General features: G+C 40.4%; 2 protein-coding genes and 1 long non-coding RNA gene across 8 annotated transcripts; 2 read left to right on the forward strand and 1 right to left on the reverse strand.

Moving 5' to 3' along the window:
* Nucleotides 1–11,813: 11,813 nt before the first annotated feature.
* On the reverse strand, nt 11,814–15,049 carry LOC141584281 (uncharacterized). Of its 2 annotated transcripts, XR_012517228.1 has the most exons (3): nt 14,730–15,049; nt 14,518–14,641; nt 11,814–13,024 (listed from the first exon to the last, which is right to left on the reverse strand). It is a non-coding gene; the product is annotated as an uncharacterized LOC141584281 (long non-coding RNA). The 2 variants fall into 2 exon arrangements; XR_012517227.1 differs by lacking the exon at nt 11,814–13,024 and having other exon boundaries at nt 14,478–14,641.
* A 101-nt stretch (nt 15,050–15,150) lies between these two features.
* Nucleotides 15,151–43,176, forward strand: POPDC3 (popeye domain cAMP effector 3). 3 transcript variants are annotated; one of them, XM_039467547.2, is made up of 5 exons: nt 15,151–15,236; nt 16,281–16,393; nt 33,537–34,277; nt 35,923–36,031; nt 37,270–43,176. In XM_039467547.2, exons 3-5 carry the CDS (start codon nt 33,793–33,795, stop codon nt 37,549–37,551), a joined length of 876 nt encoding a protein of 291 aa, XP_039323481.1. In that variant the 5' UTR covers nt 15,151–15,236; nt 16,281–16,393; nt 33,537–33,792; the 3' UTR covers nt 37,552–43,176. The 3 variants fall into 3 exon arrangements, with proteins under 3 accessions (XP_039323481.1, XP_039323482.1, XP_074253763.1); XM_074397662.1 differs by lacking the exon at nt 15,151–15,236 and adding an exon at nt 15,631–15,721; XM_039467548.2 differs by lacking the exon at nt 16,281–16,393.
* A 22,544-nt stretch (nt 43,177–65,720) lies between these two features.
* On the forward strand, nt 65,721–105,240 carry POPDC1 (popeye domain cAMP effector 1). 3 transcript variants are annotated; one of them, XM_074397660.1, is made up of 9 exons: nt 65,721–65,928; nt 67,960–67,997; nt 69,286–69,522; nt 73,471–73,595; nt 77,715–77,902; nt 78,631–78,739; nt 85,262–85,429; nt 86,310–86,451; nt 101,835–105,240. In XM_074397660.1, the coding sequence occupies exons 1-9, from the start codon at nt 65,729–65,731 to the stop codon at nt 101,948–101,950; spliced, it is 1,323 nt and encodes a 440-aa protein (XP_074253761.1). In that variant the 5' UTR covers nt 65,721–65,728; the 3' UTR covers nt 101,951–105,240. The 3 variants fall into 3 exon arrangements, with proteins under 3 accessions (XP_074253761.1, XP_003935971.3, XP_010344736.3); XM_003935922.4 differs by lacking the exon at nt 67,960–67,997 and having other exon boundaries at nt 65,847–65,928; XM_010346434.3 differs by lacking the exons at nt 65,721–65,928; nt 67,960–67,997 and adding an exon at nt 66,311–66,624.
* Nucleotides 105,241–125,013: the final 19,773 nt, after the last annotated feature.

Below are 125,013 nucleotides of genomic sequence, written 5' to 3' on the forward strand. Positions count from 1 at the left end.
CTCCGCCCACCTCAACCTCCCAGAGTGCTGGGATTACAGACATGAGCCACTGGTGCCCAGCCAGGCTACTGAATTACAAAATGTGTTTTCTTTTTTTTCTTTTTTTTTTTTTTAATATAAGAAAAAGGATAAAGAAGAGGAAGAAAGAGAAAGAGGAAGAGGGAGAGAGGATGGGGGTATTGCTTTATTGCCTGGGCTAGAATGCAGTCTAAATATGGGAATGCCTATAATTGTCTTTAATAATGGAGATATAAAAGAAAATGAGGGAAGAGAATAACAAACAAGGACCCAACCAACTTTTCGTTTAAACTTCTAAGCTGATATGATGTGGTACTGATAAGAGTGTATATTTTGTATATTTAAAGTTGAGAGTTTTATAAATCTTATAATTAAGATTTACTTGTTCCAGATCTGAGTTCAAGTCCTGGATATCGTTGTTAATTTTCTGTCTCATTGATCTGTCTAATATTAATGTTGAAGTCTCCTACTATTATTATGTGAGAGTCTAAGTCTCTTTTTAAGTCTTGTATGTCTGCGTATTCCTGTATTGGGTGCGTATATATTTAGGATCTTTAGCTCTTCTTATTGTTGCATTGATCCTTTTATCATTATATAATGTCCTTCTTTGCTTCTTTTCATCTTTGTTGCTTAATTCTAACTTCTGTTTTTCATTTATTTATTTTAGCTCTCTGGTTGGTTGGTAAATCCTTCTCCATCCCTTGTTTTGAGTCTTTGTGTATCCTTGAATGTGAGATGGGTCTAGATGCAGCATACTGATGGGTTTTAGTTTTTTATTTAAATTGCCTGTCTGTCTTTGGATTGGGGGATTTAGTCAAAAATTTAGAATTATTAATAATATATGTGAGTTTAATACTGCTATTTAATATTAGCTGGCTATTTTGTCCATTAGTTGATGTAAATTCATTATATTGATGCTCTTTTTGGTATTTTTTTAGAAAGGCTGATACTGTTTGTTCCTTTCTATGTTTAGTGGTTCTTTCAGAAGCTCTTGTAAAGCAAGCCTGGTGGTGATGAATTCTCTGAGTGCTTGCTTGTTCACAAAAAAACTTTATTTTTCCTTCACTTGTGAAGCTTAGTTTGGCTGGATGTGAAATTCTTGGTTGAAAGTTCTTTTCTTTAAGGATATTGAATATTGGTCCCCACTCTCTTCTGGCTTGTAGGGTTTCTGCTGAGAGATCTGCTGTAAGTCCTATAGGCTTCCCTTTGTGGGTAATCTGACCTTTCTCTCTGGCTGCCCTTAGTATTTTCTCCTTCATTTCAACCCTGGTGAATCTGACGATTATGTGCCTTCGAGTTGCTCTTCTTGAGGAATATCTCTGTGGTGTTCTCTGTATTACCTGGAGTTGAATATTATCCTGCCTTACTAGGTTGGGAAAATTTTCCTGAATAATGTCCTGAAGTGTATTTTCCAGCTTGGATTCATTCTCTTCGTCACATTCAGGTGCACCTATCAAGCGTAGATTAGGTCTTTTCACATAGTCCCATATTTCTTGGAGACTTTGCTCATTCCTTTTTATCCTTTTTTCTCTAATCTTGTCTTCTTGTTTTATTTCATTGAGTTGGTCTTCGACCTCTGATATCCTTTCTTCTGCTTGATCAATTCGGCTGTTAAAACTTGTGCATAGTTCACGAAGTTCTTGTATTGTGTTTTTCAGCTCCATCAATTCACTTATATTCCTCTCTAAATTCTGTATTCTTGTTAACATTTCGTCAAATCTTTTTTCAAAGTTCTTAGTTTCTTTGGATTGGGTTAAAACAATGTGGAAAATGAGAAACTTCTGTGAATTAAAAGAACTTGTTTTAACTCATAATGTGTTTTCTTAATTAAAACCTTAGCAACAAGCCCTAATAGAGGGCTTACTATTATGAGACACTTTTTGCATACTATTTTTTTCTCTTTGCACTGTGTTTCAATTCCAACTATTACTTATAAGGTAGAAAATTAGACATATTTCATTCAGTATTCCCACATATTAAAGCAACTGCTATATCAGAGTGCCTTCATATAGTAGCGTGCTTTGCTGAACTGCATCTCAAAAGGTTTCCTAGTCCCCTGACCAAATCTCCTGCTAAGGTCCTGCTGCCCTAAGGCCTGCTGGGCTCCTATCTACCTAAAAAATAAAAATAAAAATAAATGGTCACTCTCAGTTCTGGAAGCTGCTCTGACAGCTTTGCCACTGACCTGTGTGAAGAGGACAGAAGCACAAGGACTTTCTATGAGCAAGATTGCAGGAAGAGTAAGAAGCTGGATAGAGTCTTTACAATAAGAAATGAAATGGACTTGGTATATTTTAATGAGAGAAAGAGTCAGCTTCTGAGACCAAAAAAGGAGTGGGGCAGATAGATGGACAGTGAAAACAAAAGCAAAAAGGTTAGAAATAAAGTTAGTCGGGAAGACACAAGAATGGCACACTGAATATGCAAAACATTGCAGAAAGAAATTAGAGAAGAGCTAGATAAATGTTCATGTATTGGAAGACTTAACAGAGCAATACTAGCCAAAGTGTTTTATAGATTCTTTATAATTCCTATTAAAATCCTAATGACCCTTTTTAAGACATGGAACAAATCATGATATTCATATGGATTGCAGGGGACCACGAATAATCTTGAAAAAGGAAAAAAAAAAGTTGGAAGACTCATAATTCCTGATTTCAAAACTTAGTAGAGAAACAAATTACTAAGTAATCAAAACAGTGCGGTTCTGGCATTAAGGATAGACATATAGGCTGGGCTGCGTGATGGCTTATGCCTGTAATCCCAGCACTTTGGGAGGCCGAGGCAGGTGGATGACCTGAGGTCAGGAGTTCAAAACCAGCCTGGCCAACATGGTGAAACCCCTCCTTCTTCTAAAAATACAAAAATTAGCTGGGCATGGTGGTGCACACGTGTAATCCCAGCTACTCGGGAGGTAGAGGCAGAAGAACTGCTTGAACTCGGGAGGCTGAGGTTGCAGTGAGCTGAGATCACACTATTGCACTCCAGTCTGGGTGAGTGAGACTGTGTCTATTAAAAAAAAGAACAATAACAAAAAAGGAATAGACATATAGATCAATAGATAGAATAAAATTGAGAGTGCAGAAATAACCCCTATATCTATAGTCAGTTGATTTCAATAAGGGTGCCAATATCACTCCGTGGGAAAAGAACAGACTTCAACAAATAGTACTGAGACAACTAAATATCTATATGCAAAACAATGAAGTTGGCTATATAAAAATACACAAAAACATATCTACAACATACACATAAATTAACTCAAAATGGATCAATGAACTAAATATGAGATTTTAAACCATGAACTTCTAAAACTCTTACAAGAAAACATAGGGATAAATCTTCATGACCTTGGATTGGGTGATGAATTATTAGATATGACTCCAAAAGAAAGTCAAGCAAAAAAGAAAAAATAGATAAATTAGACATCAGCAAGATTAAAAATATTTTGGGCATCATGGCCAGGCGTGGTGGCTTACTCCTGTAATCATAGCACTTTGAGAGGCCAACACGGGTGAATTGCCTGAGCTCAGGAGTTCGACCAGCCTGGGCAATATGGTGAAACCCTGTCTTTACTAAAATACAAAAAATCAGCTGGGTGTGGTGGCGTATGCCTGTAGTCCCAGCTACTCAGGAGGCTGAGGCACAAGATTGCTTGAACCTGGGAGGCAGAGGTTGCAGTGAGCTGAGATTGTGCCACTGCACTCCAGCTTGGGTGAAAAGTGAAACTGTCTCCAAAAACAAAACAAACAAAACAAAAAATTTGGGGGCATCAAATGACACTATCAAGATAATGAAAAGACAACCCGCAGAAAGAGAGAAAAATACTTGAAAGTTATATATCTTTTTTTTTTTTTTTTTGAAACAGAGTCTTACTCTATTGCCCAGGCTGGAGTGCAGTGTCATGATCTTGGCTCACTGCAACCTCCACCTCCTGGGTTCGAGTGATTCTCTTGCCTCAGCCTCCTGAGTAGCTGGGATTACAGATGCCCACCACCACACCTGGCTAATTTTTGTATTTTTAGTAGAGACAGAGTTTCACCATGTTAGCCAGGCTGGTCTCAAACTCCTGACCTTGGGTGATCCACCCACCTTGACCTCCCAAAGTGCTGGCACGAGCCACCTCACCTGGCCAAAAGTCATATATCTATAGACACTGTCTGGTATCCAAAAATATAAAGAACTCTTTTTTTAAAAATTGTACTTTAGGTTCTGGGGTACATGTGCAGATCATGCAGGATTGTTGCATAAGTACATACATGGCAAGGTGGTTTGCTGCCTCCATCCCCCCATCACCTATATCTGGCATTTCTCCCTATGTTATCCCTCCCCAACCTCCCCACCCCCACTGTCCCTCCTCTTGCCATCCCCAACAGACCCCAGTGTGTGATGCTTCCCTCCCTGTGTCCATGTATTCTCATTGTTCAACACCCATCTATGAGTGAAAACACGTGAAGTTTCATTTTCTGTTCTTTTGTCAGTTTGCTGAGAATGATAGTTTTCAGATTCATCCACATCCCTACAGAGAACATGAACTCGTTGTCTATGGCTGTGTAGTATTCTATGTTGTATATGTGCCACATTTTCTTTTTCCAGTCTATCATTGATGGGCATTTGGGTTGGTTCCAGGTCTTTGCTATTGTAAACAGTGCCACTATGAACATATGTGTGCATGTGTCTTTATAATAGAATGATTTATAATCCTTTGGGTATTACCCAGTAATGGGATTGCTGGGTCAAATGGAATTTCTATTTCTAGATCCTTGAGGAAGTGCTACACTGTCTTCCACAATGGTTGAACTAATTTGCACTCCCACCAGCACTGTAAAAGTATTCCTATTTCTCTACATCCTCTCCAGCATCTGTTGTCTTCAAATTTTTTAATGATCACCATTCTAACAGGTGTGAGATGGTATCTCAATGTGGTTTTGATTTGCATTTCTCTAATGACCAGTGATGATAAGCTTTTTTCATATGTTTGTTAGTTTCATATATGTCTTCTTTTGAAAAGTGTGTTCATATCCTTTGCTCACTTTTGAATGGGTTTGTTTGTTTTTTTCTTATAAATCTCTCTTAGTTCTTTGTTGATTCTGGATATTAGCCCTTTGTCAGATGGGTAAATTGCAAAAAAAATTTTTCCCATTCTGTTGGTTTCCAGTTCACTCTAATGATTGTTTCTTTTGCTGTACAGAATCTCTGAAATTTAATTTAAGCTCTTCCCATTTGTCTATTTTGGCTTTTGTTGCCGTTGCCATTTCCTTTGGTGTTTTAGTCATGAAGTTCTTACCTATGCCTATGTACCGAATGGTTTTGCCTAGGTTTTCTTCTAGGGTTTCCATGGTGTTAGATCTTATGTTTAAATCTTTAATCCATCTGGAGTTAATTTTATTGTAAGGTTTCAGGAGGGGGTCCAGTTTCTGCTTTCTGCACATGGCTAGCCAATTTTCCCAACATCATTTATTAAACAGGGAATCCTTTCCCCATTGCTTGTTTTTGTGAGGTTTATCAAAGATCAGATGGCTGTAGATGTGTGGTGTTGCTTCCGAGGCCTCTGTTCTGTTCCATTGGTCTATGTCTGTTTTTGTACCACTACCATGCTGTTTTTATTACTGTAGCCTTGAAGTATAGTTTGAAGTCAGGCAGCATGATGCCTCCAGCTTTTTTCTTTTTGCTTAGGACTGTCTTGGCTATACAGGCTCCCTTTTGGTTCCATATGAAGTTTAAAATGTTTTTTTCTAGTTCTATGAAGAAGGCCATTGGTAGCTTGATGGGGATAGCATTGAATCTACAAATTACTTTGGGCAGTATGGCCATTTTCACGATACTGATTCTTCCTAACATTGAGCATGGAATGTTTCTCCATCTGTTTGTGTCCTCTCTTATTTCCTTGAGCAATAGTTTGTAGTTCTCCTTGAAGAGATCCTTTACATCCTTTGTCAGTTGTATTCCTAGGTATTTTATTCTGTTTGTAGCAATTGTGAATGGGAGTTCGCTCTTGATTTGGCTCTCTGTTTGTCTGTTCTTGGTGTATAGGAATGCTTGTGACTTCTGCATATTTATTTTATATCCTGAGACTTTGCTGAAGTTGCTTATCAGTTTCAGGAGATTTTTTGCTGAGATGATGGGGTCTTCTAGATATACAATCATGTCATCTGCAAATAGAGACAATTTGACTTCATCTTTTCCTAATTGAATACTCTTTATTTCTTGTTCTTGCCCAATTGCTGTGGCTAGAACTTTCAATACTATATTGAATAGCAGTGGTGAGAGAGGGCATCCTTGCCTGGTGCCAGATTTCAAAGGGAATGCTTCCAATTTTTGCCCACTCAGTATGATATTGGCTCTGGGTTTGTTGTATATTGCTTTTATTATTTTGTGATACATTACACTGATACCTAGTTTATTGAGGGTTTTTAGCATAAAGGGCTGTTGAATTTTATCAAAAGCCTTCTCTGCATCTATTGAGATAATCATGTGGTTTTTGTCTTTGGTTCTGTTTTTGTGATGGATTACGTTTGTAGACTTGTGTATGTTGAACCTTGCATCCCCAGGATGAAGCCTACTTGATCATGATGAAAAAGCTTTTTGATGTGCTGTTGCATTCAGTTTGCCAGTATTTTATTGAAGATTTTTGCATCTATGTTCATCATGGATATTGGCCTGCAGTTTTCTTTTTTAGTTGAGTCTCTGCCAGGTTTTGGTATCAGGATGATGTTTGTCTCATAAAAAGATTTGGGGAGGATTCCCTCTTTTTGTATTGTTTGGAATAGTTTCAGGAGGAATGATACAAGCTCCTCTTTGTGCATCTGGTAGAATTAGGCTGTGAACCCATCTGGACCTGGACTTTTTTTGGTTGGTAGGCTATTAATTGCTGCCTCAACTTCAGCCCTTGTTATTGAACTATTTAGGGTCTCAACTTCTTCCTAGTTTAGGCTTGGGAGAGTGCAAGTGTCCAGGAAATTTATCCATTTCTTCCAGATTTGCTGGTTTATGTGCATAGAGTTGTTTGTAGTAATCTCTTATGGTAGTTTGTATTTCTGTGGAATCAGTGGTGATATACCCTTTATTGCTTTTTATTGCATCTATTTGATTCTTATCTCTTTCCTTTTTATCAGTCTGGCTACGTTCTATTTTGTTGATCTTTTCAAAAAGAAAGCTCCTGGATTTATTTTTTTTTAAAGGATTTTTTTGCGTCTCTATCTCCTTCAGTTCTGCTCTGCTCTTAGTTATTTCTTGTCTTCTGCTAGCTTTTGAGTTTTTTTGGTCTTGCTCCTCTGGCTCTTTCAATTTTGATGATAGAGTGTCAATTTTAGATCTTTCCTTACTTCTCATGTGGGCATTTATTGCTGTAAATTTCCTTCTAGACACTGCTTTAAATGTGCCCCAGAGTTCTGGTACATTATGTCTTCATTCTCATTGCTTTTGAAGAACATCTTTATTTCTGCCTTCACACCATTGTTTATCCAGTCAACATTCAGGAGCCAGTTGTTCAGTTTCCATGAAGTTGTGCAGTTTTGAGTTAGTTTCTTAATCACGAGTTCTAATTTGATTGCACTGTGGTCTGAGAGACTGTTTGTTATGATTTCTGTTCTTTTGCATTTCCTGAGGAGTGATTTACTTCCAATTATGTGGTTGAATTTAGAGTAAATGCAATGTGGTGCTGAGAAGAATGTATATTCTGTTGATTTGGGGTGAAGAGTTCTGTAGATATCTAGTAGGTTCGCTTGGTCCAGATGTGTGTTCAAGTCCTGGATATCCTTGCTGGTTTTCTGTCTCGTTGATCTGTCTAATATTGACAGTGGAGTGTTAAAGTCTCCCACTATTATTGTGTGGGAGTCTAAGTCTCTTTGTAGGTCATAAGAACTCGTTTTATGTATCTGGGTGCTCCTGTATTGGGTGCATATGTATTTAGGATAGTTAGCTCTGCTTGTTGTATTGATCCTTTTATCATTATGTAATGCCCTTCTGTGTCTCTTTTGATCTTTCTTGGTTTAAAGTCTGTTTTATCAGAGATTAGGATTGCAACCCCTGCTTTTTTTTTTTTTTTTTTTTTTTTAATCTCCATTTGCTTGGTAAATCTTCCTCCATCCCTTTATTTTGAGTTTATGTGTCTTTGCACATGAGATGTGTCGCCTGAATAAAGCACCCTGATGGTTCTTGACTTTTTATCCAGTTTGCCAGTCTGTGTCTTTTGATTGGGACATTTAGTCCATTTACATTTAACATTAATATTGTTATGTGTGAATCTGATCCTGCCATTTTGTTACTGGTTGGTGGTTTTGCCCGTTGGTTGGCACAGTTTTTTCATTGTGTTGTTAGTCTTCACCATTTGGTTCTTTTTTGCAGTGGTGGGTACTGGTTTTTCCTTTCCATGTTTAGTGCTTCCTTCAGGAGCTCTTGTAAGGCAGGTCTAGTGGTGATGAAGTCTCTCAACAATTGCTTGTCCGTAAAGGATCTTATTTCTCCTTCATTTATGAAGCTGTTTGACTGGATATGAAATTCTAGATTGAAAGTTCTTTTCTATAAGGATGTTGAATATTGGCCCCCACTCTCTTCTGGCTTGTAGGGTTTCTGCTGAGAGATCCACTGTGAGTCTGCTGGGCTTCCTTTTGTGGGCAACCCAACCTTTCTCTCTGGCTGCACTTAGCATTTTTTCCTTCATTTCAACCCTGGTGAATCTGATGATTATGTGCCTTGGGGTTGCTCTTCTTGAGGAGTATCTTTGTGGTGTTCTCTTTATTTCCTGTATTTGAATGGTGGCCTGCCTTGCTAGGTTGGGGAAGTTCTCCTAGATAATATCCTGAATAGTGTTTTCCAGCTTGGATTCATTCTCCCTGTCACCTACTGGTACACCGATCAAGTGTAGAGTAGGTCTTTTCACATAACCCCATATTTCTTGGAGGCTTTGCTCATTTCTTTTCATGCTTTTTTCTCTTTTCTTGCCTTCTTGTTTTATTTCCTTGAGTTGATCTTCAGTCTCTGATATCCTTTCCTCTGCGTGATTGATTCGGCTGTTGAAAATTGTGTGTGCTTCTTCAAGTTCTTTTGCTGTGTTTTTCAGCTCCATCAAGTCGTTTATGTTATTCTCTAAGCTGGTTATTCTAGTTAGCATTTCATCTAACCTTTTTTCAAGGTTTTTAATTTCTTTGCATTGGGTTAGAACACGTCCTTTAGCTCAGAGAAGTTTGTTATTACACACCTTCTGAAGCCTGCTTCTGTCAATTTGTCAAACTCGTTCTCCATCCTGTTTTGTTCCCTTGCTGGTGAGGAGTTGTGATCCCTTGGTGGGGGAGAGGCATTCTGGTCTTTGATGGTTTCATCCTTTTGCACTGGTTTCTTCCCATCTCTAGGTTTGATCTCAGGGCACTGGTTGGGGAGGCAGCCTGTCCTTTGTCTGCCTGCAGAGGTGCTGCTTGGCTGCTGCGGATTCAGCAGAGCTGCTGCCCGTATTTACTGTATCTTTTGTTTACTTAGGAAAATTAGGCCTGCCTCTGCAATGGCAGCTGCCCTTCCTCCTGCCGAGCTTGATCAGTCCAGGTCGAGCTTGAACTACTATGCTGGCTTCAAAACTTTCAAGCACGGGGGCTTCAGTTTGCTGGGCTTTGTGAGGGAGGGACCTGCCTAGCCGGATCGCCCGATTTCCTGCTTTCAGTTCCCCTTCTTTCTGGAGGGCGGGTAACTCTGTCCCACAGGCTTTCTCGGCTTTAGCCAATACTATCGCTTAGATCTGTGATGAAACCCCTGGCACCAGCCAGAGTTGCTGCTCAGGTCTGTTTATGTACGTTGCAGGTGCTTTTCAGCCCAGCAAAGATCTCTTGTTCTTGTTCGGAACTACAGAGATCACTTGGTTTCTGCATCTCTCTCCCTGGGAACGGCATTCCAGAGCTATTTCTATTTGACAATCTTGGAACCCCTCCTTACCAAAATATATAAAGAACTCTTACAACTCAACAACAAAAAGACAAAAAACCCAACTGAAAAATTGACAAGGGACTTAAACAGGCATTCCTCTAAAGATATGCAAATGCCCAACAAGCACAGGAAATGACACTCAACATCATGAGTCCTAGAGAGATGCAAATCAAAACAATGAGCTACCACTTCACACCCACTAAAATAGCTGTACTTAAAAAAAAAAAAAAGAGAGAATAATAAGTGTTGCCAAGAATGTGGAGAAATAAGAACACTCATGCATTATTAGTGGACTGTAAAATGATACAGTTGCTATAGAAAGCAGTTTGGTAGTTCCTTAAAAAAAATAAACATAGAATTACCATATGACCCAGCAATTCTTCCCCTGGGTATATAGCCAAAAGTATTCAAACAAAAACTTACACACAAATGTTAATAGCAGCACTATTCACAAGAGTCAAATGGTGAAAATATCCAAATGTTCATCAACAGATAAATGGACTAATAAACTATGGCATAGTAAATAATGGAATGTTATTCAGCCATAAAAAGGAAGAAGTCCCTAGATGCTACAATGTGGATTGACCTCAAAAACATTACGCTAAGTGAAAGAAACCAGACACATGATGTCATATACTGTATGATTCCATTTATATGAAATATCTAGAACAGGAAAATCCATAGAGACAAAAAGCAGGTCAGTGGTTGCAAGGGGAGAAGGGGGAATTGGGAAGTGAAGGCTTTATGTGTATGGAGTTTCCCTTTGCGGGGATTAAAGGTTTCAGAGCTAGGCTGAGGTGGTGGTTGCACAACACTGAATGTACTAAATGTCACTGATTTGTACATTTTGAGATGGTTACTTTTATGTTATGTTTAATTTACATCAATTTTTTTTAAATGGTGGGCCACTAACACAGAACCCACTGCAGTCATTGGCAGTTATTTTGTAAAGGTACGTTTGCTGACAGGTATTTTCATAATCTTCATTGTGAATCAGGTTACAAATTAAATTGTTAAGTTAAATTTTAAAGATTATAAATTTTAAATTAAAACAAATTATAAATTTTTACAAAGTAAAAGAGCAAACCAAAGAACAGAAGAAACTGAGAAAGAGAGGGAACAGAGGCAGGGAACATGAGAGAAGAAAGGGAGAAAGAGGAGGAATAAAAAGAGCAAAAAAAAAAAAATAGAGAGAGAGGAGAACAAGAACACGAAAGAGAGCTAGAACAAAAATTTTATACTTGGGTAATATCAGGTGTCAGCGGGGGTTGTGAAGAAGGGAGAGTGCAGGAAGTAGCACACTTCTGCATACCTGGTAGGGATATAAATGGCCACGGACTCTCTGGAGAACGATTTGTCAGTAGCAAATAAAATGAAAATGAACATACTCAGAGCCCTACTTCTGGGCATATATTCTGGAGAAATCATCACGTATGCATCCAAGAAGCATGCACACAGCATTTGTTTGCTATATCAAAATACTAGAAACAGGCCAAGTGTGGTGGCTCATGCCTGTAATCCCAGCACTTTGGGAGGCCAAGGCAGGTGGATCACTTGAGGTCAGGAGTTCAAGAGCAGCCTGACCAACGTGCTGAAACTCCATCTCTACTGAAAAAAACAAAAATTAGCCAGGCGTAGTGGCAGGTGCCTATATTCCCAGCTACTTGGGAGGCTGAGGCAGGAGAATCGCTAAAACCCAGGAGGCAGAGGTTGCGGTGAGCCAAGATTGCACCACTGCACTATTCCAGCCTGGGCAACAGAACAAGATTCTATCTCAAAAAAAAAAAACAAAAACAAAAACAAAAAACTACAAACAACTTAAATAGTTAAGGAGATGGATACACTGTGATATATTTGTGAAAATAAGTAAAAATCTAAGCTGTTGGAACTTTAAAACACTTTGAGCTTTAAGGGAATCTGATTATGGAATCTAAGTCACATGTAAACATGCAACTATAAAGCAGGCAGCTGCGACCTTTGTTTCTCTGATTATAGATTAGCCTTTTTCCTTACCTATGTTGTTTTGTAAAGTGTTATAAATGACTAAAGGGCACCACGGAAGACCCCTTCTCTCCTAACTGTTGCTGTTCATTATAAATTAACTTTCCTCTTTCCTCTCTCACACAGACTTCATGATTATCACATTATCTAAGATGGAATGTTAAATATACTCTTTTAAATAGGAAAAGAAAAGCTGTATGCATAAGAAAACAAATCGTAACTAAATTGCTGTAACTCATAAACCAGCTTTGTATAGAAAATGTTATAATCACACTAAGTTTCTTTCTTTTCTGCCTACATATGCAAGATCTTAACTTTGGAGCATTGACTCCATTCCTTTGGAGTCTGTGTTGTCTGAATAGCCATTCTCAGCTAAATTTTAAATTGAACAAATGCTTTAATACTGGATTCTGATCATTTCCATTATTTCAGGTAGACACACAGATAATATAACAGTATATAGTCATTTAAAAGAAGAATTTTATATATATTATATATGTGAAAGATAAATGAACTCCAAGGTACTTTGTTGTCTGGAAAAGATAGTTGACAGATACAGTATGATGTCAAACAATATACCTTAGTATATCACATTATATTCATGTATTACTCGTATAATAAAATGTATAATAACAAAAATGAGAGATACAGAGAAAGAGAACATAGCCATGATCAAGGCAGGAAAATGTACATGAAGGAGTAAGAAAGACAAATTAGAATGCAGCAGGACAGAAGTATTTAACACAAAATTTTCCCCTCTATATATTCTCTCACAATTTGGAGGGGGAGGGGTGCATTTACAACTCCGGGCATGTATTAACTGGATCCTCTACTTAGGGTTTCACAAAGCTGCAATTAAGGTGTCATTGGTCTGTGTTCTCTTGTGGATGACTGACGGGAAGAATTTACTTCTAAGTTCACTTAGACTGTTGACGGAATTCATTTCCTGGAGTTTGTAGGGCTTCTTGCTGGCTGGCTATTGGCAGGAAGCTGCCTTTCAGCTCCTAGAGGCTGCCCATGGTTCCTCATCATGTGGACTTCCCAAACATGGCCACTGACTTCATCAGGACAGACAGGACAGTATCTAGAGAGTCTGTTCATAAGAGAGTCTTTTATAATGTAATGTAGTCATGGGAGTGATATCCGTCACCTTTGTTATATTTACTTTCAGAAGCAAGTCACAGGTCCCAAGCCCTCTTAGGAGGAGGGGATCTAATACAGGTATGAACATGAAAAGTAACTGGGAATCAGAAACCACTGGGGCCGCTGAAGAATCTGTCACACAGGCATATCTTAGTTGCACTGAGACAGGCAAGCTATTTTAAGATGGTGTGGTGAAAAAGGATAAAAGCTCCTTACTCAAGCTCCAGCTTATCTAACTCTCAGTCAATCGGTAACAGACCCAAGAAACTTAACTGCAAGCACCTATTTAAGAGGGCTAGGGACTTCCCCAGATCCTCGCCTGCACAGTTAGACTTAAACTCCAACCTACAGTTACCCCTTCCTCACTTTAATGCTATAAATAACTCCTGGGGTAGAGATTTTAAATGCTAATACTACATATGACATATGAAAAAGCATATTGGGCCACTGTGCAAGGACAAGAAAACTTCTAAACGTGCCCTGATGTAACCTTTCCCTATAGAAAGACCCTATGAAACTCACCCACACACTCTCGTCAGAAAGCAGTCCGCTCCTTTTCCTTTCTTAGTGCTGACTCCCTTGTGCACAAGCAGAATAAACTTTCCTTTGCTGCTCTGTTTGGTGATCTCTTTCAATCTCTATCGTGGGAGATCATGAGAACCCAGGGCAACAGTAACAGCTTCTGGTTTTTAAATTAGAAATAACTGTAATATAATCCTTGAATTTTTAAAATGTAGGACACTAAACAAGTAAAATCTAAACCGGAGAACATCTGACCTCAAAGCTCATGGCCTTCTCACTTCCCTGGCCATAGTTTAAAGGTACACACACACACACACACACACACACACACACCATGGACTACATCCAGTTTAAACTGGATTTCCAACATTTGAGCAAATCCCTCGAGTGAAGAGTAAGAGTGAAGGCCTAGGATCAAGTGGTTTCTAGCCATTTCAAAGGTGTAACAATATGTGCATTTCTTGATTCTCGGTTCCAGCACCAATTAAAGGGAGTTAATTTTACCATCTATAATCATTGTTTTTGTGGTTACTCTGGGGCTCCAAAGAGACACTGATTGCTCAGTAAATGCTTGTTCCTGGAGTCACTGTTACCAATATGGTTATACAAAAGGAAAGTGAGCTAGAAGAAAGGAGATAAAATTCTTAAATTGGTGGCACGTTTTACTGGTCATCACCAACTCCCACATTTGTTTCACACAAAAACAAAACAAAACTTTCCTAATTGCAAAGGAAGAAAAAATGCACCCAATTATTGCTTTAAAATTGTATGTATCTGGTTATTACTGATTTGAGCTTTTTTTTTTTGTCATTTGTGTTTTTAAGTTTTTTCCTTTTATGATTGTCTATGTCCTTTACTCACTTGGTTTTTGAGATGTTCACTGATTTGAATATAGATATTTTATTGGTTGGTGCCTCATACCTGCAATCCCAAGCTTTAGGAGGTCGAGTCAGGAGGATGCTTGAGCCCAGGAGGCCAAGACTGCAGTGAGCCGTGATCGCACTCCACTGCCCTCCAGCCTGGGTGACAGGATGAGAACCCATCTCTAAAAATAAAACATTTAAAAAGATACTGTATTGTCCTTTCTCTGTCCAATACACCCACATATTCCCGTCCCCACTCTGGTGATTTACCTCTTCATTTTGTTTACGGTGTGTGTGGAGCGGGGGTGAGAGGGCCGGTGTGCGGTTACGCGGTTCAGCACCCAGCGCATCGCTCCTGCCCAGAGTGACGACGAACACTTGGTGTCGGTTACAGCCGCGGCGGTACACTCCGAGAAGCGCATCTTTGGAAACTTTGGTCCGTAGCGGCCGCTAGGATTCTCGGTGGCCCCGCACCCGGGTGGCCGCACCGCCCGCCCCGGCCCAGCCGCAGCCGCAGCCGCCGCGCCCGCCCACCCGGCTGCGCCCCGGGGCGCGCGCCCGTGCCCGGCCCGTGCCCGGCCCCCGCCCGCGCCGCCGCGCCGCTCCGGAGCCGACTGCGGTCACGCTGCCGCTGCGCCCCGCGCGGCGGGGTGGGCGGCAAGCCACTCGCGAGGCGGGCGCTGAGGCTTCCACGCGGGCCAGCCGGGTCCAGCGCGCTCCGCCGGGAAACTTCTGCGGACGCCCGGCGGGAGCTCCGCGCAGGGCAGGGAAGGACAGGTAAGAAGGTGAGCCCGGGGGCGCTGCGGCCGCCGCCTTCCGGAGCTGTCCGCACCCTCGCACCTCGCCGCCGCCTCGGGCAACTTAGCGGGCGCGGCTTCCGCGGGGCCGCCGACCCCCACGAGCGCTGGCGTCTGGCTGCCCGGCGTTCCTGCGCCGCCCGCGCGGCTCCCGCCAACTCCGCGCCCCCCGGAGTCCGGGGTCCCGGCGGCGCCGCTCGCGGCTCGGAGGGCTGGGGTTCCTCTGCTGCGGTTCCCGCCCGCGCCGACCCCGGGAGAACGCGCGTCGTCTGCCCTGGAGACTTCCGGGCGAATCTTCCTCCCAGATCTTCTCCCGCAGGTCCCACACTGGCCCCAGGCACCGTGGAGCCCACATAAACAGGCCAGGTTTGCAAGGGAGAAAAGCGGTTCCTAGGGGCCCCGACAGTCTTGGGTTTCACCTTGGGGAGGTCCTGTCACCGCCGGAAGTTTCCTTTCCCCGCTTGGGTAAGCAATGGGCCTGACTGGGGTCAGTGTTCTCACGCTATTCTCACAGAGTTGGGGGTACGAAGGTCGCGCTGACCTGTTTTCTCTATTTGGGGGTCGCCCTGCCAAAAAAGAAATTTGCCTGCCACGAAATTGTCTTATCACTAAGGTTGGTTACAGTGGTATCTTATTTTAGGCAAAGATGAAAGACAAAAATCAAAATACAGTAAGAAGGGCAGTGCCAGAAATTTAGCCAGAAGACATTTGCAGAAAGTGAAAAACTCTGTTTGTAAATAATAAATGGAAAAGTAGAATTCGAATCCCACTTTTGAAGGCAATTTGATTTACTAAACTTCCGTGCTTCTTGACTTTTCACTCTAATTCCAGTACTTAGATGTTTTGAATTTGCAAGCCTACAAACTGCAATTGAGTTTTATAGCAGCCTTAAAAAATTACTGTTGCCTGATCGTACTAAGTTCAGTGGCTGGTTTTTTCCCTTGTTTTTAATTCTATGGACTGTTGCATGAAAATATCCCCTTGTCAGCGTACAATAACTTGGCATTGTTCTTTGTGACAATAGACAACCAACAAGAACTTCATGGGACAGAAAATATAAACAAAAAATTGGATCTCAGTTTCCAAATGTGCAAAATGAAGAGCTCTGGCCGATCCCAGATTCCAGATATCTCTGAGGTGCTTGTTCTTTTCTGTCCTGAAAATCAGTATATGCGTGTGTGTGTGTGTGTGTGTGTGTGTGTGTATGTATGTGTGTATGTGTGTCTGTGTGAGTGTCTTCAGGAGTTTGGGATACAAATATTAATTGAAACCTAAGATACTCTGTCCTTAAAATTTTATACATTTAAATGGGAAACATTTGGTAGTTGAGTTTCTTTAATCGTATCAGTCTCTCAAAATAGCTGAATCATTGTGCATCCTCTGCTTGTAAATGATTACATTCTAAGTTATTAAATAAAAATGTATCGTGGGAAACCTAAATCCCATACTTTTCACCACAAGACTGACTAATAGGGTTGACAGACTAGAGTACTGATGCCTGCTTATTTTGAAACAGTCTCCAGGAAAAATTAAGAATGTTATGAAGCATTTGCTACGGTATGTGAGCGTAACACATAAGCAGCATGACAGGCAAGAAATTTCAAAACTGCTTTGGAAATACCCATGATAGATCTCAAAGTCTGTAAACTGCAGTTGAGATCACTTTTTGTAATTATGGTCATTGGTCAGCTGGGATTAGGAGCTCTCTCAAGAGAATGAATTTCCCTCCAATTAATAGAAGAGTATCTTGAATCACTGATGAGATTGTTTTAAAGGAAGAGGGAACATGCTTCTCTCTTTTTTCTAAGTAGTTATAAGAAAAAGTCTTACAGGGAAAATTACATTAGGTGTTTTCTAAATTAAATAAATAAATAACCAAAAGTTCCTGACTTAAATTACGTATAAAAATGCTGGGTCCTCCTCCAACCCAAAGAATCCAGGAATTAATTCACGTAGACTTACAGTGAGACCTTCCTATTTTCTGTTCCTCAACAGAATTAACAACCTCCTGTGACTCCTGCACACTGAAATTGGCTAGGATGGGATCATCAAGGAAGGGATGTGGTAGTATTGGAAGGACAAGCAAATGGCTAAGCTTGTAGAAAAATCTCCATTCTTCTGAGCTTCATTTTCCACTCTGAGCAATACCGATAATAATATGTAGGTTTCAGAGTTGCTTTGACTCCTAAATGTGTCTGTGTTTGTAGGAACTAGTACTTGCACAGAGAAAGGGCACAGGTAATCTTGGTTCTTCATGTCTTCCTTGGAAGGTGTTTGTTTTCTAGCTGAACAAATTGCGGCTGAATTGTAGATAACAGCTTTTGCTTTTAATTTCAAAAATTCTCTGTGGCAAAATCTTAATAATTGTTGAATCTGGGCAACAGGTATATTGGAATTTATTGTATACTATTTTCTCTATTTTTGTCTATGTTCAAAATTATTCATCAGAAAAAAAAATTTAAGTGTGAATCTGAAAAATAAACCTACACTTTGAGTTACTTTCAGTCCAAATTTCATTTTACGTTGTACTTTTTTAAATTGGTGAATATTTACATATGGAGAAATATAAATTATGTACTATGTAGGGGGTGGATGGGCAGAGACTGGTCCTAGAGAACAATCCATGGCAGCCTTCTATTTTTTTGTGTGAAATTTTTCTTTATTGTAAAACAATCTAATGAAAATATGACAGTGTTTATATTTGTTAATTCTGGTTGTTGGGTTCATGGTTTTTTTGAAATTTTTATATTTGAATTTTTTTACATTGATTTTAAGTCACTGTATTGTTTCCCAGAATCATGATAAAGAATACAAATCATGCAGATATTTTTAAAAAGGTAAAAATAGTTTCTACCCCACCATCAAGAAATATTCATCTTTAACATGAAGTGAAAATCATTGCATACGTCTTTCTATGCATTTATACAAATAGGATATGTTGGCCGGGCTCAATGGCTCACGCCTGTAATCCCAGAACTTTGGGACGCTGAGGTGGGCAGATCACCGGAGCTCAGGAGTTCAAGACCAGCCTGGCCAATATGGTGAAACCCCATCCCAAAAATTAGCCAGACATGGTTGCATGCACCTGTTGTTCCAGCTACTCCAGAGGCTAAGGCAGGAGAATTGCTCAAACCTGGGAGGTGGAGGTTGCAGTGAGCCGAGATCGCACCACTCAACTCCAGCCAGGGCAACAGAGCTCTGTCTCAAACAAACAAACAAACAAACAAAAGATATGTCAATAGATTAAAAAGAAATGCTTTTATAAAAAATAGAATTGTTAAATAAGCAGGAGGCCCTTAGCCTGAAGCTTTCTCCTTACTTTGAAGTCCTATGTGAAAAACTAACTTTGTACATACACAAACAGAAATTTAACTCAGGAATATATTTTTTGTAATAGCCAGATTTCAGCCAATCGCAGATGGCCAACTCATCACACCATGCCCAAATAAAGCAGATGCAGAGCTGTAGCCAGTTGAGTGATTTTGCTTTTTTACTTCTATGCTTAGTTCATAAAAACTATCCAGCAGCATCTCATGCTGCTGGATAGAGAGCTCTGTGACCCTCTTCTGGTTCAGAGTTCTGCCTGACTCGTGAATTGTTCATTGCTCAGATAAATTGTTAAATTTAATTTATCTAAAGTTTTTATTTTAACAGGATTTTTGTGTTTTTAATAGAGATGGGGTTTCACTATGTTGTCCAGGCTGGTCTCAAACTCATGACCTAAGGTGATCCTCCAGCCTTGGCCTCCCAAAGTGCTGGGATTACAGGCATGAGCCACTGCACCTGGCCTATTTTATACTTCTTTAATTTTGGAGACAGGGTCACACTCTGTTACCCACGCTGGAGTGTAGTGGCATGATCACAGCTCACTGCAACTTCAACCTCCCAGGCTCAAGGAGTCCTCCTACCTCAGCCTCCCATGTAGCTGGAACTATAGGCACTCACCACCACATCCAGCTAACTTTTTTTTGGTAGAGTTAGGTTCTCACTATGTTACCCAGGCTGATCTGAAACTCCTAGGCTCAAGGCCTCCTCCCACCTCAGTCTCTCAAAGTGCTGGGATTACAGGCATAAACCACTACACCCAGCCCCAATTAAAAAAATACGTTTATATTGTGAGAATCTATAACATTTGCAATGTGTTTTGTAAACTTCATTTCAGATATAATTTAGTCTTAGTAACTAACTAAATGGAATCATGATGAATTACTGGCCCTTTTACCATGGCATCTCAAGTATCAACTTTTAAATTTTGATTCATTCTTTGATTGGCTAGATTTTGTCAATATGTTTGTTTATTTCCAAGAAGGGCACATTTCCTGTGTCTTTTATGTTTGAAATGTCCATGTTTCTTTTGAGTCATCCCTGACTCACAATGCTTTGACCAAACCATTTTTCAACTTTACAGTGGCACAGAGGCAATACAACATTCAGTATGCACAACTTTTGGTATGGCACCCAATTAAACACATCATCATCATAAATTGAATATACTGTAAGTCAAACTTGTTTTCAGCTTACGATATTTTGAACTTACCATGAGTTGATTGTACCTTGGGGAGCATCTGTACTTGAATGACCATTTGGCCGGCTATAGTATTTTTGAGCCAGTTTCCTTACCTCCAGATTATGTAGCCCTTGCTCCATTTACTGCTGGCATCTAATTTGTCTTTAGAGAAGTCTAAGGTTGGTTTCAGACTTTCTGGCCAGGTGCAGTGGCTCACGCCTGTAATTCCAGCACTTTGGCAGGCCAAGGCTGGTGGATCACTTGAGGTCAGGAGTTTGAGACCAACCTGGCCAACACAGTAAAACCCTGTCTCTTCTAAAAATACAAAAAATTAGCTGGGCCTGGTAGCACGTGCCTGTAATCCCAGCTACTTGGGAGGCTGAGGCAGGAGAATCTCTTAAACCCAAGAGGTGGAGGTTGTGATGAGCGGAGATTGTGCCATTGGACTCCAGCCTGGTCAAGAAGAATGAAACTCCATCTTAAAAAAAAAAGCAAATTTTCCCCATGCAATTTACTTTCTTTTTCTGCCTGGAGTCCTAAAATATCCTTTCTATTCCTGAAATATAGTAATTCAGGCTATATCATTGTTAAGTTCTGTATCAATTTTTCATGGAACCTGGTACATTATTTCTGTTTCTATATTTCCTATTGACATAATCTGTTGTTTTTAATGTCAGGATTTTTTTTTTCATTATGAATGCTTTTTCTTTCCCATTTTGTAATTCTCCACTTCAAAGACACCAATTATTCTTACATTGTCTCATCTTTGTTCTCCATAATGATTATATTCTCTTGTTTTAATTTCTCCTCTGTTTTCTTCATTCACTGTACTTGTCTAAATGATTAAACTGTAACTGATTTATAAATTAAAGTGTAGCATGGTATAAACAGACTCAGGTTAGGAATGAGGATATTTGAATTCTAACGTGGCCAAGTCTTTCTTAAAGAAGTTTTCATGCTTGAAAAATAGGTAAATAACTATCCCTCCCTCCTGCCCCCAGTATTTTTGGAGCTGTGAAATAACATACATGGAGTAATTCATGCTGGTTCTGATACAGGGTTGCTACTCAAGAGATGCTGGTTGTTATTACTTATTCCTCTATTCAAGATGGAGGAGGTGTGGTGTTAGAATTCAAGTTCCAAACACGTGTTACATTATAGTTGTTCTGGAAGTCACAATGCATAAGGATAGATAGTGCCTTTCCCTCTGTAATAAAAGGAAATTTAACCTCCATAGAAAAAGAGATAAACAGAAATACTTTAAAACATTCTGTTGGGAATTTATTTCATGGAATCTCAACTTATTTTCTGTTGTTTGTGTTCATTTTCAAGTTTATATTAAATCTTGGTAATGCATAGAAACTGACCAACTAGTGGACCATCCTTGATCAATACTTGATCAGATATGAAAAGAAATTTAAGATAATGATTCTAATCTCATTAAGACTTCAGACTGTTCTAAAATGTAGCATTTATTTAAAATTTAGTATGCAATAACTGACTTTAAATGAGTTTTAATGGCTGGGCACATTGGCTTATGCCTGTGTAATCCCAGCACTTTGGGAGGCCAAGGTGGGAGGATTACTTGAGTCCAGGAGTTCAAGATCAGGCTGAGCAACACAGGGAGACTCCATCTCTAACATATAAAATAAATAAAATAGTTTAAGTAGTTTATTTGCAGATAACATGTATTTTTAGTTATTAATATTTAAAATATATCTCAGTTTTGAAAACTGGACTTAAATAGTGTTAACATTTGAATTTCACTAAAATGCAAGCTCCATGAGGACAGGGTTTTAATGAATAATAATAATAATTATTATTATTATTATTACTACTACTATGTGAGACAGGGTCTTTCTCTGTGGCCCAGGCTGCAGTGCAGTGGCGTGATCACAGTTCTCCGTAACCTTGACCTCCTGGGCTCAAGTGGTTCTCTTGCCTGAGCCTCCTGAATGACTGGGATTACAAGTGCATGCCCACCTAATTTTTTTTTACTTTTTGTAGAGATAGGGGTCTCACTTTGTTGCTCAGGCTGGTCTCAAACTCCTGTCCTCAAGTGATCCTCCCACTTCGGCTTCCCAAGGTGCTGGGATTACAGGCATGAGCCACTGTACACAGCCCAGAAGTACTGCATATGTTAATTGACAGTATTTTCATGGCCATTTGAGAGCTAATGATACAGTTCATTATGTTATAATGCATGTTTTAAAAGTAAGCATTATTCCAGCAATTGACATATTAGGGAACAATTTGGGCATAATAAAACTTTCATGTTTGCTTATGCATGTTTTACCCAGAAGAAACACTGGATGAATGCATTAAATTGCAACTAGCTGACCTAAGCCATGTAGGGATACACAAAATGCAAACACATACACCTCTCAAACATCTACCAGCTATCTTGGTTCACCATGTATTATCCTGAAAATTTACACTTTGGTATTCTTTCACACTTGTCAACTTTCCTGTATAAAAACATGCTCATTCTAGGATTGAAGGGCTGAGAAAGAGGGCAACTTTTTATTCCTTCTTCCACCACTTCACCATAACTCACAAATTGCAACCATTCCCATACCACTTCCCTAGCAAGTTTTTGGCCTTTTTTTCAGATCAAGTGCCACATTTGTGTATTTTTAACCATTTCACACACACACACACACACACACACACAAACTGTGCTACTGTTTTTATTAAATTCCTATCTTTTAAAGAATGTGCCACTGATGAAGATTTTAAGTGTTATGTCCCTAACCCCATTTTTCTCGTGAGTCCTGTGGTTGTTATTGCACAGTTCAGCATAGTGCCGTGACTGTTTAGGATCACATATGTTGTTGTGTTATAGCAGAACTGACTCTAGTTGGTTAAAGTAGCATAAAAGTGCTATTAAGTATCATGCTGTTGAGAAAATAAGGCTGATATCTACATCTGGCAGTCTCTCTACTAAAAGAGTCCAAATGTGACTCCCCTGACCCAGATGTGTGGTCAATCTGGTTATTTAGCCAGAAAAAAAGAAAAAGCAGAGATTATGGCTAATTAGCTATCATACATGATCTTGTTAGGGCTGTTTGCCAGGAAGGAACTTGAGAACCTAATCCAAACATAGAAAAAGTGAGTTCATTTTCTGCATATAGGTCACTTGGAGTAAAGGAAAGCACAGGTGTCTACTGTTGATTCATATAAAGAAATGACTGCTTAATGTATCTAGTTTCTCTTGCATCTTTCATCGGGAATCTCTTTAGTAAACGTACTGCATGATGTCACAGCAGCTCATCAAAAGGGAATGGCTTCCTGCTTATGCCTTTAACCATTTCCAAGATATGGAGAAGTCAGAAGAATGTGAGCAGAGCCTGTCAATTATTTAAAACAGTCTAATGGCAAGCATGAGAAGTGGAGATTAACTGCTGCTTCTTCAAATTAAGGATTTTTGCAGCTATAGGGCTGAGTGACTCAGCGGGTAGGACCTACCTTCTTATCCCACTGTGGCTGAAAAAACTGTAGTTTCTTAAGAAATTTATTTAAACTGAAGAAAGAAAGTAAGAATGTTTTTGATTTGTTTTGTTCCAGTAAGTCCAGATATTTATTGAAAGTATACATGTAGCAGTATCTTGTGGTGGTTAAGAGAGCAGACTGGCATCTGCCTGCCTGGGAGTGAGTCTGGGCTCTATCATTTGTGTTTCCTTAAGCAAACCAACATAACTTTCCTAATACCTCAATTTTCTCATCTTTAAAATCTGGACAATAAAACTATCTGCTCAGTGAATGCCAGATGCTAGTAGTAGCATGTGAGGATCAAGGCGATACCTGGATACTGCCTTCCCAATGCTGAAGTCACTTGGCATTGATGGCATCACACAATTTGAAGAAATACAGTTAATTCTTTTGAGTTTCTCTGGACTGTATTTTGAGTGTCAATCTCTGACTATATCTAAAATATTAAATATTTGCCCTGTCTTTATGGCTCAGTGTTACAAAGAACTGACTGATCTGAAAGACAACCATGAAACATGGTATTCCAGGAATTTTGGAGATTGGAATATGAATGTCGTAACTATTTTGGAAGTTACCCGTGTGTTCAAATGCTTAGAGTATGGTAACTACCTGACTGTATAAAAGGAAAACCTCTTAAGTGATACTGGGAACCACGGTGAATTTAATAGAATTCCCAGGGTCTCTCATAGGGTCTTGTTTTCCAGGTCCTATCAAGTAACTATTCTCACCTGATTTTCCTGATTTAAATCTAGCAAGGATTGTCTTCAGCTTTACAGATCTAAATTCTAATTCCATCATAAAATTATAGATTATTTTTATGATGGAATATTTTTCATTGCTCTGTGAAATGAAAAGCCTCATGTACAGTGAGTACTCATACCATTTATGTGTGTGTTTAGTTTTCTGTTGCTGTATTAAAAAATGACTACAATCAAGGTGTTAGACACACTGAACTTCTTATTTGGAGTTTGGGATTCTCTTCCAAGCTTTTCAGATGGTTTACAGAATACAGTTCCTTGTGGATATAGAACTAAAGTCTCAGTTATCTTGCTAAGTGTTGGCTGGGACTTCTTCAAGCTCATAGAGACCACCTGCTATTCCTTTCATTGGAAACCCCACAGGCAGTTCACATATGGAGGTTTGCTTTCTTCCAGTAGGAGCACATCAATCACTCTGGCATCCAATCTATCTCCAGTCCTGTGGTGGAGTCCTGTATAACTTAACATAATCATGAGAGTGACTATTCCACCACCATTTGTCATATAATGTTACCTAATCAAGGGAGCATCTATCTCATAGGTTCTGCCCACACTCAAGAAGAGGGAATTACACATGGCATGTATACCAGAAGGGCAGGAATGTTGAGAGAACCTTAGAATTCTGCCTACCACAGTGTGTGATAAAATGAGAGATCAATCATGGATAGAGGTAACTGTGATGTTAGCTGAGACACGAGAACAGAAAAAAGTCCACCAGAGCCTGTCCGTATGTTCTCTAATTTCCTCAAGTCTCAAGAAGACTCCAAGATCTCATTGGTAAGGAGGATCAAAGGCATGCTCCAGCCTAGGAGACTAATAGTACATGAAGAGTCTCCATGTATTGTGTGAAAACAAAGGCCAGTGGGGATACTCTAGAATCCATGTCAGAAGATGAAATGAGAAAATTAAGCCATGTAATATAATTGCTTGGGAAAGAGGAACTCTCCTCAGCCAAAAGGAAAAAGTGATACTTCCCTTGGCAGGATAAAGGAGCCAAGTGTTGCAGTAGGGCTGGCCACCCCTGTAGGCAGAAACCAGATGGTGACATCTATGCTTTGACTGCATATGAATACTGTAACCAATACCATTTACATTTTCATCAACACTCTGTTCTGAATCTTGGATAATTCTTCCATATTTATACACTTATGCATTATACATATACAATGTTTGCATAGCATCATGCCAAGTCTTTTCATTTCTTCTTACTTGTGACTCTAGACCAGCACTGTCCAATAGAAATATAATGCAAGCCAAATATGTAATTTTAAATTTTCTAGTAGCAACATTTTTTAAAGTAAGAACAAGTGGCTGAGCATGGTGGCTCACGCCTGTAATCCCAGCACTTTGGGAGGCTGAGGCAGGCTGATCATGAGGTCAGGAGCTCGAGACCAGCCTGGCCAATATGTTAAAACCCCATCTCTACTAAAAGTACAAAAAATTAGCTGGGCATGGTGGCATGTGCCTGTAGTCCCAGCTGCTCAGGAGGCTGAGGCAGGAGAATTGCTTGAACCCGGTAGGCGGAGGTTGCTGTGAGCCAAGAGCACACCACTGTACTCCAGCCTGGGTGACAGAGCAAGACTCCATCTCAAGAAAGAAAAAAAAAAAGAACAAGTAAAGACAATTTTAATAATAGGTTTTATATAACCCACTACTTCTAAAACACTATCATTTCAATATGTAAGCAGTATAAACATTAATGACATGTTCTTTACCCTTTTTTTTTCTGAGGCCGAGTCTTGCTCTCTTGCCCAGGCTGGAGTGCAGGGGCATGATCTCTGCTTATTGCAACCTCCACCTCCCAGGTTCAAGTGATTTTCCTGCCTCAGCCTCCTGAGTAGCTGGGATTATAGGTGCCCACCATCATGCCTAATTTTTGTATTTTTAGTAGAGACAGGGATCTCACCATGTTGGCCAGGGTGGTCTTGAACTCCTGGCCTCAAGTGGTCCACCTGCCTCAGCCTCCCAAAGTGGTGGGATTACAGGTCTGAGCCCCTAATAGGACATTCCTATTCTATTCTTTACTTTTGTAGTCTTCACAGTCTATTGTGAACACTTTCATTTCTCCCTGTGAACACTTTCATATCTTTCTTAATAATCTTCACAGTCCCAGTTTTTATTTACTGTTGTTCTGTGTGATAGTAACTGCTAAATCTCTCTCCCTTCATCCTACTCCTTATCTTCTTCTGTAAATTCTGCTAGACTCAGAGCATCGGATTAAATATGGCTAAAACTGAGTTCCTTTTTCCTGTGATTTTTTCCCGACTTCAAGATCTTGTATAACTCTAAAATGTCTTCAACCCTTCTTCGTTCCTCTGTCTCAGCAGACCCTTTCACTTCTTCCTCATAGTCTAGTACATGTTTCCTGTTTTTTCTTTTTTAATCCACACCAAAACTGTTAATTCAGGTATTGGTCATATCCTACTTGAGCTTTCTGACTTTTCCCAAGCTGTATTTCAAACACTGTTTTTCTACTTGTGCAATCTTTATCAGTCAGTGAACGTTTACCAAAGACCCACTCTATGCTAGACAGAGGAACATTTCAAATATATATATATACATATATATATATATGTATATATATATACAGTCTATCAATAAAACTGTTATTCTATACACACACACACATACCCCATCTTTTAAATGCTTGAATATGTAATCCAACTAAAAAAATTTAAAAATTGTGATGCTTTAAAAAGGAAAAATATACGTAATGGTCAATATGACACAATCTATGATGGAGGCCATGTAGGCAGATAATAAAGGCCATTGAAAACTCAGCTTACAGTTGGACGCGGTGGCTCACGACTGTAATCCCAGCACTTTGGGAGGCCGAGGCGGGTGGATCACGAGGTCAGGAGTTTGAGACTAGCCTGGCCAAGATGGTGAAACCCCATCTCTACTAAAAATACAAAAATTAGCCAGCTGTGTGGCAGGTGCCTGTAATCCCAGCTACTCGGGAGGCTGAGGCAGAGAATTGCTTGAACCCGGGAGGCAGAGGTTGTAGTGCGCTGAGATCACGCCCTTGCACTCCAGCCTGGGCAACAGAGCAATACTCTGTCAAGGAACAGAAACAAAAACAAAAACAAAAACTCAGCATACAAGGTGCACTTCTGGCCACCATGGTCAGGAAAGGCTGCTGCAAAATGTTCAGAAGCCTTGATCCTTTTTGGACTGATGAGTGTACGGAAGGAAAATGTTGTCTTACCAGGGCAAAGGATGGAAGTGAAAACACATGAAGAGGAAATGTACCTTTCCAGCTCCTTAAAAATAAGGACTAAAATTCAGATCCTTTATTCTGTGGAATGTTGTGGTGTGTCTTTTCCCTCCCCTGCCCCCACCTGTCACCTCCTTCCTATCTCTTAGATTTATTCAACAGTTCTTAACCCTGGTTGAACATCAAAATCCCTGGGAAGTTTGTGAAAAAAATTCCATGCCCCGGCAACAAAACAGGCCAGTTAAGTAATAGTCTCTGGAGCTGGGCCCCAGTCAAACACCTGGTGTTAAGACCTGCAGTCTCAATTCAGTGCTGCCGCTTGGCTCTATACCTTGACTCATATTTGGAATTGTCTTCTACTGCGTATCATATGGAGTCATGTCATTTTAGAGCTCTTATGATGTCCAATTCTTTCATTTTACCAATCAGGAAACCAGTCTAGGGGGATTAAAATCGCATAGCTATCCAGGGGTATGGCTAAGACTAGAACCCTTCTCTTGGGCAGTAATCAAGCTGGATAGACTAGATAAGAGAATGGTGAGCTAACACCAGCACTACATCCCACCAATAGGCAAGAGGACCAAAGCATGTGATGTTGAGTAATCAGCATGGAAGGACAGCCAGTTGTCAGGCAAAAACGGACAAAGCTGAAGTGCTGCAAACATGTTTGGCAAGGGTTAATTCAGACATCATTCTGGAATAACATAAAATAATGCCTGTCAAATTTTAGTGTGCATAAGAATCAACTGGGAGCTTATTAGAAATTAATCTTCCTGGGTCCTACCGCAGTGAATCTGGCTCAGTTATCTTGGGTAGCGCTAGAGAAAGGGCATGGGGGCATGTTTAGCAAGTTACCCAGGTGATTCTGATGTGTCCTCTGATCTGAGGACACACTTGCAGGGAAGCACTAAACATTAATCTAAGGTAGAAGATTGATGCTGGCTTCCCAGAAACAGGCTCTTTTACCACTGAAAAATGGAGACTCAGGAGTAGCATGGTTACGATCTGTATTTACCACCAGCAGGAAGTCAGAACACACAAGGTGGGGGAGAATAACACAGAGATCACCCCTGCAGAAATGAATTACTTTAGGATTTATAATTTAAAGACTGATAGCAGCCAAAAGTGACTCATCTGTATTTCTGTCTTCAGTTGTAATCATCTGGAGGAAAGAAAGCTTTTTAAAAAACTATACTCTTGGCTGGGCACAGTGGCTCATGCCTATAGTCCCAACACTTTGGGAGGCTAAGGCGATCATTTGAGGTCAGGAGTTCATGACCAGCCTGGCCAACATGGTTAAATGCTGTCTCTACTGAAAATACAAAAACTAGCCAGGATGGTGGCAGGTACCTGTAATCCCAGCTATTCGGAGGCTGAGGCAAGAGAATCACTTGAACCCAAGAGGCAGAGGTTGCAGTGAGCCAAGATTGTGCCACTATACGTCAGCCTAGGTGACAGAGTGAGGCTCTGTCTCAAAAAACAAAATGAAACAACAACAACAAAAAACTCTATTCTTCTAATGGCCCAGCTCTGTAACACAAAAGCAACAAATATAGTGGTGCTATTTCTATATTATTTTTAAATTTGCAAATAATTTTAATTTTCATTTGAACCTCCAGTATTCTTTAGGTAGATAGAATAAAATGATATTTCCTATGTGTAACCAATGAATAACCATGGCAGGGTTCACCTATGTCACAGAGAGGAGACTAAAGCTACATTTTCTAAATCCTTTTGTAGTGGAAGCAAAATCATGTAAGACCCATTATGAGCTTTGGAATCAGGCAAACCTGGGTGGAATCTTAGTTCCATTGTAGGCATTGTGACCTTGAACAACTTACTTCTTTTCTGAATTTAAATTTTCTTGTCTGTAAAATGGATATAATAGTACTTTCCTCCTGGGGTTGTTAAATGAGGTGATTTTTAAAATATGCCTGGCACGTAGTTGTTTAGTAAATGTACCACTTCAAGGACAAGCAGAAAAAACCAGCTTAAGAAAATGAGAATTTAGCATAGGAAACACATACCAAAGTTGAGAGCTGATTCTAATTAATGAGTAGAATATTAGTGGAATTTTGAGTTTGTGGGTTGCTTAGCAACCAAAATTAACTCAATACCACTGACTACCCAAATTGTTGTTTTTAATCAAAGCAGTAAACTGCTCTTAAGGAGCTCAAGGTTCTGAACAGACAAAAGGATTCCCCTGTGCATTTGGGGTTGTGTCAGACATCTTGAAAAAATGATGCTCCAGCTCCTCTGTGGTTTTGTACTTAAACATCTTGGACATTTGGATTCCCCCAGTTCTCTGCCTGTAAGTGACAGATGTTACAACATCTGTTACATTGGATAGAGAGTGAGAAAGGAGAAGTGGGTGTATGAAGCCAAACTCATGGAGTGCTAGGGCTCAGAAATACAAAAGCATTTGTCTTTGCCCCTGCTGCTTTTTAGAATTTCAGTCTAGGAGAGGAAACAAGTCAATATTGAATAATACAGCAAATTATTCATGAGCGGCTCGCTGTGTCCCCCGCAGTATTCTAAGAGTTACAGACTGAGCAGTACAAGAACATAGAGGGCAAGTCTGAAATATCCACGGTTAGGAGTTTTGTTTTCTTGGCAAAGCAGCCCTGAAAGAATATCCCACTTTGGTTCTCCACAACATTAATATTTGATTCACAGCCTTTAGAGCTGGCATTGAATGTTGGAGAGGCTCTAAAGAGGGGTGGAGGGAACTGGAGCTCCATGCCACTGTAGGTCACTTACACCTCTTTTACCTGAAGCCAGAGATTCAACCAATCTGTGCCCTTCTTTTCTCATTTGTAAGCTGGGCGTGATGATTTAGATTCTGCCTCCCTTATGGCAATGAGTATGAAGCAATGAGATAATAAACACAAAAGTTCTGTTGCAATAAATGCAATTTCTAGCTAATCTTCATCAATTTGCCAGCAGGTTTACATCGAATTTCATTGAGCATCCTTGTATCTTCAGGTACATTTTCTTTTTCCTTTATAACTTGTAGTCTTAACAATTTAAAGAGAAAAAAAAACCTGATGAACTTGGAACAACTGTGTTTATTTGCACTTAAATTTGTCTTCATCATTTGTAGCTTGGTGTGCTAACTTCTTTTGCAGTGAAGATCAACTTTATTACTTAGGAAAAAAATCCATTGTGCCACTTTGGCATGTCAGCATTTATTTACGAAAAACATGACCTCAGGCCTACAGGCCTTTAAGGCAGACAGCTGGTTGATGAATCATGTTCAACATTCATATAGTGCTGCTGGCATATGTCAGAAGGACACTCCCGCTAATCACCTGCCCCTGTCAGTCCTTCCACTTCTAATAAAGCATATCTGTTTTGGTGACCGAATAAAAACACACCAAGTGGAGAAGGGCCGGGTGTGGAGTAATTTAATCAGGACAAGTCAGCACACTGCATTGAGCAGTACAGTATCAAGGATAAAAAGATGGTTTGGTAGCAGCTGAATGACATGAAGTAGATTAGAAAAGGCGGAAGCACAGTTCCCCTTATTATCATAATGGGTCATGACCCTGGAATGTAGGAGCCCCAATATACCCTCCAATCAAGATTTTTAAGGAGACAGGATTCCCATAAGTTCCCTTCTGAAGTGCCACGAACGTCTTACATGGCCTTTCTCTATTAGCATCATATTAACATTTGCTGAGGATTATAAATTTTTAAGGAAGGTCAAACCAAAGTTCAGAGCTCCACTAGCGAATCTTTTTAATACTGGCTTTCGTGGGTGTGTTTGGTATCTTGAAGAATTGATTGATTTAAAATACCCTAGTTTTGAAACAGCAGGGCGACTGACATTTGCAGTTTGGTATTTTGCAGTTCTCACTACTCATTGTATTTTTAAAATAAATTTTCTTTGTTGTGATATCCGGTAGAACAGAATTTTGTGTTTTGTTTAAGAGTAGAAATTGAACATGTTCAGGATGCTGGTCTGTCTTGAATTTCATCACCATCATCTTACAGATTGGTGGGGAGGAGAAATAATTAGGGATATGCAGGATGTTTGAATTGTATTTGAAAACAAGTAAAAACAACAATATGACTATAAGTTTTAAGTCTAAGGTTTTTTTTAGTGATTTACCTGGCAGTATTCTTAAAGTCATTACTTACTGAGAAAAGAGTCACTATCTATGATGAAAAACCAGGAACTTCAACAATGGCTCCTTTATTTCCATTTCTGCTTCTATTGGTGATTATACTGTTCCATTTTTTTACTCCAGCTAAGTCATTTCCACCTCTGTGTGTGTGTGTTTTTTTTTCTCCTATGGGGCAAGGTCTGTGATATCTGATATTTTATTAACAGGTGTGCTGCAAATAATCTATTTCAAAAATAAAACACTAAATATAGCGCACAAGTTCAAGGCTTTTGAAGGTTACTGTGGTTTTTAAAAATCAATGTAATGAATGCCTTACAGTGAAATCATTTATTGTTAGGAAACCGGGTGGCAAATGATACATATATCCTATAGCTCTGTCATGGCTGAAGCTCTCCTGACCCAGATTACATATTAGCATTTCTACCATATGGCTGAAAGGGTAGAGAATGTATGTGCAGAGTAACAGAGTTAGTAACATTTTTGACCATCTGGTAAATAAATACATAAATAGCAGGAATATTAATATTTATTTAGTTATATGATACAACCTTTAACCTTAAATAACCACTAGTACAACAAAGTAGTACTAAATTTATATTTCTTGGCCAGGCACCATGGCTCACACCTATAATCCCAGCACTTTGGGAGGCTGAGATGGGTGGATCAAAAGGTCAGGAGTTCAAGACCAGCCTGGCCAAGATGGTGAAACCCTGTCTCTACTAAAAATACAAAAAATTAGCCAGGTGTGGTAGTGGGCGCCTGTAATCCCAGCTACTCAGGAGGCTGAGGCAAAGAAGTGCTTGAACCAGGGAGGTGGAGACTGCAGTGAGCCAAGATCATGCCACTGCACTCCAGCCTGGACGACAGAGCAAGACTCTGTCTAAAAAAAAAAAAAAAGAAAAAGAAAAGAAAAAAAAATCCTTTGCTAAATTTATATTTCTCAAATAATTTCCATCGAATTTATTAAATGTTTTCACAGTCAATTAATGCTCTTAGAATGTGACTTCTAATTATGTTTCTTATGTTTATTGATATAGTAGGGTTCCTTATCATGCCAAATTAAAAAATCTTTCATGAGAGGCCACATGATTAGACCCAGCACATGGGCAAAGTGCCAAAGTTCTGCTCTGCCAGTGATGACTGGGATAAATTATTTGTCCTCTTTATGCCTCAAATTCAGGTGTAAAGAGTGAATAACATTATCAGACAGTATGCCTCAAAGGGTGGGCCATGGATGACCACGGATAATCACATCAGAATTACATGGGGAGCTTGTTCAAAATACAAACACCTGGGCCCCACCTGCAGTGACTCTGATTCATGTATCTGGCAGCAGTCCATGAATCTGCAATTTTTGATTTATATCTTTTTTTTTTTTTTTTGAGGCAGAGTCTCACTCTATCACCAGGCGCCAGGCTGGAGTGCAGTGGCGCGACCTCAGCTCACTGCAACCTCTGCCTCCAGGGTTCAAGCAATTTTCCTGCCTCAGCCTCCCGAGTAGCTGGGACTACAGGCGCATGCTACCACGCCCAGCTAATTTTTTTGCATTTTTAGTAGAGACGGGGTTTCACTATGTTGGCCAGGATGGTCTCGATCTCTTGACCTCGTGATCTGCCTGCCTCGGCCTCTCTAGGCTGAAGTGCAGTAGTGTGATCTCGGCTTACTGCAGCCTCTGCCTCCTGAGTTCAAGCAATTCTTGTGCCTCTTCGTCCTGGGTACCTGGGATTCCAGGTGCATGCCACCACACCCAGCTAATTTTTGATTTTTAGTAGAGACAGGGTTTCGCCATGTTGGCCAAGCTGGTCTCAAACTTCTAGCCTCAAGTGATCCACCTGCCTCAGCCTCCCAAAATGCTGGGATTCCAGGCACACGCCACCATGCCTGGCCCACATTTTTAGTCACTGTCCCAAGTGATTCTGAGATACACTGAATCACTCCCATAGAGACAAGATTAATATAGAGCACTTAGCTACCTTGAAAAATATGAAGCTAATTTTAATAAATATACTTTTTATGCCATAGAAACTTAACACCCAATAGCACTTGTGCTTAAAATACTTTAACTTCATAGACAATAGGAGGTCAGCTTGCTAAGTAATGTTGCTGGTCATTAAATATGCCTCACAATTCTCCTTTGTGTTTAATTAGAGCCTTCATCTTTTTTTCTCTTGCATAGGAAATAGCAGAATATTTGTGGACTGGATCCAAATAAGGAGCCCAGATGAACTTAAAGAAGCAAGCATGGGATTCTTAGTTTTTCAAGATCCATACACACAAAACCTTTAATCAGCACCAACTCCAGTGTCCCGAGTTTTCTCTGATTTTGTAAAGACTGAGCAAAACTCTCATGATGGAAAAGCAAAGGACTTAGTTACCTGTTTCAGTGTCATCTAAAGTCAACTGAAAAGTGAACCAGGCAGAGTAATACAGCCATGGAAAGAAATTCAAGTTTATGGAAGAACCTCATAGATGAACACCCAGTCTGCACAACCTGGAAGCAAGAGGCTGAAGGAGCCATTTATCATCTTGCCAGTATTTTATTTGTAGTAGGTTTCATGGGCGGCAGTGGATTCTTCGGGCTCCTTTATGTCTTCAGTTTGCTAGGGTTGGGTTTTCTCTGTTCTGCTGTCTGGGCTTGGGTAGATGTCTGTGCAGCCGACATATTTTCCTGGAATTTTGTACTCTTTGTCATCTGCTTCATGCAATTTGTTCATATTGCATATCAAGTTCGCAGCATAACCTTTGCCCGAGAATTCCAAGTGTTGTACAGCTCCCTTTTCCAGCCCCTGGGGATCTCTTTGCCTGTCTTCAGAACGATTGCTTTGAGCTCTGAAGTGGTTACTTTGGAAAAGGAACACTGTTATGCCATGCAGGGGAAAACTTCCATTGATAAACTCTCCTTGCTTGTTTCAGGAAGGTTTGTACCTTTGGTGCTTGCATGTCTTTCCTCAAGTATTAGTTATCTGTTTGTGTTTCTTTCCACTATATTTTTCTGTCTCAGTGTAGCATAGTCCTGGGTGGCATTTAGCACCCTGAGGCTTTAGTAAGTCTGTGATACATGAGTCACAGACATAGAAATAGGCATTTAGAGTATACGGCATTATTTTCTTGAAGCAAAAAATAAGAGCTTTAATATTTCATCTTAGAAATCAAATTACATGAATCCTTTAAAGTATGAGTTTGTTTTTCTGGATGCGATATTTGTTTCCTAGATAATTACTGAAAGTCAAGAAAAGGATAATGTCAGCTTCAGTGCCTCAATTAATAAAATACTTATATTGGCATACAAAGTATTTTAAAAACTCTTTGATAGGGCATTCTTTTAAGTAACAGAGAACATTTAAATTTTATTGTCTTTTTTTTTTTTTTTTTTCGGTAAATTCTAACAATCGCCCATGAGCAGCAGACTGTGGGGGCAGAGGGTGGGGCACTTCAAGAACATATATAGAAATCTAAACTTTGAAAACAGGCCAGGTGCAGTGGCTGATGCCTGTAATCCTAGCACTTTGGGAAGCCAAAGTGGGAGGATCACCTGAGGTCAGGGATTCGAGACCAGCCTGGCCAACACTGTAAAACTCCCATCTCTACCAAAAATACAAAAAACAAAATTATCCAGGCATGGTGGCACATGCCTGTAGTCCTAACTACTTGGGAGGCTGAGGCAGGAGAATCACTTGAGCCTGGGAGGCAGAGGTTGCAGTGAGCCAAGATCACGCCACTAAACTCTAGCCTAGGCAACAGAGCGAGACTCTATCTCAAAAATAAAATAAACTTTGAAAACAACGTTTGGGAAAGGAAACAATAATGGGATTACTCATGGCTTTCAAAAAGTTAAAAATTTGGTTTATAGGCCAGGCATGGTGGCTTATGCCTGTAATCCCAGCACTTTGGGAGGCCAAGGCTAGTGGATCACTTGAGGTCAGGAGTTTGAGACCAGCCTGGCCAACATGGTGAAACCCTGTCTCTACTAAAAATACAAAAAACTTAGCTGGGTGTCATGGTGCACACCTGTAAGCCGAGTTACTTGGAAGCCTGAGGCACCAGAATCACTTGAACCTGGGAGGAGGAGGTTGCAGGGAGCCGAGATCATGTCACTGCGCTCTAGGCTGGGCAACAGAGTGAGACTCTGTCTCAAAAAAATAGATAAATAAAAATAAGTTAAAAAATAAAAATTTGGTTTACAGAGGTATTTGCAGAACTCCTCTGTGTTCTTGTTTCCCTACTTAATTTAAAATCTGACAGAGTCCATTAAAACATTTTATTGAAGTATAATATACATACATAAATGGACATGTATCATAAATGTACAACTTCATGCATTTTCTGATGAATTTCACTCAATATTCCGGAATCCTGGCTGTGTAAGGAACATAAGAACATGAATCTTAAAGGGTATTATGTCACTTAATATAATGTATGAATTTAATATTTTGCCTTTCAAAATCGTAAAGGGCAAAACAGTCATCAGGGATCTGAAATACACTTCTTCTACCCCCTACCCCTGCCCAATTATGTGCTTTCTTTCTCCTTCCCTTGTAAATGATGTTCTTGTGTTTTGATAGGATCAGAGTGACAGTTGATGGCGAATTTCTGCATTACATTTTCCCCTTTCAGTTCCTGGATTCTCCTGAGTGGGATTCACTGAGACCCACAGAGGAAGGCATTTTTCAGGTAAGGGATAACTGGATCACAAGGTTAGCACTCCCTCTTCCAAACAGATAATCTTTGTTTAAAAATAAGCAAACACAACAGTGGATAAGACAAGAATAATTTAAGACTTTGGGCCGGGTGTGGTGGCTCATGCCTGTAATCCAGCACTTTGGGAGGCTGAGGCGGGCAGATCACAAGGTCAGGAGTTCAAGACCAACCTGATCAACATGGTGAACCCTCGTATCTACTAAAAAAAAAATGCTAAAAGTAGCCAGGTGTGGTGGCACGTGCCTGTAATCCCAGCTACTCAGAAGTTGAGGCAAGGAGACTCGCTTCAACCTGGGAGGCAGAGGTTGCAGTGGGCTGCACTCCAGCCTGGGCAACAGAGCAAGACTCTATATCTCAAAAAAGACTTTGGAATGTACTTTGCAGCATACATGACTTCCCAATTCTGTTGGACTCCTGAGGATTAATGCCACTTTATAGGTTCAGCAGTGAGAAGAACAGGTACTACATATGACAGGAAGGAGTCTGTGATCAATACTTTATGCTTTACTTTGCATAACTGCATATTTATATTTAAAATATAACTAATTGAGATCTGAGTAAACATTGCTAATGCAACAGTCTAGAAACATCAAGAACAACAAAAAAGTTGCACTTACTAAAAAATAAATGATTTTTTAAATTTAAAATACTAGTGGATTTCAGTTGTTTTCTAGCAACAGAATGCTAAACTTACTGTCATTACCTGCTGCCACATCTGAAAGTTTTGAAAGATAATCATTTCAGCAGGTTTCATTTATTTGTTACATTGTTTTCTTATAAATACACATATGTGTATATGCAGCAAACGCATATATGCAAGTTAGTTATATAAATTATATTTTGTACTGCAGAAACTGCTTTAGGGTTAAATGTCCACAGTTTTCAGAATTGACTTGGAAATATTTCTGTAACATTAGCCAATTTTATTTTTTTAGTATCAAGTCATTCTCCCTTCAATAAAATGCAAAATATAGATACTTGAACTCATAAAAACAGAGAGATTGGAGATAGCTAGAACATTGCGATTATTCATATTATAAATTATATATGTAGTGACAAATTTTGTAGTTCCTATTTTTGCAATATATTGTAGGTCAGTGGGTTTTTTCAACCTAAAGAAAGGCAGCAAGTGAAATTAACATTTGCGGTAGAAAAAATGTGGCAGAAGTTTTCTTGCCTCATCTGTTTATGCGTGGTCTTGTGTTTTTTAGGTAACCCTCACTGCAGAAACTGATTGTCGATATGTGTCTTGGAGGAGAAAGAAATTGTATCTGCTCTTTGCTCAGCATCGTTATATCTCCCGCCTGTTTTCAGTGTTAATTGGCAGTGACATTGCAGATAAACTCTATGCCTTGAATGACAGGGTTTATATAGGAAAAAGCTATCACTATGATATTCGGCTACCCAACTTCTATCAAATGTCAAGTCCAGAAATACGCAGATCACCCCTGACACAACATTTTCGGAATTCCAGACCATACTGTGAAATTTAAATATAAAAAAAGACTCTCTCTTCACCATTCCCCAAATGAAATAGCAAAATACAAAAAAATTAGCTAATATTTTTATAAATCGAATTCAAAGCGAGACGCTGTTACCAACTGTTTTATTCCTTTCAACAAGTGCATTGTGAATAAATTTTACAAATTTTTCTTGTATTTCTTACTGTTATAATTGGGGAGGGGGTGGATAACTATGGGCAGTTTGCCCTTTTCTGCCCCAGAACTGGGAGAATGAAATTCCACATTCTCAATTCTTTTCTCACATTTACTCAAATGCATTGTTTTGCCCTATAGACTCAGGTGTTGCTTCTCAAGAAGCAGCCAGCAGGTATTCCCAGCCTGAGGGTGGGTTGCTACTGTCCACATAGGCATTTCCAGAATTCACCTTTTTTTTTTTTTTTTTTTTGCTACATCCTCCAATGAAAAGAAGATTTATTACTGTGGTGGGCAGCAATTATTTATTTTAAATGTGCAGTTATTTGATGTGACTAAAAAGGAGAATAAATGCAAGAGATAATATGTGAATCTTGAAGCCTATTTTATTGCTACAAATAAAATAACATTGAAAAAGAAGCATTTTGTGGAAAACAAAGCTGCCTAATCATTACTAAGTACTCCTGAAAAAGAGTACTCCTGAACCAAAGGTAAAAATGTTGCATGGTGTTTCAATTTCACGTGTTCAGTGGAAAGAGCTTTCAGTGGTGTGACTGGACAGTGAGGGTTCACAGGGAATGCCCAGCCCACCACACAAACACAAGGGTCTGCCTCATAGCCAGTGCTTCAGCTTTGTGAAGAAGAGCTTAAGAAAGAACCCTAGTTGCAGATCTGATCCCTACCTTCGGAAAACTGGTTTTCTGAAGATCACATTCAGGCTATGTTCTTTGATACAGAGATATATCCTCCAACACATAACAAGTGTGTACTGAGTATCTTCTGTGGCTCTAGGTGCTGACCTAGGCATGGGGATGGAGATCCCACCCCTGATAAAGCTTACATTCTGGGGGTATGGGAGACATAATAAAGTAAGTCAGAAAAAACCTATATTTAGAAGGCAATAGTGCTAAGGGGAGTGATAGAGAAGGTAGATAAGAAGGGGCATTGCCATTTTAAGAGTGGTCAAGGAAAGCCTCCAGAAGAAGGAATGTTTGAAGACCTGAAAGAGGCAATGGAAGAATCCACACAGCTATCTGGGGGAAGAGCAATCTGGGCAAAGAAGACAGCGACTGAGCAGGCCCTTAGGCATGAGCATGACTGGCCTGCTCCAGGAGCAGCTGGAAAGCTAACATGGCTGGCACAGAATGAACAGAAACTAACTGTGGGCAGATGGGGTAAGGCCTAAATAAGTCATGATAAGGACTTTGACTTTTAATTCTAAGAGTGGCCAGAAGCCATTGTAGGGTTTGAAGTAGAAGAGTGATATGATCTGCCCCATGTTTTAATAGGATCAGTCTGGCTAGCCTGCTGAGCATAGACTAGAGGGAGGAGAGAAAAGAGTGGACTTGGAAAGCAGAATGAGGATTAAGAGTGAGATGCCCGCTGGACACTAAAGTGGAGGAGATAGTTGGATATATGAGCCTGGAGTTCAAAAGAAAAGTCTGGGCTGAAGGGACAGCTTTGAGAGTATTTAGCATATAAGTGGTAGCCATGAGTGTCCCTGAGATGGCCAAAAGAGTGAGTATAGATTCTGAAGAAAAATGGTTGAGGGCTTGCCTTGGGGCACTCCATTGTTAAGAGGAGGAGGAGATAGGGAAGAGTCAGCAAAGCATCTGACGAGGAGCAGCCAGTGAGGTAGGAAGAAAATCAGGAGAGCCTGGGATCCTGTAAGCCAAGCAAAGAGACTTTCTGGGAGAAGGGCATGATGAACTATCTCAGATGTGGCTGAGAGGCCTGAGAATAAACTGTCGAGTTAAGCAACATGGAAGTCATTAGGGAACTTAACAAGAGCAGTTTTGGTGGAATGAGGAGGAACAAAAACTTGACTGAAGCAGTGAAGGAGAATGAGAGGCCAGAAGTTGGAACAGTAAGGGTAGGTAAGTTTTTCAAGGAGTTTTGATGTGAACAGAAATAGAAACGGACAGTTGCCTGGGCAGAAAGTGGGGCCAAGAGAGGGGGTTGTTATTAAGATAAGATGGTGCAGTTGCATGTAGATGGAAATGATCCAGAAGTGACGCATGAACTGCAGGAGTGATGACCTTGAGCAGGTGATGGTATTCAGTGGCCTTAAAGAGAAATGTGAACAATTCTTCATTAATAAAAAAAGAAGAGTATCTGGAAGAGTAGTTGTTGGCCAGTGGGAGATGTGGTGAGAGGTTGTAAAAGTTCTCTAGTGAATTATTTTCTTAGTGACCAAGGAAGAAAAGTCGGCAAGGAGAAGGGGAGAGGAAGTACTGGGGTTATATAAAGGGCATTGTTTTTTCCTGTATGTTAGCATACCATAAGTGGGACAATGTGACATGGTCTAAATCATTAGTCTGGATGAACTACTGAGCTAGCTATTCAAGTTCAGCATGAACTCAAGGAATCACTGGAATGGTTTCTTCTATTTCTTGGCCACACACGGCCATCATGAGCAGCTCTCTCAAGCAGACACAAAGGCAACTCTCTGCCAGGTGCAATCAGAGGCCTTCAGGAAGCATCCACTGGCTTGTCAGTGGGCTTCACAATGGCTCTGGGAGAAATTCATTTCTTTGAATCTTTAAGACTTTGAGGTATTTATAAAGTATTAAAATGCAGATCATCCCAGGTAGAAGTCACACCTTAGGTTAGTACTACCAGGTAATAATTTTACAGGGATTATCAGATAGCTTTCTAACATTACGGTCACAAGAAAACAAAGTCACATAGAAATGGTATGTAGACTTTTGGCTCAAATCATGTGGCAGAGGATACAAGATTTTATATGTAAGTTTTCCAGAAATCTAACTATTTTTACTAAGAGGAGAAAGGGGTACAAACATAAGGGGATAAAGGGATACTGAAAGAGGAGGTAAAGGGATGCTTTGAAACCTCACAGTCTTCACTTCTGTAGAGGGTTGGCACCGTTCCTTGGTGTATCTAACACCAAGGTTTGCACCCAGGTTTTTTCACTTTATTAAAAAAAAATTAAAAACCTACAGTGACCTCTATGTAGCTATACTGTATGTCTGGTTTGAAATATCTAACAAACCACATACTATCTCAGAATAAACCAGATGGAAAGCAGAAATGACATATATCCTAGAAAAATATCCCTGTATCGTAGTGCCCCTAAAATTTAATTTTTATTGAAAATTGGGCTCATTTTAGTCTTGGCCTAATAATTTCTACTAATAAATTCCTTTGGTTCTCTTAACATTGTTAAGAGGGCACTAAAATGAGGAACAGCTTGTGTTCTTGTGCCAAAATGCTTTATGGCTTTGTATACAAGATCTGGGTATTCAAAAATAAATGGAGCTCTTCATTGAAAGACTCAAGAATTTCAAGATGGAGATAGCAGGGCACTAAGCCAAGTGTGGGGCTCTTGTAAGCCTGGAGCCCTTTGTGACTGCACAGGTTGCATACCCAGGAAGCTGGCCCTGGCTGAGTTGTTCCTATGACTTTAAGAAATTGGGATGACTGCCTTGTGATTTTCTGTCCTAATTTTTGGGGTCAGGAGGGACTCTGAGAAGTAGTGAATCTCGGGAAAGGGAGTGGCTTTGGCACAAAATGAGGCCATAAAAACCCCACACCCCAGTCACCAAGGCAAGTTCCTGGGGCTACATGCTTCTCTTGCACGGCCTTTCCTTCACCTGCGTATCTGGAGGCTTCCCATCCCCATGGGACTATTCCTCTGAACTCGCTTTGACCCCTGTGCAAATATAAGAAAGGACCAGTGTGATTTGCCTTGGACTCTGCAGTCCCTAGGAACTCATAAGCTTGTGATTAGTCTACTGTAAAGAATAGTAGGATGCTCTCTGAGCACTTACGGGTTGAAGAATTTTTCTCTCCTCTTCAACAGAGGAGCAGAAGGAAATTCATTTGCTCTCTACTAATCTGGATAAGCTCGGAATGCCACATTGTTACACTGCTCAGACCTGGAAGGGCAGAATTGATTTAACAGGTCAGTTACAAAGTGAAATTTCCTAAGCTGACAAGTGCCATAAGAAAAACAAACTAGGCAGACAGTACATGTTATTGTAAAAGCAATACATTTACAGTTTTATGTACGTGAGATGCTTGGTTGGACAAAAGGCATAAATATACCTGCAGCATTGGATAGCACTTTCTAATCAGGTTCCATGTTCCTCCCTATATTATACATTGTTAGATAACTTAAACTTCAGAAACGATGTGTCAAATTAATATTTACTTTTAGTAAAAGGCAGTTTTTATACAAGTTAAAGAGATCAACGGGCCCAATTAATTCCACTGTTTTTCTTCATTCTACTAAAATGTAACACATACATATCAATCAAAAATACAAATAAGCATTAGCATCATATAGACCTATTATAATAAAATACAGGTTTAATTTGATAGAACTGTGTATTATTTCAAGACTGGAAATCTTACAGTTGTGAAAAGATGCAGCAAGACTGAAACATTGGTTACTTTAACTTTTAGTCATCTCATCATAAGTATTACCATGACTATAATGCTGAATTGTACATATGCATGTAATATCAGCATGATTTGAATGTAACTTCAAGTTTTATTACTATGCTAAATTTGACTAGTTTTAAAACCTGCTATTAAAGATTGGCGGGAACTTTACAACATATTTTTCTCCCTAAGAACTGATAATTTGAGTAAGATTCTAAAATATTTGTTTTTATATAATTTCATAGAATTTTTAGCTCCACTTGATATTCTATCAAGTGTCCCAGGCCATCAGAATCGAGATTACTACTTTTATTAAATGTAAATTTATCTCACAAAATTATACAATTAGAAAACAATGTTTTACATTTATTTAACACTTTATAGTTTACAAAGCACATGTCTACATGTGATTTCATTTGCTTGTTCCTTGGAAGAATCCTATTTTATGGATAAAAATCAGAGAGACTGAATCACAGTTAGTAAACAATGGTGACACTCAGCTTAAGCCTAATTCTTCCAAATTAGTGTCCTTGCAGTTTTCATGCTGCATTGACCATATTCTTGATTGTGTTCCTGACTTGGAGAGTACTAAAATGTTCCCAATCTGAAGTGAAGGAAAATTCAATGTCAAAATGCTAGTTACACATCTTCGAATCTGTTAGTGACAGCAAGAGGAAAAATTATTCAAACATGAACCTTTATTCTGTTGAATCATCAGCAGTAGCTTGAGCTCAAATGTGGTTTACAAGCAAAATGTGTAATTAAGTGTAACTTTATTTTAAATGGCTGTAAGTTTACATAATGAAAGAACAAGGCCAAGTTTCTTTGATGCAATTTAAATCACTTCTTTAAGTTTTGGATCTGTCCAATTTCATTCAGATATTTTCACAGCTCAACTGAGATCTCTCTATAAACATTTTAAGAGAAGCCTTCCTCATCTCAGCCCATCGTGTTTTATGTGCCCATCCTTCTTATAAGAAAATTAATTGTGCCCCTTGTAGTGCCGCTTCTCTCTGTCTTCTCTCAGGCAGAATAAAACTTTATGTACAATGAAACTTTGTAAGCTCATTTTTTTTTTTCAAACAGTAGCAGGTAAGAGTTCTAATATATGGAAGATATTTTTGGTGTAATATATATGGGGTTTCTGAAGAACAGGATATTACTGCAGAATATAAGTTGGTTCCTTTGAGATAAAAGTTTAGCCGATGCACAAGCACAATATCCATTTTATGAGAAAAGGAATTCTCCTTTGCAACTCTTCCACTATCTTGTTCACTGGGAACAATGCCTGGTACATGGTAGCTACTTTGTAAATATTCATTGCATAGAAGGAAATTAATTACATCTTTATTTTTGAGACAGTTTCCTAATTGCAACTTTATTTTTGAGACAGAGTCTCACTCTGTTCCCCAGGCTAGAATACAGTGGCGCCATCTTGGCTCATTACAACCTCCGCCTCCTAGGCTCAAGCAATCTTCCCATCTCAGCCTCCCCAAGTTCTGGGATTATAGGCGGGAGGTGCCATGCCCAGCCAATTGCATCTATTTTTGTATTTGAATTTTAACATTGAATCCCCTTCTCAATTTGATTTCAATTATGCAGTGCTGCTAGTCATTTATCATTAAATAAAATGTAAGACCTATAATAATAGCATTTTTTCTGTATGATATAGAATTATTATTTCTTTAAATGACTTTCAAAGCTACATTTTTCTTGCTGATACTGTTGAAGTGATTCTGAACAGCACTTATTCAGAATGCATAGTTATTAGTCTTTAGGTTCCAAGATCATTTGTTGGATTGAAAATCTGCAAAGTGATTTTTGCTTAGTGATTCTTTGTGTTGAGAATGTTAAAAGGTAAACTTAGGCACAACAAAATATTGACAAGTTTATTTGGGCAGACAGCAGTTCATGAATCAGGCAGCACTACACCACAAGAGGTTCAGAGCTTCACTGTAGTGGGAGAGGCAAGTGAGGAACTTATAAGGTGTATAAGCATGATGAAGAAAATATATTTGAGTGGTTAGTGTGGAAAGTCCCTAGTGAGAGGTTGGTTGGTAATTTCTGATTGGTTAAGCTTAAGTTTTGTTTTACTGATTGCACTGGGCTTTGGTTTGCTTATATAGGTTCCCAAGGCACTGCAGCCATCTCAGCCTAACTGCCTCCCAATTAAATTTTCTTTCTTAACAGAAACGTATAATGGACTATCAGGTCCCTAGTAAGTGCAGTCAGCCCACTGTATGTGAGGGCTCCACAGACACAAATTCAACCAAGCATAAATCCAAAATATAATGTAAGACCTATAATAATAGCACTTTTTTCTGCATGATGTAGAATTACTATTTCCTGGAAATAATAATTTGGAAAAAAATTAAAAATAACAATACAATCATAACAATAATACAAATAAAAACAATATAGTATAACCATTTATACAGAATTTCTATTGTATTAGGTATTATAAGTAATTTAGAGATGGTTTAAAGTATAAGGGAGGATGATTGCATGCTATATGCAAACACTAGGCCATTTTATATCAAGGACTTGAGCATCTGCAGATTTTGGTATATGAGAGCGGTCCTAGAACCAATCCCCCACAATACCCAAGGATAACTATAATTCCATATTAAATGATAAATTTAATAATATGGCTCTCACACCCTCTTCCCAGGGATGGCAGAAAAAACATTTGATCCTGCCACTTAAGAGAAGTTTCTACAACCCACAGAATGGAAGAAAATAATTGCAAACTATTCATCTGATGAGGGATTAATAACCAGAATAAGGAACTCAAGTAACTCAGTAGGAAAAAAACAATCCAATTAAAAAATATCTGAATAGACATTTCTCAGAAGAAGACATACAAATGGCAGGGATATGAAAAAATAATCAACATCACTAATCATCAGAAAAATGCAGATCAAAACCACAATGAGATACCATCTCACCCCAGTTATAAAGGCTTTTACAAAAAAGGCAGGGAATAACAGATGCTGGTGAGGATGTGGAGAAAGGGGAATGTTCGTTCACACACTGTTGGTGGGAATGTAAATTAGTACAGCCACTATGGAGAACAGTATGGTAGTTCCGCAAAAAATTAAAAATAGAAGCACAATATGATCCAGCAATCCCACTGCTGGGTATACATCCAGAAGAAAGGAAATCAGTATATTGAAGAGAACCTGCTTTTCCATGTTTATTGCAGGACTATTCACAATAGTGAAGACATGGAGTCAGTATAAGTGTCCATCAATAGATGAATGGATAAACAAAATGTGGTATATATACACAATTTTCAGCCACAGAAAATCATGAAATATTGTCATTTGCAATGACATGGAGGGAACTGGAGAATAATATTTTAGGTGAAATAAGCCAGGTAAAGAGAGACAAATGCTGTATGCTCTCATTCATTTGTGGGAGCTGGAAAAAAAAACCCTGAAATAATGGAAAAAGAGAGTTGAATGATGGTTACTACAAACTGGGAAGGGTGGGGAGGATCCAAGATAGCTGAATAGGAACAGCTCCGGAGTGCAGTTGCCAGCAAGAACTACACAGAGGGTGAGTGTGTACTGCATTTCCAAACAAATTTTCACTGCCCACAGACCAGGAGATTCCAGGGCAGAAAAGTGCCACAAGTTTTTAGCATGGTGGTTTCAGCTGGTGCCAGGCTGCCACACAGAAACTCACACAAATCTGGGTGGCCATTTCAACTGGCGCCTGGAATGCCTGGGAGACAGAGCCACCCATTCAACTGAAAAGGAGGGGGCGGAAATGGGGAGCCAGGCAATCTGGCTCCGTGGTTACCAGCCCCACAAAACAAGCAATCTGAAATGCTCTGGATTGAGAGTTTCACAGCAAGTGCAGCCAGAACTAGGAAGGTCCAGCTCAGTTAGGGGAAGGGCGACTACCATTACCAAGGCAGTCCGCCACTACCGAGGCAATTCACACAGCTGATGGGCAGAGCTTGCAGCAATTCAGCAACACCTCTGCTGGCAGACTGTGACTTGACTATTCCGTGCAGGGCAGGGCATCTATAAAAAAAGGCAGCAGCACAACCGGAACTTATAAACAAAGTCGACCTTTCTCGGACAGAGAACCTGGGAAAAGAGGCAGTTACGAGTTCCGCTACAGCAGACTTAAAAGTACCTGCCCAGCAGCTCTGCATGGAAGAACGGAGCTCCCAGCACAGCACTTGAGCTCCTGTAAGGGACAGACTGTCTCCTCAAGCAGCTCCCTGACCCCCGTGTACCCAAAGAGATACTTCATAAAGGAGACCTCAGGCTGACATCTAGCAGATACCCTTCTGTGACAAAGATAACACAAGAAGAAAATGGCAGCAACTCTTACTGTTCTGCAGCCCCCCCAGGCAAGCAGGGTCTGAAGTGGACCTCCAGCAGTCCTGCAGCAGAGGGGCCTGACTGTTAAAAGGAAAACTAAGAAACAGAAAGAAATAACTTCATCATCAACAAAAATGACGTCCACTCAGAGACCCCATCCGAAAGTCACCAACCACAAAGACTACAAGTAGATAAATACACAAAGATGGGAAGAAACCAGCACAAAAAGGATGCAAACACAAAACACCAGAACACTTCTCCTCCTTCAAAGGATCACAATTCCTCACCAGCTAGGGATCAAAAATGGATGGAGAATGAATCTGATGAATTGACAAAAATAGGCTTCAGAAGGTGGGTAATAACAAACTTCTCAGACATAAAAGAACATGTGCTGACCCAATGCAAAGAAACTAAGAACCTAGAAAAAAGGTTAGATGAGATGCTAACTAGAATAAACAGCTTAAAGAAGAATATAAATGATTTGATGGAGCTGAAAAACACAGCACAAGAACTTCGTGAAGCATACACAAGTTTCAATAGCCAAATCGACCAAGCAGAAGAAAGGATATTAGAGATTGAAGATCAACTCAATGAAATAAAACAAGAAGGCAAGAATAGAGAAAAAAGAGTGAAAAGAAATGAACAAAGCCTCCAAGAAATATGGGATTATGTGAAAAGACCTAATCTACGTTTGATAGGTGTATGTGAATGTGATGGAGAAAATGAATCCAAGCTGGAAAACACTCTTCAGGATATTATCCAGGAAAACTTCCCCAACCTAGTAAGCCAGGCCACCATTCAAGTACAGGAAATACAGAGAACACCACAAAGATATTCCTCAAGAAGAACAACCCCAAGGCACATAATTGTCAGATTCACCACGGTTGAAAAGAAGGAAAAAATGCTAAGGGCAGCCAGAGAGAAAGGTCAGGTACCAACAAAAGGAAGTCCATCAGATTCACAGTGGATCTCTCAGCAGAAACCCTACAAGCCAGAAGAGAGTGGGGGCCAATATTCAACATCTTTAAAGAAAAGAACTTTCAACCTAGAATTTCATATCAGCCAAACTAAGCTTCATAAACGAAGGAGAAATAAAATCCCTTAAGGATAAGCAATTGTTGAGAGATTTCATCACCACCAGGCCTGCCTTAAAAGAGCTCCTGAAAGAAGCACTAAACAAGAAAAGGAACAACCAGTACAAGTTGGTTTTTACCATATGGTAAAGACCATCAACACAATGAAAAAAATGCATCAACTAATGGGCAAAACATCCAGCTACCATCCAAATGGCAGGATCAAATTCACACATAACAATATTAACCTTAAATGGAAATGGGCTAACTGCCCCAGTCAAAAGACACAGACTGGCAAATTGGATAAAAAGTCAAGACTCATTCATGTGCTGTATTCAGGAACCCATCTCATGTGTAAGGACACATACAAGCTCAAAATGAAGAGATGGAGGGAGATTTATCAAGCAAATAGAGAGAGAGAAAAAAAAAAAAAGCAGGAGTTTCAATCCTAGTCTCTGAAAAATGGACTTTAAATCAACAAAGATCAAAAGAGACAAAGAAGGGCATTACATAATGGTAAAAGGATCAAGGTCTCAAGAAGAGCTAACAAACCTAAGTATATACACACCCAATACAGAAGCACCCAGGTACATAAAGCAAGTTCTTAATGACCTACAAAGAGACTTAGACTCCCATATAATAATGTGGGAGACTTTAATACTCCACTGTCAATATTAGACAGATCAATGAGACAGAAAATTAAGAAGTATATCCAGGACTTGAACTCAGATCTGGACCAAGCAGACCTAATAGACATCTACAGAAATCTCCCCAAATCCACAGAATATACATTTTTCTCAGCACCACATTGCACCTATTCTAAAATTGACCACATAATTGGAATTAAATCACTCCTCAGCAAATGCATAAGAACGGAAATCATAACAAATAGTCTCTCAGACCACAGGGCAATCAAATTAGAACTCAGAATTAAGAAACTAACTCAGAATCACACAACTTCATGGAAACTGAACAAGTGGCTCCTGAATGTTGACTGGATAAACAATGAAATGAAGACAGAAATAAAGATGTTCTTTGAAACCAACAAGAATAAAGACACAACATACCAGAATCTCTGAAACACATTTAAAGCAGTGTCGAGAGGAAAATTTATAGAAATAAATGCCCATATGAGAAGAAAGGAAAGATCTAAAATCGACACTCTATTGTCAAAATTGAAAGAGCTAGAGGAGCAAGATAAAAAAAAAAAAACTCAAAAGCTAGCAGAAGACAAGAAATAACTAAGATCAGAGCAGAACTGAAGGAGATAGAGACACAAAAAAAACCTTAAAAAAAATCAATAAATCCAGGAGCTAGTTTTTTTGAAAAGAACAACAAAATAGACAGACTGCTAGCCAGATTAATGAAAAGGAAAAGGGAGAAGAATCAAATAAATGCAATAAAAAACCATAAAGGGGATATCACCACTGATTCCACGGAAATACAAACTACTATCAGAGATTACTACAAACAACTCTATGCACATAAAACAGTAAATATGGAAGAAATGGATAAACTCCTGGACACTTACACCCTCCCAAGCCTAAACCAGGAAGAAGTTGAAACCTTGAATAGACCAATAACAAGGGCTGAAGTTGAGGCAGCAATTAACAGCCTACCAACCAAAAAAAGTCCAGGTCCAGATGGGTACACAGCCAAATTCTAACAGACATACAAAGAGGAGCTGGTACCATTCCTTCTGAAACCATTCCAAACAATACAAAAAGAGGGAATTCTTTCCAAATCATTTTATGAGACCAACATCATCCTGATACCAAAACCCAACAGAGACTCAACAAAAAAAGAAAACTTCAGGCCAATATCCATGATGAACATAGATGCAAAAATCTTCACTAAAATACTGGCAAACAGATTGCAACAGCACATCAAAAAGCTTATCCATCATGATCAAATAGGCTTCATTACAGGGATGCAAGGCTGGTTCAACATACACAAGACTATAAATGTAATCCACCCACCACATAAACAGAACCAAAGACAAAAACCACATGATTCTCTCAACAGATGCAGAGAAGGCCTTTGACAAAATTCAGCCCTTTATGCTAAAAACTCTCAATAAACTAGGTAACAAAGGAACATATCTCAAAACAATAAAAGCTATTTATGACAAACCTACAGCCAATATCATACTGAATGGGCAAAACAAGGATGCTCTCTCTCACCACTCCTATTTAGTATAGTATTGGAAGTCCTAACCAAAGCAATTAGGCAAGAAAAAGAAATAAAGGGTATTCAATTAGGAAAAGAGGAAGTCAAATTGTCTCTATTTGCAGACAACATCATTGTATATTTACAAGACTACATCATCTCAGCACAAAATCTCCTGAAACTGATAAGCAACTTCAGCAAAGTCTCAGGATACAAAATCAATGTGCAAAAATCATAAGAATTTCTATATACCAATAACAGACTAACAGAGAGCCAAATCATAAGTGAACTCCCATTCACAATTGCTACAAAGAGAATAAAATACCTAGGCATACAACTAACAAAGGATGTAAAGGACCTCTTCAAGGAGAACTACAAACCACTGCTCAAGGAAATAAGAGAGGACACAAACAAATGGAGAAACATTCCATGCTCATGGTTAGTAAGAATCAATATTGTGAAAATGGCTATACTGCCCAAAGTAATTTATAGATTCAACACTATCCCATTCAAGCTACCAATGACCTTCCTCACAGAACTGGAAAAAACCACCTTAAACTTCATATGGAACCAAAAGAGAGCCCACATAGCCAAGACAATCCTAAGCAAAAAGAACAAAGCCATAGGCATCACGCTACCTGATTTCAAACTATACTACAAGGCTACAGTAATAAAAACAGCATGGTACTGGTACCAAAACAGAGATATAGACCAATGCAACAGAACAGAGGCCCTGGAGGCAATGCCAAACATCTACAACCATCTGATCTTTGATAAACCTCACAAAAACAAGCAACGGGGAAAGAATTCCCTGTTTAATAAATGGTGTTGGAAAAACTAGTTAGCAGTGTGCAGAAAGCAGAAACTGGACCCCTTCCTGACACCTTACCCTAAAATTAACTCCAGATGGATTAAAGACTTAAACATAAGACCTAACACTGTAAAAACCCCAGAAGAAAATCTAGGCAAAACCATTCAGAACATAGGCATAGCCAAGGACTTCATGACTAAAACACCAAAAGCACTGGCAACAAAAGCCAAAATAGACAAATGGGACCTAATTAAACTCCAGAGCTTCTGTACAGCAAAAGAAACAATCTTTAGAGTGAGCTGGTAACCAACAGAATGGGAAAAAATTTTTGCAATCTACCCATCCGACAAAGGGCTAATATCCAAAATCTACAAAGAACTAAAACAGATTTACAAGAAAAAAAACGTGCAAACCTATCCAAAAGTGCGCAAAGGATATGAAAAGACACTTTTCAAAAGAAGACATATACGAGGCCAACAAACATATGAAAAAGTGCTCATCATTACTGATTATTAGAGAAATGCAAATCAAAAGCAGACTGAGATACCACCTCATGCCAGTTAGAATGGCAGTCATTAAAAAAATCTGGAGACAGCAGATGCCAGAGAGGATGTGGAGAAATAGGAACACTTTTACATTGTTGGTGGGAGTGTAAACTAGTTCAACCATTGTGGAAGACAGTGTGGCACTTCCTCAAGGACCTAGAAATAGAAATGCCATTTGACCCAGCAATCCTATTACTGGGTATATATCCAAAGTATTATAAATCATTTTATTATAAAGACACATGCACACATTTGTTCATAGAGGCACTGTTTACAATAGCAAAGACCTGGAACCAACCCAAATGCCCACTGACAATAGACTGGACAAGGAAAATGTGGCACATATACACCATGGAATACTATGCAGCCATAAAAAATGATGAGTTCATGTCCTTTGTAGGGACACGGATGAATCTGGAAACCATCATTCTCAGCAAACGGACACAAGAACAGAAAATGAAACACCACGTTCTTACTCATAGGTGGGTATTGAACAATGAGAACACATGGACACAGGGAGGGGAGCATCACACACTGCGGTCTGTTGTAGGGAGCCAAGGGAGGGACAGCAGGGGATGGGGAGGTTGGGGAGGGATAACATGGGGAGAAATGCCAGATATTTGTGATGGGGGGATGGGGGCAGCAAACCACATTGCCATGTGTGTACCTATGCGACAATCTTGTATGATCTGCACATGTACCCAGAACCTAAAGTATAATTTAAAAAAGAAAGAAAGAAAGAAAGAAACTGGGAAGGATAGTGGGGAAGGGGGTATAAGGTGGAATCATTAATGGGTACAAAAATACAATTAGAATGAATAGGATCTAGTATTCAGTAGCACAATAAATAGGGTGACTATAATTAATAAATTATTACATATTTTTAATAACTAAAAGAGTGGAATTATAATGTTCCTAATACAAAAAAATGATAAATACTTGAGGTGATGGGTACTCCAATTACCCTGACTTGATCATTACACACTGAATGCCTATATCAAAACATCACATGTACCCCATAAATACATACAACTGTTATGTACCCATAACAATTTTTAAATGTTTTAAAAAGATGTTCCTTTCCATTTTAGGCAGTTATTACATTTTATTTTTAAATTTTATTTATTTATTTACTTTTGCAACGAGGTCTCACTCCATCACCCAGGCTGGAGTGCAGGGGCGTGACCACGGCTTATTGCAGCCCAGAACTTCCAACTCAAGTGACTCTCCCATCTCAGCCTCCCAAGTAGCTGGGACTACCATGGTATGTGCCACTACACCCAGCTAATATTTGTTTTAAGAGATGGGGTCTCACTACGTTGCGCAGGGTGATCTTGAACTCCTAATTCCTCCCTGGTTCTGACACAATGTTGTCTGGGTAGTTGATCTCTGGGTATCTGGGCTGATGGTCCCTACAGTGTGGTTGGCTCTGCTGTTGCCTCTGACTTGGAGGCCTCTGAATTCTTCCCCTACTGCTAGGGCCTGACCCAAGCATTTCCCATGCATCAGACCACTCAGTGTTTCTCAATGAATGAATGAATGAATGAATGAATGAATGAATCTCAGGGTTAAACCTTCCCTCTGCTCCACCATCTCTTTTCACTCCTTTCAAACCCATCTTTTCCAAGTTGTTCCTATTCCATCATTAATTAGCTAAACAGGACAGAAGAGGAGAGGAGGTTAGTGATGGGGAGTATGAGCGTGAGCATGTCACTGTCATGGTGAGAGGTCACCATAATTCTAATGAAGTAATATAACCTGGTAGAATATTAAGTGTCACTTTGTTATTTATTCCCTTTATTAGAGAAAGAATGTATCATAAACAAGTTAGAATAGAAAAAATAAAAGACAATAATTCCACTATCTTAACCCAATTTCTATTAACATATTGGTATACCTTTCTTCTGTTTTCCACATTCATAATAATTTAAGTTGTAAAACACAATTTTTAAAAAGGTTTACTGTTTCTTCTATTGGAGAATAATACTTGAAAGCAAATGCACTCAATTACTCATTCAACTAATATTTTCTGAGTTCCAAATATATGTAAATCACATGCTAGGCACCATGGAAATATGAAAGATAAACCAGATACATTTCTTACCCTCCAGAAACTTTCGACCTAGAGAAGAAAAAGACTTTTACATAAATATGTAAAAGTAGCAAGTGATAAAGGCCATAACAGAGATAGAGAAAAACGGCTCTATGAAATCACACATTTGTAGTATCACCTTAAAACAACTGGGAATCACATGCCAGCATTTAAAGTCATTAATAATGTAAGTACTAAATGCCAAGTCATTAATAGCAATATTTTCTGTTTTATTTTTCCCATTCAACATCAATTTTCTAAGTATTACAAGTTTTATTTCTTTATTAAACCAAGTCATTTGAAACCTTCAAAATGTGAAAAATTTCCTGATTCACACTATAATGCTCTACTGCTTTTAGATGCCATTTTCTAAGCTTATAATATATTCATACACTTCTACTCAGATGACTTAAAGTAGTATGGTTGATGTAAAAAATATTAAGAAATCCTGTGTTGTGGCATTTAGTAAAACTACAAGAATAGTTCTGTATATCTCATATAAACCCAAATCATCTTCTGTCAGAAACTACTCTGTCAGAATAAAGTATTTCTATTCTTCCTATACTTTAAAAAGAGATTCAGTAGCTCTAAAATCTCTTTTTCAAAGCATTACCTTTTGTTCTTTCATGGAAGTGTGTGAGGGTACCTATAGTTTTCAAACTAAATAGCATTTGTAATCACTTTGTGTGGTTCTAAATTATACCAAATATGTTTGATCTTGGGACTAAAGAAATGTTTCATCACATTTACCAATTTTTTATGCAAAATGATAAAACTGTTGGATGTGGCTTATAAATATTTTATTAGGTTTTATATATGCATTAAATTAGAGAGGTGTCTTATTTTCATGAATTTATTACAACAATTTAAGTAGTAGTAATAATAAAAATTTGCATTTAAATAATTCTTTTCTCCTGGGAACTGAGTGCTTTTGCACATCAATTAACACCGGATGGCAGCGTCATTATTCCCAACTTTATTATTCCATCTTTATAATGTGCTGCTTTGGGTTTTTGTTTCTAGCCTTCTGTCAAATTACTTAGCTGGCTATTGTCAGGCCTCATATTTGCCTCCAAAACCAGCCTTTTTGGAGGATTAATTGTATAACAGAATAATATACAACTCTATGTCACACAGTAGAAACTCTATGATAATTGAAAGTTCTGCTTTCACCAGATATAGATTAAAAGTCCTTACATGGCTTCACTCTCTTTTTTTTTTGAAAGGAAGTCTTGCTTTGTCACCTGGGCTGGAGTGCAGTAGTATGATCTCAGATCACTGCAACCTCCACCTCCTGGGTTGAAGCAATTCTTCTGCCTCAGCCTCCTGAGTAACTGGGGTTACAGGCAGCTGCCACTGCAACCAGCTAATTTTTGTATTCTTAGTAGAGACTAGGTTTCATCATTTTGGCCAGGCTGCTATTGAACTTCTGACCTCAGATAACCCGCCCACCTTGGCCTCCCAAAAGTGTTGGGATTGCAGGCGTGAACTACTATGCCCAGCCTATAGCTTCACTTTCAATCAAAATCTTATCTATACCACTAAATTACATACTATTAAAAATTACCGGCCGGGCGCGGTGGCTCAAGCCTGTAATCCCAGCACTTTGGGAGGCCGAGGCGGGTGGATCACGAGGTCGAGAGATCGAGACCATCCTGGTCCACATGGTGGAACCCCGTCTCTACTAAAAATACAAAAAATGAGCTGGGCATGGTGGCACGTGCCTGTAATCCCAGCTACTCAGGAGGCTGAGGCAGGAGAATTGCCTGAACCCAGGAGGCGGAGGTTGCGGTGAGCCGAGATCGCGCCATTGCACTCCAGCCTGGGCAACAAGAGCGAAACTTCGTCTCAAAAAAAAAAAAAAAAAAAAAATTACCAAAAGTTATTTTTCTACTATTAACAGGTTTTCCTTTCTAACCACTAGATACCTCATATAAAGAAGTTGCTTACACACTAAATAAAATAGTATCTTCACAAGTGTTGTCCTCAGAGACTAAATGGTTGTTGGCATTTCTCTTCTCTGAAAGTGGACATGTTTAACTTGAGATTTATAGATGGGCTTCAGTCTGCAAATTCCTAGAAGTTCCCAACAGGGAAAGAACAAAAGACAAGAGAGTTTGTCACTACAGCTGGTGCCAGACATTTGAATCTGCTGTTCCTGGGGTATCTGCCTCGGAACCTGATCCAGTTTTGTTTTGAGGATTCAACCTGGCCCAGAGAGTGAATCTCTCTGGTTACAGACTGAAGCTTCTTTGGGAACTGAGTGGAATTCGGAGTCACTTCTCTGATCTTCTTTTCATATTTTTTTTTAAATTTAAAACACAATTCTTTTACGCCTGGTTATTTACAATAATTTCCTTCTCTTTGAAACAATTTCCAAAAGTATTAGGAAATCCTATGAAATGTTTCATCTGTTGGCTTTGTTTCTTATTATTAATATTTAAAACAAATATTCACAAATGTAATTCTTCTGTTTTAGAAGAAAAGCTATGTGAGAAAGAATAGACAGAGGGAAGAACAGGCCTCTGGTTTTTGACAATATAGTTACTGTATGCACATTTCTGCCAAACCCAAGATGGTGAATTACTGTAACTTAGCTCTGCCAACTGCCCAGTTTCTAGAATCTAGACTGTTGCATATTTCATGAGTTTGCCTTTGAAGTCAACATCTTATCTCTGGCTCTTCCAGGGAAATCCCAAACTACTCGAAATTTTAGCATGCATCAAAGGCATACAATTTATAAGCAAGTTTCATTTAAAATACCTTGTGTATTCTGTATTCCATCTATTTAAAACAGGCAAATACATAGAAAATGAAACTACATTTTAGCTATTTCATGTGTTTATAGGATAGTTCAACTATTTCCTCAGACTAGGGAATTTTGATGATTCAAATTCATTTCTATTAAACAATGAAACTAGAATTCAAATAATTTTTATTAATTGTGTACCATGTACAGGGCACTGTGAGGGAGATTAAAGAGATTGGCAATTATGCTGCCGAGAACTGGATGCCAGGCATTTTAAAAAACATAGTCTCTAAAAGTCAAAATCATCCTGGTAATTTTTGTGTTATTTTCCCAGTTTTACAGACAAGTAAATTGAGGCTCAGAAAAGTTTGATAATTATTTGAATTCACACACAGCTTATTAAATGTAAAACCATTTTTCAAATCCAGCTGCTGATTCCAAAGCTACCACTCTCTGAACTGCCTTCATAATTCACTATCTTCTTAAAGTTTGGGGTCGCTTTTTAAAATTTTAGTTGTGTGTGTGTGGTTTTTTAAATTTTGTTTTGCTTGCTTGTTCTTTGAGACAGGGTCTTGCTCTGTCGCCCTTGCTGGAGTGCAGTGATGTGATCATGACTCACAACAGCCTCAACCTCCCAGGCTCAAGGGATCCTCCCACCTCAGCTTCCAGAGCAGCTGAGACTACAGGCACAAGTCACCATTCTGGCCTATTTGTAGAGATAGGGTTTTGCTCTGTTACTCAAGCTGGTCTCAAACTCTTGGGCTCAAGCAATCGGCCTGCCTCAGCCTCCTAAAGTGCTGGGATTACAGGCATGAGCTGCCATGCCCAGAGTGTGTCATTCCTCTTAGGAACTGTGAAGTCTTTCAGTGAGAATTTATTGTCCAATGATTAAATTGTAACCTGACTTCTTTAGGGAGCTCCTCCCTGAAAGTAACATTAACAATATTTGGACACTGCTTTAACCATTTTTTAGATGGTGGGACTTGTGAAACAATAATACAAAAGTTTAAGCCCCTTTGCTTTGAGATGTTGTTTCCAGTTTTCTATCTAACCAAAATATAGAACCCCTGTTGAATGCATAACCTGTTTGCTTATTTTGAACAAATTAATTGAATCAATTTAAAAAGCAAAAAACACACCTATTAGAATGGCTAGAACTCCCCACCCCACCCCACAAAAAAATGAAAGTATTAAATGTTAGTATAGATGTGAAGCAACAGGAACTGTCATTCATTGCTAGTGAGATTGCAAAATGTGCAGACACTTTGGAAGACAATTTGGAAGTTTTCTTACAAACTCAAACCTAGTCTTACCACATGATCCTCAGTATTTACTCAAATGAGTCAAAAATATGTGTACGCAAAAAACTCCAATGTTTATATATGTTTAGACATAATTTGCCAAAACTGGAAGAAATCAAGATGTCCTTAAAATGGCAAATGGATAAATATACTGTGGTACATCCAGTGATAATGGGCTATTAAGACTCAAAAAGATGGGCCGGGCGCGGTGGCTCAAGCCTGTAATCCCAGCACTTTGGGAGGCTGAGGCAGGTGGATCACGAGGTCGAGAGATCGAGACCATCCTGGTCAATATGGTGAAACCCCGTCTCTACTAAAAATAAAAAAAATTAGATGGGCATGGTGGCACATGCCTGTAATCCCAGTTACTCAGGAGGCTGAGGCAGGAGAATTGCCTGAACCCAGGAGGCGGAGGTTGCAGTGAGCCGAGATGGCGCCATTGCACTCCAGCTTGGGTAATAAGAGCAAAACCCCGTCTCAAAAAAAAAAAAAGACTCAAAAAGACATGAAGTTTACAACTGATACCACAGAAATAGAAAGATCATAAGACTCTACTATGAACAATTGTACACCCACAAATTGGGTAACTTAGAAAAAATAAATAAGCAACTAGAAACAGACAACCTACCAAAACAAAATCATGAAGAAACAAAATCTGAAGAGACCAACAATGGTGAGAAGAATGGATAGTAATAAAAAGACTCAATGAGAGTAGTACTGGACCAGATGGCCTCACTGGTGGGTTCTACCAAATATTTAAAGAAGAACTTCAATATTTCACTTCTAATTTAATGTCAGTCTTTTTCAAACTTTTCCAGAAAGTTTAAGAGGAAAGAACACTTCCAAACACATTTTATGAGCCCAGTATTATCCTCATACCAAAGCCAGATAAGGATACCACAAGAAAAGAAAATTACAGGCCAATATCCCCAATGAATATAGATGCAAAAATCCTCAACAAAATACTAGCAAACTGAATTCAACAGCACATTAAAGATATCATACACCATTATCAAGGGGGATTTAGCCCTTGAATGCAAGGATAGTTCAACATATACAACTAAATAAATATGATACACCACATTGACAGAATGAAAGACAAACACCATATGGGCACTTCAGTAACTGCAGAAAAACATTTAACAAAATTCAACATCCTTTCATGGTAAAAACTCTCAATAAATTAGATACAGAAGGAATGTTCCTCAACACAATAAAGGCCATGTATCACAAGCCCACAGCTAACATCATACTCAATGATGAAGGCTGAAAGCTGGCTGAACATGGTGGCTCACACCTGTAATTCCAACACTTCGAGAGGCCGATGTGGGAAGATCACTTGAGGCCAGGAGTTTGAGACCAGCCTGCCAACATTAGCTAGGTGCAGTGGCACACAGCTGTAGTCCCAGTTACTCAGGAGGCTGAGAGAAGAGGATCACTTGAGCCCAGAGTTCAAGGCTATGGTAAGTTATGATCATGCACTGTACACTAGACTGGGCAAGAGAGGAAGACTTTGTCTAAAAAAAAAAAAAAAAAAAAAAAGAGGAAAAGCTGAAGTCAGGAACAAGACAAGAGTGCCCACTTCTATTTAAGACAGTACTGAAAGTCCTAGCTGGGGCAGAAAAAGAAATAAAAAGCATTCAAATCAGATAGGAAGAAGTAAAATTGTATGTTTGCAGATGACATGATCTTATATATAAAAACCCTGTACATGCCACCAAAAAATATAGAATAAGCACATTCAGTAAAATTAAAGACTATAATATCAACATGCAAAAAATCAGCTGCATTTTCATATATGAATAACAAGCTATCTGAAATAAAGTCAACCCCATGGACAGCAGCATCAAAGCAATAAAACACTTAGCAATTAACTTAGCCAAGAACATGAAAGAGCTACACACTAAAACTATAAAACATTGATGAAAGAAATTGAAGAAGAAAAAAATAAAAATACATCCTATGTTCATGGTTTGGAAGAATTAATATTGCTAAAATGTCTGTACTACCCATAGTAATCCATAAACTCAATATATTTTCTATCAAATTCCAAAGGCGTTTTTCACAGAAATAGAAAAAAATCCTAAAATTCTCATGGAAATACAAAAGACCCCAAATAGGCCAGGCACCATGGCTCATGCCTATAATCTCGGCACTTGGGGAGGCTGAGGTGGATGGATCACCTGAGGTCAGGAGTTCGAAACTAGCCAGGTCAACATGGTGAAACCCCATCTCTACTAAAAATACAAAACTTAACTAGGCATGGTGGTGGGCATTTGCAATCCCAGCTACTTGGGAGGCTAGGGCAGGATAATTGTTTGAACCTAGGAGGCAGAGGATACAGTAAGCCAAGATAGCACCATTGCACTCCAGCCTGGCAGACAGAGTGAGACTCCATCTCAAAAAAAAAAAAAAAAAAAAAAGGTCAGGTGAGGTAGCTCATGCCTGTAATCCCAGCACTTTGGGAGGCCAAGGCTGGCGAATCACCTGAGGTCAGGAGTTTGAGACCAGCCTGACTGACATGGAGAAACCCCATCTCTACTAAAAATACAAAATTAGCTGGGCATGGCAGTGCATGCCTGTAGTTCAAGCTACTTGGGAGGCTGAGTCAGGAGAATCACTTGAACCCAGAAGGCAGAGGTTATGGTAAGCCGAGATCATGCCATTGCACTCCAGCCTGGGCCACAAGAGTGAAACTCCATCTCAAAAAAAAAAAACCAAAAAGCAAAAGACCCAAAGCGCCTAAGCAATCCTTCTTTTTTTTTGGAAATGGGAGTCTCTCTCTCACACCAGGCTAGAGTGCAGGGGCACAATCTTAGCTCCCAGGTCCAAGCAATTCTCCTGCCTCAGCCTCCCAAGTAGCTGGGACTACAGATATGCACCACCATGTCCAGCTAATTTTTGTATTTTTAGTGGAGACAAGGTTTCACCATGTTGGCCAGGAATGTCTCAATCTCTTGACCTTGTGATCTGCCAGCCTTGGCCTTCCAAAGTGCTGGGGTTACAGGTATAAGCCACTGCACTCGGCCTAAAGCAATTTTGAGAAAAAAGAACAAAGCTGGGAGCATCACATTTTCTGATTTCAAGCTACATTACAAAGCTGCAGTAATCAGAATGGTATGGTACCAGCATAAAATCATACATATAGATCAATGTAACAGAATAGCCCAGAAATGAGTCCATGTGTATATGATCAAGTAATTTTTGATGAGAGTACCAAAAATATTCAATGGGGGAAAGACAGTATCTTTAATAAATTGTTTTGGGAAGACTGATTATTGGACCCTTATCTTACACCGCTCACAAAAATTAACTCCAAATGGATTAAAGACTTAAATGTAATACCTGATACTATAAAACTACTAGAAAAAAATATAAAAAAAGTATTCTTGACATTGTTCTTCCTGAAGTCAGGAACAAGACAACAGTGATACTTCTATTTAAGACAGTACTGAAAGTCCTAGCTGGGGCAGAAAAAGAAATATTTTTGGAAATGGCATCAAAAGCAAAAACAAACAAGTGGGATTCCATCAAACGTAAAAGCTTCTGCAAAGCAAAGGAAACAATCAACAAAATGAAAAGGCAATTTATGGAATGGGAGAAAATATTTGCAAACCATGTCTCTGATAAGGGGTTAATATCCAAAATATGTAAGAAATTCATATAACTCAACAGCAATAAATAAATAAATAATAGGTAAAGGATCTCAATAAAGAAATAAATAAATAACAGCAATAAATAAATAAATAATAGGTAAAGGACCTCAATAGATATTCTTCCAAAGAAGACGTACAAATGGCTAACAGGTACATGAAAAGGTGTTCACTGCTATCAGCAAAATGCAAATCAAAACCACAATGAGATAATCACCTCACACCTGTTAGAATGGCTATTACCAAAAAGACAAGTGATAACAAGTATTGGCCAGAATATGAAGAAAAGGAAAGCCCTGTGCACCGTTAGTGAGAATGTAAATTGGTATAGCCATATGGAAAACAGTAGGGAGGTTCCTCCAAAAATTAAAAATATAATTACTATATGATCCAGCAATCCCACTTCTAGGCATCTATTGAAGGAAATAAAATCAGAATCTCAAAGAGATGTCTGCTATCCCATGTTCATTGCAGCAGTATTAACAACAGCTAAGACATAGAAACAATGTAAGTGTCCACTGACAAAGGAAGGATAAAGAAAACGTGGCATATGTACACAATGAAATATTATCCATCCATAAAAGAAGGAAATTCTGCCATTTGTAACAACATGGATAAAAATGGAAGGCTTACACTAAGTGAAATAAGTTAGAAAGAGACAGACAAATGTTGTCTCATCTCACTTACGCATGGAATCTAAAGAAGTTGAACGCATATAAACAGAGAATACAGTTACCGGAGGCTGAAGGGTGAGGAAATTGGGGAGAAGGTGGTCAAAGGGTATAAACTTTCAGTTATAAGATGACTAAGCTCTGGGGATCTAATGTACAGAGTGGTGACTCTAGTCAACAATACTGTATTTTATAACTGAATTTGCTAAGACAGTAGATCTTACATGTTCTCATTACACACAAAAATGGTAAATATCTGAGGTGACAGATGTGTCAACTCATTTGATTGTGATAATCATTCCACAATATATAGCTATATCACATTTGAAAAAGAAAAGGCATGCATACTGCTTAGTGAAAGAAGCCAATTTGAAAAGTCGATATATCATAAATGCCAACAACAGGATACTTTGTAAAGGCAAAACTATGAAGACAGCAAAAAGTAGTGGTTGCCAGGGGTGTGGGAGGAGGATAGACAGGGGGATGAAGCACAGGAGATTGAAACTGTTCTGTATAATACTGTAATGGTGGATATATGACATTATACCTTTGGCAAAACCTGCAGAATCTACAACATGAAGTGAACCCTAAACTATAGACCTTTGTTAATAATGATGTATTAATTTGAGTTCTCCATTTGTGACACACATACCACACTAATGCAAGGTGTTAATAATGGGGGAAACTATCTGCTCAGTCATCTGTAAACTTAAACTGCTCTTTTAAAAAGCCCATTAATTTTTTAAAGATCAAAAGAAATGTAAAAACAGTCAGTGAGGTTGGCTGTCAAACTGGTCAGTGAAAAAGTGAATGCAACATTTAATGAGAGGAATGTGGGTTCTCAGAAACAATCTAATCCCGTCGTAACTAGAACTGTCTGCTATGAGACCATATCAGAAGCAGTATAGTCTCCATGCACTTAGTAATAACAGTTGAAATAAAGTCTACACTGATGTATACCGTGGGCAGATTTATAGATAAGGAAGATAATGCTACTTACTGTTACGTGAGTACTTGTTTTTTGTTTTTTTGTTTGAGACAGTCTGTTTGAGACAGTCTTACTCTGTTGCCCAGGCTGGAGTGCAGTGGTATCATCTCAGCTCATCACAACCTCTGCCTCCTGGGTTCAAGTGACTCCTGTGTCTCAGCCTCTAGAGTAGCTGGGATTACTGGCATGCGCCACCACACCAGGCTAATTTTTGTATTTTTAGTAGAAATGGGGTTTCACCATGTTGGCCAGGCTGGTCTCAAACTCCTGACCTTAGGTGATCCATCCCCTTAGGCATCCCAATATATGAATACTTTAAAACCAACGATCTTGTTTTATTTTCACAAAACTTATTCTTTCTGAACTTTAAGTCTCATTAAGATTTTACCCAACTGGTAAAAGTAGACTAGAATACCTATTAAAAAAATGAACATAAAAATAATGATGTCACTCCAACACTAGCCAGAGTTTTTACAGAGGAGACAGACTGCCCTGCATTTTGCTATTTATGCTTCTTACCCTTTTCATTCTACACATCTGTGTAGGTCAGCTCCTTGCTTCATATTAACTTTCAAATAGTGCTCAGAAGCTTTTGCTCTGACCTTTCCGAGGCCAGCAGGAGGAGACCAGGGAGCTTAAGGAATTCCCAAATCCTAGGTTCTGTGTCTAGAATTCTTGCTTTGAATTTTATAAAGCTACTATTCGTACATCTGTGATAAGAAATTAAAATACAGCAAGATACTCATTATAAATAATGGTTTTAATCCTAGATAGGTTACAGTGAGGGGATCAGGTTTTTTCAATCTTCACTTTCTATAGAACACAGACTCAAAGAAAACATAGACGCTGTCAAAGGCTAGAACTTAAGTTTTATGATATCTAATTCAGTGTTCTTTTCATAAAAACGTGCAATCTTTATATGATCTAAATGCCTTACAGGTATCCTATCCTGAAGGTAAGGAGTGGGTGTGTCCTGTTATGGGTGACAATATATCCAAATCACTTACAACAGTACTCTAAGTGAGGGGTCAGTAAACATCTGTAGAGCCAGAGAGTAAACAACATCTTAGGCTTTGTGGACCATAAGGTTTCTATTGTAACTAATCAAAGCTGCCTTGGCAGCATGAAAAGTCATAAAAATGGGCGTGACTGGGTTCCAATAAAATTTTACTGACACTGAATCTGAATTTTATATAATGTTCACATATCATGAAAAGTCTTGTTTTTTTTTTAACCATAAAAAAATGCAAAAATGGGTGTACAAAAACAGGCCGTGGGCTGGGCCTTTGGGGCATAGTTTTGCTTTATGTAACTAGTAGATATTATTATGATGTCTATAATATCTTTCTAGAAATTATTTTTAATGGCTGCTTCGAACAAGATTGTTTGGATGTTCTATAATTTACTTTGTCCCCCATGGTTAGAATTTAGGCTATTCTCCATATTCAATATTATGAGTCACCCTCCAGTGAACATCCGTGTACTTAAGTCTTTATGTGCACTTAGTATTACAGTCACACCTTAAAATGCATTTAGCGGTAGCTATCAAAACGGCTGGCAGGGGCGTGGTGGCGCGTGCCTGTAATCTGAGCTACTCAGGAGGCTGAGGCAGGAGAATTGCTTGAACACAGGAGGAGGAGGTTGCAGTGAGCTGAGATCGCGCCATTGCACTCCAGCCTGTGCAACAACAGCGAAACTCCCTGTCAAAAAAACAAAACAAAACAACAACAAAAAAGGCTGACAGAGCATCTAGAAAGAAACAGACTCTAAAGAAGTAACCCTGAAAAGTAATCATTTATGGTTACAGGAAAGTTCGGAGATATTAGAGAAGGAGCTTTATAAATACTATACGTGTATATATATATATATATATAGAGAGAGAGAGAGAGAGAGAGCGAGAAAGAGAGAGAGAGAGGGGGGGGGCACACATACACACAAATATAAAACTTAGTCCCAAACACCATTTTAATACCTTTATATATAATTAACACCATTTAGTCCTCAAAACAATACTATGAGGTGCAGGTACCACCATCATCATCATCCCCATGTTCCAAAGAGGAAACTGAGGCACAGAAAGCCTAAGTAACTTCTCCAAGGTCGCACAGTAAACTGGTAGGAGAGGGAGGATTCAAACCCAGCTTGTGTGACATCAAGACATCTTTCACAGCAGGCGGCACCCCTCCTTCACCAGAGACTTGCCCAGTGTGCACCTCCAGGTACTCTTTATAACGTACCTTCACACAATTGTTGGTGGTCTTTTTCATACTGAGATCACATTTCGCATCCATGAATGACCTCATACTCTAATAATTGGTCCAATTTTATCCCATAATGAGACATTTTTTGTTGGAAACTGGATACCCATCTAATCTTTCTGTTTTGTCCTACAAGACACCCCCCCCCCCCGCAACCAACGCCAATTCTTCATTAACTTTCCCTGTTTTCTTACTCAAAATAGTTGTCCAGTAATCAGTAAAGGTTGATTGGAACATACTCTCAAATCTTATATTCAAACGTATGGTTCCCACATCTACATTCAGGTGATGCTTTGCCCACAGTGGAGGGCCCTGCACCGCCTGGGATTGCTAGTTTCGGGTTTAAGTACCCTTCTCTGGAAACGAAAACAGTGACACGTGTCAGAAGTCCCTCCCCCGCGGCCTCTCCTCTCTCCTCCTCCGCAGCAGCAGGAGGCCTGGCCCCAGGCGTCCCGCGCCCGGGCGGACCCAACGTTCCACCTCGCCAGCCAGACTCGGACGTGAACTCGCGCGCTCTCCGGACCATTCCCCGCCTGCGCCGAGTTCTGGGCGAACCTCCCAAAAAGGAGATAGGCGAGTGGGTCGTCCAACTCTGAGGAGAAACGAGGATTCCCGTTCTCATTTCCTCTGATTCCTCTCCCTCCCGGGACCCCACTTCTCGAATACTCCCCGTGGGGAGGAACGACGAATGCCGCCGGTCCCACGAAGCCGCCCGCTTCCCACTCATGCCCAAACAAGGAGACTCTTGTAGAGAAGAAACAAGAAAATAAATGAGCGGGCGTTTCAAACCGAGTCCTCGGGCGTGCAGACCGGCCGTGGAGCCGCGGGAGCGGGGCGGGCAGTCCGGGAGCAGCGCGGGGCTCCGCCCGCCGGGGGGCGCGGGGCGGCGGGCGCGTGCGCGTGCGCGGTGCCGCCCCAGCCCGGGCCGCCGCCGCCCGCCGCCGCCGCCGTCGTCGCGATGCCTATTTTAGTCAAAGCGGCTGCGGGCGTGGGGACCCGGCCGGGGCTGCGGAGCTTCCAGACCCGCGGACCCGCCGAGGAGCGCGCGTCCGACGCCCGTCGAGCCGCTGAGCCCGTGTCCCCCGCGTCCCGCGCCCCGAAGCTGCCGCTCCGAACTTTGGTCGGTGCAGCCCAGGTTCCTCGCCGAGGACCAGCCAGGTAAGGAGGGGACGCGCCGCTGCCGCCTGCTGTCCCCCCGCGCCGGGCCGTGTGCGGCCTCGCGCTCCCGTGGCTAAATCGGGAAGCGAAAGTTGGATCTCGGCCCCTCGGGGAGCAACTTTGCCGGCCCCGGCGGCGACTGCCTGTTCTCCGCGCCCGGGGCCGCCGCCCTCTGCCCCTCCTCGCTGGCCGCGCCCTCGCGGGACTCTCGACCTTTGGAGGCCGCCCTTCTCCGCGGGTCTGGGCGCCGCGGCCATCGAGACCCTCAAGGATCGGCGGCTGCCGCTAGGTCAGGCAGCCCCAGCGTCCCCGGGCCCTCGGCCCCACCGAGTGCCGGCTCCCGCGCTCTGCGGCGGGCAAGCCCCTTGGTGAGCTCGGCCTCTGCTCCCTCCGCCCGGCCCCGGGGTTCCTCCTCGCCCCCTGTAGGGCCGCTGCGTCCCGCGCGGAGGCTGCGTGCAGCCGGGAGCACAGTGTCGCCCACCCCGTCCCCTGTCCGACTGTGGGGTGGGTCACGGGGCTCACTCCTCACCTCCGCGGCCCGAGAGCTCCTGGCGTAGGAGGACTGTTGCCGCGGACCCTCCTCCTAAGGAGCGAGGTCAGAGGGCCTCCGGAGAGCGCAGATGGCTGGGGACCCGAGGTGCGCGCCGCCCACTCGCAGCCTCCTTCCCCGAGCCTTTGGGAACGGTTGTTGGCCAGGTAAGTCCCAGAAACTGCCTGCTTTGAAGCGTGAATAAGTGCGAAGAGACTCTAAGCAATGTAATGCCATTTGCCATTCGGAAGATGTGCGAAAATTCAGTTAGAATTAGAGAATGAATTAAGCCGATTAGCAAGACTTTTGCTCGTTGCAGTTACCTTTTTCCTTTTTTTAGTTTGGTAAAGGTTTAATATAAGTTTCAACGTTTAGCTGTTTAGCCCTGCAATCACCTTTTTGAAAACCAATAAACAGAACTTTTTAGTATAGGTAATTTAAGGACTTCAGCTTTGATGAACTGATGAGGGATACATAATTTCTCTTGATTTAGTCAAAATTAATCTGAAAGTTGACCAATTTACCAGTCTAACCTTTCTCTTTCCACCTATTCTCTGTAAGCTGCTAAACGATTAAGTGGAAATCAAAATAAACTGATCTGATCAATATTTTCGACAATAGGTAACTGGCATTTCACAATAGACGATTGTATAGATATATAGATACATCTGTATGCCTTTACGTATATCTATACAGATATATATCTCTAATAAGGTGTGGTGTGCTTCAAAACATGCTTAGGATGATCCTACCTTCTAAAAATTGCTAATAATATTTCTGGTTCTTGGATCAGTAATTGTAGTTTTCCTGTCATTTTTCTTGCACCAGAAATTGGTAGTGTTCATGTCATTTTAAGAACTTCTGAAAACCTGATATTGAATTATAGTGGATTAGTAGGCAATACAGGTGAAATTGGGTGGATTCGAGGGGGAATATGGATTGATTGATCATGTAAATATGTATTAGATGGTCTAATCCAGCTGCCCCATTCCAAGGAAGAAACAGACCCGAGGAGCAGAAGCGACTTTCCCTGGCTGATGTGACTCCCTGGTGGCTTGTGATATAGAACCTGACTCAACCTCAGGAAGGCTAGGCACTCTCCTATCTTTATTACTGAGATCTAGGGGGACTGCACAGTCTAAAAGTGTTTGTCATGTTGAGATTCCTTCAGAGTGGCTTTCCTGTCTGCTTCAGTGCCCTTCTCTACAGAGGCTAAGCCTTGGAAGTACATGAATAAACACTGTTCGTGCCTCATAGAGGACAAAGGGTAGTTAGGACAAACAGGACAATGGGAGTGTAGGTACATTCTACAGTGCTGTCAAAATGGTAGTTATTATTAACCTATGCAATGCTAGGGTAGATGATGTTAGGTTATGAGTGATAGAGGACGCTTCATATCGTTCTGCTGCAGAAGTTATGAGATTCATTCTCATTTGGTCCTGAAAAGCAAATTTTGTGTAAATGGAGTTATTAAAATAATAATCTTCTCTCCGTCCTGACAGGCTTATATATTTAATGATTTCAGACATTTGGAAAACAGGTGAATTTTTGTTTCTTTCATTTTTGTAGCAAATCGACATCTAAGTCAACTATTACTTTTATATTTATGAGCTATTTCAGAACTGCGTAAAAAGATCTTCAGTTGAGTTGATCATTTCATTCAGAATTTGTAAATTGGTGTGTTTGGTTTTTTTTTTTTTTTAAATCATCTTTAAGGTATGGAATTCTTTCAGATTTGTCTGTTAACGTCCTTTCAAAGTACCCATTTTGTACCAATTAATTATTCTACTACCTAAAACCTTTACTTTAGTAATTGAGAATAAGCAGTAGAAAAGTAAGATTAATTGCATGACCTTATTTTGAAAGAAATACATATTTCTAAATTTAAATGTATTTAGGGTTCCCATTTGGAATTTTCCTAAAACAGAATAATTCATATATCTGGCAAACCTTCACAGTGTTTGCAAGGACCAAATTTGTGTAAATAATAATAGAGTTCTTTGTAAGGTCCAGAGACTGAAGACAGGTAACATGGGAAATGGTTTTATATAAGCATGTGTAAAATGGGTATTCTTTAAATAAATGTACTTGCTATGGATTTTAATATGTATAAGTAAACTAGAAGTTAATTTGTGATATCCTACCATCTAGAATTATTATGGGAAATAAAGTAGAGATTTAAATTAGACAATAAAAATTTTATGTTGTATCTCTTGTGTATATATAAATGTTTAATATATATGGCTATATATTATTTGCATATATGATAATGTATTATGTATGTATGATACAGTGATTTAATAAAAATAGAGACTTCTAAATATCCTAAGCTTTCAAATAGATGTGAGAGTATTAATATTTTTTAAGTATTCAAATAATTAGTTTTCTAGTTATTTTTTCTGTATTTGGATTCAGTCACCAGTGGGAATATGATGGAAGACTAGACTAAATAACTTTGTAATTACTCTGGTTTATGAATATTGGTGATTGTCTTAAAGACTAATTAATTCCCTCACTCCTCCCTTCCCTACAAATCTGTATGTGAATATTTGTGCCTATGAGGGAATAGTTGTACACTGTGCTAAGTATTTTAATATTTTATTTCATTTAATCATAAGGCAAATTAGATATTATTATCCTTTAACAGATAAGGAACTGAATACATTTAATATGTGACAGAGTTGGGATTTGAATCTGGATCTGTCTAATTAATAAGTACTAGAGAAATCTATTTAATTCACAGAAATAATTTTGGTATAATACCTATGGGGATAATAAGATACAGTTGCCATTTTTATGATTTTACTTTTGTTTACTTGTTTTTACAGGAATTTTCAAAATGAATTATACAGAGTCCAGTTCATTGACGGAATCAACTGCCATAGGTTTTACACCTGAGTTAGAAAGTATCATACCCGTGCCTTCCAATGAGACCACTTGTGAAAACTGGAGAGAGATACATCATCTGGTTTTTCATGTAGCAAATATTTGTTTTGCAGTTGGGTTGGTTATTCCAACTACTCTTCATCTTCATATGATATTTCTGAGGGGAATGTTAACTCTAGGTAAGATACCTAACTGATATTTTATGTAACTTTTCTGTAACTGACATCAGATGGGCTTTGCACTGAGGGCTTCAGGGTATTCTTTGTCAGGTCCATAGCAAGCCAAAAAACCTAAGTCTTTGTTACTGAATTAGCAGTGTATCAGTTAGCTTAGAGCATAGATCTTCATATGCCATATCTCTCCCTTACTTACTTCGTTTATGTGTGCTTTCACATGCTGTTTAGGTTTTCCAGATATCAGAAAATTCATTCATGTGTAAGCGTATGAACTTTAGAGCTAAATTATGTGATTCGAAAACTGGTTCTACTACTTGCTAACTATGTAACTTGGGCAAGTGATTTAATCTTTCTGCTACCTCAGTTTCCTTATTTATCAGATAAGGGTAAAAATAATACCACCTCCCAAAGTTGTTGTGAGTTAAATGTCTGTCATATATATTTTTAACTTGGAATGTTGCCTGCCCATAGTAAGTACTGTGTAATTTTAACTGTTATTACTTGAAAAGATATTTGATATGGGCAGTAAAGAAACATTGGGAACAAAATCAATTACCTAGATACAGTAGTTCAAACAAAACTTTTTTTTTTTTTGGTCCCTGTAACCCTGATGAAGCAAGTTAAATTGATTCACATCAGAATATTAAAACAATTGAATCTGTTACTTTAGCCAGTGATTCTTGACACATTACGCTCTGTGTGATTATTTCCTTGATGACTCATTTGTTCAGATCATTTTTGAGTACCTGTGGTATCAATCTTTCTACTACCTCAGTTTCCTTATTTATCAGATAAGGGTAAAAATAATACCACCTCCATGTCAGACAAAGACTGAGGAAGGCTGACTTCATCCTTGAGAAAGACACTCTAGTGAGGGCTGGCAGAGAAACAGATGGGCAATCCCAGTATGGCGTATTGGATGCTGGGATGCAGTTGTGCACCCATTATCCTGGGGGACATGGAAAAGGTGATAGGCTCAGTAGGAAGGCAGAGCAAGGTCCCCCTGAGGAGGTGACATGGGACCTGCACTTTGGAAGGTGAGCAAGATTTCTCTGAACATGTGCAATATCCAAGCAAAGAGTACAGAAGAGGAGGAAATTGAGCTTATTGGGGTGAACGTAGAATATCGCATTGTGCCTAAAAATATATGATAAATGGTCTGGGCACAGTGGCTTATGCCTGTAATCCCAGGACTGTGGGAGGTTGAGGCAGGCAGATCATCTTAGGTCAGGAGTTCGAGACCAGTCTGGCCAACATGGTGAAACCCTGTCTCTACTAAAAATACAGAAATTAGCCAGGCGTGGTGGCAGGCCTCTGTAATCCCAGCTACTCAGGAGGCTGAGCTCGCTTGAACCCAGGAGGCAGAGGTTGCAGTGAGCCGAGATCATGCCACTGCACTCCAGCCTGGCAACACAGTGAGACTCCGCCTCAAAAAAAAAAGTGATAAATGACAAGGAAGAAGAGTCTGGAAGGTTAGGAGAAGCTTGGGACCTCTGTGGTGTGTGACCTATGGGTCAGGTGAGGATTGCAATAGGAGGAGCAGGGAGTTGAATGGAAAAAAACAAAACAAAACACTGTATCCTGTAAAAAACCAAAAATCAATTATGAATTTTAAGACAGAGTTGTGGAGGTAGAGTGAACCAAAGTTTTTATCAAATCTAACACTTTATTCTGTAAGTGTAGAAAGAGAAATCTAGGCCAGGCGTGGAGGCTAACAACTATAGTCCCAGCGCTTTGGGAGGCTGAAGTTGGAGGATCTCTTGAAGCCAATAGTTCAAAACCAGCCTGGGCATGTGAGACCCTATGTCTACAAAAATTTTATAGATTAGCTGGGCACGGTGGCATGTACCTGTGGTCCCAACTATTCGGGAGGCTAAGGTGGGAGGACAGCTTGAGCCTGGCATGTGAGGCTGCACTACATCATGATTCTACTACTGCACTCCAGCCTGTGTGATAGAGCAAGACCCTGTCTCAAAAAAGTGAAACCTAGACAAGTAAAATGACCCATCTAAAATTAAGATGGAGAAAAAATGGCCAAACCAGGACTGTAATTCAGGTCCTGCAGTTTTTCTCCATCCTCCCGTTATGTACCCTGTCTCCTTTAAATTAAAATATTTTAAATTGCTTCACTATTTGCTATGAAATATTACTTAAAGAATCTTTAAATTTTTACATTTTGGGCTTTATTGAGGTACTGCAAATCATTCTTATGAAATAAAAAATTGCAAGTGAGTAAGTTTTAAAGTGGGAGGTTAACTTTTGTGTGCATGCGTCAGTGATCTATATCTTAATGATGTTTTGTTTTAAATTAAATATATACACTGTATTAACTCTCCTACCATGAAATTGATCAAACAAAACTGGGGATATTTTATATAAGGTAAGAGAATTGATAAGAAAACACAGGAAGATTCTCAGAGATGATTGGATAATCACCAAGGGAAAATTCAAATGGCTAAAACATTTTGGTAAAATATGCAGCCTCTGCTGGTAGTGACTTAACTGTATTAGTTAAAAAAATAAATAAAATAAAATATGCAGGCTCACCAGTAATCATGGAAATGCAAAATAAAATATAATACATAATTCCTCACTATCAAATTAGGAGTTTACACATCTTATAATACAGCCATGCGTTATATAGTGAAAGCATTCCCATAAGATTATAGTACCATGTTTACCTTTTCCATATTTAGATATACAAATACTTACTATTGTGTTATAGTTGCCTGCAGTATTCAATATTCAATACAGTAACAAACTGTACTGCATTGGTTTATACCCTATAGCGTAGTAGACTGTGCCATCTGAGTTTATGTAAGTATACTCGATATGATGTTCGTCTAGCAACAAAATTGTCTAACAAAACATTTCTCAGAACATATCCCTGTCATTAAGCAACATGTGACTATGCTGACAATTTGATACTGCATTTCTAACTAGTAGGATTGAAAATTTATACAAAGCTTTTGGGAAACAATTCTTCAATATTGTAAAATTATTATAAAGTTCATTCTCTAGATTCACCTTCAGGTAATCCAGACTAAGTAAACAATCATAAATACAGAAAAATTTGTATGTATAAAATTTTCCACTTGTCAGAAATTATACCCTCAAAATCTTGTCTTTCCAGCAATTGGGGGATGGTTAAATAAATTATAGTTTAATTAGTTGCAGTCATTTAAAATTGTGCTTTCAAAGAGTTCAATGAAATGGGAAAATCACTGCAATTAGTTAAAAAGGAGATTTTAAAATATTATATGTGCCAGGTTTGCCATCAGGTAAAACTGCGTGAAAACTATAAGGCAGAATTAAATTATTTGATATTTAATGGCTTTCTTTAAGTAGTAGAATTATGGATTTTTCCCCTTTAAAAATATTTTTTGTACTTTGTATTTCTAGTATATTTTTTATATAGATTTTATGCAACAAAGCATATATTTGGATTTTTTTGTTACTGGACAAAAACCAAAATGAAACAAAGTGATAATTGGCTTAGGTAGTTCTAAAATGTCTTTGATTTTCAGTAATCCCCACATCCATGGATTCATTTTCTGTGGTCAACTATAGTCTAATAATATTAAATGGAAAATACCAAGAATAAACAATTTATAAGTTTTAAATTGCAAGACATTCTGAATAGTGCGATTAAATCTTGTACTGTCCTGGTGTATCCTGACTGGAATGTGAATCATCCCTTTGTCCAACTTACCCCCACTATCTGTGTTACCTACCCAGTAATCGCTGAGTAGCTGTCTTGGGTATCAGATCAATGAAACAGTGTTTATAGAGTTGTGTACTATCCATGGTTTCAGGCTTCCACTGGGGGTCTTGTAAAGTCTCACCTTCAAAAAAGGGATGACTACTATATAGAGAGAGGATATCAAATTTATTAAGCTCCCTGCTTAAGCTCTTCTGGACATCTAACATGTTAACCGTGCTCTTCAACAGGATGTACGCTTTATATCGTCTGGGCCACTCTCTACCGATGTGCCTTGGATATAATGATCTGGAACTCTGTGTTCTTGGGTGTCAACATTTTGCATCTGTCATATCTTTTATACAAGAAGAGACCGGTAATTACTAAAATTAATTAATAAGGAAGTGATTTTAAAGCTAAAACTTTGAAAGATACTTTGTTCAGACTTAAGAGTAAGAACCTACCATATTTAGCCCCTTTAATATCATTTCTCTGAAGACTAGATTTTCTGTTTACATGTGCTTAAAAGTGAAACATTTTAGTACCATGGAATTTGTTCTACAAATGAGTTTTTAAAACTTTCTAAATTATTAGCATATGAGAGAATGTGAATATTGTTCTCCTTTTTAAGTCATATTACTTGATTTTTAAAATATTGATATTCAGATGTCACTTGGAAATATCGTTTCCCATTTATAAAATTACTAGCAGGCAACTTGTGTAAACATTCTGATGATTTACAAATAGTTCATGTTGTTTTTTAATGTAATAACTATTATTTTTTCTAAGACCCAAAAATATTCATTTAAGGAAGTCACCGTGTTTGGTAGGTGCTACCAAAACACCTGTCTTTAACTTTTTCTTTTCAACTCTGATTTATTTTGTTGTATTCCTTGATCATATCAAGAACAAAAATAGAGTAGGAAAACAACAGGGCTCCTAGAAATCACTCTGTATATATTTACTGACTTTCCTAAGCACAAGTAAGCATTCAGTAAAGTAGAAGATCTAATGCTTGCCTTAATCTTATGTTTGGGGTCAGATTTGCACATAGAAAACTATTAGAAAACAAAACTATTGGAAAACAATTCATAGAAAATTATAATCTGAAAAATAGATGATATATAATAGGCATTCAACTATACCGTAACCTTGTCAAACATAGTGACTCAGTCTGTGTTGTTTTACTGTATTAGTCAGTTTTCTCTAGGTTATGCTATATAATAAATCTCAGTGATGCGTAACAGCAAATGGGCTTTTTTTCTCACTCACCTTGTATCTTGACTCTGGCAGCTGTGTGTCAGCTGTGATTCTGTTCTATGCATCTCATTCATTTCAGGGTTTATGCTGAAGCAGCAGTTTCTGTTTGGACTATGCATTCTCATAGCAGAGGGAAAAGTACTAGAGAGAAAAAGAGAAACACCCAATGTCTCTTAAAACTTTTGCTCAAAAGGGACACATTGTTTCTGCTTACATTTCATTGGCTAAAACAAATGACATGGCCAAGTTTGATACTGTAGGGCATGGGCTGGAATAAGGGGATGTGCAGTCCTCTTACAGAAGTTGGGAACAGCGAATAATTTGGAACAATAATCTAACACAGTTACTGCTGTATCTTCTTTTCCTATCAACCATGATTGGCACACAGTAGGTGCTCAAAAAAACCTTTGATGAGTAGATGCTTTCAAAGAGGATAAGAATTAGGCCAGGTGTGGTGGCTCATGCCTGTAACCCCAAAACTTTGGGAAGCCAAGGTGGATGGCTCACCTGAGGTCAAGAGTTTGACACCAGCCTGACCACATGGTGAAATCCCGTGTCTACTAAAAAATACAAAAATAAGCTGGCATGGTGGTGCACAGCTGTAGACCCAGCTACACAGGAGGCTGAGGCACAAGAATCGCTTGAACCCAGGAGGCAGAGGTTGTGGTGAGCTGAGATCATGCCACTGCACTCCAGCCTGGGTAACAGAGTGACACTCTTGCCTCAAAAAAAAAAAAAAAAAAAAAAAGAGAGAGAAAGAATTAAGAGGGCTTCATGAGGCTAGACGCTGTGGCTCATGCCTGTAATCCCAGCACTTTGGGAGGCCTAGGCTGGAAGATCACTTGAGATTAGGAGTTCCAAGACCAGCCTATGCAACATAACAAGACTCCATCTCTACAAAAAATTTAAAAATCAGGCCGGGCGCGGTGGCTCAAGCCTGTAATCCCAGCACTTTGGGAGGCCGAGGCGGGTGGATCACGAGGTCAAGAGATCGAGACCATCCTGGTCAACATGGTGAAACCCCGTCTCTACTAAAAATACAAAAAATTAGCTGGGCATAGTGGTGCGTGCCTGTAATCCCAGCTACTCAGGAGGCTGAGGCAGGAGAATTGCCTGAACCCAGGAGGCGGAGGTTGCGGTGAGCCGAGATCACGCCATTGCACTCCAACCTGGGTAACAAGAGCGAAACTCCATCTCCAAAAAAAAAAAAAAAAAATCAGCTGGGTACTGTAGCACACACCTGTAGTCCAAGCTTCTTGGGAGGATCACTGGAACCCAGGAGTTTGAGACTGCAGTGAGCTATGCTCACACCACTTTGCTCCAGCACAGGCAACAGATGAGACTCTGTCTCCAAAAAAAATGAATACGTAAAGAGGGCTTGATCTGAGAGTTATAGGATGAACAGATTATGAATAAGTCATACTAAATGGTCATTACTAGAGCTTTGGAGTGGAAGAGGTAGATGATAATAATGATTACATTTTTTGAATGTCAGAACTTGCTGGAACCCCAAAATAAAAGGTTCAGAAGTTGCTGATGTGATCATAGCACCAAATAGGTAAATCACTTAGTATCTGTGCTTTTGTTTCTTCCCATACTATAAATTTACTTTTCTGAAAAATATAAATGCTGTATTTTCCTCAAAGTGAAACAGCAGGACAAGCTAGAGTATTGCAGATGCTGGAGTGACATCAGGTTGGAGCAGCTCTCATGATCTGGGCCTATAGGCTTCATGTCATGCCTGCCAGAGATACAGTGCAGTATGGTTTTCCATCTACCCAATTAGTGTGACTTCCAGAGACTAATACTGGGCCCAAAGATGGGGCATGACCTGTGCTTTGGAGAATCTGACAACAAAAATGATTAAGCCATTTCGCTTTTCTATTCCTCCAGTAGCCAGCCTTATTTGCCAGTGGATTCTCCATTTTACAGAGTTCATTTTAGCTTAGGATGAAACTTCTACACTAAAACTCTTTTATACCCTTTTATTTTCCTTCACTTTGCTTGAGAGTATGTAAATATAAAGCAGTGATTGTAGCTGTGCATGCGTGTTTTTCTGTATTGGTGCATTAAGTAATTACATGGAGATAAAATGCTTAAAGTATATGTCACTTTTATAAATTTATTTCCTCATTACTTCCTATTTTGTGTGTTTATTTTCTTGCTGCCATATTTAAAAGTTAGTCTAATTTTTTTCTGTGTGAAGTAGGTTTCACAGAAAAGGTTTTCTGTATTTATAGAAGAAACTAAGATTTGGAAAGTGAATGTGGTGACAACATTCAAAAGCTAAACAGTTGCATTATAGCTCATAGGAAGAGGTTATGATCCATAGTGCAGATCTTTCCCTTACACAGTGAGTTCAGTTTAACTGCAAAAGTTTATTTTATTTTATTTTTTTACTTTTTGAGACAGAGTCTTATTCTATTGCCCAGGCTGGAGTGCAATGGTGCAATCCTAGTTGATTGCAGTCTCAAACTCCTGGGCTCAAGTAATCCTCCCACCTCAGCATCTTGAGTAGTCAGGACTATAGGTACACTGCACCATGGCTGGCTAATTTCTTTCTTTCTTTCTTTCTTTCTATTTTCTTTTTTTCTTTTTTTGAGACAGAGTTCACTCTTGTTGCCCAGGCTGGAATGCAATGGTGTGATCTCAGCTCACTGTAACCTGTGCCTCTCAGGTTCAAGCAGTTCTCCTGCCTCAGCCTCCCAAGTAGCTGGGATTACAGATGCATGCCACTACATGTGGCTAATTTTTTGTATTTTTAGTAGAGGCGGAGTTTCACCATGTTGGTCAGGCTGGTCTCAAACCTCTTACCTCAAAAGATCCACCTGCCTCGACCTCCCGAAGTGGTGGGATAACAGATATGACCACTGAAAGTGCGGGAATTACAGGCATGACCACCACACCTGGTTTTTTTTTCTTTTTAAGTAGAGATAGAGCCTCACTATGTGCCAGGCTGGTCCCAAACTCTTGATCCTACCACCTCAGCCTCCCAAAGTGCCGAAATTACAGGCATGAACCACCTCGCACAACCTAAATGTACACTTTTAGCATCTAAAGTAAAAACTTTTATCACCATTTACTTGCTGTGTAAGGTTCTATTGGCCTAAATACAGAAGGTTGATGGTATATATCAAAGATTTGTTTATTCTCAAAACCATATTTAGACCACAGAAGTCAGTATGTTGGGGTTGCTGCTGCATTGGTACAGCATCTAGTCCTTGGTGCATTTCAGGTAAAGATTGAAAAGGAACTCAGTGGCATCTACCGGCGATTGTTTGAACCACTCCGTGTGCCTCCAGATTTGTTCAGAAGATTAACTGGACAGTTTTGCATGATCCAAACCTTGAAAAAGGGCCAGACTTATGCTGCTGAAGATAAAACCTCAGTTGATGACCGTCTGAGTATTCTCTTGAAGGGGAAGTAAGTGTTATATGGAAATCAAAATTCCTAGTTTACCTTTCATCTTTTCATGACCTCTGGGAAGGAAATGAATGGAAGGAAATGTTGCTTGTGAATTGAGGAAGCAGTCACAGAGTTTGTTGTTGGTGAAATTTATGCTACAACTACGCTTTCCAATGCTGTAGAGCAACATATTAAAGCCAGGTTGAATGTACTGCTCTGAATCTTGATGTCAGGATTTTCAGTTGCAAGATTTTAACCGTTTTTGACCTTTTATTAAAAATTAATGAGTCAAAATCAAAGTGGATTTAAATTAGACACTGAAATTCAAAAAGCTTATGCATGTATCAGAGTTCATTTGTCTTGAATATCACAGAAATACAACTTCTAGGAATATCAGCCTTCTGGGGAGAGAGCCAGTTTCTGTTGTGCTGGCATTGTTATTAATGACACTTCTTTCCCTCTCAGAAGTATCCCAGCTTGAGTAACAAATTATATAGTCAATTCCTTTATAAGAGCAATAATAACCACTAGACGACATATATCTGGCTCAGTAATGGACACTGCTTTTTTCTAATGTTAGTTTTTGAAATACTTGTGCTTAAAGAAGTGCTTTTAGGTATGTCAATCATCTGTGGAATTTTAAAAACTTTACTACAAAACAAAATCGCATAAGATGATAGCAGTTTTAAGGATTATCATGTTATTTGTGAAATAGTGCCTTTATTAACACTAATTTCTGTTATCAGAATGAAGGTCTCCTATCGAGGACATTTTCTGCATAACATTTACCCCTGTGCCTTTATAGATTCTCCTGAATTTAGATCAACTCAGATGCACAAAGGTGAAAAATTCCAGGTATGTTTTCACATGATTTTTTAGGAGATTGAAACTAGTTTGTATCTCACTCAAAGTCCAAAGGATATTAATAGAAACACCATCTATGAGTCACTGGGGAAAAAAACAAGTTGCCATAGGGCATAAAAAAACTTAAAAAAATATTGTGTATATGTACAGAAAATGTTCAAGAAAGATATATTCGAATTTTGTTATAATGTTATTTCTAGACTGTATTTTTTTTTTGAGACAGAGTTTCGCTCTTGTTACCCAGGCTGGAGTGCAATGGCGCGATCTTGGCTCACTACAACCTCTGCCTCCTGGGTTCAGACAATTCTCCTGCCTCAGCCTCCTGAGTAGCTGGGATTACAGGCACGCGCCACCATGCCCAGCTAATTTTTTGTATTTTTAGTAGAGACACGGGGTTTCACCATGTTGACCAGGATGGTCTTGATCTCTTGACCTTGTGATCCACCCGCCTCGGCCTCCCAAAGTGCTGGGATTACAGGCTTGAGCCACCGCGCCCGGCCTCTAGACTGTATTTGATTGCTTTTTTAACCTTTTTTTTGCTAATTTGAATTTTTATATTTTTTTTCATACAAAATATCTAATATTTTTGTTAGCAAAAAGGAAAATGTGAGTTGTAGATAATTAGTGTTCCTAAGTCATGTAATTGATATTTATTGGGGAAAAACAGAAAACTGGCTTTACCTTAAGGAATTTAGTTAATTCTTACGAAAAAAAATCGAATCACTAAACTCTTTGAGACTTAATGAATATGTTTAAGGACAAAGAAGGAAATTCTTCGTAATGGCAGTAATTTGAACGTGGACTACTTAGTGTGATTCCTTTTGTGTTAAAACAGATTACTCCATTACATGGCACTTTGTTCTGATTCTTTCTGTAAGTGTCCAGCCCTCCTATTTTATTCATTCACCTTGTTATTGAAAGGAAATTAACCAAGAAAATAAATAGATGAGAGGTTTTTTAAGTCATAGCCTCTGGATTAACAGCAGTAAGGAAATATCCTGAGCACAGGATTGCTTGTGGGCAAGAAGGTAAATCTATTTAGGGACGAAATTGAAATGAAGAGGCTGTTACTACCTGATGGAGAAAAAAATGTTAGTGTTTCTTGATGACAGAATCTTAGAGTCTCATTTTGAGATGCTATACCATTTGGGATGCCACAAAAGTGGAGATAAAAGAACATTTACAGACATACAGTTTAGTTTATATCATTTACTATGGTTTCAGCCCTGCCCTGCTCCCACCCTTCCTGAATGACTGGCCTGAGTAAATGCACCTTGTTAGTTACGTGCATTTACTAAAAGATTGCATATAGATTCACTCTTTTGCGACATTCTTCCCAAGCTGGCTGGGTTTACGATACAGAAGGAGACAGCAAATGCTGTGTCCTGGCTCCTCTGTTTACACTCTTACTTTGTTGTTGCGAGGGTTAGCTTTGCTGTGAGATTTATGTTCTTATTTTATCTTTAATCACCACCATCTACAAACTGGTGCAGGGCCATATCTTTTTTCTCTCCTTCTTTCCTGTGATCTTTTTACAGTTTCTTGTTCCAAAGCCCGACGTTTATCTTTTGCCTGTATTTCTCTGTGTATGGTAGCAGGTGGTTTTGTGTGATAACTATCTTATATAATCCTGAAGAGACTGAGATTTGAGGATGGGGTGGGAATTGAACCTCTGTTTCCAGAATCAAGTGGTTGCCAAGAGGCCAGAAATAGTAACATACTATCTTTTCCACTGATTATATTTATAATTAAGTTAAAAAAAAAAAAAAGGAATTCCTCTCACTAGCTACAGTTCTCTTTCTTCTTGGGGTCTAGGGATTGGATTTTGGTAGTTGAGAATTATTCCCAATAATTACTGTAAAGATTCCAAAATCGTGATCCAAAATTTTTAGTACTGTAGCTGGATGAAGAAAATGTATTCAGCTTTTCTTAATACCAATCAGCTTTTTTCTGCATAGAGTCTTATGTGGGATTTCCTGATTGGTCAGTAGATTAAAACTAGCATCATCAAGCCTGTGTCCTATACAACTGGAGCCATCAAAGTAAGCCCTTGGGAGAGATTGTACTTTGATTGTTTACAAAATGTTCCTGTTGGCAGATCCTCGGGAGTAATAAATAGCTGTTACACATCTGTGTAGGAGTATGTATATTGCTACTTACCTATGCAAGTTCCCAAATGAAAAATGTCACATGCTCCCAGAGCCAACTTCTCGCTACTTGTGCCAATGGCAGAGGATGCTTGAAATCAGCTGTCAGGCTTCTCCACCCTCACACTTTTTACCTATTAAGCTTGTCTTTTCCTAACTCTGGCCAGAAGTGTTTGATGAGGAGCTACTTCCCTTGATTTTTTCTTTCTTTAAATTCGTTCTGTGGTCAGGTTGCTCATGAATTGTACAATAGGATGAAAAGGAGGAAAGAGAAGGCAAGTGGAGTCAATGACTGTCCCTTGAGATTGCACAGCAGGTGTTGCTCAGGTAAATATGTAGTAATTCATATAGTGATAGAGCTGAGAAAACAGACCCTAAACTTACAGTTTGTTATCCCTAGGTACTTATAGTCATTCTGGTGCTTACAGGCCAGAGTTCCTATTTATAAGTATTGATAGAATCTTGAGTATTACTATTACAAAAGATAAAAGTAGGCTGGGCATGGTAGCTTATGCCCGTAATCGCAGCAGTTTGGAAGGCTGAGGCAGGTGGATAACCTGAGGTCACGCAGGTGAGATCAGCCTGGTCAACATGATGAAACTTAGTCTCTACTAAAAATACAAAAATTAGCTGGGTGTGGTGGCAGGTATCTGTAATCCCAGCTACTCAGGAGGCTGGGGCAGGAGAAACGTTTGAACCCATGAGGCGGAGGTTGCGGTGAGCTGAGATCACACCACTGTACTCTAGCCTGAGTGACAGAGTGAGACTCTCTCTCAGAAAAAATAAATAAATAAAAGTGGTGTTTTGTTTGGTTTCTTCTTCTTTATGCAGATGTTTTATGTTAAGTAAACTTTACTATTTACAAGCTTTGCTTTTGTATTCTATCTCATGCTGTTGCCTTCCCATAGCCAATAGCATGTCCTGGTGTTGCAGAGCCCAAAAATCAAAGCTGTATTGACTTTAAGGGGAGAGGGATGTCTTGCTGGCATATATTCATGCTGTTGTAAAAGAAATGAGCACTGAGTTTTAATGGTATTTAAAGAAAACGTCATCTCAATATTAAGTAAATATTTTGGTGGAGCTGTGAAGCACTTGCCTCTGCCACTTTTGATTCTATGTTGTTTTAGTGCTTAGGAGAACTCTAGCATCAGTTGAATGACCACTTCACGGACATTTTAGTGTTCTTGTGTATGAAATGCAATATGATGCTTGTAAAAAGTATTAAATTATTTCCTCATGACAGTCAGCCAGCCCTCTTGCCAGACTGTGGTTTCTGATTCTAGCACACGAGGCAGATCCCTCAGACACCTTTGTTTCCAGCAGTGGAGCCAATGTCTTCTCTTGGTGACAGGCTGTAGAATTGGTTTGGAATCTAAAGGGAGGAACTGATCCAGTGCCTTGTGGCCATCATGGCAAACCTGTTTGCAAATGCTTAGTCTAATTCTCAACCCGAAAGATGTCCTTTTATGTCTTCTGTTGCCATATTTACTTTTATTTCTTCAGTAAAATTCTTGACAAGGACTCGCATAGCACCACTGAAGTACCTAATAAGAAGTAAATTTATTTTATGGAAACTTCCAAAATTCTTATATTGCTTTATCTCATAAAAAATACACTTTGCTTCACTGTTGTGACAGGAAATCGTTAAATAAAACTGTTTGGTAGAAATGAGGCATTAGGTATCAAGTAAAATGACCTCAGTCAGCACTCTAACTGGTGGCTTCTGACTGAATCTGTGTTTTTATGGGCCCGTAAATTACTCATATGTAGTAAGTACAGCTTATTATTTGAATACTGTTACTAAATTTATATTCAATAATAATCAGGTTGAAAGTAATTTTTTTCTTTTTCTCCTTTTTCTTTTTATTCACCTGGGTGCAGGTGGGCTAAGGCTGAAAAGGGCGTTAGCCAAAGTAATTTTTTAACCATCAATAAAAAGTGAATTTGCTAAGGAAATTACAGTGCCATCATAAAAGTTTCATTGCCTCAGTGGAAACTTGAGGTAATTCAGATGGTTGAAGAAAAGTCAACGGCCTTATGTGTCACCTAAATATAATTTCTTCATCTCCTAGATGATTTCCATCTCCTCTTTTAATTCCTTCTCCCACTATTTTCCATAGTCCCGAGTGACATCTTTGCACAACGAAGGGGCATCAGTACTCTCTTGCACTTGGGTCTGTGGCTGGGCGGTCATCCTCATGAGTACCCCATGCTCACTGTTCTGTTACTACTGCTGTGGACTATTTACACACCTGCCTCCTACTGTTTGTGGGAATTCCCCAGGGGCGGTTTGCTTATACTCCTCTTTTTGTAAATCTCCCCCCTGCCCTTTTTTTTTGGCATCCTGTTTCTTTATTAGCAGCCTCCTCCACTAGAGTGCAGGCCTCATGACATGTATTCAGCCGTTCTCCGTATGAGGTGCTCTTGATGGACTGCACAGCCAGCCTTGTGGTCACTAGGCAGAAATACTTTCTATGTAATAGTCTTGATGCGTGTTGGACGTATTGGGTAGATTTTGACCTGGTGGAAAAATACATTTGGGCTGAAAGTTAAAAGTGCTCACTCTACCACTCTATCACTAATTTTTTTTTTTTTTTTTTTTTTTTTTTGAGATGAAGTCTCACTCTGTCACCCAGGCTGGAGTGCAGTGGCGCAGTCTTGGCTCACTGCAGCCCCTAACCTCCCAGGTTCTAGCAATTGTCCTGCCTCAGCCTCCTCAATAGCTGGGATTACAGGTGCCCACCACTACACCCGTCTAATTTTTTGTATTTTTAGTAGAGATGGGGTTTTAACCATGTTGGCCCAGGCTGCTCTTGAGCTCCTAGGGTCAAGTGATCTACCCACCCCAGCCTCCCAAGTAGCTGGGACTATAGGCATGTGCCACCATGCCTGGCTGATTTTCGTATGTTTTGTAAAGCCACTCTACTACTAATTAATGTGTGTTTGGGAGTAAGTTTTTTGGTTGTTCTCATCTGGCATCTGAAAAATGGGGAAGAATATTACTTGTCTTATTTTGAAGGGACTTTCGAGGATCCACTTACGTGATAGATATGGAAGCACCTTAAAGTTTAAAAGTACGTATACAAAGTGAGTGGCATTATGTGCAACTGTCACCCACTAGTCATTCTCGGCCACTTCCCCCTGCTCTATAGATGTCAAAACACTTACTGCCACCTAAAATTGTCATATTTCTTTATTAATTATCAGCCTTCTCCACTAGAATGTAAGCTTCAAGGGACAAACATCTTGTCCTTCTTGTTCACCATTGTAACCTCATACCTTGAAGAGTTTCTAGCTATGTGTATCGAAAGAATGAATGAGATTTAGTGTTTTATCAAGTCTTAGATGCTGATGCATTTCTTAAAAACAAATATGTTTGGTTTGGGGGATTCCTACTTTTGATGTAATAAACAGAAGCTTTTTTTCCTAGAGACGTTGACCCAGACATTCTTAATTTGCTAATGATCAGATTTCAGCTTGTTGAGCTTGGATTTAATGATAGGATTTAAGCCATAATGAAGCTTGCAGGAGTGTTAACTGATGGGAGAGGACTACAGGGGAGGGATGGCTTCCTGGCATTGAGCTGTGAGGTCATAGCACCTCACTCTGGTGAAGGGATTTATTTGAAGGATACTTGAGCTCTGTGTCATATAGTTATACTACCTTTCTGCTTTCATATGTACAATACTGAAGGAAAGGGGACATGATTTTTAGTTTTGAGCTAATTTAGGGGTATCTGTGAATATTTCTAATGGGCTACCCTAGATCTAACCTTGAAATGTGACACTTGCAAAACACCTATGACAGAAGGACCATATTCATCAGCAACAGCCATATTCATCAGCAACAGCCGGGGTCCTTGAAGCATTCTCAATCTTCAGTGTATGATTTCAGATTTGGATGGGCAGAAGGTCTTTATTCTACAGCTTGCTTCATGAATCTTAACCTCAGTTCATCTGCTTGAAGCTGTATTTTTGAACCACATTGTAATGTACAGGGTACAAAGAAGTAGTTCATGTAAGTGATATGTCCAGTGGCATTCACAGTTAAATACATGTTTCAGCAGTGGTATCAATACAGTGGCCATTCTTCTGTCACCAGATCTCACAAAACAAAACAACAGTGAAACCTAGAGAATTTGCTTTTATTTAGTCTGGAGCTTTTTTAAAAACATAATTTTGGGGCTTAAAAAAACATAATTTTGTAGATATAGAAGCTTATGTGCATTGTGTCTTATTTTAATTTGATAAATCATTGGTATGATAATGTCCAGTAAATCATTCCTACTTTTGTCTGATAAATCATTATAGTCATAATTCATATACATAGATGTACTTTATTCTTTGCATGCTTGTTTCTTTGGCAGGTCACCATTATTGCAGATGATAACTGCAGATTTTTATGCTGGTCAAGAGAAAGATTAACATACTTTCTGGAATCAGAACCTTTCTTATATGAAATCTTTAGGTATCTTATTGGAAAAGACATTACAAATAAGCTCTACTCATTGAATGATCCCACCTTAAATGATAAAGTGAGTGTTTTCTGAGTTTGTTTTGTTAAATAAATATGTATATGAGGTATATTTCACTTTATGAAATATGTTTTCCTGAGTTTTTAGTAACTAGCCATATGTTAAATGCACTGAGGACACTTGTAATCTTGAAAGGAGAAAGTATTTTGTAATGGTAAAGTTTGCTGTTACTTAGGAAGGAGTCTATAACTCTGAGAGACTAGTGTTTGTGGTGATAAGGCACCCTCTTCCTCAAGAGCCTTTTAAGGAAGATGGTAAAGGAGTGAGAGGGAGTGAGGGATGGAGTAGGTTAGGGAGGACAGGGCAGCTGAAGGTTTGCAGACAGAGAAAGGCTGACAGCTCCCACTGATCAGGAAGCTGGCCTTCAAACCCTGGTGTCTTCCAGTCTTGCTTATCTTCCTGGTCATTCCAGAAGGTGAAAGGAGAGATGTAGAATTTCAGAGCTGCATAGATCTTCAACAATTTTCAATTTGATCTTAATTTCCCCGTATCTTTTTAGAAAGAAATTAAAATGATTTCAAGAGAGAATTTTTAAAAACATCGTTTCTGTGATAAGTGCTGTTACCCAGTGACAATGCGTGTATGTGTCCTTTCAAAATCATTTTGTCTGGGCTGTTTGCCAAATTAAGCTGGTGCTTATTATTTCAGTTAATTATTTAGCTTATTATAAATAGACTTGGGTATATTTGATTTTTTATAATACATTTATAGTAACAGGTAATATAAAAATCATAGCTTATGTGTATTGGCCACCTAATATGTATCAGGTACTTTTTTTTTTTATGCACTAACGTATTTCTAGGAAAACCACATGTTGCTTAAATGGAATATATGATTCACCTCCCATGAATCTCAGAAAGCTTAAAACTTTGCTTTATAGAAAGCCAAAAAGCTGGAACATCAGCTCAGCCTCTGCACACAGATCTCCATGCTGGAAATGAGGAACAGTATAGCCAGCTCCAGTGACAGTGACGATGGCTTGCACCAGTTTCTTCGGGGCACCTCCAGCATGTCCTCTCTTCGTAAGTTATCCCAAAACTGATACTACTCCAGGCTTCTGATGGATGTGTTTGGACATAGACAAATGACAACTTTGATTAGAAAAATAACTTTGCAGGTAACTATTTGGCAACCCAAAAAGTAACAATAAAAACAAATTTTGTTTAGCATTTCTCCCATATTGCATATGAGCTAAAAGCCAACTTTAGAACTCTTATTTCTGTTTCAGAAATTGTTCACTGGTTTTGCCATGTATTTAAATAGCGGCTCACCGTGTCTAAAAGAGTCGACATGGTTTGGTGGATATATGCTTTGTTGCTTTCACGACTTCATTGGAGTGAAAGCCTAGACCCAGAAATGTGTTTTAAAATGGTTGACAAATAAATGCGGGATGTTCTGCTGCTGGCTGCTTATCTCAGTATGAGTGCCATGAGTTAAAAAGTGATTGGGAAATGGAATATTCCCAAAGTTGAAGTAGATCACTCAACACCCCTGTGAGTTACCCTATTCACACACCTGCCAAGAGGCACATTTTCTGGGATTCTTCCATAGTTTAGATTGTTTCAAAATATTTTAAGTAATACAAATAACACAGATGTTGAAAATTAGTAAGTGAAATGAGAAAAACTAAATTAAGAATTAAATACTTAAGAATTATTCTAAGAATGATGATATAAAACTGAAGAAATTCATATGAAATAGCAAAAAGGCAGACATTCTTCCATTGCAGGAACTAAAAACTATTCGTATTTCCAATTGTATTTTAAGCCAAATTAATTTTTTAAAAAATGCAGACTCATTCAGCATTTTTTTATCCTTTATGTTTGTGTAAATGATCTTGTAACTTTGTACGCCTTGGGTAAGTTAGATTAGGGATTTTAAGTTTTGCATAGTCAGGAGAGGCTAGAATTTACAAGGCCATTTAATTGGGGTGTAGGAAAGAAAAAACTTTATCTCTTCCCATTTAGGATTTCTTTCTGGCTGGACCTGAGAACTAGATTGACAGAAGACAGATTAATAAGAAAAAAGCATGCAAATTTAATACAAGTTGTGTGAGTTTGTGTTAAAAGCTCATTCAGGTTTTACATGGCACAGAAGCCTTCATAAGGAAATGAGATTCCGAGAAGCAATTAAGCAGTTTATAGCGAATTGGACAAAGAATAGTAAGTTGTGAAAAAGCAACTAAATCATGTTGGAAGACTTAAAGACAAGAGTTATTTTAATAAGGCTTTTATAGAATTCTGTCTGTCTCAACGTCTTGCCCTTGATGATAAGAACATTGTTTTTCTTCTAACATTTGGGCAGGCACCTTTCATACAAGAATTTTATCTCCTGGTTTTTGTTCGTTTGTTTGTTTTTAAATTTGCCAGCAGGGGTGGGGGTTGGTTTTGTTTTTGTTGTTGTTGTTGTTGTTTGAGACAGCATCTCACTTTGTCACCCAGGCTGAAGTGCATTGGCCTAATTATAGATCACTGTAGCCTTGAACACCTGGGCTCAAGTGATCCTACTGCCTCAGCCTATTGATTAGCTGGGACTACAGGCCTGTACCATAATGCTCGGCAATTTTTTTATTTTTATAGAGACCAGGTTCTCCCTATATTGCCCAAGTTGGTGTCAAACTATTGCCCTCAAGTGATCATCCTGCCTTGGCCTCCCGAAGTGCTGGGATTACAGGCAGAAGCCACTGCTCCTGGCCTCATCACTTGTTTTTAAGAAATCAAATGAAGGTCAGAGTTGTTACACTTGCTGGTTTTTTCATTGTGTTTGATTCAAAATAGACAACATGCCAGAATGACCTATTTTTAATTCTTTAAGGTATAGGCTTCCAAAGCAACGTTTGGGCACAGAAATGCGTTATGGACGTATAGGGGATTTTAAGGGCAACGCAGATGAGAAACTGGAGATGGTCATATTTTATTACATAGTCACTTTTTTTTTTTGAGACAGGGTCTTACTGTGTTACCCAGGCTGGAGTGCAGATCTCAGCTCACTGCAGCCTCCACCTCCCAGGCTCAGGTGATCCTCCCACCTCAGACTCCCAAGTAGCTGGTACTAGAGGCACACACCACACACCTGGCTGGTTTTTTTTTTGTTTGTTTTTTTTTTCCGAACTCATGGACTCAAGTGATCCACCCACCTCAGCCTCCCAAAGTGCTGAGATTTCAGGCATGAGCCACTGCACCTGGCCTGCATAGTACCTTTTTGAAGGTATTAACTGAAGCTCACATGAAGGTAGATACTGTACTTCCCGACTCTTGGGGCTCAGCCAAAGGAACAGCTGCCATCTGGGTCATTCGCATTGTCACTGCAGAGGGAAGGCAGTGGTGGCAGATTCACAAGATGACTGTTAAGGCTCCTGCTCCAGAGGAACAAGTACCACTTCCATGCATGTTCCCTGTGCCACAGAAGTCACTTGCCAGAACTAGCATCAATGGATAGATCATTTAACCCTCCTGCAGGGGCTGCGCAGGAAGGGGCTAGTGAGAAACAAAGCAGGTGGAAAGCTGGACTATAACACAGTCTACTACAGCGGGTGTTATGTCATTTTACAGATGAGAAATTGGGACTATGAGATGCTTATTCACTTGCTCCTTTTCAATATGGGCTGGTTCTGTGATACAAGGATCCTGTCTGATTCCAGAGCTCATGCTTGGCCAGGCACAGTGCCTCACACCTGTAATCTCAGCACTTTGAGAGGTTGAGCCTGGAGGATCACTTGAGCCTAGGAGTTCAAGACCAGCCTGGGCAACATAATAAGACCCCATCTCTACAAAAAATTAAAAACGTATCCAGGCATGGTGATACATGATTGTGGTCCCATCTGTTTGGGAGGCTGGTGAGAGTATTGCTTGAGCTGAGGAAGTCAAGGTTTCAGTGAGCCATGATTGAGCCACTGCACCAAAGCCTGGGTGACAGAGTGAGAACTGAATCAAAAAAAGAAAGAAAGAAAGAAAGAAAAACAAAAGCTCATACTTGTAGACCAGATTACCTCTGTGTTTTTTTAAAAACGCAAGTAACAGTTGACTAGTGTTTTTCAATATACAGGTCACCTTCACATCTGTTCTTGCTCTAGGCACAGGAGCTGTTATTTGTCTCTTTGCAGATGAGTCTACCTAGAATTGGTGACTTGCCCCAAGCCACTTTTTTTCAACTCTCACCTACTTTTCTGGGGATATCTGTCATCTCCTGATTTCTTCCTTGATCAAGTAGTGTTGCAGATAGGTTTCTTCAGTGATCAAGTAGTACTGCAGATAGGTTTTCATAGGTTGGTTAATGTAATCCATTTCAACAAAAATGTTTGCCTTTTTCTTAGCACTGGAGTACTAGGGTTCTACTTAGGAACATGTAAAATTATCCAGTGATAATCTCCAGTGTCATTTAGCCTTTGGTTAGCATACTTACAGAATTACAAACTGTCACTCCATTAAAAATTACATATACCTTATATATTTTCTCAAACCTTTTTATGTTATTACATCTCTTCATTTCCCCAAATACCTATTTAAACATTAACATGCATGTGAATATTTATCATAATTATTTTTCGAATCACAATCTGAACAGCATGTACCATTGCATTCAGCAGATATAACTCTGGGCTCCCTTTCCATCTCTCTCTGTCTCTCTGTGTGTGTTTCTGTATATGTTTTTGTTTTGGTTTATTGGTTTGTCCTGTAGAACAACAGATTCTTAAATGGGGATGGGATCCTGATGTAGCAGACCTTGGGTGGGGTCTGGGAGTCCACAAGTTTAACCAGTGCCCAGGTGATAACAATGTGGCTGGTCTGTGAACTACACTTTGAGTAGGGAGGCTGTAGAATTTCCCACCTTCTGGAATTTTGCTGTGTTCATCCCCAAGGTGGTGATGATGGTGTTCTTGTCTTTCTCATCTGCTGGTAGCTGGGTCTAGAAGCTTGTTTAAATTCTAATACAGGCACTACTTTTAAAGATCTCAATCAGTAATGCCACAAATATACTTTATAACTTTACGCAGCAAATGTTCAGTGAAACAGGAATTCAGATCAGAAAAAGGTGGAGGGAACTAAGTGACCTGTTTCAGTGAAATTGCTGCTGCTCCCATTTCTCATGTTGTGCTCTGCTTTTATACCTGCCACACAATGCTAAATCCCTAGCAAGGTCTCTACTGCTTTCCACACAGATTCTGTATTCCCATTCCAAATTGTCATTTAAAGGGAAGAAAGTGATGTCATGAGATAGCCTGAGAAAAAGTCATTCTCTCTGTTTATTCAGTAGTTCATAATTCAGTTCATTTAACTCTTTCACTTTCCCATTGCTTCAGTTACTGGGTTTCATGTTCGCAAACACGGAACATAGTGAGATAGGGAGAGAGGAAGGGACAAGATGTGCGAGCTGTGTGGGAACACTTTAGTGCCAGCGTATGCAGGAAAGCTTTCCTCTCCCTGCCCCTGGACCAAGGTGTTGCTCGTCAGGGTACCTTGCTGTCATCTTCTGGTCATCTTCTCTCCTTCTTAGCTCCCTACATGTATAAAACACACACATTCACCCAGGTGGATTGTTTTGGCAGTTCCATCACTAGAAAGTAGTGCCTAGCTCAGCCATTGCTATGGTAACAGGAAGACGTATGCTTCCTTGAATGTTACAGAAGTCTATTTTAGTTAATTGGGGTTAAATAACTTATTTGGATTTCTTTTTTTTAAATCACAAGATAATATAGGCAATCCAATCAGTTGGAATTCATCTTTGAAAAAGCTTGTTAGTTTAAACCATGTCTTTTTTTAATGAAATAATATTTATGTTGTTTTTAAAGATGCTGTGAGATCTTTAGAGAGATGTTTCTTACTGTGAAGATCTTTGTATTTTGTTTGTTATTAGTGTCAAGACAGGGCCAGGCACACTGGCTTATGCCTATAGTCCCAGCACTTTGGGAAGCCAAGGCAGGAGGATCTCTAGACCCCAGGAGTTCAAGATGAGCCTGGGCAACATAGTGAGACCCCATCTCCACAAAAAAGGTTTTTTAATTATCTGGAGGCAGTGGCATGTGCCTGTGGTTCCAGCTACTTGGGAGGCTGAGGTAAGAGGACCACTTTAACCTGGGAGATCTAGTCTGCAGTGAGCTATGGTCTTGCCACTGTACTCCAGCCTGGGTGAAAGAGTGAGACCTTGTCTCAAAGAAATTAAAAAAAAAAAAAAAAAAAAAAGATCCTGCTGTGGACAATCTACTAATGTCATATGACCTAGTTATACAAATAGTTAGCTTGCAGTCTACAAAGACTAGCAATATGTCTGATAATGAGTTTCTCTCTGTTCTCTTCTGTATTTATTTACCTGGAAAGATGTAAAAAACCATTACAGCATTCTTAGTTACCAGGCTGGTTTCATAAAATAATCTGTTCAGCTCAATTTGTGTTTCACTCCCCTCATGAGCAACCATAGACTTATAAACAGTAAGCTTTACATGAATTGTGAGAGGTAGAAAGACGTGATTAGGCAGCAGGTTTCTGGGAGATGAGCCTGAACAATTCTCAGACCTACCGAGATGGCTAGAGAAAAGCAATACCCTCATTTTGTAAATGAGTAAAGTGTAGTTTATGGAGATCAGTGTGAGCATAAACTTGTTTGGGGATATTTGGCTAATACTGTAGCAGGTGACACATACTAACCACTTTAATCCATGTTCTCATTTAATCCTCACAATCACCCTATGAGGTGGGCATTTCATTTTCTGTTTTTAGGCTTAGGAATGTGACCATGTCTTCCCCAGCCAGTAGGGGATATGCTCTCTGATGCCAGTGCCCACCTCACTCCATTAGAAGGCCTCTATCCTTACACAGTATGTTCTTACCTGTAAAATGTTATCTGAAGGTATTTTATATAGTTATATATTTTTAATCTGTTAATCAAATTTTTTTAAATTATCAAGTTAAATACATAGATATCACATAGTTAAAACACCTTACAATGAAAAGAACTGATCCTCTTCCAAGGTAATTTTAGCCCTGCTCCCGAGGAACAATCACTTTGAAACAGTTGTTACCTACAGTGCTAAATGATGTGCTGTTATTGATTGCTTTATACACTTAGCCTTTTTTTTTTTTTTTTTCCTAATTTGAGAAGGAGTCTCATGCTGTCATCCAGGCTGGAGTGCAGTGGCACGATCACAGCTCACTGCATCCTCTACCTCCCAGGCTCAAGAGGCGCTCCCGCCTCAGCCTTCCAAGTAGCTGGGACTACAGGTGCGTGCCACCATGCCTGGCTAATTACTGTATTTTTTGTAGAGATAGTGTCTTGCTCTGTTGCCCAGGCTGGTCTCAAACTCCTGGACTCAAGTGATCTGCCCACCCTGGCCTCCCAAAGTACTGGAATTACAGGCAAGTCACTACCTTCTCACCTGTACTAGGTGGACTTAGCAACCTCTATCTACTAACCTACTTAGCTCACTTCTAACTTCCCTTCCGCTTTCAGCTCAATATGGTGAAGTCACTAGTTTTTATTCTTTTTTGTTTAACTTTGTAGCATTAAACAATACACTAAGTCTCCATTTCATTTTCTCTTTGCACTAATTTTAATAGTGAGGACATTAGGGCTGGGCCCAGTGGCTCACTCCTGTAGTCCCAGCACTTTGGGAGACCAAGGCAGTCAGATCACTTGAGCGCAGGAGTTCAAGACCAGCCTGACCAACGTGACAAAAACCTGTCTCTAAAAAAAATGTCTGGGCATGCTGGCCCACCTGTGCCTGTAATCCCAGCTACTCAGGAGGCTAAGGACCACCTGCGCCCCAAGAGGTTGAGGTTGCGGTGAGCCAAGATCGTACCATTGCACTCCAGCCTGGGCACAGAGTGAGACCCTGCTCATAAAAAATAAAAGTTTTAATAAAATTTTTTAAAAGATGAGGACATTAGCATGCCTACCCTTTCTTATTCTTCCCTCTTCTACCTTCAAACTGTTTCTGGGTCTCTTCTTTTACTTTGAAACGATCAAGGTTGTTACATATTCTCTTTTCAAACTTCAGTTAGTCTTTGTGTATTAATTGTTTCACAAAGTCTAAAACAAATAAGCAATGTTGGCATTATTGTGCTTTATGTAGAACCAAGTAGTGGATAGTGCTTACATTTATTTCTGTTTCCAATGTCATGACTCTTGTTCTGTTCAAAAGAGACTTCCTAAAAGTCAAGTTCAAGTAGATTCTTCTTTCATATACAGCGTGAAAATCATGCCATGGTTTATTTTATGACTTGGCTGCCTTTTTACCCCCGAAGTTGTTTCGTTGCCTTGCTGTCATGGGACACATCTTATCCACCATATCCCTGGGGTCATCAGGCTGCTTCCCCATGCTGTCTTTTAGGTGAAGCCCATTTCATTTCTTCAAGTCTCTGAGTGGTTGTCCTCTATTTGAACCCTGCCTTTCCATACTGCTTACTGTTTCTATGGGCATTTCTAGTTGTTCTTTTTCTTATCCTTCCCTCTTCTGTCCTAATATCCTTTCTCCCAGTTCTGTGTCCTGTTTTTCCCAGAGACCTTCCTTACAGAGAGCCTGCTGTCCTCGGACCTCATCCTGGATGGATTGTTCTCTGGGCTGTGGCATGGCTGCCAGCCTGGATCCTGCCCTTACTCATCTCCTGGGTTCATTCTTTCCTTCCCCTCTACCCTGTATCTTCTTCCTTGTGAGCAGGAAGGAGCTGCAGGACTTTGGCTCCTCTTTGGCTGCTCACACCACACTTGTGCTCTGCAGCTCAAGGCCCTGATTGTCCATCTGAGTGGTTAGGGACTGATCTGAGAATGTGCCCTTAGGGCAGAGTAGACCTCATTATGGGAACCACTAAGCTACTCTAACCTACGCATTTGCCCTCATTTTGTATGCTTTGCTTGAGTTCCTCAGTGCTGGTGCTGAATGCATTAAAGGAAACATTTGGTGCACAGGCCAAAGCTGCCCTTCAGTATTGTTGTTAAGAAAGCTTCAATTCAAACTCAGTTTCCTCAATTAAAAAATAATCTTAAGATATGATAAGACAGAAAAAGAAATAATTCTTTCCAGCCAAAAAAAAAAAACCAAAAACCCATTAAATTGTTCCCCTTCCCATTCTTCAAAAATTGTACAATCTAATTAAAATTTGAAACTCCTGTAGGTTTTTAATTACTTGCTAAAGCAGTTGACCAGATGGTTAAGCATAATAAAAATAATAACATTTTGAAAGAAATGAAGTAAACGTCATTAAAGTTAACAAGGGAGAAAAGAGAATCTTAGCACATTATATTAGTTCACAGAAATGTTGCCCCTTTTTAAAAAGTGTGTTTCTTAAGAAAGGATAAAAGTCACTTGACAAATTTCACATCATGGTACACTACTTACTTGAAGCTCAGATTTGAGGTAGTTTGTTCATCCTCTGGAACAGACATGATCTTCACCCTGGATTTAAGAACAACCAATATGTCTGTTTACTTTTCCTTCCTAGGAGAGGCCCCCAGGCCCTCCTGTAATTAGAAGCACACTGAAATAGAAATAAGCTTAATAGGGACAGAATCTTACCTCATTTTTTCTTATTCTGTATGCCAGAGTTTTGACTGATTGTCATGTAAGATGTCCCTGGTTCATGTGTAAAAAAGGCCTTCTCTCATTATGTTAAGTGAAGTAAACCAGGCACACTGAAAGACAAACTTCACATAGTCTCAGTTATTTGTAGAAGCTAAAAGCTAAAAGAACTGGACTCAAGGACATGGAGAGCAAAAGGATGGTTATCAGAGGCTGGGAAGGGCAGTGGGGGCCAGGGAGGTAGAGGGGAAGTGGAGATGGTTAATGTGTACAAAAAATAGAAAGAATGGCTAAGACCTGGTATTTGCTAACACAACAAGATGACTGTAGTCAAAAATCATTACACATTTTTAAATAACTAAAAGAGTAAGTTGAATTGTTTGTAACACAAAGGATAAATGGTTGAGGTGATGGATAGCCTATTTACCCTGATGTGATTATTTCACATTGCATTTCTGTATCAAAATATCTCATGTAACTCATAAATATATACACCTACTATGTACCCACAAGCATTTTAAACTAAAAAAAAAGTTTTTTTAAGGCCTCCTGTGGTTCTTTAACTCAAGACTCTAGAAGACAGAGAAGAATCTGCAGGGTAGCCCCTCCACGGAGGCCTATGTTTAGTTTGGCCTTGCAGCCAGTGACCCTCGAGGACATGCAGTGGGTCTTAATGATGGGCTCTCCTCCTCCCTAACCAGCCCCCCAGCCCTAGCTGCCATCTGAACAGTTCTGCCCAGGAGAGACTCTCCTGTGGCTGTATCTGAATCCCTTTGTCAGAGCCCATGGTGTGGTCACACCCTGTCATCTAGCAGGAGCAGAAGTGTCCACTGTTTAGTTCAGGGCTCTCAGTGCTGTCTCAGTCTTCGGCATATGCTCAGTGCCCTTGACTTTGAGTTTGAGTTTTGCTTTCTTACCCTCAGCATGGCAGCCTAGTGATGCAGTTTTCTTTCTCACGTGAACATACTGTGAGTTTGGCAAACAGCCCAGAGTTCAGTTCTACTCTATGGCTGCACCTTCACAGTGCCTTGGTACCCATGGACATCCTTTGAGCAGAGGACTTTTTTGCTGCTTGGTATAATGTGAAACATCCCTCCAGTAACAGTAACACTTGACATAACCGTATAACAGTTTCACAACTGTTAAATCTGGATTGCAGTTCAGTAAGATACTGTTTATATGCTTTTATAATAAAATGTATTAACCGGTAGGTGGAAGGTGATTATAGCTAACAAAAAAATTATTGCAGAAATCTTTTTCTGATCACAATAAATAAAACAGGACAGGATAGGGTTAACCACTCTGTCTCCCAGCTGTAAAAATAGCTTTAATAGAAAACTAAGAATCAGTTTTCTGGGCAATTTGTGGATATGGAATTATTTGCCCCTCTACAATTTGGAATAAGTGAAAAGTAAAGATCATGAACCTTATCGTAACATCCTTGAAGGACAAAAGTAATTTGAAAAAGCACTTAACTAAAGATAAGCTCTATTTCTTCCTCTCTCCTCTAATGCTCTCATATCTATGAAAGATGTTGGGCCTCTGGGCAAATTTCTGATGATGCATCAATACATAAAATTAATGAAAAACCAGGCAAACCTGTAGACGTTATTTATTAGTGTTCAACTTGTGAAATGTAAGATCATTCCCTTGAAATATAATAATTCCCTTATTTTTTTTGTTCATACTACAAATTGGTTTTGAATGTATTAGGGCAGGCGTCCCCAAACTTTTTACACAGGGGGCCAGTTCACTGTCCCTCAGACCGTTGGAGGGCTGCCACATACTGTGGTCCTCTTACTGACCACCAATGAAAGAGGTGCCTCTTCCTGAAGTGCAGCGGGGGGCCGGATAAATGGCCTCAGGGGGCCACATGCGGCCCGCGGGCCGTAGTTTGGGGACGCCTGTATTAGGGGGTCAAAGAAATGATTTCCAGCTGTATAGGGATGGACTCCAAGTCTCTTCATTGAATCGGTAAGTCTCCTGATGAGGCCAGAGAGCTCCATGTCTAGGGGCCAGGTGAGCCCCTCAGTCCGCCCGTCAGTCCTCAAAGCTGGCCTTTCTGATGGCCATGACAGTTGCAGATACTGAGGCAGGGCAAGTGATCTTTTGGTCTTCCTGGATGTGAATGTTATACTTGGCTCTCAGTAGTACAGAAGGCCAGGGTAACGGGTCGGTACAAAGAGTGGACGCTCACGGGGTGCGGTGGCTCACGCCTGTAATCGCAACACTTTGGGAGACTGAGGCGGGCAGATCATGAGGTCAGGAGTTCCAGACCAGCCTGGCCAACATGGTGAATTGCATCTGTACTAAAGATAGAAAAAATTAGCCAGGTGTGATGTTGCGCTCCTGTAATCTCAGCTACTTAAGAGGCTGAGGCGGAAGAATCACTTGAACCCAGGAGGTGGAGGTTGCAGTGAGCCATGATTGTGCCATTGCACTCCAGCCTGGGCGACAGGGCAAGACTCCATCTCAACAACAGCAGCAACAAAAAGAGTGGACACTCTGTGATTTAGATTCTAAGTGAGGGATTGGCAGCCGGCTGGCACTGGGTCGTCCCTGGAAGTGGCAGGTTGGGCTGTACTCCTGTCTGCCAGTGGGTCTACTGAAGTGGAAAAAGAGCAACAAGGCAATGTTGTTCTAAGGACAGGGATTTGGTGGGGGGTCTCAGATTCTCAGCCACAAAGCTTGAAATGAAAGTGAGTCAACAACTTTTGCAGAAAAATTCATTCTTTTCAGGCGGTTAGGGCTCCCTGGTTTATCCTCCTAGGATGCGTTTCTGTCTAAATGGTTCATGCCCTAGTGAGAAATAAGCTCATTCATGGCAGCCACACCCTCTGTTTTCCTTCACGAGTGTTCAAGTTGTCTTTGGTTTAGCTTCAGAATATACAGTAGAAATAATAGTACAGATGTGGTGAGGGTGAATTGCCCTGAAAAGTGCTTTGAGTTTCTGAGAAATAAAATAAGATAGCATGAAAGACCAGTTGTGATTCATTTTTATTTCCCCAACATTTAACCCATTGTCTAGCACCTTGTGGTCACTCCCTGATTCCTTTTACTGATTGAATGAAAACACTATAGCAGGTGACGGTGCTATTAAGCCTATTGATATTCCCTTGAGAGAACAGTGTTCTTGTCCGTGCTCTAAGCAATGTCAAATCAATTATACAAAAGTGATTTCCGTCAGGGGACATGCTACAGAGCACAGCGATGACAGTCGCTTTTCCTAATGAGGTTTACTGGACTCTGAGGCCTGCCTGTACTTGAAGAATGCTGGTAGTGCCCCACTGGGAGACCCGCCAGAGATTAAACGTGATGCCCATGTCTTTTTCCCTCATTCTCAGGATCCTTTCTAAGGTTCCCTATGTGGCCTTTCAGAGGAGGGATTTTTTTTTCATCCCTGCATACTTAAGGACTTATCAAGGTCCTGGCTATGTGTTGGGTATTTCTGCAAGGCTGCAGGAGAAGAGAGGCCATGGTTACAGCATTCAAGATGCCTGTTTCCTAATAAGGAAGAAGTACAAGTATTGTAACCACAATGTTATGCAGAATGTGTAAGGGCTGAAGTTATTGAGATGAAGAGGGTAGAATCTTCCCCCAGGAGTCAGGGAGGGTTACATATGAAGGAGGTGGAGTTTGAACCCTGCTTGGGGAAAGGCTGGGAATTTGGTGATTAGGGATGGGAGTGGAGAAACCATTCCAAGTGGAGAAAAAAAGTAAGAGGAAAAGAAGAGGCTGGGTTGAATTTGAAGAGCAGTGAGTTTGCAAGAGCTTGGACTGGAAGGGGGAGGGAGGCCTAACTTGGAGGACCCTGGATGTCACCCCAAGGATTGTGAATGACTCTCATTATCTTTTTAATGTTATACGGTAAGAGAGGCCACAGCTCTTCTGCCCCAGTAAAGATGGTGGGAGCAGAATAAATTCTTTCACAGAAAAGCTGAAGGCTCTTGGAAATTTCTCACTTAACCATTTCCATTTGTGTTGAGTCCTCCCTTCATTTTCTCTCAGTGAGAAAAATGCAAGAATAGATGAGATCGTTGGGAGGGTCAGATAGCATTGTGGCTCCAGTGTTGATACCTGCCTCAATCTAAGGGTAGGATGTTCCTCCTGGTTTGACAGATGAGCTTAAAAACTAGGAACCAATTAGTCCTACTTCCTCAGACAAAATAAACTGGGTATGTTTCATTTAAGCATATTATACAATTATGTCTAAATACTATACATTATTGATTTGGTTTAATGCTCTTAGGCATGCCATCTTATTTTTTGTTCTGAGAGTTTTATCTGATTGCAGATACTCAGCCTAAGTTAATATTTTATGAGACCCGATGAGAACTTAAGGCTAAAAATATGATGGAAGCCAGGGCTATTTTTTTTTTTTTTTTTTTTTTTTTTTTGGAGACAGAGTCCTGCTCCGTTGGCAGGCTGGAGTGCAGTGGCATGTTCTCAGCTCACTGAAACCTCCACCTCCTCGGTTCAAGTGATTCTCCTGTCTCAGCCTCCCAAGTAGCTGGGACTACAGATATGTGCCACCAGGCCCAGCTAATTTTTGTATTTTTAGTAGAGATGGGGTTTCACCATGTTGGCCAGATGGTCTCGATCTCCTAACCTCATGATCCGCCTGCCTCAGCCTCTGAAAGTGCTGGGGTTATAGGCATGAGCCACCGTGCCTGGCCATTTTTTTTAAATTTTAAAGACAATTTGGCTACACTCAAGAGAGCTAAGATTGAGAAACACAAACCCCCGTTTGAGTCAAGGCCCATTTCCTTTATTGGCCATTCCTAAGAGCAATGATGAATTTTAACAAATTTTCTCATTATTAAGTCCATAGCCTTCCAAAGACCATAGTACTTGATTTTTATATTCTTACAGATATTTACGAAGTGATTATTACATCCCAGGCACTGATCTAAAAACTTTACAGATATCGTCATTTTATCCTTATAACAACCATATGAAATAGGTGCTGTTCTTACTATTCCTGTTTTACAGATAAGGAAATTAAGGCACAAAGAGGTAAAGTAACTTGTCCAAGGTCACACAGATAGGAGTCATCGCCATTGAATAGACATGTGAAGTAAAGGTTGCGTTTGTGTCACCTGCATGGAAAAGAATAAGAACTTGCCTGAAAACTTCCCATGCTGTGCTCTATGCAGAATTGGGTTCTTGGACCATTTTATTAGAGGCTTATTTTCTACAGTTTACATCAGTAGTTGTATTTCAAGAAACTCCGTATTTTTCCTGTAAATGTTTGCAAGTGAATAATTTCCATATATGTACAGCAAGTATACATAGTCCAGCACTGCATACTTTTTTTATGTTAGAAGATGTGACTGGTAGTAGCATTTCCCCAGATGCACAGCAGTGACTGTACAGTTAATAAGAACCGACATTTAGTCACATGTTCTATAGGCCCAACACCCTGCTAAGCACATCATATGCATTATTCTGTTTAATCCTCCCAACAATCCCATGGAGCAGATTCTACAAATATCCCCTTTTTATAGATACGGAAACGGAGGCCTAGAAAGATGTGGTAATTGAGCACAGATTGCAGAGCAGGAATTTGAACACTGGAACTGTTTTTTGAGCCTCTGGTCTTGACTTCTCTGCATGCTGCCTCCCCCTGTGCCATACCAGGGGCCAGGAATGACCACTCATTCGTGGCTGAGTGCCAGGGCAAAGCCTTTGCCAGGAGCGGCTGTGTGACATGCTCACAGCCTGTGGCCCTGCTTGCTGGCTGTGGCCTTCTCCCCATGCTGGCCGACTCAGCCATCTGCTCCTGACTCCTGCCGGTGAATGACAGCTGATCTTGACAAACTTCTGTGGTCATCTTGTAGCAGATCTGCTTCATGTCTTAATAGATCCTCCACTCACTTTTGCTGTTAGCAAGTATTTAAAGCGTCTTGTTTCACACTGTGTCCCTCCACCATCAACCTTTTCCCCAGCGGTGTTCAGCATTTGTGGTCTGCCTGAATACCACTGTACCCTGTGACTGGGCAGCAAGGAGATGGGTGTGGGCAGAGCATGCGGAAAGCCAGACAGCATGGATCCTGACAGTGATGGTGGTGACTGTAGGAGGGGCGTTATGCAGTCACGTTAGCTGCTCATTAGGCACCTTGCAAAGTCTATTGATGATGACGTCTACTCTTACTTTTAGATAGTATTTTCTTCTACACCAAGCTTGTTATCATTATGTGGAGGATGCTCTCTAAGCATTTGGTGAATGCATGAACCAATGAGTGACTGAATGAATGAATTGTTGCCTGCTTCCTTTGATTAAATGGCATCCTAAAAGGCCCTGGGGATGCCTTTTCTCCTGCTGCTACTTGAGATTGTGTTTCCTCCACTCAGCTCTTCCCTCCTGAATGCCTGGCCTTTCTTCCTCTTCTTTTTGTATCAGCCCAGGGAGTCACTGGACTCCATGGTGGAGGCAAGAAATGTGTTTTAGGTGATATTACAGATGGTGTTAGGTTCCATAATTTTAGAATAGAAATACTATTTAGGGAAATTAGGAGTTAAATTAACTTTCAAGGGCCAATGTGAGACTCAAGCTCCCATGTATGATATGAATGTAGGAGCATGCGTTCTGAGTCATAAACAGACTGTGGGGCAAGCCCCTGGGAACTGAATATATTTGAGAAACTCATATCATCCAAACACATACAGTAGAATCTGTCCCTCATCTGTTCTCCTGGCTGAGAGTCTCTTCTTGACTTGGTTGTTTTCTTGAAATGCTGGATTGATATAGAATGGTTTATAGAACTTGTTTTCTTGGTACTAGTGAGAGATTCCTACTGAGTTTTGTTTTCCAGTTGGAATTGATAATCAATACATCACACCAGTATTGGGGTAGATTGTGCATTCAGTTGTTTTCCTTCCTGTATCTTTCCACAGATGTGTCATCCCCACACCAGCGAGCCTCTGCCAAGATGAAACCGATAGAAGAAGGGGTAGAAGATGACGATGAGGTCTTTGAACCGGTATCTCCAAATACATTTAAAGTCCGTTAGCTGCCTTGATCAGAGAGAGAATTCAGGTTACCAAGACAAGAGGTGTCTTGAGATCCTGGAAAATACCAGCACTTTTTCATGGCTTTTAGGTTATTCTATGTTAGTGCATCCAGACTGGTAGAGTCTGAGGGAGGAAGTGAGGAAGGATCAAGGATGGAAGGGTTCTTTCACTTATCCTTTTTATTATTCAGCCTTGAAGTAATTGTTTTACTGAGCCTTCTGACTATGCCTTGTTCTATTTTGAGATATATATTTTCACAGTCTTTTCTAGATACATTATTGTTTTAACTTAACAAATCTTAGCAATCTCTCAATGCAAATGCCTTTTCACTTATTTTTTCCAAGTTGCGATTCTGTTTCCTCACAGTTTTTTCTCTTCCATGGCAATGGGGTTGTTCATCTGATAATTTTAACAAACAATGTAAGTTTAAAATTGAGGTTAAGGTAACATGAAAAAGCAGGAAATCTCAAACTTTACTCCATAATTTTTTAATGGGACATTTTAGACAAAGGTGTGATTTGACTGGTTTTATTTTTCCCCCAGCCCAGAGATATTTCTCTGCTAGATCACCTTACTTAGCTGGGCACTGTGTTGATAACTTGATAATGAACGAAACTCTCAGATTTTACTGACATTACCCTTGTATTATGCCATTTATAAACCGCTGTGAAACCTGAAGCTGGAGAGATAACAGATGAAAGGGTTTCTGAGCACGGGTTAACCTCCAGCTAAACCCTACTTCTTTGGGATTTGGAGTCGCCTTGTCCTGCACACTCTGGTGTGGGAAACACTTTATGTAGGGCAGGAGGACAGGGGCGTTAAATGGCTGGGCAAGTGCTATAGGATGAGGCGACTGAAAGATCCGCTTCATTCTTTGATCTGTATTCTCCAGTTCCAGATTGTTCATCTAGAGGCAGAGACGTCTCTTTAAAAAAACTGCCAGACGTCCCCGTGCCATAGCTGCAAACATGAACACAGTGAAGGGCAGAGGATTTACCACAGGCCAGGCCAGGGACATCCAACCCAGATACTGCAGTGTAGGCCTTGATTCCAGAGCTTTCTTTTCTACTAAAATCATGGTTTAGGGAACAGTGGCATTGGCTGGAGGGAAATGCATAACTGGTCACTGCGTCTGACCAGTGTGGCTGTGACGCTTGGCCAGGACACCCTGTTGAGTAAGGCTCATTGATCGACCGTGCTAGTCATATCTCTTTTGCGTCATCCACTAGAACCAACTTTGAGTCAGTCCCCTAAATAGCTAAGAAAAGTTCCAAATGAAATTGTTTTCAGGTGAACTGAGCCAAAAGAAGCATCTCTTTTCAGGAGGTGATTTCTGTTAGAGGAGGCATAGAAATAAGCTCTTCTAGGTCATCTAGGGTCACCTCATTTTCCTAAGTATGTTTTGTGTGTGTGTGTAGGGGGGGTTGTTTTGTTTTTTTGGGGGATGGAATCTTGTTCTGTCGCCCAGGCTGGAGTACAATGGTGTGATCTCGGCTCACTGCAATCTCCACCTCCCGAGTTCAAGCAATTATCCTGCCTCAGCCTCCTGAGTAGCTGGGATTACAGGCATGCACCACCACACCCAGCTAATTTTTTTATTTTTTTAGTAGAGATGGAGTTTCACCATGTTAGTCAGGCTGGTCTCAAACTCCTGACCTTGTGATCTGCCCACCTCAGCCTCCCAAAGTGCTAAATATGTTTTTTAAGCAATTATTTTAGTAATTTTATTTGAATTAAATTTACATGCTCAGTCACTCATTGAGAAAATACACAGACTCTGAATCCAGTTCTTGACATCTTCATCAGATGTTGGTTTATTGACATCACAGTAAAAAGGCTACTGTCGACTGGACACGGTGGCTCACGACTGTAATCACAGCACTTTGGGAGGCCAAGGCAGGTGGATTGCTTAAGCCCAGGAGTTCGAGACCAGCCTGGGCAACATGGCTAAACCCCATCTCTACAAAAAAAAAAAAAGGAAATTAGCTGGGCGTGGTGGTGCACACCTGTAGTCCCAGCTACTCAGAAGGCTGAGGTGGGAGGTTCACTTGAACCTGGGAGGTTGAGGCTACAGTGAGCCCAGATCGTGCCACTGCACTCCAGCCTGGGCAACGGAGTGAGACCCTATTTTTTTTTTTTTTTTTTTTAAAGGCTGCTTTTAACCGTACTACTGCAACAGTCTCTTCAGGTAGCTGAATTAGGAGCTTGTTTTGGAGAAATGAAGCAAAGGTGAATGACAGCCTAGGCTTTGAAATTAGAAAGCTCTCAGATTGAACACTCTCTCGCTTGCTCACTCTCTTTCTCTCTCTCTCTCTCTCTTGCTCTCACTCTTGCCCTGTACCTGAGAGCACAGGTGTGATGTGATGTCATAGTGTCGATGCTACTTTCCTTTAACCATTGGGATAAAGTTGGGCAGCCTGTTTAGTTTACACATGCATAAGACTATTTTACAAAATCACTCTATAGAGTCATTAGATGTAACACCTTTCCCTGAGTAGAAAGTAATGGATGTGTTTGGAGATTATTTTCTGTAGTGCTGGGAACAAACCTGTTTTAAAAGCACACTGCTAAAAGTAGGTGATATAAGCCATTTACTGTTTTTATTAAAATGTGTGTGTGTATCAGTGTCATTGATAGTGAAGATTGTAATCTCAAGGTTAGGAATCTTAAAAGAGCCACTTAGCCTGAATGGGAAACATGAAACTGTTTTTAAATACACACCTCTAAGGAAGACAATGAGACTCCGAAAAAAGGAGATATAAGGCATTGAGTAGCCCTCCCATATAGACTTCATCGCAAAGAGGCAGATAAGAAGACAGAGAAGTGTTTTAAGTGTATGATCTCCTATGGAGTACTTTAAATTTATTTATACAAATGAATACATGTATCTTTATATAATGCATAGATACATAGACAAAAACATGTTTGCTGCCAAAGTTCCCAGTAAGATACTTCCAGTCTTTTTTGGCCTTTACTTAGCCGAATGATCAAAGTTCAGAAAATGGTCTGTAAAAATCATTCCATATACAACCCCAAATCTACTCTGTTTAAATGTAACATCAACTAAGTTGTATGAATCTGGAGTGTAATATTAGAATGTATATGTCATTTAAAATATTTTGAAAGCCCTCATATTTATATTTATTAAACTAACAGCATAGACACTATGTAAATTTGCAATGATGCTTATATATCTTAGATTAGTAATAATGGGTGCTATATAATTATTTTTCATTACCATCCCTGGCTCTCTGGAACCTTCCCTGTTTCTCCCTATCACTCAGTTTCATTTTAATCATTGGACATCTTTGCGTTTTGCTGCTAACAGTGTGTGTACATCACCCTCTTTATATCTGGCTTTCCTGCTCGTCTGAAGCGCTCCTGATCTTATAACCTGGAACTGCAGATTCCTCCCTGTCAACTCCCATCAGGGCCCCAAAGACAGAGTCACTGGTTGCGGGAAAAATATTTGGGGAAAGATGGTGTAACCTACCCACTGACCTGTCCCCAGTGTTTCCTGGAAATGGCATGGCAATCCAGAGAAGGTTTCCTACTGTTGCGTGTGGTGGCTCCCAGCCAGGCACCCAGCATGCAGGTCAGCCCCTCCCAGCAGGGCTTAGCATTGTCCTCTTCGCAGATGCCACATTGCAGCCCCAAGGACTTGCCGTTTTGTGTTTTTTGAAAACTCATGTTCTTGGTCATTTATAAAGCTACTTTATAAATAGCTTTGATCCTGCTATGCCTTGGTTTCCTCTCCCTTCTCTCTTTCCAATCCTGGTTTCCCGACCTCCTCTTGTAGTAATTCCCAACTCAATTCAAAGTCCCAAGAATTTGGAACGGTACGATGCTATACAGGGAGCTCAAAGCTGAGGCTTAATCATGGCTTCGGTTCTGCTCGTCAGGGGACACTTCCCTTACCGATGGTAGCCATGTTTTGATTATCACAGAACCCCCCGAATACTCTGTCTATAGTGACACACTGTAGGTGCCATAAATTTTAAGAAACCTGCTTTTAAGTACTATTTATAGGTTTTTCTGTTACACTTGCTACCTAGTTTGGAAATACATGAGGATTTTATGAAAGCTTTTTACAGACATATTATTTATAGGAAACTCATTCTTTGTTTTTAGGTGCCATTTAAATTGATAACACTTACTTTATAATAAAGATGCTTTTTGTCTGGATAGAGCCTTATAGTTTAAAATATCTTCATATATTACCATTTGATCAAATAAATTTCTTACTTAGATCATGTATGTATTTTTTCTTTCATTCCTCTTACATGTGTCTAGTTTGTTCAAATGCCATGCCCAAAGCTGAGGTTGTGGGGATTGGCCTGGTGCAGGTATTCTGAGCAGGCCAGCAGGGCGGTGCTCATGGGTCTGTCTTGCCTAACTTCAAAGGTCCTGCCATCTTGGCTGCTTTGGCCATGAAAGAAAATGGCCGGAAGGCAGCGTAGATGGTGTTGACTAGATGCAGCAATGGAGAAGCCTTCAGAGTTTTACTGTCGGGACTTCGTGGACTTAAGCTTTTTAGTTGCTGCATCTGAACATTCACTCCTTTCTAGTTTCATAAGATTCAGCAATACAAGGAGTCACATGAAGGAGTCGGAAAACCTCCCTGGATCTGTTCTGTGGTGGAGGAGGGGGACAGTTTTTCTATTCTTTGAGAAACCCACATTTTCTCCAATCAGCTGTCCTAGGTATTGGAATGGAAACTTGACAGCCCATCTTTGGCCTTGAGTAGCAAGTCCTTAGCATCTAACACACTCGCTCGTGCCAGCGTCAAGGTTAGACCCAAATGGAAGGAGCATCTTATACTACGATGAGAGGAATTAATTCTGTCACTCAACAGGTCGTTACATAGATGACACGGTGGATTTTATGATGTCCTATGCCTGATGTCCCAGTTTCCACCCCTGAACTTTGTGCTGAGCCAGCTTTTGACCAGTGTCCCCTTACCTAAGGCTGCTCTGTAAGAGCTGGGAGTTTCCACTGATGTCCACTTGGGGGTTTTCTGTGGACAGACATGGTTGCAGCCCACCAGAAGATAAAGCTGACAGGACCTGTTTATTTGTGGGAACAGAAGCGGTGGTGAGTGAGAGGGGCTTGTCAGAGATTTCTGGCTTCTGGTACTGCTGGTTTGTCTCTGTCCAGGAACATGGCAGAGCACCAGGTTTGAGTGAAAAGCCTGAGTATGTTTTCTTCACGCCAAGTTAGAAGGGCCTTGAGAATAATGAAGAGATGTCAAGCAGGCAGCTGGATAAGTCAGTCTGGAACTCAGTGAAGGGATCTGGGCTGAAGAGACAGATTTTCAAGTTGAAGACGTCACTGTGAGTTTACCAGCTTCCCAATACATGAAGATTTTTCTAGTTAAGGTTTTTTCTTCTCGTTCCCTTCCCTCCGTGAATGAATGAATGAACGAATAATAACAAATGAGTGAATTTTTGATCTTTTATTTGGAAACATGCTAACATTGGAAAGATCCACATAAGTGAGCCAGTATTTTTTAAATGATCGAGGCAAGATGTTGTAAAGTTGCACATGGATATAAGATCTCCTCTAAGCGCAAGCCAGGCCACTGCAGCAACACAGAACAGCCACTCACAGGGTTTCAGACTCCACAGTGCAAACAGCCTGTACGGAACATTGTTCCTTTTCCCCTCCCACTGCTTTGCTTGAGTAACCTTAAAGAAACTATCAAGGATAGAGTTTTTTTTTTTTGGTAGTATCAAGAATAGCCACAGTCAGCCGGGTGTGGTACCTCCCGCCTATAATTCCAACACTTTGGGAGGCCAAGGTGGGTGGATCACTTAAGGCCAGAAATTCAAGACCAGCCTGGGAAACATGACAAAACCCTATCTCTACTAAAAGTACAAAAATTATCCAGGCATGGTGGCATGCACCTATAATCTCAGCCGCTCAGGAGAATCACTGGTACCCAGGAGGGCGAAGTTGCAGTGAGCCAAGATCACACCACTGCACTCCAGCCTGGGCGGCAGATCAAAACTGTGTCTCAAAAAAAAAAAAAAAAAAAAAAGAATATCCACAATTATCTAAAGATTATTAAAGTACTTGCTCTGTACTCCTCCCTTTCCAAAATCTGTGTGAGGCTAGATTTTCTTCATACACGTCAACCAAAACTATGTTACAATCTACTGAATGCAGAGCAGATGTGAAGATCCAGCTCTTCTATTAAGTCCTACTTCTAGAAGAATTGCAAAAGCATAAAACAACGCCACTCTACTCTTTTTTTGTTGTTGTTTTATAAAATAGTAATTTTTCAAGAAAAGTGTTCTTCCTGTTAACATGTAATGAGTTTTTTATCATTTTCAAGTGGAATGCTACGTGTCCTCATTCTCTAAACACCTCTCTTCTAGCCTCATATTTTCTGGTGGAACTTTGTGCTGCTATCAGAATAATCTGAAAATTTCCCGACAGACTTGAAAACCTGCCGATGGAGCTTCCTTTCCTACAGAGAAAAGGCCACACTCTTTGCACAGCCACCAAGGCCGTTTCCATACCCAGGCACCTGCACCCAGCTGACGCAGTGACTTCTCCATCCCCTGCACTCATCACACAGGAGCCCGCCTCTGCCTGAAATGCCTGCACTTCTCCATCCAGCAGTGCCGCCAGGATAAACTCCCACACTTCCGTGGATCTGCTCTTCCCTCCTTTGCTGCCCTCTGTGGCCAAGAGTTTATGCCTACAGCATGGCTGGTTGGATGGCAGCAGCCACAGCAGGGATGTTGGCTTAGGTCTCAGTGTCCCTTCAGATCATTGTGAATCTGACGACGCTCTTTCACTTCACTTATTTGAACCCTCAACAGTACTGTCAGTGTGGGAGGGCAGGCACTGTGTCCCGTTTTTAGAAGGGAGAGAAGGAGGGTACAGAGAACGTATGTGACTCGCCCAAGGTCACACTGTGAGCACATCCCAAGCATATGTGGTCTGGGCTCTTTCCTAGTTCTGCTTTACAACTCTGGTTCTTTTTTTTTTTTTTTTTTTTTAAGAGACAGGTTCTTGCTCTTTTGCCCCGGCTAGAGTGCAGTGTCATGATCACAGCTCTCTGCAGCTTTGAACTCCCAGATTGAAGTGATCCTCCCAGATCAGCGTCTCTAACAGCTGAGACCACAGGCGTGCATCACGATGCCCGGCTAATTTTTTTTTTTTTTTTTTTTTTTTTTTTTGTAAAGATGGGATCTCACTATGCTTCTCACGCTGTGTCTTGGCCTCTGAGAAACTGACTTATTTTCTGTTTGTTTTACTCCTACTCTATGCTTAGGCCTTGTTCTTATTCCTGTTTGGGGCCATGTTCACAGTTCCAACCTCATCTATAGTGGCATCCTCTTGGTTGCTTTACCACTGGTTCTTGGATTTTGTGTTTTTTGCATCTCGTTTGTTTGATTTTGAGACAGGTTCTTGCTCTATTGCCCAGGCTGGAGTGCAGTGGCATGATCTCAGCTCACTGCAGCCTCTTCCTGCCAGGCTCCAGTGATCCTCCCACCTCAGCCTCCAGTGATCCTCCCACCTCAGCCTCCTGAGTAGCTGGGACTACAGGCGTGTGCCACTATGCGTGGCTAATTTTTGTATTTTTTGTTGAGATGGGGTCTCACCGTGTTGCCCAGGTTGTTCTTAAACTCCTGAACTCAAGCGATCCACCTGCCTTGGCCTCCCAAAGTGCTAGAATTACAGGTGTGAGCCACCATATGCAGCTGGATCCTGGATGTTAAACACTACGTTAATATTTTCTTGCTGTTCACCATAGACAGATATATCCCACTGACTTTCAAGTTCGCCCAGCTTTCTTCTTCATCCTGTCATGAGACAATTCACCTCTTTCCCACTTTTAGTTACGTGTCTCTAATTTTCTTCGTCTATTCGCTTGTCCCAGCTGCCTTAAGTTAAATGCCACAGTGCTTATCATTGCTGGGCCAGTGCACACTGCCTGCTCCCAGGAGGACACAGCACCTTGACTCGGGATTTTACCCTTCGACTTCTTGAATGACAGGCCAACAGAACCAAAAGTGCTTTGAATTGAGCTAAACTATCTCACATCCGAGTCAATGGAAATCCCACCACTTTAAAACGGCTCTTATAAGAAGGGACCTTGGAGGGGGAAGTGACGACAGCCATATAATTCTTGATATTTTTCTGCAAATGATGAAAACGTACTAAGTTGTTCACAGCTGCTGATGACTACATTATAATTACACCATTTGTGTAGAGATTGGCTGAGGCAAGACCTCAGAAGGAGCTCAAATGGGACAAACCCCAGGTTCAACCTCCCAACGGGCCAGCTACATGGTACAGAAAACAGAACTACAATTCACTCACCTGCTATGACATTACTTCTCTTAAAATTGCTTCGGGGGGAGGGACAGTGGGAGGTGGGGAGTTGGGGAGAGATAGCATGGGGAGAAATGCCAGATACAGGTGATGGGGAGGAAGGCAGCAAATCACACTGCCATGTGTGTACCTATGCAACAATCTTGCATGTTCTTCACATGTACCCCAAAACCTAAAATGCAATTTAAAAAATAATAATTAAAAAAATTGCTTCTGTAGGCTGGGTGTGGTAACTCATGCCTGTAATCTCAGCACTTTGGGAGATCGGAGCAGGGAGATTCCTTGAGCCCAGGAGTTCAAGACCATCCTGGCCAACACAGCAAAACCCTGTCTCTACAAAAAATACAAAAATAAGCTGGGCATGGTAACACATGCCTATAATCCCAGTTACTTGGGAGGCTGGGATGGGAGGATTACTTGAGCCTGGGAGGCAGAGGTTGTCAGTGAGTTGAGATCATGCCACTGCACTCCAGTGTGCTCTGGGCAGCAGAGTGAGACCCTATCTCAAAAAAAACAAAAAACAACAACAAAAAAAACACTGCTTCTGTTGTCTTGAAGACCTAATTTTTTTCAGTGTGCTTTCCACTACTTTTATTGTTCTCATCTGATCTCTTTTAACTTTTCTTACAAGTGTTGATGTTTTGTTAGTAAGAACAATTAGGTGTAATGGGAGACAGTGAGAACAGCCATGTATTGAGTGCCTGTTATTTACCAGAGGCTGCATTTAAAATATACGATTCAGTATTTTCACAACGATTCTGCAAGCTAGTTATTATGATTATCACTTTGCAGAGGAGGGAACTGAAGCTCAAATAGACTGAGTTTACCAAGACAATTCAGCAAGTCACAAAGCCGGGCTTCCTCCTGGACCCCCAGACTGAGGCCGGCCTGTCTGCGGCCCTCTTTCTCTCCAGTGCCCCTGGAGGTTGAGTGTGAGGCCACCAGCGTGTCTGGTTCCCAGCTCCTCTCCTGAGGTTATTAAGGAGTTTTCATGCTGAAATAGAAAAATGTAAGGCGATTTTTTTGTAAATGTATTTATATACAGGGGCATTTTCTTTTTCTTTTTCTTTTCTTCTTTTTTTTTTTTTTTTTTTTTTTTGAGACTGAGTTTTGCTCCTCTGTAGCCAGGCTGGAGTGCAGTGGTGTGATCTCAGTTCACTGCAACATCTGCCTCCTGGGTTCAAGTGATTCTTCTGCCTCAGCCTCCAGAGTAGCTGGGACTACAGGCATGTGCCACCATGCCCAGCTAATTTTTGTATGTTTAGTAGAGATGGTGTTTCACCAGGTTGGTCAGAATGGTGTAGATGTCTTGACCTCATGGTCCGCCCCCACTTGGCCTTCCAAAGTGCTAGGATTATAGGCGTGAGCCACCATGTCCGGCTAGAGGGGCATTTTCTTAGAAAAAAAAAGAAAAATTAAAATCTGACATTTGCCTTTAAAATTATCTATCAATTCCTGTGGGAAAAAAAATGGAGTCCTAGTTATAGTTTTTCCCAAACTGATTTTTTATCTACATTGTTTACCTTCACTTCGCTCATAGATCAAAGCAGCTGAAAAGCATAGGCCTGAAGGAGGCAGAGTCCTTCTGCCCTGGATGTGGCTTGAAGGTTGGACAGATGTAATTCTGAGCGCCAGCTCCAGCAGCATGATCTTAGGCAAATTGTGAAGCTTGCAGAGCCACTGTGTCCTCACGTGTACACACGAACCTTTCCTGACACGTAGCTGGCACCCAGTCCATGTTAGTCCTCTCCTTTCTCTTTTTCCTTTATCAAATCGAATGATTAAATATTCTGGAATCTTGGCAGCCACGGTCCTTGTAAAGAGCCGGAGGATCAGAGCCAGGACCCACAAGACGGACAGGGCAGGGAATTATTACCAAGGCTCCTTCTGCTTACAGCAGAAATGGCTGGAGGCAGGGGCATCCCACACTCAAAGCTGCAGTCTCTCTGGATCTGTTTGCCTGGGGCAGAGGGAAGAGCCAAGTCCAACTTAGACAGGTGGCTCTAGAAAGCACGAGGCAGAAAAAGGAGGCTGTAGAGACGTCCCTAAAGCAGCTAGGGGATGGAAAGCACTGGTGTAACAGCAAAACAGCAAAAGAACAAACACAACAAACTCCATTTGTTTAAAGGGTCTTTACCCATTCCTGCATATAGGATAGGATAATTTTAGAGAACTGAGATAAAACACAAACGCAGCAATCATATAGCTTTTGAAACTAGCTCTGGGATTAAAGGAGAGGGGTGTGTGTGTGTGTGTGTGTGTGTGTGTATATATATATATATATATATTTTTTTTTTTTTTTCTTTTGAGACAGAGTTTTATTATTGTTGCCCAGGCTGGAGTGCAGTGGTGCAATCTCAGCTCACTGCAGCCTCCACCTCCCGGATTCAAGTGATTCTCCTGCCTCACCTTCTCAAGTAGCTGAAACTGTAAGTGGGTGCCACCCCACCCAGCTAATTTTTTTATTTTTAGTAGAGATGGGGTTTCACCATGTTGGCCAGGATGGTCTTGATCCCTTGACCTCATGATCCATCTGCCTTGGCCTCCCAAAGAAGAGGAAGTGTATATGTATATTTTTATAAAAACAAACCGGCCAGGCGCAGTGGCTCACACCTGTAATCTCAGCACTTTGAGAGGCCGGGGCAGGTGGATCACGAGGTCAGGCATTTGAAACCAGCCTGGCCAAGATGGTGAAACCCTGTCTCTATTAAAAATACCAAAATTAGCTGGACATGGTGGCGGGTGCCTGTAATCCCAGCTACTCAGGAGGCCGAGGCAGGAGAATTGCTTGAACCTAGGAGGCAGAGTTTACAGTGAGCCAAGATTGTGCCACTATACTCTAGCCTGGGCAACAGAGCAAGACTCTATCTCAAAAAAACAAAACAAAACAAAAAAACAACAACACACAACTATTGTGTTAAAGGTTTATAGGAGCACTGTGACCTGACCAAGAACAACGAAGTTCTGAACCTCCTCGGACCCTTGCTGGCACTCAGATGTCTGTGATTATTGGTCACCACTTGATCCCAAAAAGTTATGTTAAGGATAACTTTCTTTCTTTCTTTCTTTTTCTTTCTTTCTTTATTTTGTTTTCTTTTCTTTTCTTTCTTTCTTTTCTCTTCTTTTCTTTTCTTTTCTTTTCTTTCTTTTTTGAGACGGAGCCTCCCTCTGTTGCCTAGGTTAGAGTGCAGGGGTGCTATCACAGCTCACTGCAGGCTTGATCCGGCTTCAAGCGAGCCTACCACCGCAGCCTCCCAGGAAACTGGGACAACAGACATCACTCCTGGATAATTTTTGTATTTTTTGTAGAGATGAGTTTTTGTCATGTTGCCAAGGCAGGATGCCGCTGCTGCTGCTGTTAGGGGGACCACATTTTGAGGTCCTCTTGACCACTTTTGAGGTCTTGATGGTTTGAGTCCACCTCCCACCCGCATTGGGAAGATGAAAAACACAGAAAGGAAATTTGAACCCAATAAAAACTAGAACCCAAGTATTCTTGTTCACAGCCCAATTATAAGCAACTTGTATTTGTTGGCTCCTGGCCATTAGTTTTCAAACTTTTTATAAAAGACGCTCAGGGAGCCAGTTAAAAGTCTAGCTCCACAATTCACCCCAGAGAATGGTTTTTAACCAGGTTGCACATTGGGATTAAAGATTCTGATGCCATTCACCCAGGTATCAGGGGTCTTAAAAGCTCCCAGGTGATTCCTGTGGATAGAAACTTTGAAAAACTCTGTGGTCTGGGGTGAGGTCCAGGAACTTGGTGATTGGGTGGAACTCCTGGCAGGTCCAGGCTTTGCAGGCTAGTGCATTCATAGTCTTGCTTCCCACTGTAACAAACACAGCCAGGTGCAGTGGCTAATGGCTGTAATCCCAGCTCTTTGGGAGGCCAAGGTGGGCAGATCACCTGAGGTCAGGAGTTTAAGACCAGCCTGGCCAACATGGTAAAACCCCATCTCTACTAAAAATAATTATCCGGGCGTGGTGGCTGTGCCTGTAATCCCAGCTACCCAGGAGGCTGAGGCAGGAGAATTGCTTGAACCCGGGAGGTGGAGATTGCAGTGAGCCGAGATCGCATCATTACACTCCAGCCTGGGCAAAAGAGACTCCATCTTAAAAAAAGAAACCAACACAGTGGAGCAGGATGAGTGTGAGTGGGTTTGGACAATGACTAGTAGAACTGGGTGGCATGGATGGAAACATTCAGACCGAAGCAAATGGGGGCAATCTCAACTGATGTGTGATTTTCATCCTTTCAACTCCCCTACTGTCTTCCTGGCACTTCCTAAGACTCGGAAGAAAGCTTACTGCCTGGTTCTGGTTTCTGGAAGAAGAGAGTTTACTGCTGCACTCCAGCTGTGAACACACAGTGAGACCGTCTCTTAAGAAAAAAAAAAAAAAATGTCTGGCACTGTGGCTCACACCTGTAATCCCAACACTTTGGGAGGCTGAGGCAGGTGGCTCACAAGATCAGGAGTTCAAGACCAGCCTAGCCAACATGGTGAAACCCCATCTCTACTAAAGATAACAAAAAATTAGCCAGGCCTGGTGGCGGGTGCCTCAGAATTCAAATCAGAATTCTGAGGTGTCTTTTCTAGCTATCTGCAAGCCTGGTTGTGGCCCAAGTGGTTAATGTAATCTCCCTGAACCCAGGTGTAATATAGGAATATTGACATCTGCCATCTTAACCTTAAGAAGGTTTTCTGAGAATTAAATTTTAAAGCACCATGTCAACTATAAAGCACTATTAAAGAAAAAGCTATTATTACATTAATCAGTAACACATAAATAGAAGCTTAAGATAAAAGACATAATTCTTCATTAAATTATACCTGAAAACTCTTTTTCAGAACTTGCATCTAATTTGTCCTTGTTTCTAGATGCAATATTTAAATCCAATAGTTAGAACACCTGGATGTGATATCAGCATTTTGATAATATATTGTTTCTTCTCAAATAATGGAAGAATGGGCAGACCTACTAAAATGTCTGAGTGAGAATAATAACATCCAAGTTTTAAGTAATAAAATCCCAATCAAGAATTTTAGAAGTCATGTATTTCTTTTCTTCTTTCCTTTCCTTTTTGTCGCCCAGGCTGGAGTGCACTGGCGAGATCTTGGCTCACTGCAACCTCCGCCTCCTGGGTTCAAGTGATTCTCCGCCCTCAGGTCCCAAGTAGCTGGGATTACAGGCATGTGCCTGCCACCAAGCCCGGCTAATTTTGTATTTTTAGGAGAGACAAGGTTTCTCCATGTTGATTGGGCTGGTCTCAAATTCCCAACCTCAGGTCGTCCACCCGCCTTAGCCTCACAAAGTGATGAGATTACAGGTGTGAGCCACCACACCTGGTCAATAACTTTTTTTGAGATGGAGTCTCGTCCTGTCACCTAGGCTGGAGTGCACTGGTGTGATCTTGGCTCACTGCAACCTTCGCCTCCCAGTTTCAAGCCATTCTCCTGCCTCAGTCTCTCGAGTAGCTGGGATTACAAGCACCCGCCACCACGCCTGGCTAATTTTTTTTATCTTTAGTAGAGATGGGATTTCGCCATGTTGGCTAGGCTGGTCTTGAACTCCTGATCTTGTGAGCTACCTGCTTCAGCCTCCCAAAGTGTTGGGATTACAGGTGTGAGCCACAGTGCCTGACTTTTTTTCTTTTTTTCTTAAGAGGCGGTCTCACTGTGTGTTCACAGCTGGAGTGCAGCAGTGTGAGCATAGGCACTTCAGCATCGAACTCCTGGGCTCAAGCAATCCTCCTGCTTCGGCCTTCCAGGCAGCTAGAATTACAGACACAAGTCACCATTCCCAGCTAAGTTTTTGTAGAAATAGGGTGTATTAGTCCATTTTCATGCTGCTGATAAAGACATACTTGAGACTGGACAATTTCACAAAAGAAAGAGATTTAATGGACTCACAGTTCCACATGGCTGGGGAGGCCTCACAATCGTGAGGTGAAAGGCACGTCTCGCATGGTGGCAGACAAGGGAAGAGAGCTTGTGCCAGGAAACTTCCGTTTACAAAATGATCAGATTTTATGAGACTTATTCACTATCACAAAAACAGCATGGGGAACACCGAAACCCATGATTCAATTATCTCCCATGGGGTCCCCACCACAACACACGGGAATTACGAGAGCTACAATTCAAGATGAGAGTTGGGTAGGGAAACAGCCAAACCATATCACAGGGTTTCACTATGTTAATCAGGCTGTTCTTGAACTCCTGGCCTCAAGTGATCCCTCTGGGTTGGCCTCCCAAAGCACTGGGATTACAGGTGTGAGCCACCATGCTTGGGAGAAGTTTTATATTTCTCATAGCTTGAAACGTGGGTGAGAAATGTGGGGGACAATAGTGCAGCATGAGTATTTAATGTGATGTGAATGTTTATAGTCCTGTGATTTTTTATTACAAGAAGACTTACTCTTTCCTAGGAAAGTTACCAGTATCCAGTATCTCTTCAGTATTGTGAGCTGTGTGTTGACAGCCCGTCTTCTCCATAAGAGCTCAAAAGCCATTACTTATAATTGCACATTTTTTCAGTCAGAAATTTTCCTAGGTAAATTTATCAATCGTGGATATTCAGCTGCTCAAATAAATATTATAGCTATGAGGGGATGCAAAAGAAAATGTGTTTGAGAGAGCAAGTGAAGAGTGCCCCCTGGTGGTGGTAAGCAACAACTGAAGTGCCTAATGTTCAATCTTTATTCAGAATTATTAAAATTCCAATTCCACAGTTTCTTAAAAGTCAGACTTTCACTTTAACCATAAGGAATTTTTACACTTCTAAAGGCCCACTGCACAGTGGAGTACATTATGACATGCTATTTAGATTGTATTTAGATTGTGCTATTTAAGATATCTTTTACATAAGCCTTAAAGAAAATTTTAGTGGGGACAGTGTTCCATTAAGAAATCGTGTTTCACCAAAAAGAAACACTGCAGGGTGCCAATATGGTCCCTTTAAATGGGACCTTTTTAAAATTATTTTTTATTTTTGGTTTTTGTGGGTACATACTAGATGTATATATTTACAGCATGAGATATTTTGGTACAGGCATGTGATACGTAAAAATCACATCATGGAAAATTGAGTATGCATCTAAATGGGACCTCTTATATAATCTGACATTGGCCCACAGACTTTTATTACTTATTTTTTTGGTTTGTTTACTGATTCAGTTGTAAAGGAACTCGTGGAATCTTCTCCAGCAGATTTTGGAAATTAACCATCTAGGATGGTCAGATTATGATCCTAGATGGAGACAGACTGTTGAACCAGATGCCAGTCCAGAGTCCCTTCCCACTGTTTGGTTTTACATTACATTTTCCCTGGCAATAAGTTTCCCATTAATGCTGTGCAGTCTCAACAAACAAAAGCCCACCTAGGGCTATAGACTGTAGACCGGGGACATTGTCAGAACACCACAGCAGGAGCTTCTCATGTGGCAGCCCCTCCTCTGTTATTTTCTAAGATTTTTACTGTGAGAAAATTGATTATGATTGTAATTAGATTTTTATTAATATTGTTTTATTTATTGATTTATTTTTGAGACAGAGTCTTGCTTTGTCGCCAGGCACCAGGCTGGAGTGCAGTGGTGCAATCTTGGCTCACTGCAATCTCCGCCCCCTGGGTTCAAGCAATTCTCCTGCCTCAGCCTCCCAAGTAGCTGGGATTATAGGTGCAGGCCACCACACCTAGCTAATTTCTGTATTTTTTTAGTAGAGATGGGGTTTCACCGTGTTGGCCAGGATGGTCTCGATCTCTTGACCTCGTGATCCGCCCGCCTCGGACTCCCAAAGTGCTGGGATTACAGGCATGAGCCACCGCGCCCGGCCTAATACTGTTTTAAATGGATTTTATTGGTGAGGTTGAATTGCTTTTGGGCAGAAGCAAGTTTAACATGGGATAGTGAAGTTAATATCTGAACTAGTTAATGAAAGTTGTGGAGAATTAACTTCATGAAGACGAGAGAATTTGAAGCGCCAATGTGGAGAATGATAACTGTAAGGGCTTAGTATGATTACCTCAATGAAAGAAAGTGATAAACGACTGAGCACAGTGGCTCACACCTGTAATCCCAGCACTTTGAGAGGCTGAGCTGGGTGGATTGCCTGAGCCCAGGAGTTTGAGACCAGCCTGGGCAACATGGCAAAACCTCATCTCTACTAAAAATGCAAAACAGTTACTTGAGAGGCTGAGGTATGAGAATCACTTGAACCCAGGAGGCAGAGGTTGCAGTAAGCTGAGATTGCACCACTGCACTGCAGCCTGGGTGACAGAGCAAGATTCTATCTATTAAAAAAAAAGAAAGCGATAACACTTGAACTATCCGACATACTGGCAATGAGGGAGGGGCCACACTTCTAGAAGGAAACGTGGAAAAGCAGTAGGAAAGGACAGGTCAACAATACGTCTGTTCGCACCAAGTCAAACAGAAATCTGGTTTGGTTCTTAAGTGTGAAACAGTCTTTCCCTGGACTTTGACTTTGGGCATTATCTTTACTTTAATAGGTGTGGGTCCAGCCTCTTCCTTCTTCTTGACAAAAAAAAAAAAACAGAACAAAACAAAAAACAAATCATGTGATTTGGGATGTAAGTAAAACCTCCAAGATTGACATTTGTGCTTTAAAAAATTTTTACAAACTGGAGCAGGCAGATATACCTACAGATGCTGAGCAGCTCAGAAATTAAGTAGAAATGGAGGCCTTTGACCTTCAGAAACAGCCCATAGCTTCAAGAAATTTCGAGTAATTTTAGAAACAAAACACACTATAAATATAATGTAATACAATAAACTATCCTATATTGTGTTAAAACATGCCTGCTATGCAGCCACAGAAACATTGTGGCTGCGTTTTCCACGCAGTCCAAACTAATTCAGAAAGAGAGAGAGAGAGAGAGAGAGAGAGAGAGTGTGTGTGTGTGTGTGTGTGTATGTGTGTGTGTATTAGAAAGGGCAACATACCGATTTCTAAATTGAGGATGACAGAAATTACATGTGAGCAACTGCGAAAGTTTTAAGAATTTTCTATTATTTCTAGAAAGCGAAGCAAACCAGAAACCCCGCAGAGTTTTTGAGGAATATTTTACAAAAATAAGAAATCAGGAGCAGAATCTGTTACAAAATGGTGGCTATCACACAGCAGTGCTTTGATTTAGTAGCCTAGAAGGCAAAAGCTTCATACACACACCCTTACAAAAAGCTTATACAGGAGACAGACAGACAGGGGTAAGAGATGTAGTACTCTGTGTACAGAGAAGGCAGCCTGGGATTCTGGCTGGGTCTTCCTGTTATTCTGAATGTGTCTTACAGCTGTTCTTTATTTGAAAACAACAACAACAACAACAAAAAACAACTAATTACATAAGCATATTGGACTATTTATGTTTTAATGATCAAATTCTTATATGTATAATTTAAACACTGGCTGAGCACAGTGGTTCACACTGTAATCCCAGCACTTTGGGAGGCCAAGACAGATGGACCCCCTGAGTCAGGAGTTCGAGACCAGCCTGGCTAACACGGTGAAATCCTGTCTCTACTAAAAATACAAAACTTAGCCAGATGCAGTGGTGCATACCTGTAGTCCCAGCTACTCAGGAGGTTGAGGCTGGAGAATCGCTTGAACCTGGGAGGCAGAGGTGTTAGTGAACCGAGATCACACCACTGCACTCCAGCCTGGGTGACAGAGCGAGATTCCATCTCAAAATCAATAAATACATTTGAACACTATAACTTCTTTTTAGTTTTTCCCCATCTAGCTCTCTGGAGAAAACAAACATGATGAACTATGCATCTCCAAAGCAGCATGCAGAGTATAACTGTATACTATGGTTGTGTATTTCTAAACATTTATAAAAATTCACACCACCCAAAGCCCCAGCTTTTCAGTGCTAGTCTAGGAAGTTTCATTAAAATAATAAAATTCTTGCTTTCTTGAACTCACACTCACACGAACTGTCTGATACTTCACTTTGCCACTTAGCAACCAAAAGAAGTGATGAGAAGCCCTTTCCTCTTATGCTCTTTCATGAAACTCGTTCCCTACTTAGTCCCCTTCTAAAACTTTCGGACTCTCCCCGTCTCCCTGTTGAGTCCGTTTCTCTCTGCCTTCAAACATGTGCTGTGTGCTAGAGTATCCCTAAAGACTAAAGGGCAAGGTCATGAGAAGGCGCTATTTAGGTATAGAAGCAAAGGGTTGTTTGCTCCTGGAATGTTAGGATCTTGTCTGTCCGTCTGTCTGTTTTTGTTTGTTTTTTCTTGTTGCCCAGGCTGGAGTGCAGTGGCACAATCTCAGCTCACTGCAACCTCCGCCTCCTGGGTTCAAGCGATTCTCTTGTCTCAGTCTCCCAAGTAGCTGAGATTACAGGTGTGTGCAACCACACCTGGCTCATTTTTGAGTTTTTAGTAGAGACGGGGTTTTACCATGTTGGCCAGGCTGGTCTTGAACTCCTGACCTCAGATAATCCACCCACCTCGGCCTCCAAAATGTTGGGATTATAGGTGTGAGCCACCACATCCAGCCAATTTTTAGGTATTATAATTTTTGATTCTAGAATTTGTTTCACCTCTGTATCATATATTCTTTACCATAAAGTCTTTGTACAATAATTGCAATATGTTAATCACTTGTGCCGTTTTGTCTGTTTTTGCTTCCAGCCAATTGGTTGTTTATTAGCATGCTTCATGCTTTTTGATTGGATGCAAGCTATTGTAGAGGAAAATTTGTAGAGGATCTTGATAATGTTATCTTCTTCCTAGGAGGGTTATGGTGTGTGTGTGTGTGTGTGTGTGTGTACGGCAGGGTCTCACTCTATCACCCAGGCTGGAATGCGGTGGCACAATGTCAGCTCACTGCAACCTCCATCTTCTGGGCTGAAGAGATTCTGCTGCCTCAGCCTCCTGAGTAGCTGGGATTACAGGCACACACCGCGATGCCTGGCTAATTTTTGTATTTTTGGTAGAGATGGGTTTTCATCATGTTGTCCAGGATAGTCTTGAACTTCTGACCTCAAGTGATCCACCTGCCTTGGCCTCCCAAAGTGCTGGGATTACAGATGTAAGCCACCGCGTCCAGCCGGGTTAAGCTTTCTTTTAGCAGGCAGGTAATGTACCGGATGGCTACTTTGATTCCATTAAGGGTTAATTTTAGGCCTTGTTAGGGCTGGTCTGTTTCAATTGTACTTTTTCCTAGTGTATGGCTCTTACTCTTAGGGCATGATCTCTAGGATGAGGCCCACCTGGGGTCTATATATAGTTTTGTAGGATAAGACAAAAAGCCCAGGGTGTTTACCAAGAACTGTCTGATTCAATGAAGCTTTAAATTCAATCTCTACCTCCCCTGCACTGGATGGCTGAGGACATCTCTAACTCCTTTACCCTCCCAGCCCAGGGTGAGACAGGGGAGGTTCCTGGGGCAAGCTAACACCCTGAAAGTGAGCACCTTCTTACATTTTACTCCCAAGGCACCTCTCTGGCCTCACCCTAGTCACAGCTCAGCTCTCACCTGCTGTTTTCTGCTGAGTCTTCAGATTCAATGTCTCGAAAAGGATCTGTATGAAGATCTGGAGGGACGGGAGGGGGGATGCTTCCCTGTCAACCCTCCTCTGAATTTGCTATTGTTCTGGCAGCCCTGAATTTGCCCCTTGGCTCACTAAAACTGCCACTTCTATTTGGGTTCTATCATGCTGTGGCACTCAGGGTGCTGGAAAGTGCTCATAGGAGAAAAGCTGGGGTAAATATGCTCGCCTTAGGTGCTTCCCCTCTTTCAAAGTTTATAGCCCCTCATGCTCCCAGCTGCACTGCTTGCCCTCCAGTACATTCAAATTATTGTTTTATGCTTTGTCCAGCAAAATTTGTCTCTTTACTGCTTGCATGAACATGCAATGCTTATTTTTGACTCTGACCTTTTGCTTATGCTGTTTCTTCTATATTCTTCCAATTCCCTTCCTTCATCCAAACCAGGCCCATCCTTTGTGCTCAACCTATAGCTCACTTCCTGAAATCATGCAGGTATTTACGAAGTGTTGTTTTTGAACAACTTTTGATATTACAAAACATCACATGATGTTAAAAGCATAGAGCTTTGAATCATTTATGATGCAACCTAATTTTTAAAATCACCCTCATTTGGGAGGTAGAGGAGGGCAGATCACGATAGAGACCATCTTGACCAACATGGTGAAACCCTGTCTCTACTAAAAATACGAAAATTAGCTGGCTGTGGTGCACGCACCTTAGTCCCAGCTACTGGGGAGGCTGAGGCAGGAGAATCCCTTGAACCCGGGAAGCAGAGGTTGCAGTGAGCCGAGATTGTGCCACTGCACTCCAGCCTGGCAACTGAGACTCCATCTCAAAAAACAAACAAAAACCCCCCAAATCACCCTCATATGTATCTGTGTGTGTGTGTGTGTGTAACCACAAGGAAAAAAAATGCTAATGGTTATTTCTGCATGATGGGATTATGTATACTTTTTACTTTTTTTTTTTTTTTTTGAGACGGAGTTTCGCTCTTGTTACCCAGGCTGGAGTGCAATGGCGCGATCTCGGCTCACCGCAACCTCCGCCTCCTGGGCTCAGGCAATTCTCCTGCCTCAGCCTCCTGAGTAGCTGGGATTACAGGCTCGTGCCACCATGCCCAGCTAATTTTTTGTATCTTTAGTAGAGACGGGGTTTCACCATGTTGACCAGGATGGTCTCGATCTCTCGACCTCGTGATCCACCCGCCTCAGCCTCCCAAAGTGCCGGGATTACAGGCTTGAGCCACCGCGCCCGGCTACTTTTTACTTTTTAAAAGATTTTTGGCCGGGTGTGGTGGCTCATGCCTATAATCCCAACAGTTTGGGAGGCTGCGGTGGGATACTTGAAGCCAGGAATTAAAGACCAGTCTGGCTAGCTAACATAGTAAAATGCTGTCTCTACAAAAAATTTTAAAAATGGGCCGGGCGCGGTCCGGCCTAAAAAATAGGCCAAGGCAGAAAGATCAATTGAGCCCAGGAGTTCAAGACCAGCCTGAGCCACAAGATAGTAAATTTTATCTTATGATTTTACTATCTCTACAAAAAATGCAAAAAAATTGCCAGGAGTGCTGGTGTAGGCCTATAGCCCCAGCTATTTGGGAGGCTGAGCTGGGAGAATCACTTGAGCCTGGGGAGGCTGAAGCTGCAGTGAGCCATGGTTGTGCCACTGCAACCCAGCTTGGGTGGTAAAGCAAGATCCTGTCTCAAAAAAAAAAAAAAGAAAAAGATTTTTCATAGATTAATAAAAACTGTTATTGGTTACTTTCAGATGATGGGATTATGCATATTTTTCTTATAAGGTTTAAAGGTTTTCTATATTCTCTAAAGCAGGTGTCCCCAAACTTTTTACACAGGGGCCAGTTCACTGTCCCTCAGACCTTTGGAGGGCCGCCACATACTGTGCTCCTCTCACTGACCACCAATGAAAGAGGTGCCCCTTCCTGAAGTGCAGCAGCGGGGGCGGATAAATGGCTTCAAGGGGCCGCAGTTTGGGGACACCTGCTCTAAAGTATACCCTTTGCATTCTAAGAAAAGTGAATCATACATGGTTGTCCAAGTGTGTGAATATACTTAACAATTAAAATAGTTAAGGCTAGGCGTAGTGGCTCACCTCTGTAATCCCAGCCCTCTGGGAGGCTGAGGAGGGAGGATTGCTTGAAGCCAGGAGTTCAAGACCAGCCTGGGCAGCAAAGCAAGACTACATCTCTATAAAAAAACAACATTAGCTAGGCATGGCACACATCTGTAGTCCAGCTACTCAAGAGGCTGAGGTGGGCGGATCACTCAAGCTCAGGAATTTGAGCCCTCAGAAAGCTGCAATTCCACCACTGCACTCCAACCTGGGCAACAGAATGAGACCTCATCTTAAAAAGAAAATGGTGGCCAGGCATGGTGGCTCACGCCTGTAATACCAGCACTTTGGGAGGCCAACGTGGGTGGATCACGAGGTCAAGAGATCGAGACCATCCTGGTCAACATGGTGAAACCCCGTCTCTACTAAAAATACAAAAAATTAGCCGGGCATGGCGGCGCGTGCCTGTAATCCCAGCTACTCAGGAGGCTGAGGCAGGAGAATTGCCTGAACCCAGGAGGCGGAGGTTGCGGTGATCCGAGATCGCACCATTGCACTCAAGCCTGGGTAACAAGAGTGAAACTCCGCCTCAAAAAAAAAAAAAAAAAACCAAAAAAGAAAGAAAATGGTTAAGATAGTAAATTTTGTTATATGATTTTACAAGAATTTAAAAAATAAAGGAGTTGTAACAACAGATCATCAAAAAAAATCCAGCTGTAGAGAGGAAAATAAGTTAGATTGTGGAATTGGCCAATATAAAACTCTTTTACCAAATGGTTTGTATAGTACATCATTACTGCATTCATGGTTTGATAAATCTACATTCGTATTTCAGATATTTGGTACTGATTTAATTTGGCTTTTTCTTTTCAAATTCTTTATTAGAAAAAATTTGTAGAAAAGTTCTAAAATGATTTAATAGGCTTTGAATATTTTGCTTCAGACCACTCTTCCTGACCACATGGAAGTATGTGTCTTTATTCACAAGCTTGCAGTCCCCACTGGATAATATGTAACAATTCTGAGTAACGGCAGCACCCACCTTTCCTTCTTCCTTCACTTAGACTACATTTATTCATCATCTGTATTGTTGGAGTAAGTTCCATGTTAATAATCACCACT

This window comes from Saimiri boliviensis, chromosome 4 (genome assembly GCF_048565385.1).
Source record: "Saimiri boliviensis isolate mSaiBol1 chromosome 4, mSaiBol1.pri, whole genome shotgun sequence".
In the NCBI taxonomy this organism is placed as follows: domain Eukaryota; kingdom Metazoa; phylum Chordata; class Mammalia; order Primates; family Cebidae; genus Saimiri; species Saimiri boliviensis.

What these genes read in the sequence shown, in the direction of transcription:
- POPDC3 (XM_039467547.2), top strand. Translation starts at nt 33,793, where the DNA reads ATGGAAAGAAATTCAAGTTTATGGAAGAACCTCATAGATGAACACCCA. An exon ending in TCCTTGCTTGTTTCAGGAAG is followed by an intron (nt 34,278 to 35,922) that starts GTTTGTACCTTT and finishes GTGTTTTGATAG; the next exon opens with GATCAGAGTGACAGTTGATG. An exon ending in CAGAGGAAGGCATTTTTCAG is followed by an intron (nt 36,032 to 37,269) that starts GTAAGGGATAAC and finishes TGTGTTTTTTAG; the next exon opens with GTAACCCTCACTGCAGAAAC.
- POPDC1 (XM_074397660.1), top strand. Translation starts at nt 65,729, where the DNA reads ATGCCTATTTTAGTCAAAGCGGCTGCGGGCGTGGGGACCCGGCCGGGG. An exon ending in CCTCGCCGAGGACCAGCCAG is followed by an intron (nt 65,929 to 67,959) that starts GTAAGGAGGGGA and finishes CCGTCCTGACAG; the next exon opens with GCTTATATATTTAATGATTT. An exon ending in TTTTATACAAGAAGAGACCG is followed by an intron (nt 73,596 to 77,714) that starts GTAATTACTAAA and finishes GGTGCATTTCAG; the next exon opens with GTAAAGATTGAAAAGGAACT.